At 40.4% G+C, this 125172-nt stretch overlaps 2 protein-coding genes and 1 long non-coding RNA gene across 11 annotated transcripts in view; all 3 read right to left on the bottom strand.

The window, feature by feature from the left end:
* Window positions 1-18235: 18235 nt before the first annotated feature.
* Window positions 18236-105389, bottom strand: LRRC8D (leucine rich repeat containing 8 VRAC subunit D). 9 transcript variants are annotated; one of them, XM_039324706.1, is made up of 3 exons: window positions 104889-105389; window positions 71299-71453; window positions 18236-21156 (listed from the first exon to the last, which is right to left on the bottom strand). In XM_039324706.1, the coding sequence occupies exon 3, from the start codon at window positions 21152-21154 to the stop codon at window positions 18578-18580; it is 2577 nt and encodes an 858-aa protein (XP_039180640.1). In that variant the 5' UTR covers window positions 21155-21156; window positions 71299-71453; window positions 104889-105389; the 3' UTR covers window positions 18236-18577. The 9 variants fall into 9 exon arrangements, with proteins under 9 accessions (XP_039180640.1, XP_039180642.1, XP_039180643.1 ...); XM_039324708.1 differs by lacking the exon at window positions 104889-105389 and adding an exon at window positions 104418-104749; XM_039324709.1 differs by lacking the exon at window positions 104889-105389 and adding an exon at window positions 71675-72701 and having other exon boundaries at window positions 71245-71453.
* LOC120299670 lies at window positions 88434-104430 on the bottom strand. Its single transcript, XM_039324703.1, has 2 exons — window positions 100476-104430; window positions 88434-88473 (listed from the first exon to the last, which is right to left on the bottom strand). The coding sequence occupies exons 1-2, from the start codon at window positions 101525-101527 to the stop codon at window positions 88434-88436; spliced, it is 1092 nt and encodes a 363-aa protein (XP_039180637.1). The 5' UTR covers window positions 101528-104430.
* Window positions 105390-124902: 19513 nt separating the features above from the next.
* LOC120299675 overlaps window positions 124903-125172 on the bottom strand; it is a 1755-nt gene continuing 1485 nt past the window's right edge. The window contains exon 2 of the long non-coding RNA XR_005554469.1: window positions 124903-125172. This exon is cut by the window's right edge and continues 494 nt beyond it. This is a non-coding gene — a long non-coding RNA (uncharacterized LOC120299675).

The following is a 125172-nucleotide window of genomic DNA, read 5'->3' as shown; positions in this document are numbered from 1 at the left end:
CTTTTTTAAAAAAATGTTGTTCCTAGTTTTAATACATGCAGTTATACAGTGCTTTTAATAGGATCAACTAAAATGTCGTAATGTTTTCAGCCAGCTTTTGAATTATCCAGAATTCTTGTTTAAGTCTGATGTTAAAATAGCAGGGAAGGAGAAAAACAGAATATGTCATAGAACACTGGGATCTGGAAGTGGGAAACAGGGATTTCCATTCAAACTGTTAACTGGAAGAAAGGGTGGGACGTATTTCATAAATTAGATTAGGGGCCAGAATTATTGCTAGCTGATTTGTATTTTTATATATGGCCTATCATCTCACCAAATTTTTGGAGATAGCATTTTGGTTTTTCACCCGATTTGTTATAATTAATGATCAAAGTATGGAGATGTTTGTTGATCTTGCATATACCACTGAAATATGATAATGGAATATAAGACACCAGCAAAACTTGGGATGACCACCAAAGCCTTGATACATTCTGTATAGGTAGTCTTCGCTTTACTAAGAGAATTGGGAATACAATTTCAATCACTAAGTGACAGTCATAAAATAGGGCATCATCGCCTAGTGACAGCAATCTCAGCAATCCCTGTTGCTGTCATTAAATGAGTTCCAGGTGACTTGCAAGCACACTGGCCGTGTAAGTGGCTGTTGCCTAGTGAGTGAGAATGCAAGTGACTTACAGGAGCGACTTGCAAACAAGGTTGCAAATGGTGATAGCAATAATAATAGCACTAAAACTTATATACCGCTTCATAGTGCTTTACAGCCCTCTCTAAGCCAGTGTCTCTCAACCTTAACAATTTTAAGGCATGTGGACTTCAACTCCCAGAATTCCACAGCCAGCACTGCTGGCTGTGGAATTCTTGAAGTTGAAGTCCACATGCCTTAAAATTGTCAAGATTGAGAAACACTGCTCTGAGCGGTTTACAGAATCAGCATGTTGTCTCCAACAGTGACTGTGGGATGCTGTGACTGTCACAAGTGCAAGCCCATTGACAAGCACCCATATCATGGTCACATGACCTCAGGGCTGCTGAAACAGCTGGAACGTCAAAGTACCATAAGTATGACACATTCAGTGTTGTAATTCTGAATGGTCGTTCAACAAGTGGTTGCTAAGGGCGGACTATTACATGTATCTCTTTGATGCCATGAAGTAGTCATAGAGAGTGTTGAGAAACAAGCTAGAAAAGGTAGCTGTAATACAGCAGATGTAAACATATTTGCCACCCTACTTCCTGATGCAATAAAACAGATTTAATAGGCAGGGAAGGATTTTTCTGTCCTCAAGGGTTCGTTTAGTGCTCCAGGAGCCAGGATGGATAAAATAAGTGTGATACTTAAGGAAAAGTCCATCTTCCTTTTTATTCCATCGGTAGTCTTGGGAAGTAAATTTAGGCTCTGATCATAGATTATTCAGTTAGCTTCATGGCTGAAGAGAGATTTAATTTTAAGTCCACCAGCTCTTCAAACATTCTATTATAGTTAGGCCTCACGGCCCAAACCTATGCTCCCTAAGACTGTAATGGCGAACCTATGACATGCATTGCACAGGTGGCACACCATGTCATGTTTGGTGACAAACCAGACCTCCAAATCCTTTGGAAGTCACGTGAGAAGGCCCTACACTCACATGGCCTGTAGAGTTTCCAAAAAGCATACAAGACATACTTTCCTACTTTTGGGGGTAGATGCAAGGCAAAGCAAGAATGTTCTCTGAAGTTTCCAGGCCTCATGTGACCTAGAGCTGCCTCAGATGGGCATTTGAAAAATATTTGCAATTATGTAGGTATTTATTTATGAAATGATACATAATTTAATTTAGTACTCCTTTTTATGATTTTTTTCTCTTTTGTCGGGGGGGGGGAGGGGGAGTGACACACCAGCTGGGTTAGGATAGGCATTTTCTGAATTTTTAACACAACAAGTAGAAAAGATTGGATTTGAACCTCAGAGCCTCAGCCTCACATTTTAAGGCAGATACAGCCAGAGTTCGTTTTCATGCTATGGTTATATTTACCATGCTTTGTGATGTGTTATTGTTTTTAAACTTTACTCTGCCCAGAGCCACACTGAGTTGGGTTGATTGATAAATCTTACAACTAAATATGTAAGTACATTTTAAATGTCTTTTTAAAAAAATCTGCTTTATTCCAATAAACTACATTGTTCTTTCAACTGTATGTTTTATTTTTTTTAATTGTATGTATTTATCGTAAGTGGCTTTTACTACTACTAAAATGGCTCAGCTGGGCTATTTTAGACTCTTCTGTGTAATGCAGCTAAAATGTATGGATTGATTATAAGATTGCTCTTTATTTTTGTTCCTGGTACTTTATTAGAAATATCCTTAGCATATCCTTATTTCTATATTTGCATGTATATTTGTATCTCAAGTTTGGTGTCTCTCTCTGAAATAGAGGGTATGATAATATTTGCGTGCCTTGCAGAATTGTTGTAAGAGTTAAAAACAATTGAGGATAGAGTGCTTCGTGGTCTTGAAAGCACTGTATAGATCTTACATGCCGTTATTGCCAGCAGTATTCTGCGCTGTTAACTATGATGAAAGAGGTTGTGGGATATGGCATGCAACTATGACACAGGCTATGTTTTAATCCAGGGCTGTGCAGGTCACCATAAAGAACAAACTGTCTGCTCCACTCAAAATGTAGAAGTGTGATTACCAGCAATTTAGAAGTTGCTCAGCAATGGGAAAACTAGCTGCAAGAACATACGATGCACCCTGCAGGACAAGAACCGGTTCCATCACCCCAGCAACAGTGCAGTGTGGCAAGGACATTTGCAGGCATTGATGTTTAGTGTTATGCTCTTAGATAAAGCAGAAAGTTGTGGGAAGGAAGTGACAAGAAACAGTTTTTGTGGTCAGCTAGAGAACATGGCAGGTGTATGGCGCGAGACAAACAGAACAGTGAGAACGTATTATTTTAACTTAAGGAAGTATTAGGGGGTTAGTATGTGTAAGAAGCAGTTTGGGAAAAAAAAATACCGTCCACCTTTTTGTCTCCCCACAGGACTTCAGATGCAAACAGCAGAGAAGAAAAAAAAAGTTAAGACCAAAAAAACAACAACCCCAGAACACATAACAGTACTAGGCTGTGCAAGCCAGCAAGAGAAAGGATCTAAACCTCAAGGGACTCAGCCAAAATGTTAGCTTTGGTTCTTACAAAAGCAAAGGGTTTTATTAGGTTGAACAGTACAATCTTATTCTCAGCTTACCAATAAATTGTGTCCCCGTGTGCTCATTGGGGCTTACGTCTGAGTAATAGTGAAAAAGCCGTAGCTTTTGGCTGCAAACAATATTCTTACCTCTTGTAAAGAAGAGAATAATATTTTGCTTCTTTCAAGCATTGCATCCCCAAGGCAGCTGGTTTAAATAGCATTGCAAGTGTTTGTTTCATGGAATCACGGCCCAGGTTCAGATTCTGGTGTATCGTTTATAGGAAATTGGTAACCTCTAGCTAGAGAGCTAGTTTAGGGTGGTGGTTAAGGCATTAGGCTAGATTGTGAGTTCTAGTCCTGCTCTAGGCACAAAGCCAGCTGAGTGACCTTGGTCCAATCACTTTCTCTCAGCCCTAGGAAAGAGGTAATGGTAAACCACTCCTGAAAAATCTTGCCAGGAAAACTGCAGGAACTTTTTAATCTACCGGTATCTCTATCTATCTATCTATCTATCTATCTATCTATCTATCTATCTATCTATCTAAAACAGTGGTTCTCAACCTTTTTAATGCTGCGACCCCAACCGGTCGTAAGTACAGGATTACTCAACCGGTCGTAAGTAGAGGACTACTCAACTGGTGCAGCACCGTTTGCAGAATGGGACTTTTGGTGGGCTCAGCAGGGCAGAGACAGCCTGGACAATTCCTATTGGCTTTTGAAAGCCAATAGAATAAAAGGGAGTAGCACAGCTAAGGAAAAGGGGGGGAAAATGGCGGACTGCATTGTTTGGTGACCTCCGTGAAATGTCGTTCGACCCCAAATGGGGTCCCGACCCACAGGTTGAGAACCACTGATCTAAAACCTTTATGTAGTCGCCCATTTTCCGGCCAACTTTGGGAGGCTCCCAATCACGAGTTAAAACAATATATAAAATCATATTAAAACTATAAAACTGTAAAACAAATTAAAACTTTAAAGACAACAAAGATCTGGTACCAAGTCAAACTTCTAATGTTCAATTATACAATCTTCTCCCAGCACTTGAGGGAAAAGCAAAGGTCTTCAAAGCTTTACGGATGGCTAAAAGGATGAAGGCCTGCTGAACATCAGGGGCAGAGTGTTCCATAAGGCAGCAGCTGCCACAGAAAAGGCACGCTTCTCAGCTCCCATTAGATGGCAATATTTGGGAGAAGGGATTAGGAGCAGGTTCATTAAAACTGCCGTTTTCTGTTATGAGATAAAACTATTTCAGCCACCAATTTCATTTGTTTATTGAGTACGAAATTGCAAGACGAGGGACTTTAATGAGGTTGTCCCATTTAAAGGGTAAAAAAAAACAGGCCATTTCTAAAATGTTCGTAGCAGCATTGGATCATTAGCATAAAATTACCCAGATCGACCCAGAGTAGAACACGTGACCTGATGCCTTAACTACTAGACCAAGTGACTCTCACATCCTGTAGACCAGAAGGAATTTATAAAAAAAGGAAACTGTTGGATGTCTGATACCACTATGGATGCAATTTCCAATTAAAACATTGGGAAAACTGTACAGGAATGCAAGTTACAAATTAGGATATAGTCCTTGCTTACCAACTGCTCGTTTAGCAACCGTTCAAAGTTTCGATGGTGCTGATGATGAAGATTTACAAGAGGTCCTCGAAGTTATGGCCATTGCAGCATTCCTAGGATTCTGGCGCTTGGGAACCTGGTGCTATACACATTTATGACAGTCATGTCTCCTGATCACCATTTGTGACCTTCACAGCTGATAGGCAAAGTCTACAGGAGAACTGGCAGAAAGTCATAAGACCTGGTCACGTGACAACACAGTTAACCACATGTGATTGTTTTTAACAACCCCCAACCCCAATCAGAATTGCTGTCGTAAGTTGGGGGTGGTTATCTGACATTTCACTTTACAATTGCGTCGTTTAGTCATGGAGTTGCCAGTCCTAACTGTGGCCAGTAAAAGAGGATGACCTGTATTACATAATAACTTACAGCAGTGGTCCTCAAATCCTCTTCGTGCAGCTCTTGGTTCCATTTGATCTGTAATCCAGAGAGCGATCAAACTGGTGCAATGTTTGAAGTGGAAACTATCTAACTCAGTGGTTCTCAACCTTTTTAATGCCGCGACCCCCAACCGGTCGTAAGTCAAGGACTACTCAACCGGCTGTAAGTCGAGGACTACTCAACTGGTGCAGCACCGTTTGCAGAATGGGACTTTTGGCGGGCTCAGCAGGGCAGAGACAGCCTGGACAATTCCTATTGGCTTTTGAAAGCCAATAGAATTAGACTCTATTCAAGAGAGTCTATTCTATTGGCTTTCAAAAGTCAATAGAATAAAAGGGAGTAGCACAGCTAAGGAAAAGGGGAAAAAAATGGTGGACTGCGTTGTTTGGCGACCCCCGTGAAATGGTCGTTCGACCCCAAATGGGGTCCCGACCCACAGGTTGAGAACCACTGATCTAAATCTACAGTGGTATAAGCTAGCTTGAGCAACTTAAGTTGGAATGGCTGTTTTTGAATAAACAGATATACAAGCAAAGAGCAGAGGTGATTTCTTCCATTTCAAAATGAGGTTACAAAGATTTCTGACCATTGACAGATTAATAAATTATTGCACCCCAAATAAACATTGATGTTACAATAATCCCCCCCAAAAATGCATTTTATCACTGTTGCCTTTCCCTCATTTTAACATTCAGTGGATGCATTTGTGATTTGTTGCTGATCTAATTGGGAAATCTATCCTCTTACTAAGATTAAAGGCTGCAGTTAGCGAGGGATGTGTTGTGATTGCAGATCTAGGCAGGCCTTGCTGAAAGTGGGTAAGGCTTGCAATATTGTTGAAGTTAACATTTGCTAGTTTTGGAAAGATAATCCTCTTCCCTTGGGGCCTCCGTCCTCTACTTAACTTTTCTTAGTTCTCCAAAATACACAAGGAAAAGCAAAGTTAGCCTCATTAAGCAAAAAAAGATATTTATCTAAATTGGTGCATCTTGGTAAAAATCAAAGTGCATTATGGAGCATAAGCAAAAGGTTAGATTTTTGTGTTCTGACGACAGTGGATGGGTGTGTGTCCCTGGATGTCTATGTCTCTTTGTGTGTGGCTGAATTATGTATCCAAGATGAAATGACATTTGGATCTTGGGAAAAAATCAAGGTGAAAATGCCTGTAGCCATGTTGAGAACCCACATTGCAACAGAACATGGCAAGAATTGGATCTCAGCTTTCCAGCAAGGGTCAGGTATGTCTGTGATCATGTGAACGTCATTATTCTCACAAAAATATTTAGACACCCTTGGCCAGAGGTCTTCAAACTTGGCCCTTTTATGACTTGTGTACTTCAACTCCCAGAATTCCTCAGCCAGGCACACTGGCTGAGGAATTCTGGGAGTTGAAGTCCACAAGTCATAAAAGGACCAAGTTTGAAGACCCCTGCCCTTGGCTGTCCTTAGACCAGATGAATGAACATTTTTCAAGTGTTAAGAAAGCGTATATACATAATTGTAACGTCCCACCCTATCTACAATTTGTAAAATAAGCAGCTCTTTATCTGACCCAATTCTTGGGAATGGCGTTCTTTTCTCCATCACAGCAAGTTTCTCGAGATGCATTGCTACTTTTTTGCATTTTGATTAAACCAGAGAGGGGAATCTCCTGCCACTAGAAACATTGGGTTTAACTGATCTGGAATTGATTTCCTATACTTTATTCTTGCTTGCTTTTAAACAATATCCATATCAAAGTTTTGAAGAGCAGCCTCTTTTTTTTAAAAAAAACAAACAAAACATTGCACATGTTCTACGAAGCAGCAATTCATGTACACACCCTGAAAACAAGTTTTGTTCATTCTACTTCAGTCCTATTTTTTTTTTCTCAGGTTTATTGTAAGGCTTGTGAACCTGCACTGAACTCGCCATCAAATATTTTTTATTTTGTCTCGGTTTATCTTATTTAACCTCCATTTGGAGACCTCCCGTTTAGCACTGTGTATGTTTGACTATCTTCCAAAAAAAAAAAAAAAATGCTTGCAAATGTATCCCTTTTGAGGGTACAGCTCAAAACTTCACTCTTGGAAATTTGTACTGAAGAATTGAGAAACTGTAACCACGTTCAATGTGCTTTGTGAATGTAAGCACCATTGGGTTCCTCGTCAGGCGTTGATGTGCAGAGTGATACGAGATTGAGCTACACCAGGGGTAGGCAACCTTGGCTCTTTTATGACTTGTGGACTTCAACTCCCAGAATTCCTGAGCCAGCTGTGCTGGCTAAGGAATTCTGGGAGTTGAAGTCCACGAGTCATAAAAGAGCCAAGGTTGCCTACCCCTGAGCTACACCAAAGCCGGAGTGCTGTTTTGCCCTGGTGCTACTCCTCTTCTGCAGCCAATTTCAACAGGAACGTTCAAGTTTCAACACTAGTTCAACAACAATCTGGTGTTTGGCTGCTATGAATCAGAGTCAAGGTTCTAGGAGAAACAGGAGACACACAGCCGGACATAAATCAAAGACATAAATTCTTAACATAGAGGGATCTTATTTTTTTTAAATTTAATTTAATTTAATTTAATTCCTTTAAAGCAGTGGTTCTCAACCTTTTTAATGCCGCGACCCCCCAACCGGTCGTAAGTCAAGGACTACTCAATTGGTCGTAAGTTGAGGACTACTCAACTGGTGCAGCACTGTTTGCAGAATGGGACTTTTGGCGGGCTCAGCAGGGCAGAGACAGCCTGGACAATTCCTATTGGCTTTTGAAAGCCAATAGAATTAGACTCTATTCAAGAGAGTCTATTCTATTGGCTTTCAAAAGCCAATAGAATAAAAGGGAGTAGCACAGCTAAGGAAAAGGGGAAAAAATGGCAGACTGCGTTGTTTGGCGACCGCCGTGAAATGGTCGTTCGACCCCAAATGGGGTCCCAACCCACAGGTTGAGAACCACTGCTTTAAAGCAATACTGCCTGGGGAATCCTGGGAGTTGAAGCCCACACATCTTAAAGTTGCCAGATTAAAAACAACAACACTGCTTTCAAGCATTCTGGGCAAATTACCTCCTCTTCTTCGGATAGCAAATGTAGCTACCACAGTTTGATTATGGGGAGTATGCAAAAGCACTTCCTTGGTCGGTTGTAAATTTTCCATCATTCAGCCGATTCCTTGGAAGAGATGGGCTTCTAATACAGGTAGTCCTCAACTTAACCACAGTTCATTTAGTGACAGTTCAAAGTTACAATGGCACTGAAAAAAAGGGACTTATCACCATTTTTTTCACACGACCATTGCAGCATCCCCACGGTCCCACATGATTGAAATTCAGAGGGTTGGGAACTGACTCACGTTTACTATTGTAGTGTCCCAGGGTCATGTTTTGCAAGGGAAAAACCAGATTCACTTAACCACCGTGTTACTAATTTAACAAGCAGTGATTAACAACTATGGCGAGAAAGGTCATAAAACGGAGCAAAATTCATTTCGCAAATGTCTTACACTCAGCAACAAAAAAATTGGGCTCAGTTGTGGCCATTAAGTCAAGGACTACCTATATTATCAAAAAAAAAGGCCAATGCACATTTTCTACACCATCTCTACTGTAATTTGACAAAATATCTTCTCTATTTTGTTAAAATGCAATAACTGATATGGTGCATCGTATTCCTAGAGAGCCCACTGGGGATCTCTGCAGTTAGTAGTAGGTCTGGTTTGGTGTAGTGGTTAAGACACCAGTTTAGAAACCAAAAGCCTGAGAAGTCTTCTCCCACCTTAAGCAAGAAAAGCTGGCTAAGTGACTTTGGGCTGGTCACTCAGCCAACCCATCTCACAGGGTTGTCGTTGCGGGGAAAATAGGAAAAGGATGAAGTATGTTTTCTGCCCTATTTATACAAAAATAAAGGCAGGATACAAAATAAAATAAAAAAATAAAATCATATTAATTCTCTAAATGGAGCCCACCTTTTCATTGTTGCCAGTCTAAGTTGCTTGTTTCAACTGGTACTGCGCAGATTTGTGGAGACAGGTCCAGGGGAACCTTATAACACCAACATTCGGAGAGACACAACATCTGCAACTCAGAAGAATCAAACTTCCCACAGCTATCTGTGCATCTTTTCTAATCACTCTACACGTTCAGGCTTGTTTTATATTCAGGGCGGTGCTTCTGTTACAAAAAGGTTAGAAAATACAGCCTAGGGGGATTGGAAATGATGCTATGGCATATGCTTTTCTTCATGCCTTCATTTAAAGGGCGCCAACTGGGATACAGCTAATAATTGCTGGATGCAAGGATTTGAGGACGCCTCCCAATTCTGTGCAGCCAGACAAGTTTCCACCTGAATTAGATGGTTAGTTAAAAGGCTGGGAATTCTGATTTGGAGGACAGCAGCTCAGAAAAAGCTAGGCCACTCCTTTTATACGTTGCTTTTCTGCTTGTAATTTCTGCCAAAATACAAAGAAAAGAGGAGAAGGTAAGAAAGGAGGAGTGAAATTATGGTTCCAGCCCAGCTTCTGGAGATCTTCACTTGACCCTTTCCTAGAGAGCTAATTGAAACGGAGGTTATCCTGTGAAGAATCCAATGGTAGCTGCTACAGTTGAAACTGGCTGACATATAGAATATTGTAAAGTCTGACCATTGGCAAAGCCAGCTGGGATTGATGGAAACTGAGACACCTAGATGCTAAGAATGCTCTGCTCCAAACAACAGAATTGTTTTGAACAAAATAACCATTCCACTATCTGACTGAATATAAGTAGTCCTCTACTTATGACCACAATCGAGCCCAAAATTTCTCTCAGATAGAGCTGGAAGGGACCCTGGAAGGTCTTCTAGTCCAGACCCCTGCTCAAGCAGGAGAACCTACACCATCTCAGACAGATGATTGTCTAGTCTCTTCTTAAAAATCTCCAGTGATGGAGTGCCCACGATTTCTGGGGGTAAGCTGTTCCACTGGTTGATTGTCCTGTCAGGAAGTTTCTCCTTAATTCCAGGTGGCTTCTCTCTTTGGTCAGTTTCCAACCATTGTTTCTCGTCCTTCCGTCTGGTGCTCTGGTGAATAACCTGGCTCCCTATGCCTTGTGGCAGCCTCTCAGATACTGGAATACTACTATCAAAATCTTCCCTAATTCTACTTTTCTTTAGATTTAGCCAAACCCAAGTCCCACAGCTGTTCTTCGTATGTTTTGGTCTCCAGGTCTTTGATCATCTTAGTTGCTCTTCTCTGAATTTTTTCCAAACTCTCAACATCTTTTTTGTGATATGGTGACCAAAACTGGCTGCAGTATTCCAGGTGTGGTCTTACTAGAGCTTTGTAAAGTAGCACTAGTACTTCGCGTGATCTTGATTCTAAGAGAGACATTTGTCAGACATTTGTTAACAACTTTCCTTGCCACAGTTGTTAAGGAAATCACTGCAGTTCTTTAATTTAGTAAAACGGTTGTTAAGTGAATCTGGCTTCTCCATTGACTTTGCTTGTTAATAGGTTGGAAAAATGGGTCATTGCAACTGTCATAAATATGAATTAGTTGACAAGCGACTGAATTTGGATCACATGACCAGGGAGATGCTACAACGGTCGTAAGTTTGAAAAACGGTCTAAAGTCACTTTTTTTCAGTGCGGTTGTAACTTCAAATGGTCACTAAATGAACTGTTGTTAAGTCGAGGACCACCTATACTGCATTCCTTCATACTTCATTTTTTGATCCTGGCCAAAGCCATTTATTTTGTCATCTAGCTGGGAATTCTGGTTAGGAAAGACTGGCCTAGAGAAACCTAGTAGTATCTCAACCCCAAATTTTGTAAAAGATTAGCTTTGGGTGAATTGACATGCTCCCCACTTTCCAAGGGCAGCCTCTGGATTCTGCAAGGCCAGTGAACAGAAGTCATTAGTGTCTAAGCACTACCTTTCTGCAGCTGATGGTAATTGTACCCCACAGAACAGCTTAGCAATTAGTTGCCCTTTTCGAATTAAGTCGTGCTAAAACTTCCAATTAGGCAGATTATCCAAAGAGAAACAAATTGCTGCAGCAGACCCAGGCTTTTTTTGTCACTCAAATTAGCAGGCCGCCATATAATTTTTTATTATAAAACTTTATTTTATAATTTTGACTAGCACCGGGTATGAATTTTTTTTCCTGCACAATCTCAGTTCTTGAAGGTATTGCCAGGCACTAGTTCACTCCCCCCATCTCGCCCCCCCCAAAATATAAGGAAGTAGGATGGGAAGACAAAATTTAAAATTGATTTCATCCCTTTTTTGTATTAAAATATTGTTCTCCGGTCGTGTATCCAATACCTTTTCCTCCTACACTGCATTAAAATGAACAATTCGACCACAGTTCTGAGAAGTCCCTAGAGGACTGCAGCTGGCTTTGAGGCCTCAACTCAGATTTTACCCAAAGGTTAGGAAAACATCCTTTGGTGAAATGGGCAGCATATTAGATAGATAGATAGATAGATAGATAGATAGATAGATAGATAGATAGATAGATAGATAGATAGATAGATAGATAGATAGATAGATAGATAGATAGACAACCAGACAGACAGACATAAAGTTGTGAAAGTTGGACCTTTAAAAAATGAGACAGGATGAAAATTGACTCATTTGAGCTGTGGTGCTGAAGAAGGATCCGGCATATTCCTTGTACAGCACCGGTGACCAACAAGCAAGTACTAAATCGCCTAATGCCAGACATCACTGAAAGCAAATCACAAAACTATGTCTCACTTTTATTTTGGCCATGCCATGCAGGGGAATTTACTGGAGACAGCAGTTACGTTTGGAAGAGTTAGCGGTAAAAGGAAACTAGGCCGCCAAAGGACACCATCAAAGCTGACACCAGCCAGAGCATGGAAAAACTCAAACCAGCAGTGCAACATCAGAAGATGTGGAGAGAGACCTGGTGCATAGAATCACCGAGAGTCGGATACAACTGAACATTATAACAGGGCCGGGAGCTTGCTTTTTCTGTTGATATCCTCAGGAATAATCTGCTTGATCTGGGTAAAGCCAAGCGACCAAGTGGGATGGGCCCATTCCTCCTCTCCTTGACTGACCTGCTTCCCTCTTCCTCCTCAGCTGGCTTCTAGCTAAGGAGTAAATTGCTTAAAATTTTGCAAATGGTTTTTGAAATGAAATCCAGGGGCTGCATGTCACGCTTAAGCTTCTAACTCTACATTAGAAGCAAGATAAATAAGATTAATTCTTTCCTTTTGGGGGGGAGGGGATGTTAAGGCTGGCAGACTATGCATTTAATAATTGCTTTGATTGCACGATAGCTGGATTACAGACAGATAATAGCACAGAAAGGCTTAAAAGAGGATAGGCTGTAGTTCAGTGTTGGAGCATATGGTTTGCAAAATGGAAATGCATCCTAGCGCAATCCTTGGCATCAGTTCAGTTTAAAGGATTAGGTTGCAAGTAATTGCAAACCCTTTCTTTGTCTGAAGCTCTGGAGAATTGCAGCTGGTCAGAGAAGAAAGTACTGTAATATATGGAGAAACAGGGTGACTCGACCTGTGCTTAGATATGCGGCAAAGCATTTTGAATCAAACCATATTAAATTCATGTACCTCTACCCACAGCAACAGTGCAGCAGTCCGACTGCCACCAACTCATTTATTTATTAAACAGGAGGCAGAACCAGCCAACTGGAAAGCTTATTAGGCTATCTTGTTTCGACATTAAGCCAGCAGGGTGTGAAGGTTAGAATTCTGGCCTTAACTTGCGGTAACAAACCCAAAGCTAATTAGATGACTTAAAAAAAAATGAGGCCGAGAAAGCTTTGAGCTCCTGGACAAAAAGTAGAATTCAAATATGAATCATGTGACCATCTCTCACATTACAACAGTCAACAGTGGCCAAGTTAGACCCAAAGATTGGTGACTTTTAGACTAAATCATTTTGACCGCAACTTTTTCAGGAGGCTTCCAAGAAGACATCTTTAGGGCTATCAATCAAAAAGTACTGCACATTTCTGTATCATTATGGCCCGTTGCAGTTAGCCTGAGGTTTAGGCTGGATTTGGCATTTTTGTCCATCTGCCGAGTCCTTCCCAACATCCTGAGATAGGCAGATGTTAAAGGTGTCGTCTGTTCCAAGTAAAGCTGCCTTTTGCTGTTGACAGAGGGTGATTTTGTCAAGGTTGATGGTGTCAAATGGTATCCGGTTGTTTTGAAATTGCACCCAAGATGCCTTATTGCTATTGGTACAATCTTTGCTTTCTTTTGTCACAGTCACTCTACATCTATTTGCAGGTCTTTGTAGTTTGTGATTTTTCTCTAGTTCTTTCTCTTCTCTTCTACTATCTCCAGATACTGCCATGTCCACTATCCATTTTTTTTTGTCTGTGTTATTAATTGGAATTCTCTAAATGTCAGATTTCATCCAAGAGCTAGTTTGGTCTAGTGCAGGGGTAGGCAATCTTGGCTCTTTTATGACTCGTGGACTTCAACTCCCAGAATTCCTGAGCCAGCCAGCTCAGTTCACGAGTCATAAAAGTCCACGAGTCATAAAAGAGCCAAAGTTGCCTACCCCTGGTCTAGTGGTTAAGGCATCCGGCTAGAAAGCAGGAGGCCATGAGTTCAAGTGCACCTTAGCCATGAAAGCCAACTGGGTGACTTTGGGCCAGTCACACTCTCTCAGCCCAACTCACTTCACAGGGTTGTTGTTGTGGGGAAAATAGGAAGGTGTGTTGGATACTTTCACCGCCTTGAGTCATTTGTCAGAATAATAAAGGAGGGATAAAACAAATGAATACAAGCACTGACCTCAAGCATCAGAAGTAGAGAATGTGTGATTCTCCATATCCTATTAAACTACCAACATCCCAACTTTAACTAGCTAGAGCTAATGAAAATTGAAATTAGGGAGTTTTCTCACCTCTCATACAGAAGAGAATTACTCATAACAATAACCACACCGCAAAGTATTTTAGCGACAGAAGACAGTACAGGGTTGATAGAAGATTGAATTCGAGTCTTCACTGAACCAAAGCTCTCTTGGTTTAGCTTATACCAGGAGTCTTCAAACTTGGCCCTTTTATGACTTGTGGACTTCAACTCCCAGAATTCCTCAGCCAGACACACTAGCTTATACCATAGTTGATTTTGGTTGGTTTGGTGCCTTTGAATCAGTATTGACTCTTAGCAAATATGGAGCAGTTCATATATTTTCTTGACAACATCTTTGGAAGTGGCTTGCCATTGCATCTTTCCTAAGGCTGAGAGAAAGTGACTGGTTCACCAAGCTGGCTTAGTATCTAAGATGGGGCCAAAATTTACAGTCTCCCAGTTTCTAGCATTAACCACTATACCAGGGGTAGGCAATCTTGGCTCTTTTATAAGACTTGTGGACTTCAACTCCCAGAATTCCAGATCCAGCCATGCTGGCTCAGGAATTCTGGGAGTTAACATCCACGAGTCATAAAAGAGCCAAGGTTGCCTACCCCTGCACTATACCAAATTGGCTCTGTGTGTCATAATGGCTGGTGTAAATCAAATTGAACGGTGTGGAAATTGTCGACATTCCCTCTTGTTCTTTGGAGGAATAGATATATTAACTAATCATATAAAGAAGTCGAGAATGGGAGTTCTGTTTTAAATGCCACAGGTGTGAGAAATTTTAAATTTTTAAGGATATTTTTTACTATGTGTAGGTTTCCTCTCGTTACCGTGTACATTTGTTTTGCCCGATGTAAAGGCAACAGAGGTAGAGTTTCATATAATAATTTCAAATAATAATTTTGTTATTTTGCAGGGAGAGTTGTTCTTTTTTTTTCTGGAACAAGCAGCAATAAGAGAAAGCTAGCTTAAGAGGGCTGAGCGCTCACTGTATACCTTCTCCTCAAAAATAGGTCATCGTGCAGATATTTGATGGGGGAGCGGAGCTCTCCTATAAGTTACATCAAGCCTCTATCCGTTGTTTTTTTTTCAAGGAAACATTTTGAGACCTCAGAATGGGCCAATCAATGTTTAACTGGCAGGTATAGCGAATTGGTGAAGGATTATCAAAGAGGTCTAAACAGTGGCCTGCTCCTAGATTAGGCTCTGCTCAAATGACATGTATAATTAGAATAAAGTCTTTAAGAGTCCTGTGGAATTAGGTGGCACGTCCAGCTTCATTTCTCTTCAAAGAATGCTGCTCAGTTTTATAGATATTTCTTTAGAAACCCTTTGAAGTGACTGAGATCGTGGAAAAATACTGATGAGGGGCTGGCCATTGTGTGCAAGTCATCGTTGATTGCGCAAAGGACTTTTCACAGCCGTAACGTCATTTCTTCATGGATTTTGGATGAGTGCAGCGTGAGGCCAGAATAACACAGCAAAAGGCTCAGAAGCAGCCCTGCCCTAGCTTGCTGCTCTCTTATTTTCTGGAAGCGATTCATATTCAGGGTGTGAATCTGGGATCGATTTATGCAAAAACTGCAGTGTTTTTATGGCAAAGAATCCTTTGGTCATGGCTCCAGCATTTCCATTTGTGAAATGGGGACTGGATTTTAATTGTTCTATACAGCATATTTCTTCCTCTGATCCTCTTACTGAAACATTTTTCCCCCACGCCCCAGAGTGACTTTTAGCAAATGGCGTGATATTGCCTCTTGCTGGGCCCTTGATTTTAAATAGCAACAGAGCAGCGCAAAGCAAAAGAAATTGGCAGCTGCAAATAATAATTAAATGGCCACGTGATAAGACTTTTATTTATTTATTTATTTATGGTAACTGACCAACTTACATAAGGTAACAACTAAAGTAGTAAACAAGCCAAGTACGGAAGCACCAGTTTGAGCTCTAATGCCGCATCTGATTTGGCTGCTGCTGCTCAGAGAGCTACTCTTTAACTGATGTGGCTTCCCCCCTTTTGTGATGAGTCACTGTGGTCCAGATGTGCAAAGGTGGTTCTGACGGCCAATGAAAATGCAGTGCCTGCTTTCACGGCTCTATGCATTGAGATGATAGCTTGTGACCCATCAGACATGTACTGTGGCGTCACTCATTTTTTATAGTATGTCTTTTCCCAGATGATTCCTTCTGTTCTGATAAAGGGATTTGCTTCCTCAACTAACTTGAATTCCCACTTCAGGAAAGTCGATGCCTTTTGATTTGCTTTCACCCAAGCATCCTCTCTTCTGTTGGTCCAGCTGTCCTCCTTAGCCATATTGTAAATGGACAAAACAGCAGTATTTATGCTGCATGTATATTTGTTTTATGGCAGGGCAGTGGAAGTCCACCGGTCTTAAAATTGCCAAAGTTGGACACCCCTATTTTAGGAAGTATAATCAAAAATAAACTCGTTTAACCAGGAACCTCTGTGGCTTCTTTGTCCTTGGTACTTATGCCAAAGAGGCTTTTCTATCTAAAGTGCTATGGAAGCTGTATTCTGCTGACTGAAAATGCTTTCTCCACGTGTTGGGCAGAATGTTGAGTTCATTCATATTGACTTCTACCTGGTGAGTTAAAGAGGGAGAAAACAAGGCTACTAATCCACAACTACCTGTTTTGAGGGAATCCATGTGGGCAAAGATACCCGAAGTGTGCTTGTTGATGATGTACATTCTGTGTCATTTGATAAAGCAAAAAATTCTTCCACAAGCTGCTAGCACTGCAGCGTGTAACAACTTTATGTGCCATTGGCCTAGTCAGGCCTTGCTGGTCTACCTTAACCATTATGGGATGTAACATTTTATACACTAATGGAAAATTGTTTCACTGCTTTTTACAGATTTTCTAGATTTTAAATTTTTTCACAAGTCATTTCTATCTTCTGATTCAGAACAAAAGCTAAGTGTCAATTTAAAAGAAAAACTTTTTCATGATGTGTAATGATAGCCATAAGATAGGAATTATCTATTTTAAATATTCTAAGAAGCATTTAACACAGAAAGATTAAGACATTTTAGTATTATTTCAAAGTGAAGGATGGTAAATTAAAATAATTCTTTTAGTATTTCATGAATAAACCTTAAATTTCAAACACAACTAGCAAATAGAACTTTGGCCCCAAATCCAGCTACAATTTGTGGTCGAATGCTATGTGATTCTATTCAGAAGCCTTGCCTGAATTATATGGGTATTGCCCCAAAGCAAATATGTTCATTTTACACCTAAGCAGGAAAAACCAAAGGTACAAGTACAGATTAGGTAACTGTGAGAGGGACCTTGGAATCCTAGTGGACGATCACCTAAATGTGAGCCAGTTATGTACGGCAGCAGCCAAAAAAGCTAATACAATCCTTGGTGGTATAAACAGAGGCATAGAATTAAAAGCACATGAAGTATTAGTACCGCTTTATAAAGCCTTAGTAAGACCACACCTGGAATACTGCCTCCAGTTCTGGTCACATTACAAAAAAGATGTTGCGACTTTGGAAAAAGTGCAAAGCGGAGCAACTAAGTTGATTAAGAGCCTGGAGACAAAAACATATGAAGAATGGTTGCAGGAACTGAGTATGGCCAGTCTAAAGAAAAGAAGGACTAGGGGTGACATGATAGCAGTATTTGAAGGGCTGCCACAAAGAAGAGGGGGGTCAACTTATTTTTCAAAGCACCAGAAGGTAAGACAAGAAACAATGGACGGAAACAAGAAGCAATTTGGAATTAAGAAAAAAACATCTTAACAGTGAGGATAATTAACCAGTGGAACAGCTTGCCTTCAGAAACTGTAGGTGCTTCGTCACTGGAGGTTTTTAAGAAAAAACTGGACAACCACCCATCTGAAATGGTATAGGGCCTCCTGCTTGAGCAGACGGTTGGACTAGAAGACCTCCAAGGTCCCTTCCAGCTCTATCCTGATTGAAGATGTAAAGAATTTCAACATCTGAATAGCAGCTCATGATGAGCTTCTCAACTATATTGCAATTAGGCTTATACAAAAAACACATTTCTTTTTAGATATTGCAGAGAGAGATGAAAACTATATACTGGATTACTTATTATTGAATTATCCATAGGTTTTTCTTGTTGATCAACAGCAATAATAATAGTTCCTTGAATATCCATTCCAATTTTATAAAGTAAAGACAACCGTGGCCTCTTAACACAATGCTAAAATGAACAGAGCCATTTAAAATTATTTATAGTAAGAAAAGGTCACCAATTTAATCATGTACATTAAGCAGGCAAGCAATTTGTAAACATTCAAAAGCGGCAGCATCCATGTTACAAACATCTTATAAGGGAAACAAAAATCAAGATTGTTTTTAAGGATTACCCACCCCTTCTTCTTTGCTCTCCAAAAATTCTGGAAGTGATGTTTAAAAATACTACAAACACCAAAGGAGATCTGCCAGCCTTAACAGTCCTTTCTTATAAAAAGAAAGAGTTCCAAAATTCTCAACACAACATTTTATTAGTGTGCTCTTTAATTATGATCTATATTGGTCACCAGGTTCGAGCTCTGTTTAAATCCCATTAGCAAAGGGAATGCTTGTATCTTGATTCAATGCTTCTTTAACTTCTGAGGGCAACGTATCAAAAAGATGATCTTCTACAATTAGTCCACTTTTCCTGAGAAGCCGACACTGACCCAAAGTGGCTGGTAGACGGTCTAAACAGTTCCCCTTCAGCTCCAAATTAGTTAGTTGCAACAGCTGACCAATTTTTTCTGGAATTGAGGTGATGCAATTTTGTCCCAAACTCAAAGTTCTCAACTTGGAGCACTTAAACAGCTGTTTTGGCAAAATATCCACTTTATTTCCTGTGATAAGCAAGTGCTGGAGATTTTGAAGCAACCCTATTTCCACAGGAATCACCGCAATGGAGTTGTAGCTTACATCTAAGCATCTGAGTTTCTGTAAACTGAATACTGCAACAGGTAAGGATTCGAGTTTATTATTGGAGAGATAAAGTGACTCCAAGTTTTTAACATGAGTAATGGAAGAAGGAATGTTAACTATTTTGTTGTGCCACAATTTCAGACAAGTTAGTCTTTTTAAATGTTGGAAGCTAATGACTTCTTCAATTGTGCGTATGTTATTTGACTTTAGATCTAGTTCCTGCAAGTTAGTGAGACTAAAAATGGCATGGGGAATACGTTCCAATTCACAGTTCTGCAGCTCTAATTCTCCTACATTCATCATCTTCTTAAGGCTATTCAGTACAAAAAGCTTGGTACCATCATTATGAATTACCAGCTTGGTTAAATGTGGTGCTACATCTGTGATATTAGATGGAATTTTGGTCAAATTGCTTTTCACGTAGAGAATCTTAAGGTGCCTTAACTCTCTAAGTGATTCAAGTCCTATCATTTTATTGTTTTCAGAATTCAAGTTGCCTACTAAATACAACTCTCGGAGATTTTTAAGCAAGTAGACCCAAGCTGGTATCTCTGCAACATCAGTAAATTTCACATGCAAGCATCTCAGGTGGTCACGAAGAAAACTGAAGGCTGTCTGCTCCACCTTTGCAGGGCAATGATAGAGATGTAGCTCTTGAAGGTTAGTCATCTGGGATATTTTAGCGGGGATTTTTGCTTCAGGAATCAGCTCGAGTTTTAACACATCTAAATCCGTCAGATCAAAAACCGCATCTGGGACTCCCGAGAGCATGAAAAGATGTAATTCTTGCTTATCCTGAGCATTGCGGGAAACGTGTTGCCTCAATTTTTCGAAAGTCCATTCGTGGTTCAAACTTATTTCCCTCAGTTTGTTTTCGCTGACCTCCGACAGGAATACACCAAACCTCTTGGAGTAAAGCTGATCATACTGGTCAACCATGTGTAAGAGAAAAGCAAAATCGTTCTTAACATCTGGAATATCGCTGAAACTGCTCTCTTCTCTAACTTTTTCAAAAGAGTACTCCTTCAGGGGTAACCGAAACAACCAGAAGAGAGTGTACAGACAGACAAAACCATAGACACAGATGAGAGAAATATAACTGATAAGCAACTTTTTTAACATGTAAGCCATATTGTGTGTGCATTCAAATTCTTGGTAGCCAGTCAGATGTTCCACTTTGGGCATGCAGATATGCTCAAAACTGATTTCATTGACAAAATTGGCTGTGTAGCAGAGAATAAATATGAACTTTACAGTTTTGATGACAGTCTGAACAACATAGAGCTTATAAATCAAATCACTGTCCTCCACGTGAGCCCGGAATTTTCGTACTTTTTCAAAGAGTGCTTTGGCTTGCTCTCCATCTTTTTTGTCCAAAATGGTCATACCTGGGACTTCAATAACTGGCTTTTCTGCTGAAAACTTGAAACCAGTCTTGTTGATCATGGGGGTACTAGCATTTGGGCTTCCTTCATCGCTACTAGTTGATACGTGCTTTGGCAGGGACTGGGCCCCAGTTAGTCTTTGTTTATTCTCCTCAGAGTCTTCACACGCCGTTTCAGACAATGCTTTTGTAGTCCAAGGGGATTCAAAGCATTTTCCTAAAATAGAGACAAAATGCTCGATTTTCGAGCAGGTTTTTGGGTATTTAAACCAAAAATTGCTACTGACCATTAAAATAATTGTGTGTATAAGAGCTAAGTAAGGAAAGTATTTCGAATACCAAGGAAGAGCCACATGATAACACATCTGGTTAATGAAAACATATTGCTGATAATCCAAGTTGGTCTTACGGCCCAGAAAATCTTTCTGCTCCTTCTTTACTTCCTGACTTGCAGCAGTTGAGGGTAATGGTGGATAGGCAGTTCTACGTACATCAGGCGTAGTGACAGGTGTGGTGTCAAGAGATACAGTCATGGTTGCCTGTTTGTCTTTGTCTTGAATAGCTGGTGTTTCGAATTCTGGCATATTGGCAGCTTTGGCACTTCCCAAGGGGCTGGGTTGCATTTTTGCACTTACAGCAGACTGTAACACAGGCAAACAAACCACCTGATCTTTGGTCAACTGCATGGTTCCAGCAAAAATAGCAACCATGAGCATTACAACTGCCAGATAATCCATAAATACATCCCACCATGGTTTCAGAATTCGGTAAGTTGGCTGTATGTCATTCAGAGATGCAACTTCTGCAAGGGTAAACATTCCTGTAACAAAACAAAAGTTCCTATTATTTGCTGCTGAGAGACACAGTAATAATTTATGCTTTTCTTTAGTTGCAATTTCTATTTTTTTTCTACTTGTTTTAATTTCAATTTTATCTATTCAATTTTAATAGCTACAATTAAAATATACATGGTGGGCAATAGCCATTATTAAATATAACATAAATATAAAGGTCTCTCAACCTGTATTGGTAAGAAATTAAGACTGTGACACTAAAACATGTTCCTTAAATGTATTTTAACATTTTAGTAGATGTTTTGATGATATAATCTTAATTTAACATTTTAGGACAGAAATGAAAGAAAATAATACAGAGTAAATGACCTTCAATGAGAATCAATCTAATAGTAATGGGTGGGCTACATAATAATAGTCTATGTTATAAATTATAGCCATTAATAGTATTATTACATCAGAGAAGAAGTCCATATAAAAGGGATAGTAAGCAGTACATATGTGATTTTATTTTTCCAACTTCATATATACTTATTCATTCCAATATGGATATATTGCTATATTCTCATTTCCAAAACACTAAACATTTCTTATGGCAAGGAAAAATCAATCTAATGTAATGGACAGGCAATGCTTCAGTGCTATTAAATAATTAGCAGATGTAAATCCTCCTGTTAATCTTTTCCCATAAAGTAGGCATTATACTCAAGGTTTTATGGTCTATATCCAATAATCTGCAGGCTGATTTTAGGATTAAGTGTCTCAAAACCAAAACAATCAAAGTTTGCTTTGAACTGCCAAAGAAATGATGTTTCTTTGGAATACTGGGAGGCCTAAAAGCAGGAAGGTATAATTAATGTAATTCAGCATATTTTTCAATTTGAGTTAAGCATATCTTTACTCTAGTCCACTAAAATAAAAGAGAATGAAAATGTTTTCATGATCATGAACTTGAGTGATATAACTGAGTCACCTGAGTAGTGCAAATGGGAGTGGAGCCTTCTTGGAACTGTTGAAAGGACTGTGTTGTAGACTGGAGATAGATAATGTCATATCCCTCCCCCTCTGTGGAGAGAGGGCCATTCAATTTTGCCATAGATGGCCTCTTTGACCCTTCTTTCAAATCAGCGGTCATCTCGGTCCAAAATGTGGACTTTGCTGTCTTCAAAAGAATGGTCACTCATTCAAAGACAGCAAAGTCCACAGTTTGGACAGAGATTACCACTGCAAAATCACACTGTAGATATATTAGATGTTCATTTAAAGGAGTTACAGTTAGTCCTCAGTTAACTACAAGGTAAATGGGGCCAGAATTTCCATTGCTAAGTGATGTAGTTATAAAGCACAACATTGCCTGAATACACTGCTTAGTGATGACAATCCCACACACCCTACTGCTGTTGTTAAGCAAGGATCCTGGTTTGTTAAGCAATTCCCAGGTTGCTGCAAGCAGGGATGCAGGCAGGTAAGGCATAGTGGTATCAGGAGTGGCTGCTCCTGGGTAGGGGAAGGTGTGTGAGTGTCCTCTGAGGCTCAGCAAGAGTATAGCCAGGGATGCCTGGTGCAGGGTGGGGGAGGATGCAAGTGCCTTACTGAAATAACTTACAACTTTTCCTGCGCGTTTCCCCATTGACTGTACTTCTGGAAAGCTGGCAGGAAACATCACAATGGTGATTATGTAGTCGCAGGACTTTGTAACTATAAGTGCAAGTCGATTGCCAAGTGCCTCGATCACAGTTACATAACTGCAGCCATGTTGTCATCGCCACAACTTCAAGGCCCAGTCATAACTTTGAATGGCTGCTGGGCGAAGACTACTTGTATTAAGAAACACTTAGAAAACAAACACACTACCTCAAGATTGGCATGTACTTAGCAAGCCAGTTTAGTCTGGTATATTAAATTCTGTATATATTGATAATAACCTGTACAGGCTGGGAAACATTTAGTATCTCAAAACTTTCTATGATTTTTGGCAGGGGTTATGCATAATCACCCCTCCAATGAAAGAATAATAACATGCATTTTGAGCATGATTAGGTTAAAACCTGGGTTTTTATTATGTTCAGAAAAGTTATCCTTGTAAGCAAAACATACTGCTTCAAAAAAATCCAGTAAAAGAAAACATCCAGGGAACACTATACTTAGTCAGCTAACGTAGTTATTCCAGTTAAAATAGATTTGTATCACATAAAGAACCTTCTAGCTGTTCTTGTATTTTCTAGGTCACCTTTTCACCTTCACTTATCCACAGTGCATTTAAAAGTAAGAATAATAGCTATATTCTTTTCCCAGAACCCTAAGAATTGTTAAGCTACAGGAACAGATGTAACAAAAATTTCATCATATCACCCCATTATCATTTCCTATGATAATACTGTATCTTCATCATTCCTCCATAAATCTCGGGATAATAACCCTGGTTTTGGTTCTTAACCACTCAAGCACCTGGCCTCTTGCTGGTAAGCAAGTGAGTTAAATATGGATTTGAACCCACGAATCTTTGCTCCTAGATTAAGCACACTCTGCACTTCTGCTTTAAAAAAGCCCAGTTTTAAAACAGAACTGCATCCCCATTTTGTATGAGACTAATTAAATACTTAACTGGTACCAACTTTATACAATATAGCTGAAAAAAACCCCAGGAGCTTTTATATTTAGAAACAAAAGTATGTTGGGATAATGAAACCACTAACTATTTCTAATGTTATTAGATTTTCTAACTGTTTCTAAAATGAAGAAGCTAAATTGTTCTGGGACTTTAGAATTTGAACAGGAAAGCACTTGCCACACAACACTCCAGATTTAACAATGGTTTATAAGAAAGATAAAAACATCTGGAGAGTGGATGTGACAATTCCCGCAGACAACAGAAGAGACAAGAAAGAACTGGAGAAAATCACAAAATATGAAGATCTGCAAATAGATGTAGAATGACTGTGACAAAATAAAGCAAAGATAGTACCAATAGTAATAGACACCTTGGGTGCAATCCCAAAACTTCAGGAGCACCACTCGAATAACACCAACATTGACAAAATCACCATCAGTCAACTGCAAAAGGCAGCTTTACTTGGAATAGTTTACATTCCGTTATGATACCTTTAGCTCCATTAAACATCTGCCTATCCCAGGTTTTGGGGAAGAACTCAATAGATGAATAAAAATGCCAAATCCAGTCTAAACATCTGGCTGACTTTATGATTAATCATAACAGTAATAATAATAAAAAGTTGATGCTCACAGTGTTACTGAATTGCTGTGACTAAACACAGAAATTATGAAACTATACTACCTTGGTTCATTTTACTTACAAACTCTAAAAACGTATTTCAAAAAGCTGCTCTCAATCACTTTTCACTGAAATATGGAACAAATTCATCAAAACTGCTCAAAGAATTATTGAAATCAATGTGTCTGAAAGCTCTTCAAAGTACAGGTAGTCCTTGAGTTACGCGTGTAACGAAGCCTGCCCATTCCACTCGTAACTCGAAAACTCATGTGAATCTCGTACCTCGAACGAGATCACTCCCTTGCTCGTTAAGACGCATGCAGCTTGTTAAATGAACATGAGGTATCTCAGGGTGGAGAAGGCCATGGAGGGCCTAGTGATGGAACAGGGCCACAAGGCCTCCCCGACCTACTAAGATACCTCATGCTTCCCCCTCCCTTCCTGCCACGCTGGACTCATTTTAAAAAAATCTGTCTCTCTGCTGTGGTTCCTGCTGCCACACAGATCTGAAGCCGGGGGACGCTTCCACATGCCTCCAGAAGCTGGATTGGGGCATTGGAGGGCCACAGAAGCATCTCCTGGCCTCAGATCTGGGTGGCAGCAGCCTGGAAAAGGCCTCTGGCACCCGGATGGGACCGCCGGAGGACTGTGGACCCCGGCCTCAGATCCAGGTGGCAGTGGCCTGGAAACGCCTCCGACGCCCTGATCCAGCCTCCAGAGGCACATAGAATGCACCAAAGCCCTGCGAACGCACCAAAGGCCTGGAGCAGCCAAGAAAGCAAAGGATCTTGATTGAAGGCCTGGTACCTAGGGAGACCCGGGGCAGGGGTGGGGAGGGAGGGAATAACCAGGGTGAATATTGCAGAGCCTCTGCGGTCGCTCGTAAGGGCAAACAACTGCTGTGGTACTACAATATTTGTAATTTTGGGACTTGCTCGTAAGCACTAGGGGTGTTTATCGCATAATTTTGAATGAGTGTTAAGTGAAGGCTCATAACTCGGGGATTACCTGTACTCATTTTATTACTACAGTATATCATTCTTATTTGCCCTATGAAAAGGAACAGTGCAGAGATTTCTCCTTGAATGACTGCCCCCCTATACAAGGAAAGACAAGTTTTTTGGTTTTTTTTCTAGGGGACCATATTCTTTCAAGAGTAATCTGGTGAGGCCACATAGTGGGTAGAGCATAAGTAAACACTACTTAAGCTCAGAGTAAAAATGAGTGGGAAAGCTTATTTTCCAACTCCTTTTTTCTTGCACAATATTTTTCTCTCTCTTCTAAACACCTTGCTGTAAAGAACACAATGCTTATCAAAGGTCTGAACAGTTTTCCTGCAGTGTTTTTAAAATTAGACCAAGGGCTCCAGATTAAATTTATCTCCAACTATTACAAAAACAAGCTGGACAGCTCCGGCTTTCAATCTTTGCTATTTTCAAGAATAAAATAAAGTACCAATTGCTACTAAAAATACATCTGACCTGTGGCTTTAGTCCTATTTGTCTGCAGTTCTAACAATAAAACCAGCAGAATATTACAAGAGAGAACCAGTTTATTTTGTGTGTTGATAACAAAGCTATGTAAATGTATTAGGAAAAATTCCAACATAATTCAGTTATATCAGAACTTGTAATGGGAACAGGGGAGGATAAATGAAAGAAAATATCTTTCTTAACTGAGACTTTGAAGTTCAAAGAAATTATGTGCAGATAAGAGAGTCAGGTCAGAACAAGAAGCGTCACATCACATCAACTAAGGTAATTCAACAAACTCATTTGTAGCCCTGGGTTACTTCAGAAAGTATAAACATTTATTTATTAATATTGTCTGGTCAATTAACTAGATGCTTAGAAAATTCGTCATAATGCAACCCCCAAGAGAGTAAACTATTTAATGACCAAGCCTACATTCACAGATTTCAAATGACAAGTTACTGAAATGGAGAAGAGATGACTTTGCGTGAAAATAAACCTCTTTATGGCCACAGGAGTCAGCTCTCAAAATTACTGTCCTTCCTTTCATTTTGAGTCACTCCATATTTCCTGGCCAATCAGCTTTGTACAACATTGTTTGTAGTAAGCTGTGCAATCTGAAATTTTATTTCCAGTGCAAAATTAACTAGACAGCTTCTATACTGGGTAGAAGAAGATATACAAGAAATACAAAATCATCACATATACTATTAAATATATGGGGTTGGCTCTGTCTAATTCTACCAACCTATTTCGCCTTATACCCAGTGACAACCTAAAGAATTACAATTATAAATATTCTTAAATTAGCATTTCTTTTTGCACTTTCAAATCTATTCTGATTAGAATAATAAATGCACATCCAGAGTTGGTTCATGGTTCAAAGATGAATATAACAATTAGTCGCACTGCAGAGCATTGTTGTCTCCAAATTACCTGAGACAATTCTCCAGTTCTGTTTTATCTTGGATGGATCATTTATAGAGGCAAAGTATAAAATGATGTCAATGGGTATCAGAACTCTTCTGTTGGAAGAGAGTCTTCATCGTGGTAAAAACCAGCAAGTTGTTGCAAAATAGAGCTTATGCTCTACTGAAGTAATATTTAGGAAGAAAGTATGACACTAAAGCAGATTCTAGTTCCGCATGTCTTCTGTTACAATTTTGAATGTTTTCCTTCTTCCTCAAAAATACATATTCCCAACATTTGAAAACATACACATACCTAAAATGAGATATTTTGATGACTGTGCCTAATGGTGAATTGCTTGTAAAAAGATTTCCTTCAAGTGTTACATATGCACCATTTTGTCCGAACATCTCAAATACCTTGTAAATATCATCAGAATCCTACATTCCTTTTCTATGAAAGCCTATCAACTTTTTCCACTCTATACAATTATCAAACAAAGTAAAGATTTTAGTTTTTGTTTGTACAGGTGTTAAAATGCAACCAGGGAATCAAAGAAACCCTTGGGGATTGAATTAAAACTCTGCTGGAAATAATATAAAAGCTTCAGAATTTCCAAGCAGTGCTTCAACTTCCTTACAAGAGCTTATCTACATAAACTCATTATTTCTAAATTAATCATTCTGAATTAAAAAAAAAAGAAAAAAGACATTTTTAATTCTGTCATTACAAATATTTTAAAAACATTCTAAGTAGAGCTGGCAATAATCAGCCTTTCCCATCATTTGAAGACAACAGAGTCTGACGCAGTGTAATTGTTTCAAATGAAGCATACCAGGGAAAATTCTCAAATGCACACTTTTCCCTTTCCTTTGTCCACAAACTATGTAAATACATGATCAGACATAGCAGATTTTGCCTGCCTTGTACTCACAGGACTTTCCCATTTTATACCATAAATGAACAGTTCAGATAAAGTATTTTCATAGCATGTGATTCAAATGTGCTATTTCAAAAGTAATCCCTGCTAAGCCCTACATTTGTAGGTATTAAAATTAAAATATATATTAGTTCAGCCAGTCTTCTGAATGATGTAAACATGATGGTATGGAGCTTTAGAAAGGTTGTGGAATCTGTTTAGTTATGCTCAGATCACTATGAATATTTGCTGGATTTTTGATTACAATTGGAAGAATAAGGGCAACAAAAGATCAATGAAAGATTAAGAAAAAAATAATAATACCAGCCTCCTTAGCTAATTTGTCACTCATTAATTGCTACATGAACTGCACTTTGGACCAGATTAGAGCACAAAATGGTAACTGGTGAGACAGCAGTAATCTTGTATTGAACATAGAAACTGGGAGATATACATTAATCTACAAAAGCAGCTACTTTTATTTAAACAGCTTCTGAAGAAAGAATATCTTAGAAGAATCTAAGTCTATTTACATTATACCTCTCTTCAAGCATTCAGGTAAATGCATGGAGGAATGCAAGTGGAATAGAGAACAGGATCCATTTTTTTTCCTTTTTCTAACTTTCATGGGTTCCATTAGAGCTCCGAATGGCAGGTATACTTAAACCAACTTGAGTGCAAATGATTTTCCTGATAATGAGGTTTCTTCTAGTTTAAGCAGTTAGCACCAAACTCATAACTGAATAAGGCTTCCTTTGAGCCAAGATCAACTACTGGTGAATCTATGAGCAGACGCTTAGCTCTTTTCTTGACAAAAGTATGGAAATGATTAATCATTGCTGCCTTCTCCAATGTTTTTCCATTTTCCAGTCTAGCCTATAGCTTTGCTACGTCTTCTCTGATCATCTCGCATTCAAGACCAGACAACATCAGACATGAGCTATCCACTTTGTTCAATTTCAGCTGTAATCCTTTATTTTGGGGTGGACATTCAACTAAGATGATCTTTTCTTAGCATTAGTAATACTGATCTATCTGGGATGAACACACTAAAACAATAGTTTTCTTGTAATATTTTATTTATTTTGGTCCCACAAAATATTCACGTCTCAATATGGTTACCATTCTTAGTTGTAACTAGCTATTGACCACAATACGAACCAACAATTAATCAGAAATGACCATTTAAGAATTGTATAACACGTTTATGCAAAGAAGAGCCATCAACTATAGTTAAGGAGCTACCTGGGATGGAGACAAAATAGCAGCAATCCAGACTGGGTTAATCATCCAGGCTTTACAAAACAAAGCTCAGCGAACAGACATAAAAGCACAGCATCCCAATTAGCTGCTTTTACAAGATACACTGAACAAATAGACATCTATATTTTAAACTAATTTGTTGTGTGAATTCAGCCAATATGCTTAACTTATGGTAAAAATAATGGGTTAGTTGGGTGAATTATGGATTGGTTAGCTAAGGGTAAGGATGTTGTGAATAACAATTCATTTATCTTACCTTGCTAGCCTTACCCAAAAGGAAATCAATTGAAAACAAGAAATTAGATTGCCTAAGGTGAACTTTATGAAAGTTGTACAAAATGCTTCAGAAATAAAAGGAGTCTGATCTCTTTTCTTGCCCTCATAGTAGCAGCTCCCCTTCTATGAAACATCAACACACACACACACACACACACACACACACACACAACTTTAAAATTTAAATAAACAAATAAACAAGCAATATATAAACAACTGCTCCCCAGACACTGATTAGAACCTGACTTTTTCAGATGCCCTTTAGAGATTGATTGTGGAGCCACAGGCATATATTTAAAGAAGGAATATAGTGGGGTTCAAGAGAGACATAGATATACAGAGTGGTAGTTATGAGAGCCACACTATTTAATGGTGTTGTTTGAAATGTGTTTAAATGTCTTCTAGCCTCTGTGTAAAGTAGTTTAGTTCAAATATTAAGACCCAAGAAAGTTTAATTCAAGTTTCTACCTGATTATAAATTATAGCCTGCTGATGGTCTGGACAAGTCCTTAGGTGTTATCTTTAAGAAAATCTGAGAACTGATGAAATTACATTGACTGGAGAAGGAAATGGTATAAAACCCTAAAGAAAAGCAAATGAAGTACAATTCTACTTAACTGATTATAGATTCATATACAGAGTGTCATTCCTTTGATTATGTGAATTGTTCTAACTAAATTTCATTTTGCATAAAGTAAAATACCTCAAAGAATCAGAATTATAACAAAATAGTTAAATATTAAACTACTAGATGTATCTCATTAAAAGATTTCTTGTATTTTACACTTATTTTCCAATATTCTGGAACAAACTGGAGTTAAATACAATAGCAGCAAGTTTTTAAAAGCTCAGGAGTTTTGTAGATACAAGTGGGCATTTTCATTGGATCAAGTAGAAAAAAAATCAGGTTAGTATATTTCACGGGTCGGCAACCTGCAGCTCCGAAGCTGCATGCGGCTCTTTGAGCCATCCCCATAGACAAGGAGAGAGAGAGGCACTTGCACTTCCCCTCTCTTTCTCTCTCTCATGCGGACTTGCCCCCTCGCAGGGCTCCTGATTGGCCCTGCACCTGGATGTCCTGCCCCCTGGGAGAAGGGCAGCCAGGAAGTCCCTTTCCTGGGCTGGCCCTGTCCGAGGCGCAAATGGCTGGGGAGCCGCACGGGGAAGCCCCGGGATCCCTGCTGGGAGTGGCCCGCCGGAGCTTCCGCTGAGCGGGCCAGCCCTCCCGCAAGCTGCAGCCCTGAGGGATAGCAGCCCCTGCGATGCCCAGCCAGCGCAACCATTGGCCTAGTAGCACCGGAGATAGAGGGTCCGTGGCGGGGAGAGAGAGGGGGCTCCAAATCTGCGGAGCGCCACCGCGAAGCAGCCACGGGACAGGTGGCGCGCCCCCCAGCTTGCCTGTACTAGGCGGCAGTCCCGTATGGGGCATCACTCCCTGGGCCGTCCCTGGGCCACTCCCTCAGCAGCCAAGCCAGCCACGCGTCTCTCCGGGCCGGGCCGGACAGCAGTTACAACTGGGGTGGCGGCCGGTGGGGACATCGCCCCTGGGCCAGCCATAGGCAGCTGAACCGGTCACGCGTCTCCCCAGGCCAGGCCGGGTAGCAGTCCCGGCTGGGGCGGCGGGGGCATCGCTCCCTGGGCCATCCCCAGACAGCCGAGCCAGCCATGTGTCTCGCTGGGCCGGGTGGCAGTCCCGGCTGGGGCAGTGGCCAGCGGATCATTGCTCCCCAGGCTGGGCAGCAGTCCAGGCTGGGGTGGTGGCCAGCAGAGGCATCACTCCCTGGGCCACTCCCTGGCAGTCGAGCCGGCCATGTGTCTCCCCAGGCTGGGCCAGGCGGCAGTCCCAGCTGGGGCGGTGGCCGTTGGGGGCATCACTCCCTGGGCCGTTCCCGGGCCGCTCCCTGGCAGCTGAGCTGGCCACACGTCTCCCAGGCCGGGCGGCAGTCCTGGCTGGGCCTGCGGTCGGCGGGGCATCGCTCCCCAGGCCAGGCGGCAGTCCCAGCTGGGGCGGCGGCCGGTGGAGGCATTGATCCCTGGGCCGTCCCAGGGCCACTCCCTCAGTAGCCGAGCCGGCCATGCATCTTGCTGGGCCGGATGGCAGTCCCGGTTGGGGCGGCGGCCAGCGGAGGCATTGCTCCCTGGCAGCTGAGCTGGCCACGTGTCTCCCAGGGCCAGGCAGCAATCCCAGCTGGGGTGGCGGCCGGTGGGGCATCACTCCCTGGGCCGTCCCAGGGCAGCCGAGCTGGCCACGCGTCTCCCCAGGCAGGGCCGGGTGGCAGTCCTGGCTGGGGCGGTAGCCATTGGGGGCATCACTCCCTGGGCCGTTCCTGGGCCGCTCCCGGGCAGCTGAGCCGGCCACATGTCTCCCCGGGCCATGCAGCAGTCCTGGCTGGGGCGGCGGCCGGCGGGGCATCGCTCCCCGGGCCAGGCGGCAGTCCCAGCTGGGGGGAAACGATCCCTGGGCCATCCCCGGGCCACTCCCTCAGCAGACTAGCTGGCCATGAGTCTTGCCGGGCCGGCCAGCGGGGGCATCGCTCCCTGGCAGCCGAGCTGGCGATGTGTTTTGCCGTGCCAGACAGCAGTCCCGGTTGGGGTGGCAGCCAGCGGGAGCATTGCTCCCTGGGCCGTTTCCGGGCCACTCCCTGGCAGCTGAGCCGGCCACATGTCTCCCCGGTCTGGGCGGCAATCCCAGCTGGGGTGGCGGCCAGCGGGTGCATCGCTCCCTGGGCTGTTCCCAGGCCACTCCCTGGCAGCTGAGCCGGCCACGTGTCTCGCGGGCTGGGCCGGGCGGCAATCCCGGCTGGGGCGGTGGCCAGCGGGGGCATCGAATCCCAGGCCGTCCCCAGGCCACTCCCTCAGCAGCCGAGCCGACCACGCATGTCTTCGGGCCAGACGGCAGTCCCGGCTGGGGTGGCGGCCGGTGGGGGCATCACTCCCTGGGCCATTCCTGGGGCACTACCTGGCAGCCGAACTGGTCACGCATCTTGCCGGGCCGGGCGGCAGTCCTGGCTGGGGCGGCTGGGCATTGCTCCCTGGCCTGTCCCAGGCCGCTCCTTGGCAGCTGAGCCGGCCACGCGTCTCCCCGTGAGATAGAGAGAGAAAGAGAGGAAAGAGAGAGAGGGAAAGAGAGAGAAAGAGAGGAAAGAAAGAGAGGAAAGAGAAAGAGAGGAAAGAGAGGGAGAGGAAAGGAAAGGGAGAAAGAGAGAGAGGAAAGAAGGAGAGGGAGGGGGACACACACAGAGAGAGACTCTTTTGGCATCTAAAATGAAGATAACACTGCATAAATCCTTTTTTACCTTTATTTTTATATATATATATAAATATATGCCCTAAAGAATGCATAATGCACTTCTAATCCCATAATAATGAATTGTTAGTCAGAATATACTAGAAAGCCAGTGGTGATAGTCATCTATTACTGTTTTCTTAGCTCAAACAGCAGAAGCACACATATGGGATAGTGCAATCTATTTACTTGAATACATTTTGTATTCAGTCAATTAAGAAACTCAGAATGGATGGTTAAGCTTTTTGAGAAATCTTTGTGCATACCCACAACATATCCTCATAACTCTGTTCTTTTAAGACAGTGGTTCTCAACCTTTTTAATGCTGTGACCCCCAACCGGTCGTAAGTTGAGGACTACCCAACCAGTCGTAAGTCGAGGACTTTCCCTGCCCGGGAGCGCCGCACATGCGTGGTGCCGCCCCCTGCGCCGGCCGAGGCGTAGCTGGCAAGCGGCAGAGATGGAGCAGGCCGACCACCGGCTGGGCCACCAGCTGGCCCAGCCCAAGGGGGGTAAGGCACCTGCCGGAAAAGGGGAAAAAATGGCGGACAGCCTTGCTTGGCAACCCCCGTGAAATGGTCGATCGACCCCAAATGGGGTCGCGACCCATAGGTTGAGAACCGGTGTTTTAAGAGGAACTCTTATGCTCTTAGTAGATTTAGAATGGAATTCCTAAAGTATGCGCCTCTACACATTACGAAACAGCAACAAGAAAAACGTTTCACAAACTATTACAATAAAAGAGGATAGTTCACGTTGTGAAACGTAAGAATCTTGAAAGATACTCTTTATATTGCGAATTTACTTCCTTTATTGTGGGAATGTGATAAGTTAATTTTATAACTTATCACATCCCATCTTTAAAACTGTTTCTTTAAAAATAATGTTATATTAAAGAAAAAAAGGCCCTTCTAAATATCTCTCAGAATTTTGATTAACACAAAAAGTATACATTGGAAAACAAAAACATAAATAATAAAAAATAAAACCATGTAATTTTATTCTGCAATTACTTTCAGTTCCTTAGCACTAAATCCAATTTTATTTCTTACTCAAGTATCTGCAGGTTTTACAAAATGCCTTCAGAAGTCTTCCACTGGCTCTTTTAGATCTTTAATCACCTTTCTTATTATATTTCGTTAATACACTACATGTAAAAAGGCAGCATCTACATCTTCCAGCTAACATGCAGCTCAGATACATAATCAAGCAGAGAATCAGTCCAGTGTGTTTTGTTCTCCTGGCACATGTTTTTCTAAGCACATGTTACTCGTTGAAACATGTTTCTGCAAGCAAGGCTTTAACACTCCATATAAGCAAATAGAGCAACAGCTGTCATGAACGAATTTTCTAAGTTTTCAAGATGTTTTTTAAAGGGTATTTTGTCCTTTTCTATGAAAAAGATGCTAACAGGTATTAACTATTGTTTATCATACAGATGAAACCAAGGAATTCTTGTATATAAAATATAATTTCTAAATATTATGAGTAATTAATTCATTTTCTGTACAAGGCTACAGCAAATTAAATTGGAGGATGACCGATACATTTGTTGTTGTTGTTAGTTGCGAAGTCATGTCCGATCCATCGTGACTCCATGGACAACGTTCCTCCAGGTCAGTGATGGCGAACATATGGCACGCGTGCCAGAGGAGGCACTTAGAGTCCTCTCTGTGGACACGCGCGCCATGCCCCAGAGATGGCAAGCGTCCCTTTTCAACCAGCCGCCCGCTAACTCGCCGAGGTCCCACATGGCCAGATGCATCCCAGCACAGCTGGTTTCCCTCCCCCATCCCATCCCTCCTGGCCTCACATGCTCTCCTTTTCCCGGGCACAACCCACTGCATCGCCTCATCCGCTGTCGGCTGTCTGTCCAGCTCAGAGGCGGCTTCTCTGAATTTCTGGTGGCGGGTTGCGGAGCCCCAGAGTGCACTAGTTGAGGGACCAGCAGGCTGTGGATGCTGACAGACACTGTTGGCCCCCATGCGCTGGCTGGCCTGTGTGTGCGGGGGCCGATGGTGTCAGGCAGCAGCGGCCCCGGCCCCTGCCTCGCCTTGCCCTGCGATGGCACCCCAGCTCTGCCTCGCCTTTCCTCACCCCGCAGGACGAGCCTCCTGCCCACTGCTCCACCTGCCAGAGACCCCCTGGATCTCCCCGAACCTGCCTGGCCCACACAGGCATCCCTCCCCATGAGCAACATCGAGGTGACTATGCCCACCCAGTGGGCCACGTCCACCTGACACCCGGTGATAAATAAGTGGGTTTTGGGTTGCAGTTTGGGCACTCGGTCTCTAGAAGGTTCGCCATCACTGCACCAGGTCTTCTTGTCCTCTTGCCTTTTGGTACTGTCCATGGGGTTTTCATGGCAAAGATACTGGAGTGGGTTGCCATTTCCTTCACCAGTGGATCACATTTTGTCAGAACTCTCTGCTATGACCTGTCCGTCTTGGGTGGCCCTGCATGGCATAGCTCATGGCTTCATTGAATTAAGCAAGCCCCTTCACCATGACAAGGCAGTAATCCATGAAGGAGGACTGATACATACTCCTCGTGATTTTTTGCACTTTTCTTACTTTCTTCTTTTAAGAAAACAATGCAAACGTTTAAGAGTCCTTAAAATTTAGAGTAGTACTTAGTTAAGGTTTGAGGAAGGCATTAAATATATACCAAGGAGTTTGATTAAACTCATTAGAGCTGATGCTTTTCCTGCTGTCCCTCACATCTGTTCTAATACTAGTTTTGGACTCTAGTATTAGCACTGCTGCAATGTGTTTTGATCCCATTCACACAATCTTATTAAGCAGCAATGTAAAGGGATGGAAGCTGAGCAGCTGTGTTATTCAATATGATTAAAGGTGACTAATTTTATCTATCATAATATTCTTGCGTTAAAAAAATGATGATCTGCACCAATCAGATGACAATACAACAGTAGTGGGCCTTATTCAGGATTACAAGGTGGAAGCTTACCGCAAGGAGGTTGAGGGGTTGGTGAACTGGTGTAAGGAAAACAGCCTAGTTTTAAATACCGGAAAAACCAAAGAGATCATTGTCGATTTCAGAAAAGTCAGGCAGAGCAACACTTCTCTGTGCATTAATGATTCACCTGTGGAGATGGTTACCAGCATCAAATTCCTGTGTGTGCAGTTATCAAGTAGGCTGACTTGGTCACTCAACTGCGAGAAACTAGTGAAGTGGCCATAGCAGCACCTGCATTTTTTGCGTCACATGAGAAAAGCACATCTTCCTTCCCCTGTCCTGACCACTTTCTATAGAGGGACAATCGAGAGCATCCTGTCATACAACATCACAGTCTGGTTTGGAAGCATCACTGCTTCAGACAGGAAGGCGGTGCAGAGAGTGGTGAGAATGGCCGAAAAGATCATTGGCAGTTCTCCCTCCCATCCAGGACATAGCACAGAAGAGTTGCTTGAGCAGGGTCCATAAGATTAACTGGGACACTACACATCCTCTCCACGACCTGTTTTCCTTGTTACCTTCTGGGAGGAGGCTTTGTGGTATCTGTAGCAGAACATCCAGATTCAGCCATAGTTTCATTCCATACAGCATTAACCTTGTGAACTCTCAAGCTTCCTCCTTCCGTTATATATTCAAGATGGACAGTATTTAATATTTATTTGCTATGTATATGCAGGGGTGTGGGTCTATACATATGTTGTATCTAGTATATTTAGGTGTGTGTCATGTATATGTTTCACTTTGAGAGCGGGCAACTAAATTTCATTTTTGATGTGTGTCGTTGTGCCCACAGTAAAAAAAATGACAATAAAGGTTATCTTACCTTATCTAAAAATGTATGGACCTACATCCAAAGATGTATTGCCAATTTGCTCAACATGTAGCTGGAAAATTGGTAACTGAAGCAACGCTGCTGGGGAACACACATACCAGATACTTTGGGAAAAGATATACCAAGGGCAATTTGCCAAGGGTCCTCAAAGAACTAGGCCTTTAGAACCATAAATTGAAAATGAACTTGACTGACCTTGACTGCAAGTTTTATACATTCTGTAGGCTACGTGGCTTATATTGCAAACCAACTGCACATTGCAACTGTTTTTTTTTTAAAAAATCATATTTCATCATCACTCTTCAGATGAAAAAGGCTGAATGTCTACATAAGTAATTGTACACTAAAGCACAGCATGCATTAGATTTTTTACCATCAGAAAAACACTGCAGAACAGCACAGGTTTACATATATGTTCAAGTTCTCAGGATTCAAGGGCAAAAACTAGATATTCAAGAGCGTATCTACTATGAAGCAAAGCAGATCCCAGTGGGACCTGTGCTATACTCCAATCCCTGTTCACAAAAAAGCTGTAAGACTCAATGAAAGAGATATATTGTCATGATGATAAATACAGCTAATTAATTCAAAATCAGCTTTAATTTTAAATGCTTTAAGAAAAACAGACAATGGGCACTGAAAACCTGAAAGTATTTTCTCCCAGTCTGGTACATCTGAATGTCCTGGACTGCAGTTCCCTTCATTCCCAATCAGCACATATATTTCAAGGATGCTAGTTCAGAAAGGGATTCTCTTCTACCTTGTATAGCTTCAAAAAATTCCACAGTATGTATAGTTCATCTACTACTACAAATGTATCTTTTAAAAAACCATAACAAATGCCAAGGAATTTATTATTCAACTTACTCAAATTCTTAATTACTTAACAAGAATGAGTTGTGTAAATATTCAAGGTTTAAAGATGAATGTTCTTTGAGAATATTAGCATCATTTCCATTGTCCTTTAGCAATGTAATTTATAAGCATTACAAACTAAAGAATGTACATGTAATATTTATCATACCTGTCTCCATAAAAGGAAAACAAAATCCCATTCAAACTCATTTTGTTTAGCTAATTGCAATACAGAGAACATCAGTGCCTATTATTAAAGTTGCCCAACACCTTTAAGTATAATGATTATTTTCAATTTTTTTTGCCCTGCAGAACATAATTATTGGAACTAATAATTAACAATTACAACAAAACTAATAAAATCTCCATAATTGGTTTGTTCTTCAGAACACTATGATTTTAGAAGTTTTGCTAAGTAATAATGTTAAAGGTAAATTAAAGCATTATGAAAACTTCTACAGCAGCTTGATATCAACAGTAGAGAAGAAAAATATAATCTTAAAATTAAAATTAGTGTTAATCTCAATAGTTCCAACATCTGTGAGCACATTCCAAAACTGGCCATGCCACATACATTTAAGGTAATTGGCAGAAAATGTTAATTAACCATAATAAAAATTATGACGATCAATTTATTTACCTTTATTTCTAGAAGGAACAGAAAAAGATAAACTAAAAAAAATCTAGATAAAACTACAATTGGGACCAACAATTAGGTCAAGTGAAGTGGACACTAAAAACGGCAACTGTGCTTATAATTTTATTCCCATTGCTTTACAAACTTACAAAGGTCATAAATGCAAGGATTGGTCACAAATCTACTCTGTCATCACATATCTGTAAACGATTGCTAAATGAAGATGTTACATTCCCTTACATTCACACCCACATTCCCTTGTGTGAATGCACACATATACACACTAGTGAGAGAAAAAGGCGTTATATTCTGCTACTCCCTAGTAATCAACATTGCCAATTTTTTTTACTATTGAGATCCTGTAAGAACCAACAACGAATATGGGGCCTGTAGGTTAGTTGAATTTGTCATTGTCGTTTCTTATGACTAGGATTATGTGGTGAGAGCAAGATTGCCCTCGGCGGCCATTATGTCACTGTAGTGTTGCTGTTGTTTTGTGATTATTTATTCTTGTTCTCCTGGTTTATTGATCTTGGGTTCACAATAACGAGCAGCAAGGGTATATAAATCACTATCATAAATGAATAAATGATAACCCCAGCTTATCCTCTCACTCTTACCCTCCTTCATCATTGTTCCTCAGTAGAAAAACGCAGTTGCTGACAAAATTAGTTAGGCCCAGCGGAGTAACCACTCTGGCCATCGTCCTGCAAACTCTATGGTTGACAACAGAATCCGTTCAGATTCTGCCACCTGCAGGGCCAGAGCTTTGCAAAGCTGAATCCCAGCATCTTCCGACACTCCCAGAATGCTTAATTATGGCTGCAGCAGGAAAGGGAAAAGAAATAGGGTGCAAAACTGGATGTCGAGAGCTGCATGAAATCTACTGGGTTCCTTCCCTAGATGCGTGGTACAAGTAAACCAATCTTCCCCAGCCAGTATAATCATTTCAGGTGGAAATAGGAGAAATTCTGAGAGACAATGTTTGGGAAAGATTACGTAGGGCTGCTGTGCTATTATTACTCCATCTCTCCACCTCCATTTTCTCTTTGGTCTGACAGAACTATGGTTAAGCAAGGCCAGGTACAAAGCAAAAATCTGGTATTGGATTCCAGATGCATTTGTTATTTTATTCACTAGATGTACACCCAGCCATTGTTTTGCATCTCTCAAGGCAATTAACGTTCCTTCTTCCTATTTTATCCATAAGAATCCTGTGAGGTGGGTTGAGCTGAGCAAAAGTGAGTAGCCTAAAGTCACCCAGCTGGCTTTCATGCCTAAGGGAGGACTAAAACTTACTGGAACTCCAGTACTGTTTATTCTGAACTAAAGAGCTGAAATCTCTTCATGTAAACAAGTCAAGAGGTTAATTGGAGGCTGTTGGGAGTCGTGACTCAACCGTTTCATCTCCAGATATCTCATTCTGTCAATAGAATTGAGGTCACCATCTCGGAGATAGAATTCCCTGCAAGAAAATAGTCGTGAAAAAAGGATGGGCTAATATACAGTACATGATTCCACAACAAGTAAAAGGTAGCTAAGATGCAGAAACCCCATTTCTGTCAACACTAGGTCTCATTTCTTCTTCACTCTTGCTACGTTTTCTGAAAGTTAACTGATTGGTCCTATTAATGTCTTTCTTACTGAGAGATTACACAACCATTTTTTTTAAGGAATATAAATAACATTAAAGATTTATAAAGGACATTTCATTTAAGGGGAGAAAGCATTGCACACACATCAATTTTTTTGTTTGGCCACAAGCCAAAGAAAACCCTTTAAAATTTCATTTGTTTTTAATGGAATAAACACCAATACTCCTATTAGTTAATAAAAAGTGCTTCAAAAACAGAAAAAGCAATGGATAGATTTCTACACTTTTAGGAACCTTAAGCAAGCTCTTCAAAGATTTTTATCTAAACTGCACAAAGAACACACATGTCTGTTCCCCAGTGAATTCTGGGGGCAGGAGTTACAAAACACTTTGATATTATCTCAGGTTTGGAACAACAGCTGTATTACTAGTCTGCTTACTAATTTATCTGTCTACTGAATAAGTCTATCCCCATAAAGAGTTCCTGTTTCCAATACTTATTTTAAAATATGAGCCATTCTGATTAACTTTTTGCACTAACATAGTATCTTAAATATTTTGCCTATTTCTCAGTTTTCCGTTTCTTGTCCTTCTAATCTATTTCTAAATTAAATGCATACATTATTTATTGAAAGCATATCAAATGTAAAGGAGAGAAGTTGGCTGATATTTTATTGATTTATCTGAAAGAATAGTTATTTGAGATTCCACAGCTATAATTGTAAGGTTGAAAACGTTTCGGAGTTCAGATGTGGGACCACTGACCCCATTAAGTCTGTTGTGTAAAGAGGCACATTCAAAAAGAAAGCGAGCCCATGATACAAAAGTGGGCCAGGGCAAAAACTAAATTTAATTTAATATAAATGTATTTGACATTAAGTTCCATGAAATAAAGTTAATGTGATTTTTCCCCAGAGATTGTTTATTCATCCTGCCATATTAAAAATTACAGCTTGGTAGCACTTTTTGGAATATTTTTGGAGGCTGCACATGGCTCTGGACCTGAGTTAATATAATCTTTAATTTAAAAATAGTCATATTTATTTTACATTATATGAAAGAAAGTTGTAAAAACAAAAAAGAATCAGTTAAAGCTTTTAGGGTAAGGGGATGTCATAGATCAGCACTCTTCAGCTGTGTTGGCCAGGATTATATGTGCTGTAATCCAATATATTTGGGAAATGCATGCTTGAAGAATGCTGCCAGATTTATAATCCTTTGACTTCATATGTATTTCCTTTTAATCAACCAGGTTGCCTTGGGTCTGAATTCTTCAAGATGGAGTATCTGTCACAGGTTTGTTTTTGTAGCCTTAAGAAAAGCAGATTTACAAATGATATAAAAACCATATCCTCAGCAAAATCCAACTCTTGCCTCTATAATCCTTAAAAATTTTTCATCTCCTTTGCAAATATTTCTATAGCTCATCCCTAACATAATGCAGATCCAGAAATGTCACTGCTGTTATTGACAGTAGTAAATAATTCATTACTAAATAATTTTATTTTAAAAGCAATTAGACTTTCCACTGCTTTTGTACTCCAGAAAGAGAGTAAATCGAAGGGCATATAGCCAGCTATTATTCACCATGGAACAATAGCATTTTTTTTAGTTCTGAGAAGAATATTACACATATCCACACACTCATTAACATTATTGTTTTATATTTAATGTATCACTAAATAATTATGAATGGACAGAAGACCAAACTTGATAGATTAGGGACAAGACCTATGTATTGAAAGACTCTGCTCTGGAAGAAAAGTGATTAGCTGGAACAAATCCGTAAAGCCAGAAAAATTCCATGTCCTATAGAAACCTGCCTATAGAAACAGATCCATCAGCAGAAATATCTAATATGACTTTGTCTTCAGATTTTCCTGCGGTAGCATTTTCAACTGTATTGGTTGCCTATAGGTTTTAACAAGATGAGTGGACAGATAAAGAAAAACCCTACTGATAAAAATAATTTAGAGTTAAAGGCACTATTAAATAAAGGTGGTTCTCTTTAATGACCACTCATTCAGCGACCATGTGAATAGCTTGCTGATGGCCTGGGAAATTCTAAGAATAGAATAGAGCTGGAAGAGACCTTGGAGGTCCCCCTGCTCAAGCAGGAGAACCTATACCATCTCAGACAAGTGACTGTCCAATCTCTTCTTAAAAACCTCCAATGATGGAGCGCCCATAATTTCTGGAGGCAAGCCGTTCCACTGGTTAATTGTCCTCATAGTTAGGAACTTTCTCCTTAATTCCAGGTTGCTTCTCTCTTTGATCAGTTTCCAACCATTGTTTCTTGTTCTGCCCTCTGGCACTTTGGAGAATAATTTGACCAATAATTTGTGGCAGCCTCTCAAATACTGGAATACTGCTATAATGTCACCCTTATTTCTTCTTTTCTTTAGACTAGCCAAACCCAAGTCCTGCAGCTGTTCTTTTTTTTTTTTATTGAAAATTTTTAGATATTTTTACAAAAAGCAAAAAAAACAAAAAAAAAAAAACAACCCTCGCCCACCCACCCCAACCCTCCCTCTCCATCCCCCCCGATCTTCCCAGAGCTGAGTATAGGCTTAATTAAAATTTTTAAGAATCTTAAAAAAAATTGAAAAAATATAAGTCATAAATATATCTAAATACCTTACATAAACAATTTATAAAGTAATTAACAATAAAATATATGTAAAAAAAGCATACGTATTAAAAGGAAAAAGTACTTGAAAGAAAAAAAGATAATAAAAAAGAAAAAAAAGAGAAAGAAAAGAGATATAAAAAAGTACAATCTATAAAATATTAAAATTTATATACAAGTTATTAGAAAGCTAAATGATATTTTTTTATATCCAATTTATATTGTATAAAATTTATCTATTTTTCCCATACCGCAAAGAATTTCTCTTGCGATTGCTCCTTTAAGAAAGCTGAAATCTTTGCCATTTCCGCCAAATAAGAAACTTTAAAAAACCACTCTTGCAAGGTAGGCAAAGATTCCTTCTTCCAATATTGCCCTACTAACAGCCTAGCGGCCGTAATCAAATTTAACATCAATATAACTTCCTTAGCATCACAATCAGTAACAATACCTAACAAAAACAATTGTGGGGTAAATTTTACCCTCTTTCTAAAAATTCTTTGAATATTCCACCATATCTTAATCCAAAAGACTTTTATATTTTTACACGACCACCAAATATGATAATAAGTAGCATCCAAACAACCACATCTCCAACATTTAGGCTGTAAGTCAGGATACATACGAGACATTTTTTGTGGATCAAGGTGCCATCTGTAAAACATTTTGTAAAAATTCTCCCTTAAGTTCTGGGCTTGTGTAAATTTAACATTCCTCACCCAGATGGTTTCCCAGGTATCTAGTAGAACTGGTTCACCAAAATTTTGTGCCCATTTAATCATACATTCTTTAATTAGTTCTGATTCTGAGTCCAGTTCTACTAGCACCCCATAAATTCTCTTAATGTGAGTTCACCTTTGATCTTTTACTTGTTTAAAAAGATTTTCATCTTCTCTGAGCAGACCCACATTACGATCTATCTTCCATCTATCAGCTATTTGTCTATACTGAAACCATGAATATGTAAGATTTTCATGTGCTAAATCTTCCAAAGATTTTAACTGCCAATTTTTACCATCCCACCTGAGTAATTGCGCATAAGAAACACTATCCATCTTAACTCCTCTTCTTATCCCCTCTATCGCATGCCAAGGTATAGCCCATAATGGTATTTTAAACTCACTTTTATAATATTTCCTCCAAACTCGAAGTAAAGAAATCCTTATAATATGAGATTTAAAAACCCGATCCACTTTTTTATTAAAAATTAGATAGGCATGCCATCCAAAAAGTAAATCCCAACCCTCCAAATGGAGTATTTCTACATTTGTTAAATCAATCCAATCACTAATTAGTGTTAAAGCCACAGCATCATAATATAATTTCAGATTCGGTACCTTGAGTCCACCTCTCTCACGGAAGTCTTGCATAATTTTAAGCTTTACCCTTGGTTTTTTCCCTGCCCAAATATATTTGTTGATACCTTTCTGCCATTCATTTAAGTTAACCTCATTCTTTAAAATAGGTAACATTTGAAATAAAAAGAGAAATTTTGGCAGGACATTCATTTTAATCACTGCAATTCTTCCCATAAGAGATAACTGTAACTTCTCCCAATTTTTCAAATCTTTTTGTACCCTGACCCACAGCCTTTCATAATTGTTTTTATACAATTTTACATTAGAAACAGATAGGGTAACCCCCAGATATTTTATCTTATCAACAACTTCAAAGTCTGTCAGATTAACCAAAATCTCTGCAGCTGTTCTTCATATGTTTTAGTCTCCAGGCCTTGGATCATCTTAGTTGCTTTTCTCTGAACTTTTTCCAAGGTCTCAACATCTTTTTTATAGTATGGTGACCAAAATTGGTTGCAGTATTCCAGGTGTGGTTTCACTAGGGTTTTATAAAGCGGTACTAATATTTTGCATGATCTTGATTCTATGCCTCGTCCACTAGGACTCCAAGGTCCCTCTCACAGTTACTGTTTTTGAGCCAGGTCTCACCTAATCTGTACTTATATCTTTGATTTTTCCTGCCTAAATGTAAAACTTTGCTTTTCTCTACACTGAAACTCATTTTGTTGGATAGGGCCCATTGTTCAAGATTGTCAAGATCTTTTTGGGTCCTAAGCTTATCTTCTGAGGTGTTGGCTATTCCTGCCAGTTTAGTGTCATCTGCAAATTTGATGAGTTCTCCTTCTATTCCCTCATCTAAATCATTGATGAAGATATTGAAGAGTACTGGGCCTAAGACGGAGCCTTGTGGTACCCCACTGCTTACTTCTCTCCATGTAGAAGTAGTACCATTGAGGACTACTAGTTGAGTTCGGTTTGTCAGCCAGCTACAGATCCATCTGGTGCTGATGTTGTCTATTCCACCTTTTTCTAGCTTACCAAGCAGTAGATTATGGTCTACTTTGTCGAATGCCTTAGTGGAATCTAAGTATACTATGTCCACAGCATTTCACTGGTCTACTAATTTGATCACTTTATCAAAGAATGAAATAAGATTGGTTTGGCATGATCAGTTTTTAACAAACCTGTGCTGGCTATCAGTTATAACTTTGTTTGCTTCTAGTTGTTCGCAGATCTGTTTTTTGATTATCTTTTCCAGGCTCTTCCCAGGTATTGATGTTAGACTGATTGGTCTGTAGTTTCCTGGGTCTGTTTTTTTCCCCCTTTCTTGAAGATGGGAACCACATCAGCCCTTTTCCAATCCTCAGGTACTTCTCTGGTACTCCAGGATTTTTGAAAGATATGGTGCAATGGTTCTGAGATAATATCTGCCAGCTCCTTCAGAACTCTGGGATGTAATCTGTCAGGTCCTGGTGATTTACATTCATCAAGGTCAGATAGGTGTTCTCTTACCATTTTCTTGCTTATTTTAATTTTTGTTTCTAGTTTGTCTTTTGCAGTATTTTTGAGGGGTATGTTGTGCTATAATTTATTTTTGTGTGACGACTGATGCAAAGAATGAGTTAAGCAGCTCTGCTTTCTCCCTATTGCTTGTAACTTCCTTGCCATCTTTTCTCTTTAGTGGACCTATAGTTTCCTTGACTTTTTTCTTGTTATTAATATGTTGAAAGAAACTTTTTTTATTATTATTCTTGATTTCTGTTGCAAGTCTTTGTTCATTCTGAGCCTTTGCTTTCCAGACTTTGTCTTTAAGTGCTACTGTACATCTTTCAAAGTTGCTGAGATTAAGAAACGCTGCCTTTGGAAACTGGATGCTTCTGATTTAATTGCTCTTATTTTATATCAGTCCAATGGTAATCTGCACTCCTTTGCTCTACATTTAGAGCAAAGAGTTGCTTAAGAGCTGAACATTTCGTGTTTATGATGCCACCAGCTCCTAATTTAAAAAAATTAAAGTCACTAAACTACTATTCTAGCTTTTCTTCCTTAATCTGTGCTTTTTTGATAACAATAAAAGTAATAGAAGCAGTGGATAAATGTAAGACATGAAAGCAGCAGCAACAGAACTCTTGTAAAATTCTGTTAATATGATCGGGTAATTATCATACAACAAAGAAATCCCTTGTGTGAGCTGGCATGACAACATTTATTAATAAGGATATGACCAAGTTTAAAAAAGAAACAAATAAGTGAGTCACGATCCATGTCCCCTGAAAGCTTAATTCTTATACATAATAGAAATAAAATAGATTTTTCTTAATGGTATGGAAGGTTTTCGGGAGGCTTTTCTCAATGTTGCACAATTTAAGGATCTTGGGGAAACCACCCAAAACTTCAAAAAGAGTGGCCAGAATCTTTCAGTTATGATTTTAAGTACGTCAGAGAAACATTCACTACATTTAGGGGACAATATAAAACAAAAAACACATAATTCATTCTTTCCACAAATTTATTTTAGTTTTTTTTTTAACTCAATGGTTTAGCCTTTGTTACTTATGGAATTTCAAAAGTGAGAGCCAGTGAGGAGTAGTGGTTAAGGCACCAGACCAAAAATTAGGAGTCTGTGAATCCTAGTCTCATTTTAGCCACAAAACCATCTGGTTGACCTTGAGTCAGTTTCTCTCAGCCCTAGGAAGGAGGCAATGGCGAATAGCTTCTGAAATCCTGCCAAGAAAAATGCAGGGGCATGTCCGGGCAGTTGCCAAAGGTCAATAACGACTCAAAGGTACATGCACGCAGACACACAATCAACAGTGCAAAGTTAACAACAAAAACAAGAGAACGCAAAAATCATCACAGTCTGCAAAAAAAGTGTCATTTCTAATTCTGTCTTAGTTTGAGTAATGATTTTTCATGCAAGCAATAGCTCTTGACTTCCACAGGAATGCTTCCTGTGTCAGTTTATTATGACACATGACATAATACGGAAAAAACAGACTCCATGCCCTGCACCCAGCTGTCCTCCCACAAAACAACCCACTTGAAACCAAATCAGAAGTCCAAAGATGCTTTCATTTCTCCTTCATTTAGTATATTGTTAGCATACAAATACACCTACCATGCATTCAAGAATCATTTATTCAAAGCCAAAGAAATATTTGTAAAAGAATTACTTTGTGGGAGAATTTTATAAAATAATGTGGTGTTTCAGGAAGAAAGGGTTTTTTTTAAGCATAATATAGAAAGTAATTTTTTTTCAACCACCATAAACAAAACAAATTTAATATTCAAACTTACAAATATTGAGAGGGCTGCCAGATAGAATAATTTATTCAGACTAAAATTAAATTTAAATTTTTATCTTTTAGCGATAACAAGCAGTTTCATTCTAATAGAGCCCAATGTATCTTTTATATCCAATTGCTTTTATTTGACAGTAACCAAACAAGGCATTAAATGACTAGTTATATAACACATTATTGATCCAGAATTTGCTGATGGTAAGAATTCTGGATTCTTGTTTTCAAACTGTACTTCAATTTCATCCACTGCATTTTCCATGTATTTCTATCCCTAAGTCTTGAGGCTGGAGCCAGCCTTGAGAGTTCATGTTACCCTCCCTTGGCTGGAATAAAAACTTGAGCTTCCATCAAACCAATATTACTTTACTTAGCTATACTGTTGTCAATTTCAGATAAATTAATATCATGTTGTCTTGTTAATATGGTATTTTTGCAAAGTAAAGGAGCATTTTTTTTAACGTTTAGGTTTATCTATTCATCACAAACAGCTCCTCAATAACCGCTTCTGGGTTATGGTCACTTAAAGCAGATATTTTTCTTTCCACCAAGTGCCTGCCTGAGATTTGTTTGCACCTTCAGCAGCTTTTAGGACTCTCAGAGATTGAACAGCATCTTTTTAAAAAGGGATCTAAGGAAGCAAAAGTTTATGAAGGATGTTTGAGGGGGGTTTAAATCTCTGGCAAGGGATCTATACAGAAATAACCTTTGTGTAAAGGAAATCTTTGATAGTTTCACATATAGCAATAATATCTTTTTGCTGTGAAAGTACCAAGGAGGTTGGTTATGTTGAAGGGCATCATTTATGCTGAAATATAGGTAGTTCTCGGGTTACGACCACAACTGAGCCAAAATTGCCATTGCTAAGCCAGGAGGTTAAATGAGTTTTGCCCCATTTTATGACCTGTTTGCCACAGCTGTTAAGCAAATCCCTGCAGCTGTGGAATGAATTGTGCTGTCATTAGGTTTTCCCCACTGACTTTGCTTTTTGGAAGCCAGCTGGGAAGGTTGCAAATGGTAATCACATGATCCCAGGACAGTGCAACTATCATAAATCAATGCCAGTTGCCAAGCAACTGAGTTTTAATCATGTGACTATGGGGATGCTACAACAGTCGTTAAGTGTGAAAAATGGTTATAAGTCACTTTTTCAGTGCTGCTGTAACTTTGAACAGTCACTAAACAAATGGTTGTAAATTGTAATCATCCAGCCTAGCAGCAATAGGAAAGAAAGAAGAAGGAAAACATAAAGCTTTTTTCTGAGAAGTTGTTGAGGACTAAAGGTATGCCATGCATTTGAAATTCTCTTCATTTTTTCCTATCTAAGACAATCAAGCATTTTTTTTGATTATTCTGATATTTTCACTCCTTTCTGTATTCAATTTATGGTACCACTTGAGTTGTACACTTGACACATCTGTAAGAGACAACAGTGGAATGCAGCATCCCAGACTCACCCGGCAGGAAAAAAAAAGTCTCTCAGCAGTTACACAAGGACGGTTATCAATTCATGTGAACTGCAATTCTACAGAATTATCAGCTTAGTAGAATTAAAATTGATTGTTACAGTGTGTCGAGTTTTATTTTCTAGCTACAAAATGTGGGCAGCCTTATACATTGGTGGGATTTGACACAAGAAAATGCATATTATTAATCAGACAAGTCTATGCCTTCCACATGCAAATATTTTCTCTAGATTATCCATGAATTGTATTAAAATTAAAACATTCATTTTTGCACCATAACATTCGATTTCCTTATACATTTATACATACATACATACATACATACATACATACATACATACATATACACATACATACATACATACATACATACATAGGTCTTTGGTTATTCGGGTTTTCTCCGGCGTAAAATTGGAAGTGTCTTGACGACGTTTCGAGGAGCACGAAGCTGAAAACACCACCCTGAAGATGACGAATGGGACTTCGTCGAAACATTGCCAAGACACTTCCAATTTTACGCGGAAGAAAACCCGAATAACCAAAGACCTACATACAAACACCGGCGAAAGCCTCAGAAAACATATATATATGTATGTATGTATGTATGTATGTCATTGGTTATTCAGGTTTTCTCCCGTGTAAAATTGGAAGTGTCTTGGCGACGTTTCGACGAAGTCCCATTCGTCATCTTCAGGCTGGTGCTTCGTCGAAACGTCACCAAGACACTTCCAATTTTACACAGGAGAAAACCCGAATAACCAAAGACCTACATACAAACACCCACAAAAACCTCAGAAAACATATATACATTGATTTTTTTTACCAACTGCAAGGCAGATATATTAAACTGTCCAACTGAGAAAAGAATTCCACAGAAACATTGGGTTGGAAAAGACTTGAGAGAATTTCTAATCCAACCTGCTACCCGTGGCAAGATTCTCAAGATATTTGCTATTTTAAGAAGGAGGCTACAAATTACCGTATATGCCGGCGTACAAGGCGACCCGGCGTATAAGACGACCCCCGTCTTTGTCGCCGAGCTGCATTCCTAGAATGTCGTCTTATACGCCGGAAACTACCAGTATTTCCGGTGTATAAGACGACTTGGCGTATGAGACGACCCCCGTCTTTGGCACTGATTTTAGCGCTTGCGGAAGTCGCCTTATACGCCGGCATATACGGTATGTATTAATTTAATTTAATAACTCAAGAGAAGAATTAATATGAGCTTCTCTGACTGCAAGACTAATAGAAAAGCAGTTTTACCTACTAGCATTACTGTCTTGATATTGCCAAAGGCATGGAAATCGAAGAAAGACTATATGGAACAAAAACAAAGGAGGACTATACAAGTTTACAGAATGCTTTCAAGAGATCAAGTATAATAACAGGCTGCTGAATTTATGTAAAGCACTGTCATATTGTCATAATGTTATTTAGTTAGGCAAGCTGCGGTTTTCAAGCCGTAATTTATGGCTCACCATCTCTTGTATATCCAAACATTGTGGTTCAGTCAATAAATCACAGTAAAGCAAACTATGGCATAACTTGATACAGAACCAGGCCACTACTTTATTCCTAGAAATAATCAGTCCCTTGATTTCTTGTTAGGTTTTTATCCCACCTTTCAGTTAGATGCTCAAGAGAACATTTTGTAATGTTTTATCCCCCCATTTTCCCAACAAGCATCCCTATGAGATTGGCTGAGTTCAGAGAGAATCACTGGCCGAAGTTCACCCACTAAACTCTGAGGATGGATTTGGATCTCCTTAGTTTTAAGGTCAGTACTTTCACCACCAAACACATTGTGGTGGTTTTCCCCCCAGAAATTTTCAAGAGGGTGGAGCATATTGTTCAATACACCCAGACTAGAGTCTGCAAAGATATTCATATGTCTATTTTAAAGAACTACCGATGTCTTTTATAACACTAGAAATAGGCTAATGACTCAACCCAGCATCTTATGTCTGCAATCTTTTATAGCCAAATTTAGAAGCATTCCATTTCCATGCCAAAAATATACCCCTACAGTTTTTATTTTAACACCTGAAAAAAAACGAGTCAGCATTTTAGTAGAAAAAAATTAGTATAGTGAATCCTGCATGCGTCTGGGAATTGGAAGGTTGTAAAATACGTGCTAGAAAATGCAATGTGAATTTCATTCAAACAACAGGCTGGGAATAGCAATTGATTAGCTTTCTTTCACTAGATGAAATGGTTAAATAATTACATAAAGCCTTTTTGGCAGTCAATACAGAGGGCAAATTTAGTTTCCAAATGTCAGACGCTTGTCCTTTCATTATCATCCTGCAGTCTTATAACAGTATGGAAATAAACTGTTTGGACAGTCAAAATTTGTTGTGATACAGTATGGAAAAAAACAAAAACAAAATTTTCCCTGAAAGAAGAAGAAGGCTTTGAAGATATCTTTCTTTCAAAAGTTTTTTCCTGTTATGTGAAGAGAAAGCAACAAGAAAGATCTAGAACAAATCTGGTTGTTCCAGTTTTTGTCAGGCGCCCAAGTTAAAGAGAAGCCTCAGTTTAATTATTTTAGTATTTTCTGTCCCTTGAACAGAGCAAATACTTCATTTCATTGATTTACAAGCTGAAAACAATTTTTTTCATAACTATAAAAGATGGTGCAATCCTTTCAACTTCCATCAAAGACAATATTCATAGAAGTGCTTGACCTTTGCAGCAAAAAGAACACTTTGCTACTGATTATAGAATGAATCTAAGAAACATCAAGCCATGCACCTTTGAAATATCATTTTAAAGCTTTGTTGAATATTTGAGTCTCTGGTTAGATCTCAGACTTAAACAATTACATATTAGGAGAGAGGGAGAAAATTGCTGGACTTGGGAAATTTTGCAACAATGATTATTTTTTAAAACAATTACTTTTTTTTTTAAAGGGAAACGCTTAAAAACTTCCAAGGATTCACATTTTAAATTAATTTTTGAAACCCCTATTGTTGCTTATGCAATTACAACAGAGAAAGTGATCATAAAAGGGCTTTTGATCTTGCTGGAATCTGTTCTCAAAGCTTGTCTGACAGTATGAGTTAATATTCAAAAGGCAAGCTCACTGGCCTGAATTAATTCTCCCCAAATCCCTATCAAATAATACTGGTAAACTAAAGAGTGTTTTTCAGAATACCAGTAAGATTATTTTTCATGTGGAGGGGGGAACCCTTCTCCTAATAATGTCTACATCTTTACCAAAAGAAAACAGCAAAGGTCAGCAAGTTCCATGAACAGATGGACAATGATATTGAACAGCCATCCTTGCCATTTCTATTTACTGCATTTCCTTCTGGCTCAGATTACAGATCCTGCCTGTGGAGGATCTTCTTTCCTGGGGGGCAGTATCACCCCTAACACTTTACCTGGAGCGATGGGTAGCAGGAAGCTGGCAGATTCAAAAAGCCCTCACAAAGCTAAAGCATATCCGCTGAGACCAATAACTGTTTTGCTCCCCTTTCAAGGAAACTCTGGCTCCCAGGATATTTCTTGAAAGCCTGCCTATATTTAGGTTTTACACCATTATTTTAATCTTATTTGAATCATAGTTGGTCACTATTCAATTGTTACTAACATTATGATCCTTGCATTGTTTTTTTTCTTTTTTCCCCTTTCCCACATCAATTTCCTTTTGTGCTATACCTTTCTGTGAAACTCCTGAAATTCAACTACAATGAGATTACAAGGGACTGAGAGTCTAGTGCAGTGGTGGCGAACCTATGGCACGCGTGCCAGAGGCGGCACTCAGAGACTTCTCTGTGGTCATGCGTTCCGTTGTCCCAGCCCCACCTCCCCCCATGGCCCTCTCTTTACCAGCAGCCCCTCCTGAGGAGAGTCGCTCCTGAGCGCGGAGCAGCCCAGCCAAGAATATGGCAGCTAGGCAGCGTGAACAAGACTCCACTCTCATGATCCATTGCGCACAGATGATGCTGCGGGGTGCGGGCAGAGGGCATGGAGCTACTGGGCTGCCTGGGCGATCTGCAGTGGTGGGCTGTGGAGGTGGCAAGGGGCGGGGCAGGGGCGAAGTGGGGCAGGCTGGGGGTGGGGTGGGGGCAGAGCAGGCAGCCAGGGGTGGAGTGGGCAGAGTGGGAGGTCGGAGCGGAGCGGGGGCAGGCAGGCTTGGGTTTTGGGCACTTGGTCTCTAAAAGGTTCGCCATCACTGGTCTATTGGCTTGTCCATACTACAAATAAAAAATAAACCATTTGGTAGGATTAACCTCTCACTGCAGTGGGAAGGTATGGCACAAACAAACTGGATGGCTGCCTGAGTAAAATAGTATCTTAATAGAGACTGCATCTCTTCTCAAATGCCAAGAAGATTCCTAAAACATGAGTGGCCCCAGTGTTTACATGAAAGCTCTGTTTATGTGTTTGATCTGTGGCAAATAAAAGGTCTAGCTCAGGGGTGGGAAACCTTGGCTCTTTTATGACTTGTGGACTTCAACTCCCAGAATTCCTGAGCCAGCAAGAATTCTGGGAGTTGAAGTCCACAAGTTATAAAAGAGCCAAGGTTCCCCATCCCTGGTCTAAGCTGTATGTTTCATCTAAGATGCACACATACTGTACAAACATCATTCGATATTATCAGTCGTCAACAGATACATCCTGAGATTGAAACAGACAAGAACTTCGCATTTCAGATAAAGGAGAGGAAAGAAAGAGAAAAATTCAAAACAACACACAATTCAGAGAGAAGAGACAAACAATACAACTTTATCTGCCTATTCCTATTTGTACTTTTGTTCTTTTCTTTACAACTGAAAGTTGGTTATTATTAAATTACTAGAGAACCACATGCAATTCAAGGAGTGTAAAGTCTCTAAATAGTAATAAAACCATCATAGCCACTGATCACAAGACCCAGCTTGGTAGGCATCATAGTCCCGCCTTAGGTATGAAAACCAGTTGGGTTTCTTCGGGCAAATCTCCCTCTCAGCCAAATCCACCTCACAGGGTTGGTGTTGTGGGAAAAATAGGAGGAGGGAGGTGTATTCGCCACCTTGAGTTATTTGTAAAAATAATAAAAGTATGAAGATACCAATAGCTATATAAACATGTACATAGGTACATAAATAATTAAATATTTAGGATTAAATTTAGTGTGAAATACCACACACGAGAGAAAGAAGCCTACCTTGTACCAGGATAGAACCAGGAATTTTAACCGACAAGCAACTTTTCAAAGTGTCAATCTTTATTTTTGAACGACCAAGATAAATGGATCTTTTTGCTCATGAGGCAAAACAATAAATAAGGAAAAGAAAATGGGTAACTTTATCCCGGGAAAAGGCTCAAAGTACACTGCAGGAAATGAAGGGAAGTAATCGTTGAATGTCATTCAGTCTGGGCAGCCAAAATTATTGCTATACACACTTCCCGGAAACAGCCTGCACCAAATATCTAAGAGCCTTTTAATATAGTTAAAATGGAGTCCTGTAAGGGCTGATCTACAATCTCTGTAATTTGCAGTCGGAATTTGCATCTCCTGGTGGTGTATTTGAATCTTCAGTGACGCAAACTGGTTATCTGTCTAGTTGCTTGTCTTTGAGGGGTGTCGGAGACAAACTCAGATTAGTACTACTTTTGCAGCCTTCTGTATAAGGGCACAGACATCAAGTCAATTAATGGGACAGCTGTCTTATGCACTGTGGAGAAAGTTTGCATACGATTCTCCAACGTTTTCAATAAATCTTTCTGTTCATTGCTTGGCAAAGCTCCAAAGGTGTCAATTAATTCTGCCTCCAGTGGTTCAGCTGCAAGTTGTCCTCCTCTGTCTGCCTGAAAATGTTTATCTCAATAAGCTTCTTCCAGGGACAGGGCTGGTTTGTTATCTTCGCAATCGGCAGCAGCATCAGGATCCATTCCTGGATTCTCATTTAAAATGCTGACAGCATCTTGATGTAGTAACTCAAAAAAGCAGTGAGATCTGAGTCTCACAAAACACAGGCCTTGGGAATATTAGGAAAGTGGTTGGCATAAGCTTCATTTTAAAAAGCATACTTGGAATTATGGACTGCCTGAATGTCAGTAGGATCTGTTTACAGCCCCACCTTACTAGAATGCCTCTCCGCCAAATGTAAGTTAGTTGCATAGCCCAGGTAATCCTCAACTTACAATCATTTGTTTAGTGACAGTGCAAAGTTGCAATGGCACTGGAAAGAATTACTTATGACCCTCACACTTCCAACCCTGGCAGCATCCCCATGGTCATGTGACCAACATTTAGGCACTTGGCAACCAGCGTGTATGTATTATGACTGACATAACGTCCTGGGGTATTTGTCATCTCCCTAGATGGTTTCCAATAAACTTAATGGGGAAGCCAGATTCGTCGAATGGTTGCTTAACAACTTCAATGATTTGTTTAACAACCATGGCAAAAAAGGGTCATAAAATCTGAAGTGACTCACTTAATCAATGCCCAGCTTAGCAACAGAAATGTTGGTCCCAACTGTGGTTGAACTGAAATTCAGTTGACACTGAAGGAACTGACTTTGGGAATAACGCATTGCTTTCTTTGAATCCCACCATCCACTGTTGATTCTATTACCGGTGCTTTGCAGGTCCATCTAATTCGTTTGCAGCATATGGTTGCTTTGATTTTGATTTTCAACCCTTCCATGTCTCAAAATATGGAGGGAAGGGTTTTGGAGGCGTTGGTCCCTTTACTCAGTAGATTCAGACATACAGTCTTTACTTTGGGTCACAACAGCTTGATCATTTTTTGGACTCACGAGTTTTCTTCTTCAGCCATCTATGTTACTGTAAATGGACCAAGTGAATAAGGGACTCTTTCCATTAATCCACTTTCTTTTTATTTCTGTGAAATATTTTTTTTTAAAGATAAAAAGGTCTGCGCCGTGATTAAGTTTTGCTTAGACACAAGAACTCTAGTCTTTTTTAAAAAGCTCTTCCTGACAACTTTTGGTCACAAATGCTGGAACTCAACATGCTGCAGTGCTTCAGAAGAGAAAACTATTTTGTCTATGGAGCCCAGGGAATTGGGTTTCCTGCTGTTATAAGTGGAATGGTCCACTATACGTTCATCCTGTGAGTCCCGATTTGACACATCATATCTATTTGGTGCATTCCCAGGCTTGGTTTATTAATAATTACTTACAAAATAAAGGTGGGGTATATACAAAAATAGTAAAATGAATTATCTTTTTCAGCCGCCTTCTTTTTAAATTCCATGAGATCTTTGATTGTTTGTTGCTTTAAAGGTTTGGACCAGTTGTGTATAACCACAGGCCACATGTGGTCCCAGACAGCTAGTTACAGTGAGGGAAAAAATTATTTGATCCCCTGCTGATTTTGTACATTTGCCCACTGCCAAAGAAATGATCAGTCTATAATTGTAATGGTAGGTTTATTTTAACAGTGAGACAATAACAACAAAAAAATCCAGAAAAACTCATTTCAAAAAAGTTATCAATTGATTTGCATTTTAATGATTGAAATAAGCATTTGATCCTCTATCAATCAACAAGATCTCTGGCTCCCAGGTGTCTTTTATACAGGTAATGAGCTGAGATTAGGAGCACTCTTTAAAGAAATATCACATTGGCATAAGTATTCAGACACTTCATTCAGAACTTGGTTGAAGCATCTTTGGCAGCAGTTACAGCCTGTATGCACAGTATATTTAACGCTGTTTGCAGAGTCAAGAGGATTTGGCTTTATAAAACAGCTTTTGTAAATTTCTGTAAAAGCTTGCACTGTAAAATATTTTTCCAAAAAGCAGAAGGTAGAAATAAAGCAAAAAGTATCACGATAGCAAAGTGGGTTCTAACAGGAGAGCAAATATAATGTAGATATTCAAATTTTCATTACTTTTTTTTTACTTTATCAAAATGAATTGAAATCAAATATGGATCTCCTGACTCAAAAGGTGCCATGAAAATCATCACCTTAAGGGACTGGAATGACACTTTTAAAGAAATGTTTCTAACTACCATCTTCCATGGAAACTCGCTGGGCAATTTTGAGTGAGGTGAAACTGTTACAGAAGATTGTTAAGGAGGCAACACTGAAGAGGCAAGAGTAGATTATATAGGCCCACCCTGATCTCCAGGAGGAAAGACAAGATAGAAGTCTAACAAATAAATAGATATTGAAGACTATATCATTTAGGTTGTGCCACAGCATCTGGTGGTGCCAGTATATTTTATATACCTCCTAGATCAGGGTTAGGCAACCTTGGCTCTTTTATGACTCGTGGACTTCAACTCCCAGGATTCCTGAGCCAGCATGGCTGGCTCAGGAATTCTGGGAGTTGAAGTCCACGAGTCATAAAACAGCCAAGGTTAACTAACCCTGTCCTAGATGGTGGCATTTGATTCACAGTATGGTGGTTTTTAAGGTATCTCTAGATCAGAATTCCTGGTTTGCATGGAATAGCATGGGGATACATGCAGTAAAAATGGACACTGACCAAAATTTGCCAAAACCAGCTTGTATTGCTCTGAACATTAGCAGGAAATGCTAATTTGTCAAGATAGTTAAGGATGATATCCTAGCTAGCCTATCTTTTTTCCTAGTATTACTTATTAGCATTTTGTAATACCCTCTTGACCAAAGCCATGATAGAAAGTTGAAGTTAATATCTTTGGGTCAATAAAATGATGTCCACGGCAAATGAAAAATTGCCTTGGAATGTAAAAGGAAAATGTGGTAAAAAGTATGAATTAAAAAATGAAAAGAAAAAAAAGTTGTGTATCTACAAAAATAAGACAAATTGATGGATTATGTACCATCAAGTCATTTTCGACTCCTAATGACCACTTAGATAGAAAATAAGAGTAAGAGAAATAGAATGGATGGAATAGGTCTGAATCTTGTTGGGCACAGTTGATTAATACTTGCAAAGCAATAGAATTGTAAATTTAGGTTTGATTTTGAATGAAAGGGCTAAAAAAGTAAAAAAAAAATTGGTGTCATTTAGGTTGAGATGGATGCACATGAAAGTAGGAATAAATTGGGGATAGCATATAACATGCTCCAGAAAATGGTGATATAGATCAACTGGAAATCAGTTTGAGGGACAGCTGTGCAACATTCTAATTATTCCTAAGAGACAAGAATCAGTGGGTAAAAATGAGTCAATACAAATAAAACAACCGGGCTGCTGAGAGACCAAAGAATGAAAGAGAACTGTGACTATATGGTGAATCTCTTCTTATCAAAATATCTGTTTCAAATTAAACCTATATGTGAAAGTCTATTCATGTATATATACAGATCTAAATGAAGCGAAAAGCATGATTAATTTAATTGTTTACAAAGGAAGATTCAGAAGATTGTGAAGGATAGAAAATCAACCAGACCATTATTTACAGTATCAAGAGTGCATCAGAGCTGGTTGAAACATGGGTGGCTATATAAATGTTTAAATAAATAAAATCACAGAAGGAAAGAAATTAAAGTGAAAGCAGAACAACTGCAGGAAGAAAACATAGGGGTTCTGCACGAAAGAGTATCAAAAGGATGGATTAATCTCCCAACAGGCTGAATGGAAAGTAGACATAAGAAAAAAAATTAAAAAGATGTGGCAGCTGCATGGAACCGAATGAAAAGAGTCATGTTACAAATTACTATAGAAGTGTATGGAGTTACATTAGTGGGAACTATGAGAAAGGCAGGCTAGATGAATCAAAAGTTGGAATTAAGATTGCCGGGAGAAATATCAACAACCTAAGATATGCAGATGATACCACTCTAATGGCAGAAAGTGAAGAGGAACTAAAGAGCCTCTTGATGCGGGTGAAGGAGAGTGCAAAAGTTGGCTTGAAACTCAACATTAAGAAAACCAAAATCATGGCATCCGGCCCTCTCAATTCCTGGCAAATAGATGGGGAAGAAATGGAGGTAGTGACAGATTTTATTTTTCTGGGCTCCAAGATCACCTCAGATGGGGACTGCAGCCAAGAAATTAAAAGACGCTTGCTCCTGGGGAGGAAAGCTATGGCAAATCTAGACAGCATACTAAAAAGCATAGACATCACCCTGCCAACAAAAGTGCATATAGTCAGGGCCATGGTTTTCCCAGTTGCGATGTATGCATGTGAAAGTTGGAACATAAGAAAGGCTGAGTGACAAAGAATTGAGGCCTTTGAACTATGGTGCTGGAGAAGACTCCTACGAGTCCCTTGGACCGCAAGGCGTTTAAACCAGTCAGTCCTAGAAAAGATCAACCTCGACTGCTCTTTAGAAGGCCAAATCCTGAAGTTGAAACTCAGATACTTTGGCCACCTAATGAGAAGGAAGGACTCACTGGAGAAGGGCCTAATGCTGGGAAAGATTGAGGGCAATAGAAGAAGGGGACGACAGAGAATGAGGTGGTTGGATGGAGTCACTGAAGCAGTAGGCATGAACTTAAATGGACTCTAGAATGGAGTCCCATTCTGCCCATTTTGTTATAGAAAACTGAGGACTGGTATCCAGAAGGATAAAAATAAACCGACTATAGCAGAAATGGGTTACTGTACTGGGGAATGTGTGGATGACCTTGGGGAAAGAGGAGAAGAGATGCTACCTAGGAAATAATCAGATAAGAGAGGCAGGGGGCCCCCAGTGGCTTCCTGGTCAGAGAATGAAATTTAAGAATTCGCCTTAATTGATCAAGCAGTTAAATGTGGTGGCAGAAAGTTTGTTCTTTCAGAGTTGCAAGACTCTGTTAATGTAGTCTTACAATAAACTAGAATTTGTTCCTTCCAGTCATGTTTCGGGTCTGGTTTACCTAAATGAGCTGACATGTCTATCATAAACATGAAGGGATAGATCAAAAAACAACGTGCGTCACAAGTATGTTGATTGTGCAAATCTAAATTAACAGAGGAAAGAAATATCTCTCTAAGCTGAACTCATCTCACAGTGTTGTCGTCGTTGTAGAAAAATAGGAGGAGGCAGTATTAGGTACGTTCACTGCCTTGAATTATTTATAAAAATAATAAAGGTAGGGTGTGTTTGTGGGTGTAGATGTTCAACTTACAGCCATCCATTTAAGGACCATTCAAAGTTACAACGCTGCTGGAAAAAGTGACCTATGACCAATTCTCACATTTGTGACCACATTACCATAGTCACGTGATTAAACTTCAGGTTCTTGGCCATATATTTACAATGGCTGCAGCATCCCAGGATTCTGGCTTTGTCATTTGCAACCTTCTTAGGGAATTTCTGACAAGTAAAGTCAGTGGGGGAAGTCAGATTGGAGTAACGACGAATGATTGGAGTAATGACTGAATTCGAGTAATGACTTAACAACTGTAGTGATTCGCTTAACAATCATGGCAAAAAAAGGTTATAATGTGGGGCATGACTCACTTAACAATTGCCTTGCTTAGCAATGGAAATTTTGGGCTCAACTGTGGTGGTAAGTCAAAGACTACACCTTTATGTCTATATATGTGCGTGTATCCCATCTGTATTATTTTTGTAACTAAACAATTTTATAAATATGTCAAGGCGGTGATATACCTAATACTCCTATTTTCCTCTAAGAGGTTAGTTGGCCTGAGAGAAAATGATTGGCCCAAAGTCACCCAGCCTGCTTTCATCATCAAGTGGGACTAGAACTCACAATTTCCTGATTTCTAGCCAAAGTCCTTAACCAGTAGACCAAACTGGCACTCTGTCTAAAAATATAATATAAGGTTAATTCTATAGAAGGAATGAGTAATGACTGAATCACAAACTAAATATGTGAAAGAAGAGTGAACGGCTTCAGAGGAAGACAAAGACCATGAAAACTAAGTAAACAGAACAGATGGAACCTTAAAAAAAAAAAAAGAACGAGAAAGTTAAAGAGCAAAAGGCAAAGTATGAGTGGCATGCAGAAGTAAGCATGATCTGCACAAACAGAAAGATACACAGAGTTACAGTGCGTGTTAGTGCATTTAACCACTGAGTTACATTTCTTTTCCTTTTGCTCACTTCATTCCCAAAACAAGTACACTGTGTTCAGATTCTACGCCTCATTGGTCTCTTCTGTCTACTATCTTGCACTTATATGCCTAATTTTGGATAGATAATTTTTTGAAGAGAGAACCCATCCTTCTGTATCATCTCCAATATCACCGTTGTCTATAACACAGGTATCTTCAAACTTGGCCCTTTTATGACTTGTGGACTTCAACTCCCAGAATTCCTCAGCCAGGCATGCTGGTTGAGGAATTCTGGGAGTTCAAGTCCACAAGTCATAAAAGGACCAAGTTTGAAGACCCCTGCCGTAACAGTTCATCAATTATGGCAAGTCACAATTTGTGCTAACTTCTGTCTCTTCATACTGGGACTTGGCATGACTGTGGGGAAACTGATGGCATTGGGAAATCATATATGGATGTTTTACAAAGCCAACACAGCCAATTTGGCACTCCTGACAGCTTGTGGGAACTTCTCGTACATGGCATAATGAAAGCAGAAAGTCAGGATTTAGAACACATCTTCTGATAGAAGTAGGCCTTCTTGAAACTTCAGAACAATATTCTTCTCCTCTTACAAAGTAAAAAAAAGGCAATGCATGTTTATAACTGGGAATTTAAATATATTACAAACACGATGACCTTTTGTTGCCCCAGTCCCAATTTATATTCCAATCACAGTCTCATCACAATTGAGCAAGGAAGAAGAATAGAGGTACATTCATCTGTCCACTCTCCTGTTCCGAACATTTCTGCAAAAATGCCCGAAACAAATAAGATGATTTAATCAATTATTGCTACAGGCAGGGTGCATTTTATTTAATTGCTATAAGGAACTGAGCCTCACAGATTCCTACCCAAAACAAAATAAATTTAAATAACAAAAGAGGGTTACAATGTACAAAAACATTGTTCCTGACAGTTTTTATCTATATTTTTACAATAATTCAACAGAATACATATATAGCTAGTTCTCAACTTCCAACATTTCATTTAGTGCAGGGGTAGATAACCTTGGCTCTTTTATGACTTGTGGACTTCAACACCCAGAATTCCTGAACCAGCCATGCTGACTCAGGAATTCTGGGACTTCAAGTCTACAAGTCATAAAAGAGCCAAAGTTGCCTACCCCTGATTTAGTGACTGTTCGAAGTAACAATGGCACTGAAAAAAGTGATTTATGACTTTTTTCCACCCTTATGACCATTTCAATGACCACTGCAGCATCCCAATGATCAGTGGATCAAAATTCAGATGCTTGGCAACTGGCTCATATTTATGATGGTTGCAGCATCCCGGGGTCATGTGATCACCTTTTGCGACTTTCTGACAAGCAAAGTCAATAGGAAAACCTTAATAGCCAGGTTACTAATTTAACAACTGCAGTGATTCACTTAACAACTGTGGCAAGAAAGGTTGTAAAATGGGGCAAAATCTGCTTAACAAATGTCTCCCTTAATACGGAAACTTTGGGCTCAATTGTGATCGTAAGTCAAGCACTACCTATAGGAGCACTTTGATGATATTCGCAGTTTTCATTATGATCACATTATCCCACGGTTTGCTGAGTGACAAGCCACATAAAACCATAAACCAATGTTTGAAAACCATACTGCTTGGATACTTATCATACTAGATCCAAACCAAACAAGCCACATTAAGATTAATCACAGACCCAAGAATGGGAATAAAATGACCCAAGCAGATTATTTCATTACAATTAACAAAATAAATTTAAGTCTGTTCTGTGCAAAATAAGGGATATTGTTGCCAAGGTTGCTTCTAAAAATAGGGTTAAAAATATAGCATATGAACAAGGCCTCTAAGATTTACTGTTGGACTCAGAAAGACCTTGCTGTTAGACTCATTTTTACCTCTTCTCCTCGTTTTTTGTTATTAATAACAAAGTCTATGGCAGCATATATTTATATATTTACAAAATATGTATCCTGTATATCTTCTGCCATTTTCTTTAGTTTTTTTTAACGAATGGCAGACAGTAAAACAAGTAATCCATATTTAAAAAAAAACAGAACAGATATAGATTATAGCATGCACAGGGCAGACAGAATAAAGCAAAAATGCCCGTTCTATGGGTTAAAACTTGCACAACTCTGCCCTTTTCCTTGTCTTGCGTCATATATTATGAAACTTCTTGTCATGTAACTCAGGATGAAAACAATAGAGGGAAAGACAAGAAAGAAAAAAAATAAGCAATGAATGGGAGTGAACTTTCTACTTTTCACTAGTTTCAGTTGTTATTTTTCAAGGTTTTTTTAAAAAAACAAGAAGATCTGGACAAAGAAGAAAGAAAATACATTGCATAATCTGTAGAGCTGTTTTTCAAATTAGAGTTTTCACAAGCCATTGAGCAGAGCCCAGCATTATACAAGCATAAGTCTTTTTAAGGCTAAGAAACTTATTTTCCCTTTCTTTCTTCTGCATGCCCCATAATCGGGGTGTTTCCCAAATCTTCAGGGAAACTCCCTTGCTAATGGCAGCAACTGTATCAATAGAAGCCTTCTTAGTCTTTTTCTCATGACAATACATCTAAACATTTATACTAGAATGTACAGATAATCCTCAACTTACAATCATAATTAGGACCAGAATTTATCACAAAGCAAAGCAGTGAAGAAAGTCATCACATCACCATTCCCAATTTTGTTACCTTTTTTTGCTACGGACATTAAATGAATCCAGCTTCCCCCACCGACTTTGCTTGATAGAAGCCAGTTGGGAAGGTCACAAATGGCAATCACGTAACCCTGCGACTATCATAAATACATGCCTGTTGCCAAGTGCCCAGATCGCAATCATGTGAACGTGGGAACACTGCAGCAGTGTTAAGTGCGGGGACCAGTTGTATGTCATATTTTTTCAGTGCCTTCGTAACTTCACAAGGTTGGTAAATGAACGGTCATAACCTGAGGGCTATCTATATCTGTGTGCATTTAGATCCGTGGTTCTCAACCTGTGGGTCGGGACCCCATTTGGGGTAAAACGACCATTTCACGGGGGTCGCCAAACAACGCAGTCCGCCATTTTTCCCCCCCTTTTCCTTAGCTGTACTACTCCTTTTTATTCTATTGGCTTTTGAAAGCCAATAGAATAGACTCTCTTGAATAGAGTCTAATTTTATTGGCTTTCAAAAGCCAATAGGAATTGTCCAGGCTGTCTCTGCCTTGCTGAGCCCGCCAAAAGTCCCATTCTGCAAACGGTGCTGCACCAGTTGAGTAGTCCTCGACTTACGACTGGTTGAGTAGTCCTCGACTTACAACCGGTTGGGGGGTCGCGGCATTAAAAAGGTTGAGAACCACTGATTTAGATGAAAGTGAAATTATTACTGGTTATAATGGCACTGGTTTCAGTAGAAGCATTCAGAAAAGCTCTGAGTAATTAGTAACTTCTAAAACATTGCATTGATTAGCATTCCAAACCCAAAAGATTCTACACAGCGGATGTATTTCCTTCTGAACCATGAGAATTACAACCTTTAACAATAGGGCAACTGAGATATGTATCAATGCTTTTGAAATAGCAAACAATTTCTGCTTTGTTTGAAACTCTTCTATGATCCCACTCTTAGAAAATCTGAAATTCAATAGGCTTTGTATGCTTGGATGTAAGACTATTACAGCTTTCTGAATGAATTGCAATTATTCATATATATATATATATATATATATATATATATATATATATATATATGCCTTATATTTACGTATATACATACAAACACATACACAACGCACATAAGGTCAAACATTCTGCTGATACTCCTCCCCTTTAATTTTCACACACCTTATTGTAAACTGCAAGGTGTCTCAGAAAAGATAGTAACTGTTCACATTATTCTTATCTTTATAAATACACGTTATCATCTCTTCCACTCATAATTAAAAATTACCTGAAGATGAAAATGTGATAAAAATGTGGCGCAATCTGACCACACCATCAGCATCAGATTTAACCCTCTCCTAACCTTCTTTAATGTCATTCTTTCTTTCTACAATTCAGAAAGGTCAATAAACCACATTAGTAGGTGGCACTCTCTAACCTTTCGCCAGGGTTTACACCTAACAATGTCTCTACTACCTATACAACACAGCCATTTTAATTTAACTCAAATGCTCAACTTAATCAGAACTGTTTCAGATATTACCAAACAAAAAGAGCTCAGCAGGTTTAAAATCAGTTCTCTTTATAACCTGGTAACAGTTTCTGTCGAACATGGAAGGCGTCCCAAACCCCCGGGTTGTGGCCTATTTGGAACCAAGCCGCATGAGCACTGGGCAAGTGCATACACATGCACGAGCAGCTTGACTTGCACAAGCTGCAGACCGGCGCGTGTGCACATACACCCGCAGCTCAACTTGCTTAAGTTGAGCTGTACATGTAACGTGCGAGCCAGCCCGCCACTCACGAGGTCCGGTTCCCCTCTCCCCCCCCAAGCTGGGCCATCAAGCCGCAAAGGTTGGGGACCGCTGCAATAGGAGACTTGCCTATTACCTTATCTTCAGATGTTATAGCAACAATATCAGCTAAATGCAGAAATTCTCAGCAGTTTTTGAAACCGCTGTACTTCTTCAGTAACACTGAAAGCTACTGAAGAAACAAACAGTTTAATAATAGGTGAATGTGACTAAAGTGGTTTGTGTTGTGCTATAGGCAAACTTCCAACCAATCCACATGTTTAATGAAAAAAAAAAGGTAATGAAAGGACAAATTAAGAATTTCTTTCCAAAAGAAGTTCCTTGTCAACTGCAAGGAACCAGAGCAACACCATGAGCTGATCAGAGAGGTTTCTTGATTGCTACTTGCATACTTATAGGAATCTCGCCAGACTAACTGCATTTTCTAGAGAACAACCAGGTAAACCCTTTAGGGATTTAGGGAAAGTCAGGTTTCTGTCACTCCCCCTCCTTCAGGGATTTCATGCTAGCCAATCTCTTAACCACCCACCACTTCAGAAGACTTCACCTCCATCTATTAACTCAAAACATTTCTTAAGTTCTAGATCTAGATCAGGGGTAGGCAACCTCGGCTCTTTTATGACTCATGGATTTCAACTCCCAGCTATGCTGACTCAGGAATTCTGGGAGTCGAAGTCCATGAGTCATAAAAGAGCCGAGGTTCCCTACCTCTGGTCTAGATCAGTGGTTCTTAACCTTTTTGAATGAATCACCCCCTTGAGCCAATGAGGAAGTTGTCATCGCCCCCCTCCCCCAACATAACCTCTCAATCACAACATAGGAAATAATTCTTCAATTTACTCAATTTTTTTTGTTTTCTTTAAAATTGTTTATCAGGACATATCAATGCAGATAATTTATTTCCAGTCTTTTCCCCATATCTCCCATATTCTGGCTAATGGCCACTGTATGGGTAGAGGCTGCTGCACAACACGCATGAAGATAAGCAATGCGTATTTACATATGTACAGCGTTCTGTACTGAAGCTAGCTGGAGGAACATTTGAAAACACAATTCAATCCACTAATAGCGAGCGATCTGATGTTTTTGTACGATAGATATACAGCCATTCACTGTACAAAAAAGTCTCAAAAATGTCCCCAAAACTTCTTGCTCCATCGCCCCCATATCGCCCCCTTTTTGTTCCTTTGCCCCCATGTCGCCCCTTTTAGTTCCATCGCCCCCCTGAAAAATGAAATTGCCCCCTGGGGGACAATATCGCCCAGGTTAAGAACCACTGGTCTAGATAATCAAGACGATTACCTAGGGCAGGGGTCCCCAACCCCCGGGCCATGGACCAGTACCAGGTCGTGGCATGCCAGCAACCGGTCTGCACAAACAAGCAAAGCCCCATCTGTGGGATGCAGGCAGCACACAAAACCACGCACTCTCCAGTCCATGAAAAAACCTCTCTCCACGGAACCGGTCCCTGGTGGCCAAAAGGTTGGGGACCTCTGACCTAGGGCACCAAAATAAAAAAGGCTTTTAAAAACCACAATTTTTTTGAAAAAGGCAAAAAAAAGCAATAATAGCACATTCCACGTGCCAGCAATCCTACTCAAGGGCTGAATGTAATTCTGTGGAATTGTTGCCATAGGATAACAACGTATGTTTATGTAAATGAAATTATGGACTCTGATTCCATTCAAGAAAAGAAAATAAATGTTCAAGGCTGAAAACTGAAAGCATAAAACTTAAAAACTTGAAGGAAAAAAAAAACAAGAAGGCGCCTATTCAAAATTTCTAACAAAATCAAAAGAAGAACTGAACCACAGGGGGCGCCAGAATATGTCTTTGCTGAAACATCTGGAAATGGCCCTGCTTAAGGACAAATTGTATCATGCAAAATATACAATAACTATAAATATGAATAAATGTCGCCTTATATCCTTGCTTTCAATGAAAATATAATTCGCTATAAATTCCGTGAACAAAATGGAAGCAACACTTTTTCAAAACCTAGAAAGCTGAAAAAAACCAAACCAAAACAAACAAAACTAAGATAAGATGTTGGAAGCATTTACCTACATTTCCTCTTTTTTAATTCACAGTAACCTCTCCCCTCCACACACACAGAAGATTTAAATATATTTATGCAACTGTCTTTTTAAATGTAAACTTTTATAATTTAAAATGCTTTAAAGGTAAGATTGTATGCATGCATATAATGCTTTAAATGTAAAATTATCTGCCTGTCTGTCTGTCCATCTGCCTAACTATCCCCAATATCTGAAATGTTCAACCTGGCAATTTACATGGGCTTTATTCAGGATTATCATAGTTCTCTCTGACCCAAGACCTCATTCAAAAGCTAGATCAAGATATAAACCCAGGTAATCCTCGACTTACAAAAGGTCATTTAGTGACCGTTCTGTCAACACCAGGGAAATCAGAAGATCCAGGCAGTTCAAATGAGTATAAAGATTTATTGCAAGCTTAAGCTCTCTACAAGAATCTGAACTACTAACAGTCAAGAAAAATTGGGGAAATGCAAGAATTAAGAAAGGAATTCAAGGTGGGCTGCACTCCGATCTTTTGTGGGAGTGCAGGGACTCATGACTAATGACGCATTTGACCCCTCCCTCAGGTTCAGCTTGGTCATCTCCTAAACATTCAAAATTACAACGGCACTGAAAAAAGTGACTTATGACCGTTTTAAACACTTACAACCATTGCAGCATCCCCACGGTCATGTGATCAGAATTTGGACGCTTGGTAACTGACTCATATTTATGACAATGGCAATGTCCCAGGGTCATGCAATCATCTTTTGCGACCCTCTGACAAGTCAATGGGAAAGCCAGATTCACTTAACAGCCATGTTACTAAGCAGTGCTTCACTTAACAACTGTGGCAAGAAAAGTCATAAAATGGGGCAAATTCATTTAACAACCATCTCGCTTAGCAACGGAAATTTTGGGCTGCCTAATCCTAACCTTAACCCTGTAATAAAAGTAGTCTGAAATCCTCAAACCAGCCAGTTTAATTGGAAGGGCACAGAGGGATTGGAGAGATTTTTAACATGGCCTGTTCCCCAGGGCTGGATAACAAATATGTTTTAAAACAGAATGTCTATTAAAAATATTATATTAAATTTGTACAAGTCTATGCCTGCATGAAAAATATTTTTAAAACATACAAGTAGCGATATACCTCTAATTACAGTAAAGAAGTAAAAAAAAAATCAATCAATAGGGCTAGGAACAAAAGTATTTTCCAATATCTACCTTTTTTATAAGATCAAATAAATAACCATGAAAGAGAGAATACATGATCATTGAAGGTCAAAAGTACAGGTAGTCCTCAACGTATGATCACAAGTGAGCCCAAATTTTATGTTGTTAAGTGAAACATTTGCTAAGCCAGTTTTGCTCCATTTTACGACCTTTCTTGCTACATTTGTTAAGAGAAGCACTGCGGTTGTTAAGTTAATAACATGGTGGTTAAGTAAATCTGGCCTCCCTATTGACTTTGCTTGTCAGAAGGTCGCAAAAGGGGATCACACCACACCAGGATATAAATATGAAGTTTCCATGCATCCAAATTTTGATCATGTGACCATGGGGATGCTGCAATAGTTGTAAGTGTGAAAAAATTAGTCACTTTTTTCAGTGCCATTGTAATTTTGAACAGTCACTAAATGAACTGTTGTAAGTCAAGGACTGCCTGTATAGACTTTCCTAAAAATTAAGTCATATCCAGATCATCATGCCAACAGCTTTATATCTCCACTAACTTAGTCAGATAGTATCTTCTCTTAGACTTCTTCTGAAATCATTAAGAATGTTTATGCAGAAAACACCAAGTTTGCCAAACCATTTGATACTGACTTGGTTGATAAATATTTCAGGGAGGGAGATCTACTTTACCTCTTCTTTTCTTGGCAAACTATTCTGATAAAATATCAGAAATAAATGGCTTAACGTTTTATCTAAGATCTATCATCAGAGACAATATAGGTTCGTGCATTAGATTATGCCATGCTTTCTTTCAGGCATGACTTGTAGAATTAGTCATAATGGTTTAATTCATGTGTAAATTATAGTTGATGTACTTCAGGGGCTGGCTTCACATCTGAAACAAGCCACAGATGAGCTCAGGATGGTCCATGAACATAATTACTGTCCAATCTTTGTTGGAGACCGGAGAATGGAAGAATCATCCCTAAGGGTTCAAGAGTTAAGCTCAAAGAACTACGTTTACGCATAATAGCATAACATTCTGTAACTGAGACTGAACATGAAGGGGGTAATTATATTTTTTAGAACTTTCTGGTAACATGCAAGTTATTTTGTTAGTCTGATAAGCCTTGAAAAGAGCAGGAAGAATGTACATTTTGCCAGACACGTTGGATAAATATACCCTACTCTACTGTCTAAAACTAGGATGGGTATACCAAGATAAGCCTGAGGAATTGCTAGATTTAGCTCTGCAGAATTTTCCAAGGCTATTCTAATCAACAGCTTGAAAGCAATGGGGATTCAAAATGTCTTCATTGCCGTATTTCTTTACAACCAAATTCTCCAGGAATTTTCCTCAGTCTAGGAATTTTCCAATTTCAGTACTACTAAAGGCATTAAACATTTTCTGGAGAGTAAATATGAAGGAAAAAGGAATGCATCACCTTCTTCTAGCCTTCCTGGAGAGAGGATAAAACCAAATATTGTCACACAACAACAACAAAATAAGAGTGAGGCATAGAAGAGACAGTTCAAAGGACATAGATATAAAAAGTCTGAAAAAATGAAATTATTACAGTGGGCCCAAGTAAAAAAAAATTTTTTTAAAAAAAAAACTTGGGTTCTATCAAACTGAAATAGGACAGAACTTTTTCCAAGAAAGGGAAAAGGGCTTATTTTGGTTATTCCTTCAGACAGGAATGATCTCCTATCCCTTGAACAAGATTTATGCTTTCAGGGAACAGATTTGCTATCACAGTATCTAGTTTGGTCTTTGGAAAAAGAGTTGGTATGCAATTTAGGCCTCAGATATCCAAGGATGGGATAACTATTCATAAATACTATTGTCCAACTCACTCTTACTACTTAAGAGTAGTAAGCCTTGGCATCATCTTCATTTAACCTGTGACAAATCTAACCAACACTTTCCTTTTTAGACACTGCAAATTCAAAACAGTCTTGACCATTTTCAACACTGCAAGGACCAGTGGAATACACATTCCTGAATCAGAAAATGTCAAACATCTGCTTTTATCTTCCAGAAAGGATTGGGATAAGAGGATAAGCAACTTGAACTTACTGAGTATCTCATGGCTGCAGCCTAAACCAGAAAAATTCCAGCTCAAAGCTAATCTGGAGATGAGATTATAACATTAGTATTTTATTAACAGAGCAAAAAGAAAAAGAAAACATATTCACTTGGACCAAGTTTTTGTGCACGTACTATTAGCTTGCTAGGTTGACTTATTTGTTAAATAAAACCGACACGCTGAATACTGCACAATTATTAATAAAGTCACAAGGGTTTCCAGAGAAAAGAATAAGAGTTCCATGTTAAACCCAATCCTTCAATTAAAAATATTTAACCTGTATTATGCCTGCTTATAAATATATCTACAACTCTGGTTGCAAAGCTATACTGTTATAGAAGAGAGTAGACAGAAAATCAGATTGTCACCCTTCTCCATTTATATATTTCAGTGGAAAAATGGGACAGCTTTTTTCCCCCATCCAGGCCTTGGTTTTTTGTTTTTGTTTTGTATCAACTATGTACTCCTTGCTCTGCCAGGCTATCAAACAGCTTGCAAAAAAGGGCACATAAACAGTGCTTGCATCAATCATGGCAGAGGCTTCCCAGCTACCACCAAAAAAAAAAAAAAGGCCATTCCTTACTGTAACCAGTGGCAATGATCCCTATGAAACAAGGATTTTATCCGAGGAAAGGGGGTGCATTTTGTATCCTGCACACTGCCCCCTTCGGTGCCAAAGGAAGCGATGGATACATTCCCCATCTTTTGTTCCAAAAGACACCAGCGCATCACACATGTCACCAGAGCTTCCCCTCCTCATAGGGCAGGATGCACGCACGGCAGACCCAGCTCTCCCGACCCTTCTGGCTGAGCCAAAAGAACTTTACGCCGGAAACCTTCCTTCTCCCCTCAATGCACCGAAGGCTCAGCCAGACACCCTCGCCCGGCCGGATTGCGTTTCCTTCCACAGACCGAAGGCTGAACTTACTGCAGGACAGAGAAGATGTGACAAAGGCGACGGCAGGCCCTTCCCCCCTCTTTTTCTTTTCTTTTTAATAATAAAAAGAGAGAGAGCAGAGCCAACCTCAACGCCAGTTGCGCCTGCTCTCTTCGAAAACCGCTCTCGCAGTCCGGCGTCAATGCAATTCCCCTCCTCCAGCGCCTCCCGGCTAGAGCCGGTTTGCTCCGATGCTCCTACTTTTCGGTCTGCTTCGCGAGCGGCGGCGGCGGCGGCGGCTCCTCCACCATTGTCTGCCCCAGACTCCCCGGATCGCGATACAGGCGCTCAGGTGGCCTGCCGCCCGGGCGAACAAAGAGCCACCGGCGCTCGCAGGCTGGAATAAGCCGGTCCCGGAAAAGCTCCGCTCGCCGGGAAGCCCCAACCGGGGAAAGCAACGTGCCTTTTACCTCCGCCCTTCGCCTCTTCCCCCTCCCCTCCCGTCCTTCCAAACCAAACTTGTCAACTGCGCATGTGCACCGAGCAGCAGCGCCGAGGCTGGCGTTGAGCAAGCAGGCAGCGGGGGCCAGGCGGGCACGCACCGTAAACATGTATGGGGTACAGACTGCTCGCTCCTCAGTTGGACTCCTCCGTACCTGACCGAGCCGCGCTCTTCTCTCTACGCCGCCTTCCTTCCTAGCGGGGCTGAAAAGCTGCGGTTTCCTGGAGGATCGGGGGGAAGCTGGAGAAGGCGGCGACCCCGAGAGTCACTCAGTCATTTTGGTCAGCCCTGCAGAGACGCGGGGGTCTCCTAGAAGACAAGGAGAGAAAAAAAAAGCAGGGTGGGCTGTCAGGCTTGTCCTCGGCAGCTGCTACCCGGACCTCCATTTTCTCTCTCTCGAGGTTCCCCCGATGAACCCGAAGCGGAGCTCTTTTCCCATCTATCCCCTTCCTGGCAAACCTGCCCGTCCCGGCTCACCCCACCCCACCCCACCCCAAAACGCGGGATCCTTGGCTGATCCTCCCTCTCACCCGGATCCAGCGCCGAGTTTGAAATGGGCACCTCTTGCAAAGTTTTCCTCGCTTGGCGCCGCCGCAGCTTGGTTCTCTGGCGCTGGATCGCCAAAGCCCAGGCGGATTCACACCGGCACCTTGCTGGCTGCTATGAGGCGGGAACTAGGAACCCTCGACGTATTACAGCGAAGGGCTGTTATCAACCGGCTCCCCGTTTTGCATAAAACACGAGAGCCGGACTCTGCGTCGAAGTATCTATCGGCTTGCATAATTTTCTTTTTTTTAAGGAGAAAAAAAAAAAATCACCGTTCCCCAGGCGGGATTGGCGGCCCGCCTGCTTGAGCAAAAGGAGGTGAAACTTCATGCTCCGCACAATCCCTCTCCACGCGCGAGTTAGAGCGGACCTTACCCACTTCTGGACTCACTCCCTATATTTCATCCCTCTTTAAAACAGCGCTTTCTCTCTGGCTTATCGTCGAGGCGAAAAATTTCATAAGTGGTTGTTTTTAACGAAGACTTTCGAGTGTTGCCCTACTAGAAACCTCTCCGCCCTGGCCACAGATCTGAAGGTGGTTTGGCGCGGGTTCAAAACGGTTTAGAGGCCTAAGCGGCCACATTAATCACAGCACCCCGAGTTAAAATGGAAGCAGCAACCTGAAATAAGTGCTATTATATTGTGTATACATTGTGATCGTTTCCCTCTCCCTGCCATCTACAGCTTATCTCACAGCAGTTGTCTGCTATTCAACAACCGTTCAAGGTTATCCATTCCTCCAGTATTGTAGACAAGATAAGGCTATAGGGCAGGAAGTTTTACTGATATACAGGGGAACAGAGCGAAGTAACTATACTTCCTGTTTGTTGGCTGCAACTTGGGAGTTGTTTTCTTCTGGACACATGGGAGAAAGTCATGTCTAGGTGAGTACTTTGGAAAGTGCCTGTGCTGGTGCCGTGCAAGCAAACAGCTGAATTGTCCACTGGTTAGGAATATCTATTCCAGTGGTGGCAAACATATGGCACGGGTGCTAGAGGCAGCACTCACAGCCCTCTCTGTGGGCACGCGCCATTGCCCCAGTCCTAGGCCTTCAGCTGGGTTTTATAAATCCTTTTCACTTTAGGCCTCCGCAGCCATGTGCAAAAAAAAAAAAAAAGGTTCAATCAGTCCATTTCAACTTCTCGTCTGTAAAAAAAGATCTTACAAAGTTGGAATTGATTGATTGAACTTTATAGTCCCACCCAGTCTGCTGTTACCACCGCAGCCACACCCAGCAAATAGGCCACACCCACCCAGCACTCAATGATGCTTAAGTGGGTTTTGGGTTGCAGTTTGGGTATTCAGTCTCTAAAAGGTTCACCATCACTGATCTATTCCATCACCAGTCCCTTTTTGGCCTCCCCTTCCTTGCCAAATAACAGACTGCAAAATTGGAAGGGAGACAATGTGGCTTAGCCCTTTCAATGTTGGATTAAATAAGGAAGACCCAGATTTTAGTTTGCCCTCTAATGCAGGGCTTTTTAACCAGTGGTACATGTACCACTGGTGGTACTTTGGCACCTGGCAGGTGTACACAACCGTCCTAGAGAAGTGGTAGTGGGGGGGGGAAGGAATGAGCTGAAGCGACAGTAGTACCGCACAAGCCTGAGGGAGAGAGCTGGAGCTGCAGAGCTGTCGGGGCTGGGCAGAAGCCCCAGGATCAGCGCCCGGCTCCAGCTAATTGACGCTTGCGGGAGCTGAGGGTGCCCTGAAGTGAAAAGGAGAGGAGGGGGTAGAGAGGAAAGGATATAAAAGGAGGTTTTAGCAGGAAAAGGCCAGTGAGGGGCTGCCCCCACCCCGCCCCCTGGGCAAGCGAAGGGGCGGCGAGCACCAAGCATCCCTGCTGACCGTCCCTGCTGACCACTGAGAAAGAAAAAACGTAAGAGAAGCGCTTCCCTTTCCCCCAGAATGCCTACGCTCGCCTTCTCTGTGCACCCCCAGGGGGCAGGGCAGAGATGGCCAGGGGGGACTGACTGGCTCCAGGGCTGCCCTGTGGATCTAAGGCTGAGCACATTCAGCTTTGATGGCCCCCGCCAGAAAATCAGCGCCATGCCCGCTCGCTGACCTAGCCTCGCAGCCACCAGGCTTCCTTTTCACCAGGACTGCCCCTGCCTGCGTGGGATAGCGACGACCTGCGCTGGCAATCTCCCCCCCCCCGCCGCCGCCATCATCCCTTCCTGAGCGCGGAGGAAGGAAAGAGAAGCAGGGAAGGAAGAAGGAAGGAAGGATTATAATGAGAGGGAGGGAGGGTCTGAGGGAAGTCCTGCCTTAGCACTTGGTCACAACCAGCTCTGCTGCCCTTTTGCCATCCCCTTGTCCCCTCCTCCTGACTCTCCTGGTGGTCTCCCATCCTATCGCTGAGGATGCTTTGGTTACAAAGCTGGGTCTCCTCACATGGAGAGGGAGTGGGCCTCCCTCTGACCCACACATTTTGCCGTCCCGCATACACCATGAGCAACCTGGCCAAGGAGAGCGAGCCAAGCAGCAGCAGCCTCGAAGAGACGGTAAGCCCAGCCGGGCACCCCCTTGGGGAAGGCTGGGCTGAGCTTGGGGGTCCTCCATGTGGCCTGAGAGCAAAGGAACCACCATCGAAGAAATTAAAACCGGTACTTTTTTCCTTTTTTTTTTAACGGTTTCTAACATTTTATTAGATTATGGAATAAAATACAAAAATACAAAAGCAAATATTAGGACACAGTGGGGAGGAAGAAGGGGAAAAAAGTGAGAGGGGAGAAGGGGAAAAGGCATTGACTTCTGACTTCCTCTGTTGCAGTAAAATGAAGCTTTAACATCGAACCTCAACTTTTTACTTTTCCATAATAGTATAAACTAGCCACTTCTATAACAACAAATGAATCTAACAAGTAAAACCCAAAATTCCCCCCCCTTTTTTTTTTAGTCATCAAGTTTTTGACACCTTGCTAAGTCCTAAAAGTGGTACACTCTGTGAAAAGGTTAAAAAGCCCTGCTCTAATACAAGCTAGTCCATAGATTCCCCAATCTTTTGGGCAGCAAGAACCGGTTCCGTGGAGCGAGGTTTTTCCATGGACTGGAGAGTGCGTGGTTTTGTGTGCTGCCTGCATCCCGTGGATGGGGCTTTGCTTATTTGTGTGGCTCAGTTGCTGGCATGCTGCGGCCCGGTACTGGTCCACGGACCGGGAGATGGGGACCTCTGCGCTAGTCTACTCCCTCTATTCTAGGAGGTGTCTTTGTCCAAGCTACTCTCGTGCAGCTGAATCTTGCACGGTTATCATGGAGAAGAGTAAAAGAGAACACTCTATATTTTGAACTTGTCTACAAAAGGCACAATATAATTGTCTTTGAGGATCCTGGCGACTACCTGGAAAAACCCCTGCAGTTTCCTTGGCAAGATTTTGGAAGTGGGTTGACAGTGCCTCCTTCCTGGGTCAGAGAGAATAAGTGGCCTAAGGTCACCCAGTTGTGCCTAAGGGAGAACTAGAAGTCAACAGTCTCCCAGTTTCTAGTCTGATGGACTACTGAAACGGTAGGTTAAACATAATAGTCTGCAGTTACCTGGTGACCTGCTTAGGGACTAGAACACTGGTTCTCAACCTGTGGGTCGGGACCCCATTTGGGGTCGAACGACTATTTCACGGGGGTCGCCAAACAACGCAGTCCGCCATTTTTTTCCCCTTTTCCTTAGCTGTGCTACTCCCTTTTATTCTATTGGCTTTTGAAAGCCAATAGAATAGACTCTCTTGAATAGAGTCTAATTCTATTGGCTTTCAAAAGCCAATAGGAATTGTCCAGGCTGTCTCTGCCCTGCTGAGCCCGCCAAAAGTCCCATTCTGCAAACGGTGCTGCAGCAGTTGAGTAGTCCTCGACTTACGACCGGTTGAGTAGTCCTCGACTTACGACCAGTTGGGGGTTGCAGCATTAAAAAGGTTGAGAACCACTGGACTAGAACAACTTACTTCCGTAATTCCAGGCTCAATAACATTTGTAAGTTGAAGACTACAGGTAGCGCAGTGCAGTATAGTATAGCGCACCAGCCAACCTCTAACGCGGCCCACAGGTTGGGGACCCCAATCTAAAATGTTCCCAGCAAAAAAAGTTTTTACTGACAGCCCTGAGATGTACGCCATGTGCAATTATTCTTTTAATCCATGTTGATGTGCTTCTGAACCCGAAACCAGACTCACCTTTTAAAATGTAGATATTTATCACTTTTTGAACATTCCCTTTCTTCTTTATTAATTAAATGCAATTTTAAAAGCAGCAGGATTTCTCACTATAACGGAGGGTGTGTAATGAATAGCTAGCTCAAGACCAATTAAGTGGTAGAAACATTCAGAAAATTAATTTAGTATTTTTTTAAAAAAAACATCTCACCACTGCTGTGACTAGGGCCCAATTTTTAAAGTATCTTTGCATCATAAAAAGATTCTGGATGCAACCTTACTCAACCTGTAGGAGATCAAAGTCCATAATCTGGCACCTAAATGAACTACTAGAATATATCAAGAGAGCAAGAAACAGGAAGTTTAACTAGTTTAAACCTGCTTTGTTCATTCCAATGAGCAGGAAAAAAAAAAGCTCACACAGCTATTATCTGTAGGACTAGTAAAAGGAAGCCTGTTCAACTGAAGACTCCTTTAACATCCACCATTCTGCTTGCTAGACTTTCTGCTCTTCTGCTCCACACTATTCTAACAAGCAAAATCTTACTTTTCTTGAGAGAAGAGCAGCTGTTTCTACGCAATCATAAATCTCAGAATAGAAGGCCTCGAGTTCTAGACACGATTGCTGTGCATTCAATCAGGGTTAAAACCCACTTTCTTCTTGCACAACGCTACTGCATCTCACGTTATCAAATGCGGAGAATACCAAGGGCTCCATAGTTCAACCCTGAGCTAAAAATGTTCTGTTGGGATTTGCATCTGTTACCCATTCTCCAAGAAGGAAGACTATGGTAAATAAACCTTGCAGTTGTTAACAACTACACAGCTGTATCTGGTAATGTGGAAAACGGATATTTATGCTTTTTGTGTGTATGCTACAAAAAAACCTCAGAGAACTGTACTTTGCCTCATTCTATGAGAATGAACTGGGGGGGGGGAGATGTAGAATGACAAAATTGTGTTTGCTGTAAATCCTACTACCCTTTTTGTCTGTGCATGAGAGACACTGCATACCTATCTCCAAAAGACAGTTATGAGATGATAATAATAATAATGTTGATGAAAGCAGGAAACTCCTATAGATATCCACACTCATTCCCTCAAAACTTGCTTTGGGCATTCATGAGCCTTTTTTCAACGATTTTTGTTATTCTCTCCTGCCTGCCATTACTGCTTCAAGACCATAAATTTTTACTGAAAACTACAAATACATATAATCTGGAACTCCATAATTACAAGTAGTCCTTGGGACTGCAATATTTTTGTTTCTAAGTGAATCACTGTAGTTATTAAGTTGGTAACATGCTTGTTAACCAAATCTAGCTTCCCCATTGATTTCGATTTGTCAGAGGGTCACAAAAAGTGATCACATGACTCTGAGACACTTGTAGCCTTCATAAATATCAGTCAGTTGCCAAGTGTCCAAATTTTGATCACGTGATCATGGGGATGCTGCAACAGTTGTGTGTAAAATGGTTATAATAAGTCACTTTTTTCGGTGACATTGTAACTTTGAACGGTCACTAAAGGAACTGCTGAAAGTTGAGGACTGCCTGTATAATATTTCATAATATAATAAATATATTATTTCAAATAAACTTTCATAAAACAGAAGCAACCTACCTGAAAGCCCATGGATTGTTATGTAAACTTCTAGCCCTATTTTTGTAGACTCCCAATTTGCACTTTTGAAATTAAATGGCAAAATTATTCTTTTTAAAAAGTAAGGGATAAAATATTTTTTCTCAAGACCCCAAAATGTCAGGTCCATCCTCTCCAGTGACCTAATTCTTTTTCCCCTGCAGCCATTAGAGGCTATAAAAAACCACTGCCCATTCCAGAGCTGCCATATCCAGACCTTACTACGTCAAACTGCAGGTGAATTTAGCACAGCCCCATATTAAGATACACCTGTACATGGAATATTAGACTCTAGGAAGAACAGAATGCTTGTCTCTTAGGTCAGGTTAAGGAATTTGATATCTTCATGTTGCTAAACACTCTTGTTTATTCCAGCGATTCTCAACCTGTGATCCTCGCAACCTTGGGGGGGGGGCTGATGTCATCACAGGGGATCTGCATAGACTTGAAAAAATGTTATGATTTAAATTTTAAACATTGGGGGTCCGTGGCCACAAAAGATATTTAAAGAGGGTCCCTCGTGAAGAAAAGATTCAGATCACTGGTATATATCACTGATGTTTTCTGGTGCAGATTGTTCTGCAACATGTATAGCATCACAATTCCTTATACTTCCCTAAACAGAGGGCATCTGAAGGAAGACTATCCCATCAAATAGGTCCCATACCTGCAGCTTGAGATATATGGACTAGATATGAATTTGTAGTAGAACTGGGATTCTACGGGGGAAAAAATTTCCTGATACTTGACAACGGAGATTCTACAATTGATCACTGATGCATTCCCCCCCCCCCAAAAAAACTCCCATGGTATTCTTTGAAGAGGTATCCTTTGTTCAACATTTCAGCAAAGAGACTAAGATCTCTGTGTTGCTTACCTAATATTCCCCTCCTCCATTCACAAGTTTATTTTTTGAATGAGAGTGAATCTTTCAGGATTCATATTTATGCAATCGTCGAAAAAGCAAGCAGATCCACTCTTATGTAATGGCTTTAAGTTCACATTGACTTGCTAAGGTGATTAGTGTGTTTTCTGGTGCTTTGCAATATCAGCAATTACGTGGCTTTATTCCATAGTTAACAGGACTTCACGGAACGTTCTTACAAGTACTTCAGGCTATAAGGGATTTTTTTTTTCAAATCATTGCACAAGATTCTTACTGAACATTTTCTATTAACTCAGAGTGACAAAATGAAAATTTTAAATAAGTCAGAAGAGCTGCAATGTAGTTTACTACTCTCACGAAAAAAGAAAGAAATTAAGCTGACCGCTGAAGAGAAAGCATTGTACAGCGATTATTTCTTTTGCTGTTTGAATGATTTTCTTTGTTCAAGAAGGATTAGCTAGTGAAAACACACAAAAGTTAGCTTTATAGAAGACATCTAGCACCAGCTTTTCTAGCTAACAGATGTTATTAAAAAGCATACCATACCAACTCTGGAGCTGATGAAATGAACTGCAATTAAAAAACGCTACACGTTTTAATACAGGTAGTCCTTGACGTACGACCACGATTGAGCCAAAATTTCTGTTGCTAAGCAAGACAGTTGTTAAGAAAGTTTTGTCCCATTTTACCACCTTTCTCACCACAGTTGTTAAATGAATTATTGCAGTTATTAAGTTAGCAACACAGTTGAGTGAATCTGGCTTCCCCATTGATTTTGATTGTCAGAAAGTCACAAAAGGGGATCTCATGACCCTGGGACACTGCAACTGTCGTACGTATGTGCCAGTTGACAAGTGTCAAATTTTTATCACGTGACCACTGGGATGCTGCAATGGCTGTTAAGTGTGAAAAACAGTCATAAGTCACCGTTATAATTTTGATTAGTCACTAAATGAACTGATGTAAATCAAGGGCTACTGCAAAAAGGTGCTAGTTGGAAAAAGTGCTACCTGATTTTTGGCGACTAAATCAGGTATAGATTTGTATACTTGTATAGACTAACAAGGTTTCTTCCCATAACAACCCCAAAAAAAGATAACATCCGATTTCATGTAAATTTTGATGAATCAAGAGTGAAAGTATTATCTACCCCACTCATTCTCTACATCAAGTGATTCAAATGAAGTTTTGCGTGCTCTCCTGCCACTTGCGCAGCCCGGTTCCCAATGGGCTGCAGTCCAGGGATTGGGGACCCCTGCTCTACATTACTAATTTCCAACATCAAGAAAAAAAATATCAGGTATATGCATGGAAGGTTTCACTCCTTCGATAATATTTTTTCCATTTTTAAAAGATAGAAACTGGCAAGCATCCATCATAGTTTGGCACACACCCTTTCTGCAGATGCAGTGATGGCGTATAAGAACAGCTTTGCTTGCGGTCACTGCTGTCACTGAACAGAACATCAGATCCCTTCTAGAGACTTAGTCAGGTCTAGCTATTGTTCCACCGTTTTTATCATCTTTACCTTCAACTGATTAAAATAGCCCCGTAAACCAGTGGTAATGATTATACGATACGCTGGCTAAATTGCTACATATCTTTTTCAAGAGCGACTCCTAGAAAAACAGAATGGCTGTGTATTCATGAAACTCATAGAACTCCTTTGGCTAAGTACCTTCAGATGCAATCTGAGAGACTCCATGCAAAATACATAAAAGCAGCAGTTTACGTAAACAATTCAGGATCATGCTGTTCAAAAGCTTTTTCTGCAGTTCTTCCCATTAGATAAAATAGTCATGGGCCAATATTATTTGAGGGTCAAGCAATTTGGGGACAGAAGACTTTGGGTTGCACAGCAGGATGAAGAAAGCCCAGGAGATTCATGTTCAAGAGCCGCCTATGGAACAATAGTTCTGTGGAGTGAAATGTTTGTGTATAGAGATTTATACAAATCAGGTGGTTTTTCAGAATACCAGCACTTTTTTTAGTGGACAGGTAACAGAGAAGGTTGGTGCTATTTCATGCAATGACATTTTTAAAAAAATCAATATATGCAATGGATTGCTGGATTAGACTGAGGTAATTACCATAGTTAGCAATTAAAAGGGTTGACTGCCTTAGGAGACAATCTTTATTTGAAACTGGATAGAGAAGAGTACACCCTTGCCAGTTTGCTAACTGATCTGTGTGTTTTTGTATCGTATTACCCTTCTGGGCTGCTTAACTGGTTTGGGACTTGGAAACAACTGTTTTATTATTCCTTACAGTTCGTATGAGGCTGGAGGAGACGTCTATGTGGTCTTCAGCCAGTAGAGCTTCTCAGGATTCTATCTTATCCTTCCAGCTATTTAATATTTCTACTGAACTGCTGAAAGAAATAGTGGAGGATTAGGGATATTACTAAATGTTAGTTAAATACACACCTCTTTCCATAGAAATACGTATAAATTCCATATAAATATAGGTACCCAATTAAATCTGTGCCTTTTAGAAGGAAGCTGCTTAAGTTCTGAACTGCTGTCTTTTAGTGACAATGGACTGAAATAGAGCGAAGAACCTAACATGGACTCCAGATAAGATAGTGATGCTTTGAATCACTCAGAAGGCAGATCATGGAACAGATTCAGTCTGTCTTGGGTGGATTTGTCCTCCTTTGGAGACTTGGTAAGCAAGTAAGTGTATTTCTCACCCACCAGACTAGTGTCTACACATTCTATGAGCCACCGCTTTAAAGGTGTTCTGAAATTTCAGATAGATTAGATCAGTGGTTCTCAACCTTTTTAATGCCGCGACCCCCAACCGGTCGTAAGTCAAGGACTACTCAACCGGTCGTAAGTCGAGGACTACTCAATTGGTGCAGCACCGTTTGCAGAATGGGACTATTGGCGGGCTCAGCAGGGCAGAGACAGCCTGGACAATTCCTATTGGCTTTTGAAAGCCAATAGAATTAGACTCTATTCAAGAGAGTCTATTCTATTGGCTTTCAAAAGCCAATAGAATAAAAGGGAGTAGCACAGCTAAGGAAAAGGGGGAAAAAATGGTGTTGTTTGGCGACCCCCATGAAATGGTCGTTCGACCCCAAATGGGTTCCCGACCCACAGGTTGAGAACCACTGGATTAGATCATTACAGGAGCTGGTAATAAGTGGCCTGTATATAGATACCCTATAACTTCCATGAGACTATCCTGTAAGATACTTTCATTCCCATAGAAAATTTGATGAGGCGAGTAGCACAACGTATTTGCGTGCAATGGAAGATTCAATGAAATTAACTGTGGCCCTAGAGTCTAGTTTGACAAAAAATTATATGCGACAATTTCCTCTTCAGAGATGTGCTGTTGTTAGTCCTAACAATTTTCTTTTCTTTTTAATTTGTTCTCCAGGCACAATATTTTATGTATTCCTAATTAACAATGCAAATTTTTGAAATGGCCACTTCATGAAATCAAGAAAAAAAAATGTCTGCTGCATATGAGTGATTTACCTGTTTTGGAAAATACAATATTTTCTATTAATCAAAGAATGTGGAAATATGTGTTAGCATGGCATGGATTTTGTGATATACTGTATTGTATTGCTCATATTATAGTAGTGAACTCATTAGTAAACCAATGACTATTGTAAAAAGTTTTTTCTTCCATAGTTGTATTTTTAACTTGTATTTTTAATTTTTTCCCCTTAAGATTAAAGATAGTCTTAATGCACGTATTAACTATTTTTTTTAAAAAAAAATGAAAAAATGCTGAAATCAATTGAAATTTGGTATTCATTCAGTATTTTTGGGATACTATTTTAACTAATGATCTGTTATTAAAATAAGCATTCAAAATGATCCTGGTTAGCTATTCTTAATCTTCTTTGCTATAATGATTTCAAATCTCTTTACTTTAATAATATTGGGCTCTTTGATTCTGTGGCATTTTACATGAAGTTAATAAGTAATTAGCTCTGAAAAGATTGATATTTTTGCTAAATATTGATAGCTGATTATATGTTTTGTGAAAGAATGTAAAAAAATGAATGGATCTAACTAAGATTTAACATTAACAAGCTTTTTAAAATAATTATGTGCTTAACTACTCTTCTGAAATAAATGTGATAGAGAATAGTTCTTAGGATTTCCTAGGAAAGCTTGTAGTTTGGAACAGAGAATATTCAGATTACATTATCTTCAAGCATTGAATTCCATTATGAAATTAGGAACCTTTAAATAGAACGGGGCTAGATCATTCTTAACATTTTCTACTGTAGGACATGTGATAATCCCAGATTTTGCAGCAATGTATGTTTCCTATTAAGTACTGAAGCTCCTGGGAATGCTTTATGAAGCCAGCTGGAAATGCCTACAGAAAATGTTCCCAGCTACATACTTTATTTTTCTTTATTAATGTACAAATTAGAACATATCATGTAATTAGAACATTTATTACATAAAATATTTTTATCGTATCATCAACAAAATTAAAAGTTCTTGACTCAAGGGTAATATTAAGACAAATAACTAAAAATGAATATCTGGCTTTTTCATCAAATGGGAATTACTTACCCTGTATTCCTGCTTTCTCGTGACCATAGGAGATCCAAAACTATTGAGGCGATCGGTCGTACACTACAGAGTTGATAAAAATCCAAAATCTAGATACACCCATCCAGATCACACTAGACAGGTGGAAGAATCCCTCAACCTCTTACAATGCCCACCAGTCAGCTGCCAATATGTTTTCAAAATAAAATTAAAACGAGAAAAATGTAAGCTTCCCTGCATACCAACCTTACAGTGTTGCACTAGGAATGGGAGACCAAGAGTTTAGGACTTGGAAGTTGCCTAAGCCAGAGGTCCCCAACTCCTGGTCAATGAACCGGCACTGGACTGCGGCATGCCAGAAACCGGTTTGCGCAAACAAGCAAAGCTCCATCCGTGGGATGCATTCAGTACATGAAACCACGCCCCCTCCGGTCCTCTGAAAAACCTCTCTCCACAGAACTGGTCCCTGGTGCTTAAAAGGTTGGAGGCCTCTGGCCTAAGCCAGAGGGATTTTGATTATGAGAAAAAAATAGGTCTTGCATTGCACTTTGATATAAGGGCATACCAAATAAAAATACCAGACACTATTTATGGAGAGGAATGAAACTAGTTTTTTTTTTTATTTTGAATGCGCAGATCCCCCAAAAAGGTGTATGAAGTGTGCTTGGTTAGACAAGGACAATAGGAATACAGCATAAATATCATCTACATATTGTCGTCAACTTACAACCATAATTGAGCCCAAAATTTATGTTGCTAAGAGACGTATTAAGTGAATTTTTCCCCATTTTATGACTTTTATTGTCACCGTTGTTAAGTGAATCACTGCAATTGTTATGTTAGTAACAGTTGTTAAGTGAATCTGGTTTCCCCATTAACTTTGCTCATCAGAAGGTGGCAAAAGGGAATCACATGTCCTTGGGGCACTGCAACCATCATAAATATGAATTTGTGGCCAAGCGTCTGGATTTTGATCATGTGACCTTGGGGATGCTGCAACAGTCGTAAGTGTGAAAAATGGCCATAAGTCGCTTTTTCAGTGCTGTTGTAACTTTGGTCACTAAACAAACTGTTGTTAAGTCAAGGACTACCCATATTTCTCCCTTGTCCGTAGAAGCTCTTCAGAAAATCGAAGGGTAGTTTCAATCCAAAAAGGGACTCTGAATTTAAAGAAACTGTTCGCCACAAAGTATCTTTTGCTAAAGAGAAAATATCCATTTGTAATGCCTGGAAAACTGGGAGGTAGTCAATTTCAATATTTGATGGGACGGTTCATTAGTTGATGGGACGGTTCTCTTCACCAAATCAAAAATATGTTCTGGGATCCATTTATCTGGAGTCTGGCAAGCCAACAAGACAGAAGAGCTCAACTTTTCAAGACACAGATGATTTGGGCACAGTCTAAATGAAACAACTGTTAATCTATTCTCATAGATCCTACTTTGTAAAATGGTGTGGGTCTTGCTAAAGTTAAAATATAGTGCACTATTACGTTCAACCAGGCCTCTAGGTTTTTTTGATAATGTATAGGCTGAAGGAAAGACAAAACTGAGGACCTTGGGAGAGGACAGCAAATGTATAATTATTAATAGGAGAAATATTTGAAACCTGACAGTTTGAAAAGAAAAAAAAATGCTGATAAATTCAACATATTAGTCTTATAGGAGCATAAACCAATGTAACTTCAGTTCATCGCCCTTATTAAATTCAAAACCTGTATTGATAAATGATGACATTATTAAAGAGTGTAAATATAGTGAGTTTTATGCACTTTTAAGAAAAGAAATCCAATCTAGATTAATATCTATCAAATATATGCACGTTCGTATGAAATATGATGCAAATTATTGGAATCCCTGTAGTTTACTTGTGGTAATTTAATACAATGTTCTATAATTAAAGGTGGTCCAGAAATCTACCTTTCAGCACCTGGGCAGCTTTGTTTGGACTCAGAATCTAAGTATGATAAAATCTGGGAAGCTGCCAGGGAATATCTAGGGCTCTAAAGTAGATTGGGGAAATGAAAAAAAAAAAAAATCTCAGAAGCAAAGCAAAGCTACTTCAATATTGTTGCCCAAAATTATACATCAACGTCCATGGAGTCATCATGAATCAAATCTGACTTGACTTACCTTATTAACTGCATTATGGTTGTTAATAAAGTTATATATGGTATAATTTCATTACTGTTACATTGTGGATCACCCACAACTGAAATTAGGCTTTCAGCTTTGAGTAAAACGTTCCCTGACACTTGACGTAACACAGATTCCTTTCATCTCCTTGAAAAGATATTGTCTGGATCCATGTATCAAGCCAAGCCACAGTTTGTTAAGTAAACCCCAAGAGTTGAGCTTACATGTTGCTCTAAGCCATTAAACATGACTTACTAAAACACAACTGACTGGATTCACATACCACACTTAACCAAAACCAAACAAAGTGCATTATGGCTTACTTGGAGGTATGAGTACTAGACCACAGACTGACCAGGTAAGAAGTAAGAACGGAGAAGAAAAATAAAGGAAGTCAGTGGCAATATTGACAAATAAAGCTCTTTCCTATACCCACACACACACCCTCCCATAAGATAGGGGAGGAGGAATGATGCAGGGAGTTGATATAATAGGCAATAATTTTGAACCAAATCTTCTATTTTTTAAAATACGACAGTAAAACATTATTAATAGAAGCATTTCAGGAAATACATAATTCACTTTCTCAAAGAACATTCCAAGCTTTGAAACTTTCTCTCAACAGTTGTAGCCCCTAAATCCTCTCTGGCAGATTTCCATGGCTGTTTATAAGAGTATGGAAAATGCTTTACTGAAGAACAGTGAAGGCCTGTACTTCAAAAACAGTGTTGATTCCTCCACATTAAAATAACTTTTACCACTAGAGACAGAGGGGCTATGTCAGTTAAAATTAGGAATGGGGAAGTAAGCATTACTTACTGTGCTGAACGGCCAACTTGACTTGGGAAACACATTTTGCCAAAACACAAAAAGATTATTCAAGTTAAATCTGAATAAAGCTGGCTTTGTTCCGTTACAGCAGACATACTATTCCAACTAGTCTTATTATTGCATAGTCTAAATAGTCAAAGTATGCATACAAAAAAGAATAATTATTATTTTTAACTAAATACAGCAGCAGGGAACTGGAATTATTATTTTAAAAAGTGATTATGGGGAAAGGGTGTGAAGGAATTTCCTGATTAAAACCAGCCCATTAGAGCTTCTATCTGCTCCTCAAGGCAGGAGATGAATAAGATGCTCATTGCAATTCAAAGTAAATACGATAGCTGAGTCAGCATGATGCTAACTTGGTTGGTTTGTATTACATATGAACCAGGCCTCTGTGATTTATTACATAACTACTTAGGCTGATGTGTGAACCCAACCAATGATGGTTTGATCATATGTGGCCACATTTTTAAATTTACATATTTTTTTAAAAGGAGGGATAAACTAATTCCATTTGTGTTGAAAGCTATCTGGCCTGCTCTACAATCCATACCAACTATTTACTAAGCCAGTGTTTCCCAAACTTGACAATTGTAAGGCATGTGGACTTCAACTCCCAGAATTCCACAGCCAGCAACGCTGGCTGTGGAATTCTGGGAGTTGAAGTCCACATGCCTTAAAATTGTCAAGTTTGGGAAACACTGTACTAAGCAATTAAAACAAAAAGCAGACTATATAACTTAACACCAAGAATTACAGTACAGTATAACTAGTTTGACCCCCCAAAAAAGAAAAAATATGCATTTGGGTATTATATGATAAAGCTACAAAGCCTAAATCAATAGTAGTAGATCAACTTTTAATAGAAGCAATGGAAGATTCAAAAAGGATCATCTAGCTGACATTATATTTGCAGTTGCTGGATAATGTAGAAAACAACAAATTTGCTTGTAAAACTTGAGGCTTTTATAGAATATGCATAATGGGAAAGGTTCCACGGCTCAATCTATTTAGAAATAAGCCGTTCACACAGAGTGTATTAGGATTCTTCCCAATGAAAGAGCCCAGGAGTGTTCCAAGCCACAACTGCTTAGGTCACACTTTAAATATGTCAATCAAAAATGCTCAGGTCCTTATCTCAGCACATTCAAGTCAATATAAGAACCAGAATCATGTCCTATGCACGTATGACTGAATACTTGTATTTTTGTTTCTCCAAGTCAATTCTGTGAAAGGAGTGATCTTGATTATATAAACCAGGGGTATCAAATTCAATTTCATTGAAGGCCGCATCAGCACTGCGGTTGCCCTCGGGGGGCCGGGTGGGTGCGGCCTATTGGGTGGGCGTGGATGGAGTGGGTGTGGCCTACTGGGTGGGCATGGCCAGCTCTACATCGTTCACGTCAAGAGTACCTGTGGGGGCCTGGGCAGAAGTGGGACAGATGTGAGGGTCTCTGGCAGAAGGGGGTGGGACCAGGGCAAGTGCCAAGGCATGGTCCACTTCTTCATTCCTCACAAAGGGTGACACCTCCCCAGCATGCACCCAGGGGTGGGGCCGACACAGCAGGGGCTGGTCCCTCGCTGTTTCTAGGCGCCCTTGTGGAGCTAAGACTGAATGCGTTTCAGCATAGATGGCCACCACAAAATTGTACATTGGCTCCCTCCGGCTGGCCTGGGCCTGGGCCAGGGCCAAGGCAGCAGGGGCCATTCCCTCACTTTTTCCAGGATGGCTTCGCAGGCCACATGAAACCATTTTGCAGGCCGCATCCAGCCCCCAGGCCTTGTGTTTGACATGTCTGATATAGACAGAATTGCTTGCTCACTGTTGTGAACAAAATCAGGGTAAAACACAGCCCTCCCCCCATCAAATTCTTATAAAACAATAAACTTGAACAGCATCAAAACCAAAACATCTCTCAAAGTTCAAAAAGGTTTGAGTTATAGTCATAGTTAAAAGTTAATTGCAAATGAATTGATTATGAGCATAAGTATTTTTATTTCCTTGTACAAAAGAAAAGGTAGAATTAAATTTTAGTAGAGTATTCTACCTTAGTTGGTAGCTGAAATAAGGACCATATAAAGATATTTCTTCAAATCATTTCTGCAGTACTAAAAGCAGCTAAAAGATGATCAAATCGCTTACTATATTCATTCCAATGGCAATATTCTAACCTAAAGATTCATAATAATCACTGCAACTTAAATCACCAATCCAGAGCATCAAAGTCAGGCCAAACTAGAAAATATCTGAAATAAATTATTGTATAAATGATGTAGTTAAGAAATAGCTACAAAGAAGCAAGGATGAATAATAGGCAAGATCAATAATAGGCGAAAGCAATAAAGAAAAAGTATTAAATCTCCTCCCCAGTTATAATTTGCACTAACAGGGAAACATGGCTTAGAGAAGGATTCTTAAAAATCCTGCTATCACTCCAAATGGACACAACATTTTTCTCACCCTACCAAAAACTTACTTGAATTGATTACATCAATTTTGGCTAGCAAAGGTGTTTTGAACTTAACTTTTAAGAGATGTTTCTCTTTGCATTGATATTTTAGAAACTATTTTTCAGGCTTTATTTTCTGTTTTGAATCACCACGCTGGAAAGTTCAATCCTGAAAGAAAATTACATTAAAATTCAAGAAACGTGTCACTGTTTTACTTGACCTCAGAAATATTTAAATTTAACAAGAAATTCAGATACTGCAGTATTAGAGAACGTGACTAGCAACTTACAAATGGTTAAGCCAGAGAAAGAAATTGCGTGACCTGTATATTTGAACAAACTTCCTCAATATAAAGACAGCATTTAAAGCAGTGGTTCCCAACCTTTTGGGCACCAGGGACCGGTTTTGTGGAGAGAGGTTTTTCCACAGATCAGAGGGGGCGTGGTTTCATGTGCTGCCTGTAAACCCACAGATGGGGCTTCTCTAGTTTACACAGACCAGTTTCTGGCATGCCGAGGACCAATGCTGGTCCACGAACCGGGGGTTGGAGACCCCTGATTTAACGGCTTTGATGTACAGACAATGTGTTATATATATTTAAAGGGAACATGTAGGTAAATAAATAAATAAAGACTATCAATTTGTTTGAAAGCGCTACAATTCTGCACAAAACATACTGAGAGTCCCAAATATTAATTAGCAAAACACTGACTACTATACCATTTTCTTTCTGATTAGTAAGCTATGCTTCAGATCTGAACAAAGCCATATTAAGATAGATCAGGGTAATTCAGAATGGATGTTGGATTACTTGAGAGGAATAAATAGTTCCAATTCACTATGATATCAGTCAAAATTCTCTGCAAAGCTCTAGTGCCATTGTCCTGAAACTAGTGGTGATGGGCACAGGAGGGAGGAGAACTGGACCAAATGATCAACCCACCTGTCTGGTCCATGAGTGGTGCCTTTAATAGATGGCAATGTCATCAGGAAAGGCTCTGTTATCAATGAGTAATGCCAATCATTCAACTGCAAGCACAAAGAATTTATTAGGAGTTTGGAGGACACTGCAAAAGAGGCCAAAACATGTAGCTACTGAGGTCTGAAGGCAGCTTTGTTCCCCAAAACAGTGCAGGATGTCTCTACAGAATCACATCTGATTCACAAGATGGCTGGAGTCAAGCTAGGTCAATGTAGTCATTACGCTTTGGGAAAACACTATCAATTTTTCCTTTCCTCCTACTCTCTAGCAAGTTTAGTGGCAAGACTTGTATGTATTCTGAGGGTGACAGCTTGTCATGCAGCCCTTTGTTTAATGTTTCTTGAGAGACTGTATGGCAGGGGTATCAACCTGCCGGCCCATAGGCCGGTTTCATCATACCGAAACGGGGCCCACCCCATTGTCGGCAATGCAAAAAGAGTAGCGATACGTCGCGACACATCACTTGACGTGGCGAGTTTGACACCCATGCCGTATGGCATTGGTTGTCCAACAGGGAAGGGTTAAAAAGGGGGATGGCTTCCCATAATTCTTTACACTAAGCATCTCTGGGAAAAGGCAGACACAGAAGCTGGTCTCAGAGTCTTTTCTCAATTAGACTCAACAGAGAATCAAAATCACCTGAGAAATATGGTTTATTTCTCTAAACCATTGGGAGAATTATTCCCCCAGAGAACATCGTTCTGTTTTCCAAATCATGTTTTGCATCCTTGTTTGATCATACCAAGTCCCATTTTAGGGAGTTTTTAGTCCTAATGGAATTGTTCTCTGCTCCATGCATAATATCATACATCTTCCTTGACCGTATTTTCCTTGAGTCATCTTTTTTTTTCTAAAAAATTCCAGATGGTGCAGACTTTTCCTGTAAGGAACATGCTCAACTGTTCTTTTTCCACTTTTATGATATCTTTTTTCAGATCTGGCAACTAAAATTGCATATATGCAAATACTGTATTTTAAAAATTGGTGTAAAGACATTAGAATGTTATTTTATTTTCAGTCTCTTTCCTTCTGATTCCTACTATGAAATCCTAAGCTTGATTGAACAGGCTATTTCTACAGCCCCAGACTTTTATAAAACTCTAGTGATATCAGTTAATTCTATTAATCTTAATAGTTCCGGTCACTTGGTAGAAACAGATTTATTTTTTACACATTAAAATAAAATGTTGGTCTAATGTAGTCACTTAGCACACAGAAATTAATCTTGGACTGTAGTGTTATATTTTACTGGAAAATACTGCAATATTTTAAAATATCTACAATTTTCCAAATAATAAATCCTGATTAATATTTTAGGACTACACTAAGAAAAGGGAGGCAACAATATTTTTAAAAAACTGAAAATAACAGGAACTAAAAAGTAATTTCAGTTGTATTTTTCCTTTCCTTCCAAACTTTGCTTCTTATAGAATCAATTCTATCAGATAAAACTATATACCAAATTAACATCTAACACAGACATGTCAAACTTGTGACATATCAGAGCTTTTTCCCCATTGCCAGCAATGGGGTGGGCGCAGTTTCATCGTGACACGTCCGGCCTGTGGGCCGGCAGTTTGACACCCCTGATCTAACACCTTACTTATACCCTCAAACATTTTTATCTACTCTAACTCAATGTTTCCCATCCTGGGCAAATTCCAGGTGTATAGATTTCAAAGCCTTTTTTTTTTTAGCCAGTATAGCCCTTGCTGAGAATTCCGGGTGTTGTAGTCCACATACCGAAGATTTACCAAGGTTAGGAAATCCTGGAAAATAAAGACACAAAATAAGGTAGATGATCATGGCAGCAGCCATAGACTGACTTTTGAAAGCCAAGATTATGTTTTACCAAGCAAATGTCTTTCCTGTTCCCTCTACACAGAAATAACTATTGTTCTTTCTTGCTTCTGACATTTACACTAGAAAAGCACCGTAGCTTTCTCTTTATGCAATCTTGCTAAGATATAATACCTACCCTCTCTTAAAATAATGTTCTTTTGAACTTTGCATAGTGAACTATAAAGCTCAATGTAAACTCATATCCTAAACAGAGGAGTTTCATAACATACAGTATAAGAGTACTTTTTGCTTAACTACCTCTATTTCCAACTATTTTTAAAACTATTTTATAGTTTTAGATTATCTACAAACAAAAAATGACCATACTTTTTTTCAGACAACTCTGATCTTAGCTCGGTGGCATTACTAATGCCAGCTTAGAGTTATTTGCAATGCCCCTTGGGGCTGAACAGAGCGTAATGGCCTTTTTAAGCCAGAACAAACAAGAGGAGCAACCTGTGGCTTATTTTAACGTTAACAAGTTTCCCCTCTGGCCTAAAAGGGTATCATGATGTAGACAGAGGCTAAAGCATAATTGTACTGTGAAGAATATCAGAAAATACTTCTTTGTATCTTTTTTTCTTTAACTTTTTTCCTTTCTTGCACTTTTCGCTTTCTCTGAGTTTTTGTTTTTTCTTCCTGACTTTAGTTTGTATTAGTTCTTTATTTTAGCCCAGAATTCAGCAATGTGGTTAGTTACAGATTCAATCTGTTATGTACATTGCTATTCCTCAAGTTGCCTGGCTTCCAACAAACCCAGATGTAATTCAAGATGCTGGTTACCTTTAAAGCCCTGCATGGCATATAGGTCCGAGCAAGTTGCAGGACTGCCTGCTTCCAATAACCTTTGCTACCTCACATACAGTAGCAATAGCACTTAGACTTATATACTATTTCATATTGCTTTACAGCCCTCTGGTTTACAGAGTCAGCATATTGTCCCCCCCCCAACAATCTGGGTCCTCATTTTACCGACCTCAGAAAGATGGAAGGCTGAGTCAACCTTGAGATCCCTCAGGATCAAACTCCTGGCAGTGGGCAAAGTTAGCCTGCAATAGTGCATTCTAACCACTGTGCCACCAGGGCTACTTATCCTCATAAGGAGGGCACACTCCAGGTTCCTTCATTTAAGTAATTGCTATGTCATGTGACCTAGGAAGTGGGCCTTCTCAGTGTCCATGCTGTCTTCAAACATCTTCTCCCACATACAACAGGCCTAACCCTGTTGGCCTTTGGAAAAGAAGTCAAGACTTGATTTTTTTCGCAGTCAACAACTATTGGTTGTTTTCATCTATTCCATTCAGTTTGTCATTTTACACATCCTGGTTATTTTTTAATAATATATATTTTCTTCTTATCGTTCGCGTTTAGTGTAGGTCGCCCAGAATCATGTCGGTTGAGTTACATAAATATGGCCTTAAATCAATAAAGATCAGCTATCAGGACTGTCCAAATTCTGCCAACATACTTTAGTGCCACTTCACCGATTGAAGGAAAGCACATTAAAGCAGCTGCCTGGATGACTCCTTAGTCTCTTCTGGGGGAAGGAAGAAAAACATTTTTCTAATGCCAAAAGGAACAGATGCAATTTGTTGTTAGTTACATCTTCAGCAAAGCTATGATCGTAAAATAATGACTAGATAGTCCTTGAGGACCAACTGTCCCATATTTACCACATCTTAAAGTGGGCTGGTGCATAGCTAATAAACAGAAAAATCTGCAGATGATAAAAATCAGTGGTAACTAAGGTTAATGAGCAACAAGTTTCAAGGGTTCAAAAACTACAAGGCACACACAATATTTATCATGCACTAATATTAAAAAAAAATAAATCTTGATTACACTGCATTAGGTAGAAGATTTATGGGGTTTTATGTCTTGTAATGTCAGTAATAATGCAAGAAACATAAAAGGCCAGATTAATCCTCTCAACAAAGCTTACAAGAGAGGCAGCAAATAGTTTTCTTCCTTTAATGCCCTTTAAAAAGGCTTGGAAAAAGTAGGTTAAAGCCTTATGCAAAGGGAAATAGCATGAATCATAAACCAAGGAAGCCATCTAGCTCTGATTTGCTATGATGAGAGAAAAGAGTTTTTGAAAAAGTAGATTGATTGTCCTTCCTAAGTGAAACAGCATTGGTGAGAAACAGTGAAAAGGCCCTAGAGTGGCCATTCCTATATTGCCCCCCAAAAGATAGAGCTATTTACATTTGCAAACCTAAGATGTATAGATGCAAATTCAGAATTAGCTGCTGGAAGTTCAATAGAAACACAGGTAACATTTTTCAGCACTGTGCAGAGTTGTTCAGCCAGGGAGGGGGGAATGTCAACCACAACTTCAGCAAAACCCCTCCCCCTCTTAAAAGGGGCAGGACTTTGATCCCTGTGGTTGCCATTTTGACTCCAGCCAAGGATACCCTTAGCACAGTGGGAATACTGTAAACAAGGGATATATGGGCTGGTTCATTCCACTAAGGGGCAACACAAAATCCTGCTTTTCTTCCTTTCTGATGATTTCCCTTTTAAAAATGATCGCTGTTCAGGAAATACTCTCAAGTAGAAAACTGGTACATGCATAGAACTTATTTCTTTTACTAGGCTTATCTACCACTTCAATTGTTAGCTGATTTTGAGCGGCTTACAATCTTTCAATGCATAAGACAGATTTAAAAAAACTAAGAAATAAACCACATAAATAACAATACATGGTTGAATACTCCTATCTTGAGGAATCGTTTTAAAAAAACCATATTATGAACACTTGTACAGAGGAAGTATCTCCCCCAATTCATCTCCCTCTCAAAGACCTGCTAAAATTACCAGACAGCTTTCTTAAATCCCTCTAATCTTGAGGGCCATTTCACAAGAATGCTAGAGAGAGGGCTACCTCATCTCATAGTGAGGGCCAGAAGACCAGCTGCAGAGTCCCAAGAGATAACTATGGCTGACCTTAGGAGTCTCTTTCTCTCTTCAGCTTCAGCCTGCTCATTCCTTGACTAAGCTCGGTCTCCCTTCTCCTTTTTTAAGCGCTGTTCAAACCCTGTTGGCAGCTGTCTCAGATTCCTTTATATGCTCCTTCAACAATCTCTTTTATTGGATGTTTTCATTTGAGATGTAACAACTTAATTCTAAATGCTGTTATTTTATCCAAATGTTATTATTAACTGCCTTGACAGTATATTTTTACTGGAAACGAGGGATATAAATGTTCTATTTAATAGCTATAAACGTATTGAATATAATGGACTTCATGGTACTATTAAAGTATCATAAGTCATACCTTCCTAAATCAGGACAGGACCAATAGACTGTTTATCTGTACAATGATGTTAATGGTTAAACAATCCACATGTATAATTCCTCACCTTCAAGAGCTTTTGCTTATTTATCAAGAAAAACGGACGTGTTATTGCCAAGGCAGCTGCAGCTCGGCCTACACTATGCCGGCTGATACACTTTTTCCTCCTCAGTTGTTTCCTAAACAGACTTGATTGTGTCACAGTGCTAAGCCATAACGTAGCCCAAGCAATTTCTGTTCCTTGAATTCCCAGCAGTTTTAGCGCTTCAGATGTTGCTGAGTAAGGCTCTCCATCTCCAATGAAGACATTTAGGATTATAGAGGAAAAACTTGCTGCATGCCCTATATGGCAGGGGTCTCCAACCCCTGTGCCATGTGAACAGTACCTGTCCATGGTCTGTTAGGAACCGAGCTGCACAGGTGGAGCTGAGCGGCGGGCGAGTGAGCAAGTTTCATCTGTGTTCGCAGCCATTCCACTCAGATCATCAGGCGTTAGATTCTCAAATCCTCCTATAAGCTGCGTAGGTGAGGGATCGAGGTTGCACGCTCCTCCCTCCCCCCCAGGACCTTGGAAAAATTGTCTTCCACAAAACCAGTCCCTGGTGCCAAAAAGGTTGGGAACTGCTGCTATATAGTATGGATGAATCTTGATTTATTTCCAGGGTGCATGCTTGTTTGGTATTAGATTTGTCAGAAAATGTGACAAGATACCCAACTGCATGGATAACAAAAATATATTGGGGGTTATAGTTCAACATAGTTCATATTATAAATGAAGTTGGTTTCTGAAAAAAGAAACCCTGTAGCCTACTTAATTTTATTTTGTCAGTTTGCAACATATGAAAGGGCATGGGTTGTCCATCCCTGATTTAACATTATGAAAATGAGCTACAGGTAATTCTCCACTTACAACACTGAAAAAAGTGACTTATGACTGGTTTTCATAATTGCCACCATTGCATCATCCTCTTAGTCACATGATCAAAACTTGGTAGCTGCTTGGCAACTGACTCATATTTATGATGGTTACAGTGTCCCAGGGTCATGTGATCACTTTTTGCGACCTTCTGACAAGCAAAGTCAATGGGGAAACCAGATTCGCTTAACAATCTTGTTACTAACTTAACAACTGTGGCAAGAAAGATCATAAAATAGGGCATAACATTTCACTGTTTTGCTTAGCATAATCTTAGCAGTTAACCTTTTATATGGTTAGTTGAGTACTGGTAGTCCTCAATTTAACAACCATTTGCTTAGCAACCGTTTTTAAGTTACAATAGACCCCCCCCAAAAAAAAGTATTTATGACACAATTCTAAAGTTTTGACAGCTGCCCCTCCCACATTTTGGGTGCTTAGCAACCCTCTCCTCCCATTTACAGTCATTTCCTGTGATCATGCGACGGTGATTTATAATGTTTTTGCTGAAAACCTGTGTTTACATAGCATACACTGCTTTTGCTTAATGCAGTGGTGGCGAACCTATGGCACGGGTGCCAGAGGTGGCACTCAGAGCCCTCTCTGTGGGCACGCGCGTTGTCACCCCAGTCCTAGGCCTTCAACTGGGTTTTATAAAACCTTTTCTCTTTAGACCTCCGCCACCGTGTGCAAAAAAAAAAAAAAAAGGTTCAATCAATCAGTCAATTTCAACTTCTCGCAGGAAAAAAAAAAGATCTTGCAAAGTTGGAATTGATTGATTGAACTTTTTAGTCCCACCCAGTCTGCTGTTACCACCGCAGCCATGCCCACCCAATGGGCCACACCCAGCCAATGGGCTATGCCCACCCGGCACCCGATGATGCATAAGTGGATTTTGGGTTGCGGTTTGGGCACTCAGTCTCTAAAAGGTTTGCCATCACTGGCTTAATGACTGCAGTTCTGCTTAACAACTGCAGGTGTTTTTTTTTGTGATCAACACACAAAAAAGTTTTGAAAATCAGGATGGTAATGTGGATGATTCACTTTATGATCTTCACAACTTTACCAGCATAATGGGCAGACACCATTATGGTCATAAGCTGAGGACTACCTGTATACTTCAAACCATAGTTTATGAAATGTGCTTGTTTTTAATAAACTTGGAGTTAAGGTCAATTAGTTTGTTCAAGTTCAAATGACGTGCTAAATTGTGATTAGTCTAAAAGAAAGCGCCTAATATCCTCTGCGGCAAAAAGGAGAAATGATAACTGCATAAGGCCAAGAGTAATTCTCACATATAATTTAGCATTACATTTCAAAACAGTCATGGTAGCTTGTCAACTAGAGAAAGAATTGTGCATTTATGTTTTGCACATCGTATGACTGGATTCCTCTTTATATGGTTAGCCATGCTTACGTTAACCAGAATTAGTAACTTCAGTCATGTCACTATGGAGCTTTCAACTAGTTTCATATGTGAGCGTAGCCTATGGATTGTTTTCATATTACTCTAATCCAAAATAGGGAATTTGAGGCTGTTATAGTGGAGTCCCATTAGAACTGGATAGGTTTAACTATTTCACTCCTCTTAATTTCTCATTATTTCTTCATACATTTGTTTCATTTCGCTACTTGTATTGTATTTGTATTTTTTTGTATTTAATTTTATTTATATGCCGCCCAATCCCAAAGGACTCAGGGCGGCGTACAGAGATTAAAACAATCATAAAACAATAAAATAATACAGTCATACCGCAAGTCCGATCATATCCCGCCCCCCCCTTGGGGACATCAGCCCCAGGCCTGCTGGAACAGGAGAGTTTTAACGGCTTTCTTAAAGGCCGGCAGGGTGGGAGTAGTTCGAACCTCGGGGGGAAGTTGATTCCACCAGGTTGGAGCCACCACAGAAAAGGCCCTTCCCCGAGGGCCCACCAGCCGACATCGTCTGGCCGACGGGACCTGAAGGAGGCCCAATCTATGGGACCTCACCGGTCTCTGGGAATGCGGTCCTGTAAGTAACCTGGCCCTATGCCATAAAGGGCTTTAAAGGTGATAACCAACACCTTGAATTGCGTCCGGAGACCCATAGGAAGCCAGTGCAGCTCGCGGAGGATAGGTGACACGTGGGCGTACCTTGGCGCGCCCACAATCGCTCTCGCGGCTGCTTTCTGAACCAACTGCAGCCTCCGAACGCCCTTCAAGGGTAGCCCCATGTAGAGCGCGTTACAGTAATCCAGTCTTGAGGTGACAAGGGCATGAGTGACTGTGAGTAAAGCCTCCCGGTCCAAATAAGGCCGCAACTGGTGCACTAGGCGAACCTGTGCAAAGGTCCCCCTGGCCACAGCCGATAGATGTTGTTCCAAATTTAGCTGTGAGTCCAGGAGGACACCCAAGTTGCGTGCCTGCACTGAGGGAGGTAAATTTGCCCCCCCCAGGACTAATGATGGACCATCCAGTTGGCCTTTGGGAGGCAAGACCCAGAGCCACTCGGTCTTGTCAGGGTTGAGTCTAAGCCTGTTCACCCCCATCCAGACCCTCACATCTTCCAGGCACCGGCACATCACGTCGACTGCTTCACTGAAAGGACACGGGGTGGAGATATACAATTGGGTATCATCCGCGTACTGATGATACCTCACCCCGTGTCGCCGAATGATCTCACCCAGCGGTTTCATGTAGATGTTAAAAAGGAGGGGGGACAGGACCGAGCCCTGAGGCACCCCATGATCGAGGCGCCTAGGGGTCGATCTCTGTCCACCCGCCAACACCGACTGCAACCTGTCAGAGAGGTAGGAGGAGAACCACCGCAATACGGTGCCGCCCACCCCCACCTCTCCGAGACGACGCAGAAGGATACCATGGTCGCTGGTATCGAAAGCCGCTGAGAGGTCAAGAAGCAGCAGGATAGAGGAATAACCCCTATCCCGGGCTCGCCTGAGGTCATCGGTCAGTGCGACCAAAGCAGTCTCAGTGCTGTAGCTGGGCCTGAAACCAGATTGAAAAGGGTCCAGATAATTAGTTTCATCCAAGGATCGCAAGAGTTGGGACGCCACCACCTTCTCTACAACCTTCCCCACAAAGGGGAGGTTGGAGACGGGACGAAAGTTCTTCAAAACAGCTGGGTCCAGGGAAGGCTTCTTGAGGAGGGGCCTCACCACCGCTTCCTTTAAAGGTTGCGGGAAAGACCCCTCCATCAAGGAGGCGTTGATTATCGCCTGGAGCCAGCCTCGTGTCACCTCCCTACTGGCAGAAACCAGCCAGGAGGGGCACGGGTCCAATAAACAGGTGGCGGCATTCATTGCCCTCACGGCCTTGTCCACTTCATCAGGGGTCACAGGCTCAAACTCGCTCCAGATAACATGACTAAGACCAGCCCCTGGCAACTTGGCTGGCACTGCCCAGTCGGAGTCCAGATCTCTCTGAATCTGAGCGATTTTGTCCGAAAGAAACTGAACAAACTCCTCAGCTCTCCCCTGCAAGGGTTCCTCCACCTCCTCCACTTTAAGGAGGGAGCGGGTCACCCTAAACAAGGCGGCCGGGCGAGATTCTGCGGACGCAATAAGTGCGGAAAAGTGAACACGCTTTGCCGCCCTTATCGCCACTAAATAAGTCCTAAGATAGGCTCTTAATAGTGATCGGTCAGATTCAGAGTTACTGGCCCTCCAACGTCGCTCTAGACGTCTCTTGTGGCGCTTCATCTCCCGGAGCTCCTCAGTAAACCAAGGCGCCCTCCGGGGACCACCACCACAGAGAGGTCGCAAAGGCGCAATTCGATCCAGGGCCCCGGACGCCGCCTCATTCCAGGCCGCAACCAGGGACCCGGACGAGTTGTGGACAAGGGAGTCAGGTATTTCCCCAAGCTCCTCCTGGAACCGATCTGGGTCCATTAGGCGCCTGGGGCGGAACCACCTAGTCGGCTCCCTCTCCCTGCGATGGGGGAGTGATGCTCTGAAGTCCAGCCTCAATAGGAAATGATCTGTCCATGACAAGGGCGAGATCTCTATTCCCCTTAATTCCAGATCATGTCTCCATTGCCCCGAGAGAAACACAAGGTCGAGTGTGTGACCACCCCTATGAGTTGGATCCTGAATTACCTGGGTCAGGTCCATGGTACCATGGAAGCCATGAACTTCTCCGCCACCTCTGAGCGATCACCGAGTGATGGTAGGTTAAAGTCCCCCAGTACTATAAGTCTGGGGAACTCCACCGCCAACCCGGCTACTGACTCCAGCAACGCAGGCAGGGCTGTTGCAACGCAGCTGGGAGGTAGGTACGTCAGCAGCAAGCCCAACTGAACCCGTGAACCCAACTTCAATAGGAGGGACTCACACCCAACAACCTCCGGGGCAGGAATCCCATGAGGACTCAAGGACTTCCGAGCGATGACTGCCACTCCCCCACTCCTGCCCACAAACCCCTCCAGGCACATCTCCGAGAGGGAAACACCCCCCTCAGGGCCCAGCCAGGTTTCGGTTATACATGCCAGGTCCGCCCCGCAGTCCAATATTAAATCACGGACAAGGGGGGCTTTGCTGACAACGGACCTGGCATTAAGCAACAACAGCCTACAATTAGGGCCCTGTACTCCCATCACCAGTACTACAGGATGAGCCTTTTGAGGGGCCGGAACAAGGAATCGCTCTAACATAGCGAGTCCTCGTTCCCCAAAGATGGCCTGCCCCTCGGCTCCCGCCATATCTGCCCATCCCAGTCATAACCGGGATGCTCCGACCTTCTCCCCTCCCCAGAGTACCCCCACCCTCACCAGCCTTCTCCCTTCCTGATCGGACTCGCTTTCCATACAGACCAAGCCCAAGGGTAAGTCCTGCCCCCCCCTACTTTTGCTATTGCACTCAGCAGAGGGGGTACCAGGCTCCGCCCCCGACTCCACCATTATCATACCCCAAACAATCAATACACACTCACACTCAATTTATATACATAAAAAATAAAAATATTCACATCCATACGCCCTAAATACAATAAAATTTATACATAACAGGGCCACCATTCATCTACATGCATACACACACCCACAACAAACATTCTCTAAAAAAATAATATTGCCCCTCTGTGTCCCAGGATGGTCCAATGTGGCCGACTAGGTGATCATTAGGTACTTCTCTTGGGGCAGACCGTATTTGGCCTTATGCTCCTCAAAGAGCTGGGTCAACTTCTCCAAGTACCTCTCGGGCAGCTCATCAATGGCTTCTCCAGACATCCAACAATTGTGTAAAGTCAACCCAGCCACGGCGGGACAGCTAGTCAAACTGGGGCTCCTTAAAGCTGAGTTGGTTTCAATTGCTGGGATCGCAGTCAGGAATGGAGAACATAACAACACCTCTGAGCATGTACAGAGTAGATTTCTAGGCCACAAGCTCGCCTCTCCCACTCCTTTCACGATGTGGCACTCGATGACGGGCCCAAACTCCTGGAAGAGGACACGCAGCTCACCGCTGGTGCAGGCGGCCAAGACATTGCCCACGAAGGTCTTGATGGTGTGGGTGGGCCTCGGGCGGGAGAACTCCACGACCACGCGGTGGCAGTGCAGGAGGTGCCCACTGAGCTTCTGGATGGCGCGCTCGGCCGCCGCCTCGTCGCATAGGTGGATGAAGGTGAACTGCTTCATGAGGGCCACGTTCTCCACCACGCCCGGCACGGCCGCCTCGAAGAGGTCACACAGCTCCACCCGCAATGCCCCCCCGGGCACGCCGTCCACGAACACCTCCACGCCCGGCTGCACCGGGCCTGCCCGTCCCGAGGAGGCCCGGAGAGAAGGAAAGAAGCCAGACGACGCGGACCCACAAAATGGCGCCCGTGAAAGAGACACGGCCCCCCTCCGGCAACAGTCCTTCTGCCTCTTGTGACCTGACGGGCAAGCTGGCTCCGAGGCTGCGGGGGAGAGGGCGGGGGAGAGGGCGAGCAACGCTGGCGGGTCCTCTGCGGCCGGTGGGGTCCGACGCTGGGCTGGGTTGTGCCGCGACTTCACCTCGGAACCTCCAGACTGGAGTGTTGTCCTATGAGCTGAAAAGCTTACTGGGCGAGGTTCCTCCCTTTGCTGCATCTCTTCCTTAAGACACTTCGGGATGTCTGGATCAAGGCATTCCTTTCCCTTTAACGATTCAATATCTTCAAAACGTAAAATCTGTGGAAACCTCTGTGGCTGCTTCTTGGAGCTATCGATCATGGTGGGATTCCTAAGAAAGGCAGCATCTAGCGAGGGAAAAGAAACCAATCTACGAGCCAGCTGTGTGGCTGCTCCTTCCAGTCACTTTGGCAATAATTGAGCAATTATGTCTTTAGAGCAGTGGTTCTCAACCTGTGGGTCGGGACCCCATTTGGGGTCGAACGACCATTTCACGGGGGTCGCCAAACCATGCTGTCCGCCATTTTTTTCCCTTTTCCCTAGCTGTCCTACTCCCTCTTATTGGTGGCCACACCCACTTGGGGGTCACCACAACATGGGGAACTGTATTATGGGGTCACAGCATTAGAAAAGTTGAGAACCACTGCTTTAGAGCATCTGAAAGCAGCCATTAGCCTTCACTTCCCAGCTTGACCCGAAAGATTCAAATGACTTCATGAAAACTTTCTGCTTACTTTTACTTAATACCATTCAGAAAACTGTAAATATTTTTCTATGTATTTTCTCTATAAAGTAGCATTTTATGTACATTTTTCATAATGTACAATTTTTCCATTGTGGAGGTGCACTGAACATTCTAAAAAAAGTAATTTAAACCTGTAACTGTATTTCTACATTGATCAAAGGCCCCAATCAATGATAAAAACATGGCTTAGGTCAAGATACAATCATTCCAGTAGAAACTGAATGAAAGGTTATTAAAAATATAATCTCTCATTCAACTGCCACTAGGGTGGCAAAGCAAGGGAACCCGCCAAGAGTGTTTCACAATATTTTGAAATGTTACCTTGGATTACAGGTAGTCCTTGATTTACAATAGTTCATTTAGTGACTGTTCAAAGTTACAACAGTACTGAAAATTAACTTATGACCATTTTTCACACTTATGACCATTATCGCCTCCCCTGGTCACGTGATTTACATTCAGATGCTTGACAACTGACACACAGTGTCCCTTTGCAGTGTCCTGAAGTCACGTGATCCCCTTTTGCAAACTTCTGACAAGTAAAGCCAGTGGGCAAACCAGATTCACTTAACAACCATGTTACTAATTTAAGAACTGCAGTGATTCACTTAGCAACTGTGGTGAGAAAAGTTGTAAAATGGGGCAAAACTCACTTTAACAAATTTCTCACTTAACAACATAGATTTTGGGCTCAGTTTTGGTTGCAAGCTGAGGACTACCTGTACAGAAATGTTATGGAGCTGCCATTTGAAAGCAAACCAAAGAATCCTTAATCTAGCGGAAAAGTGTTAAATCTGCCATAAGCAAGATCGTACTTCCTGAAAATATAGTACTGAATTATAAAAAGTCTTTATGATGCTTTTCCCAGCACAAAAAAAGACATGAATTTCATTTGTTGCCACCTGAGGCTTCACAAATTAAAAGAGTGATGCCAGGAAGGCATGACAAATAACATTTCATATTTATAGCCTTTCATTTTCCACCACACCTAGACTGCAATACACTTCCTCCTTTCTCCTGGCACATACAGTACTCAACTATAGAGAGATTCATCTCCCTTCAATTACTTTCCTTTCCCTATCAGCAGTACAATTAGTTACTTTCTGTTCTCAGCAGTAGCAGCAGCAGCAGCAGCAGCAGCTATTCTCAACATTTACAGATGCCTTTCGGCAAGTCTCTGTTGGCAGCCAAAGGATGGGGGGAAAGAGTGGGGGAGAACAAACAAAAGACTTTTGCAATGGAATTTAATCTGAGGATATTAGCCTTCCCAATTTCAGTGGTCTTGCTACAATTTTGAGTATGTTCCAGTTTCCATTCATAACTGTCTTTCTCCAGGACAGGAATGGGAAGCATCAGATCTTGGTTACAGGATACTTCACTGTATTGTCTATTGGTATGGCAAAAACCCTAAGCATTTCTCATACATTGGTGTCATATGCTTTAGAATGCTTCGGCTTTGCAGTTGATGTCTTTTTAAGCAATACTAGTACCCTTGTTTATTTTTACATGTTTAGATAGTGCTTACATCAACTTTGGGTTTTGTTCTTCAGGCAAAAAATCCACTTCTCTTACATCTGCCCAAAGAAAGAAGGGAAGGGAGTTACCTGAGGATTCCCCCAGAAATGGGGTAGGCAACCTTGGCTCTTTTGACTCGTGGACTTCAACTCCCAGAATTCCTGAGCCAGCTGGTAGGTTGCCTATCCTGCCCCAGAAGATGAAGTCATACAACTGTGTCATAGAGTACAGCTTCCTGAATAAAATTTAATCCAATCCAGTATTGCAAGGCTTGTCTTTAAAACACAATTATCTTCTTCAAAGGAAAGTCTGTAATATTTTATTTTCTCATATTATAAATGAAGTTGGTTTCTGCTAAAAACAACAACTATATGACTATTGAATTTTATTTCATTAATTTGCAAGGAGATGAAGCTTCGTCTTTACCATGAAAATTCATTTTCATTCAGATAGTTAATACCATATAGTTTATACAGTAGCACAGAAGATAGTTTACGGACTGTGTCACAAGCCTACTAGTCTGTTAATATTTCATATATTTCTTAACTTTTACAAAAGGAGAGAAGTATGATACCCAAGAAACTAGCAGTTTAAGCATCCTTCCCAAGCAGTTGGAAATGTGAGGAGCAGAGCTATCTGTTTCTATTTGCAAAAGAGAGCTAGTGGTACAGCACAGTGGCAAAACCCAAAATAAAGATCAGAGAATCCAAAGTTCAAATCCAAATTTATTTGCAGGGCAAGAATAAACACATCTATTAATACCAGCAAAAGTTGTGTTCAGTATCACACACTGCCATAACGTGGCTTTGTCAACATTGCAACCATTTGAAACCAGTCAATTCTGACTCATTAAATAAACCATGAATAAGCTGCGCTGCGTTTACTTGCACTGACTTTCAGGTAAACAGGTGCAAGTTTAAAGTCTAAGGCTATAATCTTACCTTCACTTACCTGAGCACAAGACTCACTGAATACAAAGTCTTACTTTCCAACAGCCACAAAACCTGAGCTTTGTGCTTCAAGCGGCCGAGGCAAATCACTTTCTCACCAACTCAGCGCCCCTTCTTCCCCCAAAGGGACGCCAATACCGGCCCACCGAACAAGATTGTTGTAAAAGGGATGCACGATATTATCGTGAGAGCTTTCGAAAACCGTCACCGCCGAGCATCATCGATGAGACTGCACCAAATCCCTTTTCCGCAATACAACTGGGCGAGTACCGTAGATCATCCAAGAATCCGGTTAGCAATAATATTAATCATCTGGCAAAACCGGGGTATTTTACGCACCTCAGCTGGCGGCAGCAGCCCAGGCTAAGCGAGTCACTGTAGCAGCCGAGCCATGCAGCAGGCGGGGCCAAAGCGCTGGGCTAAAACGCGGGCGAGGCAAGCTAGACGAAGCCCCCCCCCCCTCCCAGCTTACCTCTTCGGCCTTGCTGGAGGAAGAAAAAAGCAAACCTCCACCATTTTTTTCTGCACGCCCGGTCTGCCTCCCTCGCTTCTCTCAACGCAGAGCGAAGCTAATGGCTAGGCCCTATCCAATGGCACCCGAAGCAGGGAGCCCATGTGATTGCCTGGCGACGCCTTTCCTCTCCTCTCTGCCTCGCCGTTCAGGTGCGGTGCAGCCAAACCGAGCCAGGGCCCTAAAGGAGGAAAGTCCGGCGCGTGGCCGCCGGTGCTTCGCCGCTCGTGCCCGGGTGCTTGGTGGTTTTTTTTTTTTTGTTTTGTTTTGTTTTTTTTTTGCAGATTGGCCGGGCGCCTGTCTCCAATGGCGGGAATGCCCCCTCTGCACCCTCTCCTGGAGACAGGTGAAACGTGCCAGAGCGCAGAGATGCGCTCGGGAGGAGGGGACTTTGCCGGCTACTCTGCAGCCTTGACCTTGATCCCTTTGGCATCCAGGCCAGGCCTTGCTGCGAGGCACAGAAGGACAGCGGCAGTTGGGTGTCGTAGATTTCCTTTGCCTTTCTTCCCCCCCCCGCCCCCCCGCGTCCGCGCGTCGAAGAAGGGAGCGGTCCTTCCTCTCAGTCTTCCCCAATAAGCCGCCCTTTGAGCCAGATAAGCTCAACACGAAGGTTGCCGAGATCACCCAATGCACTAAGGGCTAAAAGAGGATTTGAGTCTAGGTCTGCCTTTAATGGGAGAGTTCCATTAGTAGCAGAACTTGGTTCCTGCGTAGTGACATGATTGTTGGCGCTTTTTTTTTAAAAAAAAAATATATTGGATGCCAAAATAATTGGCTTATCCTTGGGTTGTATGATTTTGATTTGAGAAAAGGAGGAGAGTAGAATTTGATGTTCTTCCTTGAAGCTTGGGCTGGTTTGGGGCCAGATACTCCTTAAACCAGTGATGGCAAACCTTTTGGAGACCAAGTGCCCAAACTGCAACCCAAAACCCACTTATTTATTGCTGGGTGCCAGGTGGGCGTGGCCCACTGGGTGGGCGTGGCTGTGGTGTTAGTGGCAGACTGGCTGGGTATGGCCAAGGTAGGCGTGGTTACCTCTATGGGGAGGGGCGCCTTTGTGGGCCAGGCAGGGTTGGGAGAGATCTAGGGGGTCTCTGGCAGGTGGGGTGGTGGGTAGGAGGCTTGTCCTGCAGGGTGAGGTGAGGAAGGGTGGTGGGTGCTATTGCAAGGTATGGGCTGGGGCAGCTGCTGCCTTCAGTCCCCACACACACAGGCCTGCAAGCTCATAGGGGCTGACAGTGTCTGTCAGCAGCCACAGCCTGTCAGCCCCTCGACTGGCACATTCTGGGGCTCCGCAGCCCACTACCAGCAGTTCAGAGAAGTGCCCACAAAGAGGGCTCTGAGTGCCGCCTCTGGCACGCATGCCATAGGTTCGCCACCACTGCCTTAAACCAAACCCAGCTTTTTCTAAATCATGGTTTGTTTCACTATGGTTTGTAGAAAAGCCACAATGGGGAGGATTCTCACAATATATTAAATCATGGTTTAGAGTTTAAAACAAAACCCCTAAGCTTGATTAGGACTGAGCAGGCTGAAAACAAACAAGTTTTGTGATGTGTTGAAAGTTTTAACAAATACAATGTAGCTGAAGTTTTTGTTCTGTTCGCTATTAAATCAGAAACAGTTCTGAGGGAATTTGCCAATTATTTGTAGGCTTGCGTTAACCCAAGATGTAGAGCTAAAATGCAGTTTGCTTGCTTGCAGAATGGAATGCAATTTCACAATAACTTTTTTTTAAAAAAATAATATTTAACTGAACCTGTTAAGCTGCAACCCATATATATTCAACAGGCAATCACGGTTCATGTGAGTGTGTTTGTAGGTTACATTATGTGCTGTAAGGCATTCAGCTTAGTTTAAATGTCAGCTTCCTTCCATCCAGAACTATTATTGCCAACTAAGTCTGAAAAAAGTGTTTGCCAGATCCAGGGAACCAGTATGGTGTGTCATCCTAGCCTGTGTTGAAGGCTTAATGAGTTGTAATGAATTCAGAAAACATGACTGAATAAATGATATGTTAAATATAAATAAGCATAGCATGCATACATAACAATGTAAGATTATGGCAGTGGATGTTTTGCTCATCATGGCATTAGATTGAAATTTGAAGTAAGACACTTCCTCCTCAGGAGAAATTATAGTAATTTAAAATATCCAGAAAATTCTGGATGCAGACAAATAGCCTGAAATCTTTGAATGTAAGAACTGCAATTTGACTAAAAGTTTTGTGCATGGATTTTGTTAATGGTTAAGGGGAAATAAGGAATTAAAAAAAAAAAATATTTTGATATAAAACTTTCCACAATTTAATGTAGAATATTTATAATTTCAGCCTCATTTTGCTCACTTTAATATAAAACTACAGAATATATACTGTACTTTCATTATATTTTTATGTAGGTAGCATATAGTAAATACCAGTGATAGTACACTGTTGTTGAAAGAAAAACCTTCCTCAGGGTCCAGTCCAAGCAGGGAATAAGCAAAATGGAGACTGCTTTAGAAAGAAGGTTGTAGTTTATTGAAGAGCAGAGCCAGACAGAAGGGTGGCTTTGGAAAAGCTGACCACATGTTGCTGGGAATGGTGGGTTTTTATACCTTCTGGGGCTCTTGAGGTTGTTTCCTGTTTCTGTTTGAGGCTTTGTATTTCCTGTGTCATGTACTTTGAACTGAGTCTGAATGTGCCCTTTTGGTATTGGTGGGTTAATCCTATTATGTCCCCAAAGGTCATGTCTTTTAGAGTTTGGGTGGGGGTATGTAGATTTTAGGGGTCTTTGTCTTTCTAATCTCATCAGCTTCTAGCTTCCTGGTTCCAACCTTCCTGAATGGATTATTCCATCTGCATTTCTAAAAGCTGGTTTCTGCTGAGTTTTCTGGCTGGGGGGGAGGGAGAAGTTTCTGGGGGCTGGTCTCTTGTCTTTTTAAAGATCTTCTCCATTATTCCTTTGGGGAAATATATCCTGCCTTTTTAATATTCCCCAAAATATTTCTTTCTCTGAATTCTTTCCACACTGTATTAAATAACAATTGATAACTAAAGGTAATCCTCAATTTACAACCATTTCTTTCAACCTTCCTTTCATGATGAATTTAAAGAAATGCAGAATTCCACTTCCATGACTTGTATTTTAGATCACTGCTGATACAAAAGAAGATACTGCCATTTTGTTTTAATGCTGAGTAAAGAATATATAGAACAGCAAGCTGATATTTTACAGATCCTTTTGACAAGATACAGAAGTGCTTTTAAAATCTCAGATATTATTGGAATGGAATGGAAAGATTCAGGTTCTAGACTACTATCAGCTGTGGAAACTCACTTCAATCAATCATTTTTCCCGGTCCAACTTAGATCACAAGACTGTTGTGGGAATCCAGTGAAGGGAAGTCCCCACATAAACTGCCTTGAACTTCTGAAGGAGAGGCAGGGCAAACATCTTATAAAAATAGAGGATAAGCAAGTGCCATTAAAAGTATTAAATGTATTTTAAATTTCAATAATAAATAATAACTAACAGCCAGAGTATGAGATAGAAAAGGTTCAAAGTTCCAAATTAACTCAGCACAAAGCATTAATAAATTACAACAGCTCAAAGATTAATTGGCAGCTCAAGCATAAAGAATACCTTTAATTTTATTAATACTTTAGAAAAACTAAATGTACAGTACATATTAAAAAATAGAACTGTGATGCACCATTTCGTCCAAATTAAGATCATGACAAGGAGAGTTTTAGTAGCATAGACATAAACACTGAAAGATAAACTTTATTAACCCTGCATTAATTCTTTACAGAACAGTTTAAGAACCCAGGAGGATTCTGAGGTATCTTGAAAACTAGCATAATGGCCCATTAGAGTTTTCTCCTATCACTGCCTGGGGAAAAGGTGAAGCTAAAAGTGGGAGATGTTTATGTCATGGGAACAACTTGACAGACTCATTTCCCAAGCTGTACATGATTTGGGAAATATTTAACTCATTTCTGCACTATTGAAGAGGGTGCAACAAAATTTAAAATCTCAACTATTATTGAGAGTCTAGAAACATCTTGTGGGCTGTTCCTCTTTCAGGGAGGCCCAGCATACAGAGCTACCAGATCTGGGCTACAAAATCCAGAACAGATAGCAGCAGAGAGAGAGTTGAGGGTTTTCTCTATCACCATGTTGCTATCTAATGTTCATTCAAAATATGGTTACCTTACCAATGCAGTAAACTTATCAATAATTCAGTTTGAATGTAAGTACAATGTGTAGAATGTTAAGTACAGTGACCAAGACAAAAATCACCCCCTTTTTTTACTTGCTTCTGCCTTTATTTTTGTATCCCCAAACTCAATGTTGAATATTTTTTTTAAAAAAAAATCACTATTCAACCAGTTAGGATTAAAAACGATATTTTAAAATCAACTAGTCAAATTGCTGTTTAATGACTTTAGCAGACTTGACTTTTCTGCTTCTCAAAGAGCTCCCTCTGCTGACCAGTGTCCTTGTATTAAGACCCCAGCCACAAGAATTGCGGCACCAATCTCATTTGAAACAAATGAAGAAAAATATTACTTCAGTGCTCCTGCTTAATAAAATCATGCTCACTGATCTGACTTTAAAACTTCAAGTGACATTATAGTATATGCTCCCAGACAAGACTGGACAGGGGAGACATTTATCTTTTTAAAGTAATAAAAAGTGAAACTGAAGATAGGTGAAAACGTTTATGCATTTACCGAGGCCTTGTTTTTGTTTATCAATTACAATGCATAAAACTATGCATAAAAGATAGAATAGAATAGAATAGAATAGAATAGAATAGAATAGAATAGAATAGAATAGAATCTGGAAGGGACCTTGGAGGTCTTCTAGTCCAACCCCCTGCTCAAGCAAGAGAACCTATACTATCTCAGACAAGTGACTATCTATTCTTATAAATCTCCAGTGATGGAGCACCCACGATTTCTGGAGGTTAATTGTCCTCACTGTCAGGAAGTTTCTCCTAAATTCCAGGTTGCTTCTCTCTTTGATCAGTTTCCAACCATTGTTTCTCATCTTTCCCTCTGGAATTTTGGTGAATAACGTGACCTCCTCTTCTTTGTGGCAGCCCCTCAAATACTGGAATACTGCTATCATCTCTCCCCTATTAGACAAGCCAAGCTCAAATCCCGGAGCCGATCCACATATGTTTTAGTGTCCAGGCCTTTGATCATCTTAGTTGCTCTTCTCTGATTTTTTTTCCAAACTCTCAATGTCTTTTTTGTGATATGGTGACCAAACTTGGCTACAGTATTCCAGGTGTGGTCTTACTAGGGTTTTATAAAGCAGTACTAATACTTCGCGTGATCTTGATTCTATGTCTGTTTATACAACCCAGGATTGTATTAGCTTTTTTGGCTGCTGCTGCACATTGCTGGCTCATAGTCAAGTGATCGTCCACTAGGACTCTAAGGTCCCTGTCACAGTTACTATTTTTGAACCAGGTCTTGCCCAATCTGTACTTGTACCTTTGATTTTTCCTGCCTAAATGTAAAACTTTGCTTTTTTCCACACTGAAACTCATTTTGTTGGATAGGGCCCATTATTCAAGTTTGTCAAGATCTTTTTGGATCCTGAGTTTGTCTTCTGGGGTGTTGGCTACTGCTGTCAGTTTGCTGTCAGTCATCTGCAAATTTAATGAATTCCCCTTCTATTCCCTCATCTAAGTCATTGATGAAGATATTGAAGAGTACTGGGCCTAAGACGGAGCTTTGTGGTATCCCACTGCTTACTTCTCTCCATGTGGATGTGGTGCCATTGAGGACTATTCGTTGAGTATGGTTTGCCAGCCAGCTACAGATCTATCTGGCTGGCTGGCTGGCTTACCAAGGAATAGATTGTGGTCTATTTTATCAAATGCCTTACTGAAATCTAAGTATACTATGTTAACAGCATTTCACTGGTCTACTAGAATGAAATAAGATTGGTTTGGCATGATCTGTTTTTAACAAACCTGTGCTGGCTACTAGTTATAACTTTGTTTGCTTCTAGTTGTTCACAGATCTGTTTCTTGATTATCTTTTCTAGGATCTTCCCAGGTATTGATGTTAAACTGATTAGTCTATAGTTTCCTGGATCCGTTTTTTTCCCTTTCTTGAAGATGGGAACCACATCAGCCCTTTTCCAATCCTCAGGTACTTCTCTGGTGCTCCAGGATTTATGAAAGATGTGGTGCAATGGTTCTGAGATAACATCTGCCAGCTCCTTCAGAACTCTGGGATGTAATTTGTCAGGTTCTGGTGATTTATATTCGTCAAAGTCGGGTAGTTGTTCTCTTACCATTTTCTTGCTTATTTTAATTTTTGTTTCTAGTTGTCGTTTGCATTTTTTTTTTTTGGTATGTTGTGCTATAATTTCTTTTTGTGTGAAGACTGATGCAAAATATGAGTTAAGCAGCACAGCTTTCTCCCTGTTGCCTGTTATTTCCTTGCTATCTTCTCTTTTTAGTGGACCTACAGTTTCCTTGACTTTTTTCTTGTTATTAATATGTTGAAAGAAACTTTTTTTATTATTATCCTTGATTTCTGATTCAAGTCTTTGTTCGTTCTGAGCCTTTGCTTTCCTGACTTCATCTTTGCATGTTCTGGCTGTCTGCTGATAATCAGCCTTAGTTATGTGCCCCTCTTTCTATTTTTTGTATTTGTCCTTTTTGTCTTTCAGTTTGTCAGAGAGATCTTTGTGCAGCCATGCTGGTTTATTCTTGAATGTCTTGTTTTTCTTTTTCAATAGTATTGTGCTGGTCTGAACTTTTATGATCACATTTTTCAGAGTTTCCCATGCTTCTTGGGTTGTTTTCCCCTTTAGGATTTTCACCCATGGGATCTTTCCTAAGTTCTCTCTGAGTTTGTTAAAGTCAACTCCTTTGAGGTTTAAGACACTGGTTAGATTGTTTTCTATTGCTAGTGTTTGCATTATATTACATTCCAGTATGATGTGGTCACTTTCACCCAAGGTTCTGGCAATTTCAATTCCCTCTATCACCTCTTCTCTATTAGTAAGGATTAAGTCCAGTATAGCTTTGCATCTAGTTCCCTCCTCCACCTTTTGGGTGACAAAGTTGTCGGCTAGATTGGTTAGGAATCTGTTTGGTCTCCCGCTCACTGCAGTGTCTGTCTCCCAGTTGATATTTGGATAGATGAAGTCTCTTATTACTACTGTGGTATGCTTCCTACATACATTTGTGAACTGGTTGGCAAAGAGTTCATCTATTTCTTCTGATTGGTTGGGTGGCCTGTAATATACACCTATGGCAATGTCACTTTTTTTCTCTTTTATATTGACCCATATGCATTTTGGAGAGATTTTATCTTTGATCATGTGCATTTCTGTAGATATGTAGCGTTCTCTTACATATAGTGCAACTCCCCCCCTTCTTTTTGTAGATCTGTTTCTTTTGAAGAATTTGTATCCATCCATCAGTCCATTCCATTCTTACTTTGTTAGGAGATGTTTGTGTATTGAATGTTGCTGTTGAACATTATCTGAGCTTGGTGTTGGCATCTATATTTGTCTGAACGAATAAAACTAAAATGTATGTATAACCAAACCAGATTATACATAAGGTAGGAGTTGAATGAACCAGTCATTACAAACATTAGATGCAACTGTAGTTTAATTTAGTTATACCATTAATATTATAACCCTAACCATTACACTGAAACATAGAAAAAAGTAAATATAAGCTGGGGAAAAGTCATATATTTATACTGCATTTCCTTCTGATGGGAAGCAGAAACCCAGAAGGAAATCAGATTGTTGTTAGAATTCTTTGCTATTTCCACACAGATGATGAGTTAATTAGTAAATAGCTTAATGGTGACTCTGCCCTGTTTTCTGTTCATTTTTATGATTTAAGGATGACATGGAAAATAAATTCTCAAAGGAACAGGAGAGCATATGCTAATAGTATCAGCTGAAGAAAGAATAGAAACATGGATTTTACACAGTCAAGGAATGAGAAATGACATCTGAGCTAATGAATATTCTTATTCCACAAGAATATCATTCCTATCATAACTTGTTAATAAATTAGAAATAAATACAATATTTTCTAGTTGCCAAATTATACTTTTATTCTTTTATTACTCTTAGTTTTATGAGCTTATTTCTATCTCATCTCCAAAACACAGTCACTATTTCCAGTGTAAGAACAAAGTAGAAAATAGCATATGGATAGACATTTCAAACAAAATTGAATATAGTTGATGACTGATACATAAAATTGGATCATAAACAACTGAAGTGAATCTGGGACTAGATGACAAGCCAATAATAGAGAGTGAAAGTTGGGGCTGCAAGGTAGGACAGCAAATTACAAAGACTGGGCTCAAAAAAATAACAATGGGTGCAAGATTGGCTGCTAATCTCAACGGGAAGTAAAATCAGATTGAAATTAGAATGTCTCAGTAGCTTTTAAAGAAGGGCAGTACTATAAGTAAGCAAAGTCAGATGAGAACCCTGGTCAAATTAAAATCAGGAAGCCCAAAGAGTGTGACAGACATTAATATTTGGTTTATGGGTCTTCAAGCTTTATGGTCAATGGGCATATTGTCATCAGAGGTTTTACAAAATGGTGGTCATGGATGGAACAGCGAATCATGAACCAACCTACCAGAAGGTAACGTGATGCTATTTGTCCCTAGCTGCTCCACAGATGTTCACTATGTCTTTAGTTGATACATTCCAAACAACACACTGAGATGCAACCTTCCATTTTTAGTTTCAAAGAATATGACTGTGGTTCATGTAAGATACAGAAAAGGTCTGAGAATAAAGTTCAGTCTATAAGCTTCCCTTTTATTTATTTTTAAATAAAATATTTATTTTTATTTAATATCGAATCAAGTAAATTGTGGGGGGCAAAAGAGGTGTTGTTAAGTATATTAACACATGCACACATGGATTCACATGATTGAATTAAAGCTATCCCAGGTGACATGGATCCAGACAGCAAGCATAATTATTTCAACTTGTTCTATTCAGTAGCATTATTTGACTTATCTACTCTCAGGCTCGAATGTTGCAAGTCCATAAAGAATAGTAAAGAGTTATAAAATGCAACAGAGCTTCCCACAGTCATTAAAATGCCAATTATTTCATGCTGCACAATTATTCATTTTTAAAATGCCTTAATATACCAAGTTTCAGAAAGTCCTCATACTGCAGTTGGTAGAACAGAACATACTGCTATTCATAGACTTGAACAGCATATATTAAACTATGAACAAAGCCAGAACCAAATAAATCATGTCTATATAAACTAGGTCATCCCATAACAAACTATCCTGGAACTCAGGCTAATGAGTCCTGGAATTCTAGTGAAAATATCAGCAATAAAACAGGACTACCCATCTCAGTATATCGCCTATTTTATCCTTAATTGTATCAATAACACTGACTGTATCTTCCGTGTAACTTTAAATTGTTGCGTTGTTTAGCCAATTCAATTTGTCTTGATTTTTTTCCCCCATGGAATCACTGGGCCAATTCTGGGCCAAAAGGAAAAAAAAAATCAATGGAAGACGCTTTCCTCCCTATAACCACTCTTGTAAATATTTTGGCTGATTAGAATAAACAGCTTATGCTTGAGCTATTGTCAAATTGGAGAAGGCTTTGTTATTAGGTCATTATTCCCTCCTCACCAATTAAATATTTTGCTAGCTAGTTAGAATGGCCAATCAAGGATATTTCCTTCTGGAGTGAACCTTTCAATAATTACTGCTGTTTCTTAGCAACATCATCTGGATATTCTGCACATCCCTTTAGATTTGATTTCATAGTCCTTTGGGAAACCGTTACTGCCTGTTTGTTTTACTTCATCTCACGTTGATGCAGAATTAAGGTTCATTAGCATCATGATATCATTTGTTACATCTATGTCCAATTCAGTATTCACCGGGCATGGGGGAGAAATAATCCTTATAAACATCTGATGTTAATTATCCCTGGTGTTTTTGCTGTTGCAGTGCTGATAACAGGTGTTTTTTAGGAGGAATCTGTTTGATGGATGTGTTTAATAGCATTTCCTGGATTTTATTGTACTTTTTTTTTAAAAAATATTCTTTTTCTCATTATAGTTGAAACTGAGAGATAATCTCAAAAAGCAAAACAACAACAACAACAACCTATATCTGTATGCTACTGTTAGAGAATTTTAATTTCTCTATTGGTGAAAAAATAAATCAGAAGCTCTCACAGTTGATTGCATTTAGCTGATTCAAAATAACTTTATATTTATATAAAAATATTTACAATACCATTCTTCTTTACAGCAACATAGCTTAATGAAGATTTCTTACAGAGACAGACCAGAGACAAAACCAGAAACTGGAAATCCAGCTCCTAACTCAATACTCTTTTTGCACAGACTCAGTAGCACTTTCTTCCCATTGGCTGACTGAGTTACCACATGACTCTTCCTGTTCATGAATACTCCAACAGCTACTGTACCCCATATTAGAGAAACATTTTCATCCCTTTCAGGTGCCTGCTGTTTCAAATTGGCATAAGAGGCTGGCTTCCATAGAAAATATTGGGCTTTTTTTTTGTTTACAGAATTACAGTTTACAATATGGTAGTTAGATCAGAAATGAATTAAAAGAGGGAAAGGCCTGTCCTTAGTAATATTCTAGGATCCTCCGTATCTCTTGTTCGTGAACAGTGCTCTTTCCTGAGCCAAGATTCACTCAGAAAACAGATATGGTATTTCAGGCTGCCTTGCACAGTATTTCCCTTGGAAATTTCACAGTACTACAGAGAACATTCTGTACCTCTGGTTGGGTCTAATAGTCTATTGTTTCTCCATGTGAGGACATGACCTTTAGTGATAGAATTCTTCGCATCTCAACAAAAAAAAAACAAGGTAAGTGCCCAAGATAATAACAGCGTTTGATGTATGGCTCGGTTTATTGCAGGGGTCTTCAAACTTGGCCCTTTTATGACTTGTGGACTTCAACTCCCAGAATTCCTCAGCCAGGCATGCTGGCTGAGGAATTCTGGGAGTTGAAGTCCACAAGACATAAAAGGGCCAAGTTTGAGGACCGCTGGTTTATTGGGTATATCCAAACCAGTGGAAATACATTCCATAAACCATGGTTAAACTGTGGCTTGAAATGGTAGGTGAATACATTTCTGTTGACCATTTTTCTGATTGTTTTATACTAAATTGCAGATGGAATGTTAGTGCTTTTAGCATAATGGTAATGTATCACTTTTTGGAGACTATTAGATGTACAATAACAAAGGTTTATATCTACAAATAAAGAATAGAAAATGCTTCCCTGGAGTAGATCAGTCACCTACAATGATCTCCAGCCACGCTCACTGAATCCAGAGATACTCATGTGCTGAGGTAATGGAAAAAGTTCCCGTTTCCTTGCCTTGCCAATAACTTGAGTAGTCTGCTTGAACCTTGAGTTCTTTTGACGAGGCTGCCTTGCTAATTAATTTCTGATATATTTATTTTTGAATAGGAATTGAATTATGAAGCATATGTAATACAATGTGGAATTTTAGAAACAGATACGAAAGCAGGCATAGAACAGAATTTCCTCCTTGTTAAAAGAAAAAAGGGTGCTTTGAAGATTATATTCTTAAAGAATTTTAGTAGGCAAAGTGAATGGATTAGTAGAATCCTGGAAGGAGCCAAAAGATGGCTTAACTGTATCTTCCCCAGCACCACTTCTTTAGATGGGCAATTCAGATCACTCAGGTAATACTACAAATTTCTTTGTCCTGTCATAGAATAGAAATAGAATAGAATAGAATAATCTTTATTGTCGTTGTGTGACAACGAAATTACGTGCTGTCCACAGTGCATACTACACACAAGTAAAAACCACAAATAAGAACATACATTATATACACACATATCCTTCACATTTTATTCACCATTGCACGTCAGTATTGTGGTATTTAATATAGCTATAGCTCTGGGATAAAAACCATTTCTTAGCCTATTTGTCTTTGTTTTTATTATCCTGTTCAAAAAAAGAATGTCCGGGATAAGATGAGTCTTTCAGAATATTTTGAGCTTTCCTAGGACAATGGGAACTCTACAGTTTGTCCAAGGGAGGGTGGGAGGAGAGGGCAGCCAATAATCTCAGGGTTTTGGCCTAGGGACTACCTTTCTGACCAAAAGACAATTTTAGAATGTTGAGAACATGTTGCAGACTCTCTCAAAAATGCATGCCATGAAGAGGTTGGCCTGCACAGCTACCATAGCAGTTATGATCAGTCACAAAATGATCATTTTTCAGAAGGCAAAGTGAGAAACTTGCTTCCTGTCCTGCCCTCTAATCCTCCCAGGATCTTCTATCACCTCATTTATCACTTAATTTGCCTTTTCGTGGCAGGAGCAGTCTCAAACCTGCAGCGAACCTGACTGAAGCCATCTTGCTTGTTTTCAGTTGCCACAAGATTGGGGGGAGGAGAAATGAGAAGTTTTATGTTAGCTTAAACAACTCTGTCCCGTGGGAACCAAGGTTGTTTCTGTTCCTCGACTGGGAGGGTTGAGCCTGCTGTCAGAAAGCCCACCAAACTATTCCATTGAGAAATGCAGTTAATTGCATAAGTTGTGGAGTGGGAATTTTAACATTGTAATACTATTGCTTTTGGAGGGAACTTTAGTCTTGGTTTCACTTATGACCGTGCCAATACTTTGTAACCAATAAACATATTCTTAGAGGAAAACTCAGGCCTCGGAGTACTGCTTTAATAGGTCTCATCTATCGGAACCATGACATGCAGATAGATACTCTTGCAAACAATGCTCTGGGCTACAGTTCCCTATCATTTGTTATTTCTAAAAATGTCTGGGGATTCACATGCATTCTTGTGAAGAAGGATGCCATTACAAATAATACTTTGCTTTACAAAATGTTTTTCAGCATCCCAACTTCATTTATTTACACATACAATTATATATTAATTTTAACAAGATTCGTCTACTTAAGCAGCATATGCAACATTGGCCTGCCAGTATATCAGGGTTATAGAATGGTGTATTTTCCATGTAGTTTGCAAATCATAGTAAATGTCTTAAAAGTGATCTGTGAAACTAATGGTAGCTTAATAAACCAGATGTATATAGAAGTGGCTTAGATCAATGGGTAAACCAACTTAAAAAAAGCAAAATTACCCTAGTTGAGTGTTTCATCCATTTCTAGCCTTTTTGGCAAAGAGATGGAAACTTTCACTTAGGAAATAGAACACAAATGCACAAAAAGGGGACTCTCTAGTTTGGCAAAAATATTTCACTTAATCGATCATAAGGTGAATGTGAGTCAGCCATATGATGTAGCCACAAATGCAGCACAGGGCTGCATCAAGAGAAGTACTTGATGTATTTTCCAAATTGCCAGAAACAGTTATTCCATTCTTTTACACTGGTCATAGTTTAAAATAAGAACTTTCCATTTCTGAGCACCTTGCTTTAAAGAAGGAACTGGTGTAAATGCAAAAAGCAGGGAACTGGAAATTAAGTAGCGAATTTGAGACAGCAAACTGGGTATGTTTAGCTCTAAGAAAAGAAGATTGAAGGGAACTAGGATAACATTCTTTAATTACATGAAAGGATGTCACAAAGACATCAGGCCTATCATCATAGAGTTCAGGACATGGAATAATGGCCTTAAATTACAGCAAAACAGATTTTAGCTGAACATTAGGAAGAACATCCTAACAGTAAAAACATGTCAACAATGGAATCACTTTCCAAGGAAAATGAATGGGCTGTTTTTGACCAGATATATACAAACAGAAGGCAAATAGACATTTGTTGGGAATGTTTTCATCTGTGTTCTTAAACCAAGCAAGTGTGTGAATTCCATGGCCTAATTTGCTCTGTCCAGTTCTTTGATTCAATACCCAGAAGGAGGAAAGAAAGATGTATTTTAATTATCTTTTAGAAAAATATTTGTGCTTGCAGCACAACCAGAGATGGCGGCATTGAACGGAGCAAATTATTATTAAGGGTACGAGACATTTCAAATCTCTTACCAGCTGATTTTCCATATCAAATGGATACAGAATCTCATGTTTTTAATTTAAGACAGATGTTTCACATTATAATAGAAAATATCATAATAAATATAATTTAACATTATGTACTATTGAGAGTCGGTTTGGAGTAGTAGTTAAGACATCAGGCTAGAATCCAGGAGACTGTAAATTTAGCCTTGCTATCGCTAGAAAACCAGCTGGGTGTCCTTAGGCCAGTCAATTTCTCTCAGCCCTAGGAAGAAGACAAGGCAAACCACTTTTGAAAAACCTTCCTAAGAAAACTAGGGAATTGTCCAGTCTCCAAGAATCATGACTGAATAGAAGAAAAAAAGAATTTGACACCCTTGTCCTAAGCTCTGAGTTTAAACACATGGGGTACTGAATCTTTCTAAGGCTTCTTCTCAAGGAAGGGGTCCTCAAACCCTTGGGCTGTGACCCATTACCGAGTTGTGGCCTGATTGGAATCAGGCCACAGAAGAGGCAGGCGAGCGTGGGCGCGCAGCTCCACTTGCGCAAGCAGCAGGCGAGAGTGCACAGGCGTGCAGCTCCATCTGTGCAAGCCATGCGCTGCTCACTTGGAACTATCCCCTTCCCCTCCCCCGCCATTCTACAAAGCTGGAAAGGTTGGGGACCGCTGCTTTAAGATCACTGTCATTTATATATATATATGTGTGTGTGTGTGTGTGTGTGTGTGTGTTTTCTGAGGTTTTCGCGGGTGTTTGTATTTAGGTCTTTGGTTATTTGGGTTTTATTCCAATTTTATTTATTTATTTATAAATAACCAATCAATAAAAAAATAAATAAATAAAATTTATTCCAACTTTACGCAGGAGAAAACCCAAATAACCAAAGACATATATATATATATATATATATATATATATATATATATATATATATATATATATATATATAATAAACATATATATATGTTTATTAGATTTGTTTGCCACCCATCTTGCTAGAGGGGAATTTGCCAGCTTATGAACATTAAAAGTCAATAAAATATTGAAGCAATAAATGTTTGTAATAATTGTAATAATTTACAATTAAAAAGGGGGAGGAAGGGATCAGGGTGCACATGGGGGAAAGGTGAGGTCTTGTCTTAAGTCCCTCAGCCACCTCCAGCTTGACACGTTCCTATTGGCCGACTGGCAGAGCCAGGTCTTCAAACCCTTACAGAAAGTCAAAAGGGTAGGTGCAGATCAGTGGTGGGATTCAAATATGTGAACAACCAGTTCTGTGTGTGGATGGCACTTCTGGAAGCCAATTCTGGGCCTGGGCAACAAAAAATTAGCTATTGGTTCTGCTGAAGTGGTGCGAACTGGCTGAATCCCACCACTGGTGCAGGTCTCACCTCGGAGGCCACAATGTTCCAAAAGGCAAGAGCCAGGACAGCCGAAATTCCTTGACCAATGGGGTCCCCAGCATGCCTCTTCTACTGGCACCGGTGGGCTGAGCTAATCCCAGAGGGGAGAGATGGTTCCTCTGATAGGTTTTTTTTTTATAGATCCTGCCCTGAAGCTTGTGCAAAAATCTTTGATTTCTATCTTAGGAGGAGGAAATATTTTTTTAAAAAAGGCCTTTGCCTTTAGGCTATCACTCAGTCCCACAGGGAGCAGAAAGGAAGCAAACAGTTTATTTACAGAGCGATTCCAACCATAAAAGAGGCAAGTAAGACAAGGATTGCTGAAAATATGTGACACTGGCTGAACTATGACAAAAGCTTAGTTGTTACTCATATCAGAGTAGCTGAAGAAGTAAGGTGCAAGATGAACCATTTCATTTTTAGGCCGTGGTGTTTCTCTTTGGTTAATCAGCCTCTATATTCACATACACATATCCAATGGTGGGATTCAGCCAGTTTGCACCAGTTCGGCAGAACTGGTAGCTATTTTTTTGTTGCCCAGGCCCAGAATGGACTTCCGGAAGTGGCATCCACACAGAGAACCAGTTGTTCACCTATTTGAACCCCACCACTGTACATATCTATATTTCAATGGGGAGGAAGCAGAAGCAAGATGGGGCAAGCTAGTCACTCAAAAGGGCCATTCTAGTCGCTCAGGGAATTGTATGAAACAACCTTCTTTGGTTTGCAGTATTCAGAAAGTAAATTGAGACTCCATGATTGTGCCCTGTGTACAACAAAATGGTGACTGAAATAAAATATGATACTAAGGCATGACTTCCTTAACTACAGCTTATTAAGTGCTCTCTCTACATATATCCCACTATTATTATTTTTATAAATAACTCAAAACAGCAAACATACCTAATACTCCTTCCTCCTCCTATTTTCCCCACAACAACAACAACCCTGTGAGTGAGTTGGGCTGAGAGAGTGTGACTAGCCCAAAGTCACCTAGCTGACTTTCATGGCTAAGAAGGGACTAGAACTCACAATCTCCCACTTTCTAGCCTGGTGACCACTAAATCAAACCGTTTGTCTATTAGCTGAGTTTTCAGAGCATAATACTGAATCAATGACCATATTAAGCCCCAAACAACAAAATAAAAATTAAAACATCCCGCTAGGTGCAGTGTGTGAACTTAGGCAATACGGATGTAGTTATTTGGGTGGCCAAGGGAAAACCTTCAAAATTCTTACATTTTTTTCTCCTTAAATAGAAGAGTAAGGTAGTTGTTGCCTATTCAATCTATACCAGGGGTCTTCAAACTTGGCCCTTTTATGACTTGTGGCACGCTGGCTGAGGAATTCTGGGAGTTGAAGTCCACAAGTCACAAAAGGGCCAAGTTTGAAGACCCCTGGTCTATACTTCGGAAGATTTATCTTCTCAATAGCAAGATTGTCAGGTCAATATAAGCTTTAACCTCCCAGTTGCATCAGCAATCTTCCCCAAGCCGGACAAAATTATGTCCTGACTGATCTTCATTATGCCATTCGTTCTGATGACCATCAGTGCCCGGCATTTAAAAATGTACTATGTACATGTGATTTATTCTGAATCTTTCAGTGAGCAGATAATGAAAACATCTTCCCACCAAAGTGTTAAAAACACATATCTGCTATTTCTTGATTAATTTATGCCAGATTGACTTTGGAACAAAGACAAAGTTTTCCAAAAAACATAGAGGGAGTGCTTAGGTTAAATAATAACTCGTACTTCAGTACAGTCATTCAATTTTTCATTTTGGCTTGAGCCTTGTAAGAAGTTGGCTGCTGTTAACTCTTGTGAACCAGAAAGTAGCCAATAGCCAATTTGTTGGCCATTGATTAGTGATTATTGATGAACTGCAACTGTAGGAGAAACATTTCTACATTATGCACCGCAACCTACCTTTCTTCTAATTTATAAATTCCTGATGGTAGACTCTCATCTGCTCTTTTTCCTCACTATTTATCCCCGAATGCTTATGTGTCCTTTTTCTTGTAGTTATTTTTGCATTCCAAGTAGCTTCCAAGAATTCTTGTCCATGTTTTTCTTATATACAATTAACACAATTAACAAAAGGGTTTACAATTACAAAAGGGTTTAAAGTGAATAAAAGATTTTATGGATGCTTACAAACAAGGTCAAGCATAAATCTGATTCAGCATTATAGATGAGTTCCTCTATGTGGGTCATGCCCCAGCATGTAATTTGTGTATATATTGTTGTTCTCTGGCCCCATCTACTGACCTGGGCCAAATACCAATCTGTATTGTTTGGAAGCTGACCTGACCCTTTAAGAGTCATCCACCCATCCACCCTCATTCCAAAAACAAGTGCATCCTGGGAAGCCAGACTCTATTTCCTTTAGCTTTTGGAGGAAATAGAAGCAGCAGGAACCCATGGCACATGTTAATCTGAGGACAAAAATCCACATTCCCATACACATAGATAGCATCGCTCGTGAGATTTAGATTTATCTGTATTTGTTAATTGTTATGCTCACCAGCAAGTCAACACTGCTTATTTTGTATTTGGGTTCTTATTGTACTGTATGTATTTCTATTTTTCCCAGTTTCACCCATCCTGTTCCTTTAATAAAGCATCCAGATCTGCTTTATTGGAGAATAGGTGGGTTTAGCTGCATGTCAAGTCACACAGAGTAATGTGTAGTGAGGACAAAACAACCCGAGATGTTTACTTGCAGATGTTCAGCCACAGACCTGGGGCAATGCTGGAAGAATTTGCCCTGCTGAGTCATACCTATCCCAGGCTCCTGAGTAGCACAACATAGTTAGAGACAGAAAGAAATGTCAGAGATCAGAGTGATTAAAGGAAGTCTCAAAATAGCCAACTCTTCCTGTCAGGGTGTGTACCATTTCCTTAAAGAAGTTCATAAGGCAACCCTCTTTAGTCAGACATGTAAACCGTGATATATATATATATATATATATATATATATATATATATATATATATATATATATATATATATATATATGGTGCTTTCAGCTTCGTGCCTCGAGCAGCAATGTGTGGTCTTAGCTGTTTCTTCCTTTTAACTGCCAGTGGGGGTATGAACTGATTGGGTGGGAGCTTGGCTGTGTTCTGATTGGGTGGAGGTGTGTTCTGATTGGTTAGGGGCGTGGCTGTGCTCTGATTGGCTGGGGGGTTGGCTGTGCTCTGATTGGCTGGGGGGTTGGCTGTGCTCTGATTGGCTGGGGGAGTGTTCTGTTTGGTTGTGCTCAGGTTTTTTAAACAAACCCAAAGCCACACTGACTATGAGGCACGACCACAAACCAGAAGCCAGACCACAGCTGCATCATTAGCCACTTTAAACCCCCCAATCCATACATGAAGCAAACTGACACCCTCCATGAAGAGGAAGCACGACCACGAACGCGAAGCCAAGGAATGGCAGGGCAGCCCAAAATCTTGAATCCCTCTGCAACTCAGACTAACCTGAGCACAACCAAACAGAACACTCCCCCAGCCAATCAGAGCACAACCAACCCCCCAGCCAATCAGAGCACAGCCAACCCCCCAGCCAATCAGAGCACAGCCACGCCCCTAACCAATCAGAACACACCTCCACCCAATCAGAACACAGCCAAGCTCCCACCCAATCAGTTCATACCCCCACTGGCAGTTAAAAGGAAGAAACAGCTAAGACCACACAGTGCTGCTCGAGGCACGAAGCTGAAAGCACCAGCCTGAAGATGACGAATGGGACTTCGTCGAAACGTCGCCAAGACACTTCCAATTTTACGTGGGAGAAAACCCGAACAACCAAAGACCTACATATATATATATATATATATATATATATATATATATATATATATTGCAGAAAATTAAACAGAGTTGTAGCCATGCTTCAGAGGGGACACTGACAAACGATTCCAAACAACCCCTCTTAATTTTATTTTTCAGGACAGCTTCTGGGGATAACAAATCCCATGATGCATTTGCTGAAGACCACCATTCTTAAAATGCAAAGGGATCAACCCCTCTCCCACTCTGCTCTCTGCAATCCTGTTGACTTTTGCCTGTATTTGCTGCTCTGAGATAGTGCTAGATAGAGGGCCTTTTCATTGAGTTTTGGAACCAAGGTGTATGAGGGAAATGAATAGTAAGGCCTACTTTACTTTACAAATATATAATATAATGTAAAAGAAAAGAGCAGCGAACAATCTACTACCGCAAGGATTAACAGAAAACAGAATGGGATCTACTATTATAAAAGGAAGGATTCCACTATTTCAGGAATTATCAATTTGGTCCAGTAGTTTTTGTTTTTTTTAATAAATCAAGGTTGCAAATATATCTAATACTCTTCCATCTCTTATTTTCCCCACAACAGCAACCCCATGAAGTGGGTTAGCCTGAGATGAAATGACTTACCCAAAATCACACAGCTGACTTTCATGCCTAGGGCAGAACTAGAACTCACAGTCTCCTGGTTTTTAGCCTGGCCTTAACTAGCCCAAATACTTTGGCACTGTACTCCTTGAGAATCTCTCCTCTCAAGGATATTCTTTTTAAAAAATATATTTTATTATTTTTTTTAACATAATCACCATTAATATTTGGTAAACAGTGTGTGTTGTCTGGGTTTATATTTACAAACAATAACTATTAGTTTCTATAGTTCCATACTCCACATAGTAGCTTCCCCTCTCAAGGATATTCTTGTCCATGTTTTTCTTATATACAATTAACAAGGGTTTAAAGTGGATAAAAGGTTTATGGTTTTGAACAAAGCAAGACTGAATTTGAAAGAGATTATGTGCTAATGATGAACAAGTTGTTGCTAAAATGTATGCACTTT

This window comes from Crotalus tigris, unplaced genomic scaffold (assembly GCF_016545835.1).
Source record: "Crotalus tigris isolate CLP2741 ecotype Arizona unplaced genomic scaffold, ASM1654583v1 scf7180000024307.1902530, whole genome shotgun sequence".
NCBI classification, from domain to species: Eukaryota; Metazoa; Chordata; class Lepidosauria; order Squamata; family Viperidae; genus Crotalus; species Crotalus tigris.
The sequence above is the reverse complement of the archived record's forward strand: the minus strand, read 5'-3'. Positions and strand labels throughout refer to the sequence as shown.

What these genes read in the sequence shown, in the direction of transcription:
- LOC120299670 (XM_039324703.1), bottom strand. Translation starts at nt 101,527, where the DNA reads ATGATCGATAGCTCCAAGAAGCAGCCACAGAGGTTTCCACAGATTTTA. An exon ending in GAGCATAAGGCCAAATACGG is followed by an intron (nt 88,474 to 100,475) that starts TCTGCCCCAAGA and finishes ATTTTCTTTCAG; the next exon opens with GATTGAACTTTCCAGCGTGG.